At 46.7% G+C, this 141687-nt stretch overlaps 4 protein-coding genes and 3 long non-coding RNA genes across 31 annotated transcripts in view; 3 read left to right on the top strand and 4 right to left on the bottom strand.

Annotated features, from left to right (window-relative positions):
• Positions 1-1816: 1816 nt before the first annotated feature.
• On the bottom strand, positions 1817-9260 carry LOC110598220 (uncharacterized). The gene is made up of 3 exons (XR_002484062.3): positions 8873-9260; positions 7556-7807; positions 1817-6537 (listed from the first exon to the last, which is right to left on the bottom strand). It is a non-coding gene; the product is annotated as an uncharacterized LOC110598220 (long non-coding RNA).
• A 14978-nt stretch (positions 9261-24238) lies between these two features.
• Positions 24239-103831, top strand: Lrp8 (LDL receptor related protein 8). 21 transcript variants are annotated; one of them, XM_078026283.1, is made up of 21 exons: positions 24239-24501; positions 25201-25320; positions 59588-59710; positions 67612-67740; positions 71198-71581; positions 72473-72598; positions 73382-73504; positions 75501-75539; positions 76737-76856; positions 76930-77055; positions 79942-80116; positions 81533-81760; positions 83267-83385; positions 83579-83718; positions 85144-85285; positions 86173-86325; positions 87446-87670; positions 89697-89765; positions 95982-96154; positions 97133-97309; positions 99612-103831. In XM_078026283.1, the coding sequence occupies exons 1-21, from the start codon at positions 24393-24395 to the stop codon at positions 99648-99650; spliced, it is 3039 nt and encodes a 1012-aa protein (XP_077882409.1). In that variant the 5' UTR covers positions 24239-24392; the 3' UTR covers positions 99651-103831. The 21 variants fall into 21 exon arrangements, with proteins under 21 accessions (XP_077882409.1, XP_077882396.1, XP_077882406.1 ...); XM_078026270.1 differs by having other exon boundaries at positions 24309-24501; positions 72476-72598; XM_078026272.1 differs by lacking the exon at positions 75501-75539 and having other exon boundaries at positions 24310-24501; positions 72476-72598.
• Positions 64353-99467, bottom strand: LOC120890767 (uncharacterized). Of its 2 annotated transcripts, none has more exons than XR_005735183.2 (2): positions 99379-99467; positions 64353-72650 (listed from the first exon to the last, which is right to left on the bottom strand). It is a non-coding gene; the product is annotated as an uncharacterized LOC120890767 (long non-coding RNA). The 2 variants fall into 2 exon arrangements; XR_005735184.2 differs by having other exon boundaries at positions 99385-99467.
• A 3161-nt stretch (positions 103832-106992) lies between the features above and the next one.
• Magoh (mago homolog, exon junction complex subunit) lies at positions 106993-124853 on the top strand. Of its 3 annotated transcripts, none has more exons than XM_040288693.2 (5): positions 106993-107180; positions 109405-109463; positions 111271-111381; positions 113136-113218; positions 124252-124521. In XM_040288693.2, the coding sequence occupies exons 1-5, from the start codon at positions 107093-107095 to the stop codon at positions 124406-124408; spliced, it is 498 nt and encodes a 165-aa protein (XP_040144627.1). In that variant the 5' UTR covers positions 106993-107092; the 3' UTR covers positions 124409-124521. The 3 variants fall into 3 exon arrangements, with proteins under 3 accessions (XP_040144627.1, XP_040144628.1, XP_005326105.1); XM_040288694.2 differs by lacking the exon at positions 124252-124521 and adding an exon at positions 124668-124853 and having other exon boundaries at positions 106995-107180; XM_005326048.4 differs by lacking the exon at positions 124252-124521 and adding an exon at positions 115194-115435 and having other exon boundaries at positions 106996-107180.
• Positions 124854-127526: 2673 nt separating this feature from the next.
• On the top strand, positions 127527-134448 carry Czib (CXXC motif containing zinc binding protein). 2 transcript variants are annotated; one of them, XM_078026293.1, is made up of 8 exons: positions 127527-127643; positions 127861-127944; positions 129236-129292; positions 129734-129815; positions 130008-130039; positions 131568-131645; positions 132477-132542; positions 134187-134448. In XM_078026293.1, the coding sequence occupies exons 1-8, from the start codon at positions 127638-127640 to the stop codon at positions 134262-134264; spliced, it is 483 nt and encodes a 160-aa protein (XP_077882419.1). In that variant the 5' UTR covers positions 127527-127637; the 3' UTR covers positions 134265-134448. The 2 variants fall into 2 exon arrangements, with proteins under 2 accessions (XP_077882419.1, XP_077882420.1); XM_078026294.1 differs by lacking the exons at positions 127527-127643; positions 127861-127944 and adding an exon at positions 127993-129136.
• Positions 132192-138126, bottom strand: LOC144368059 (uncharacterized). Its single transcript, XR_013427790.1, has 2 exons — positions 137355-138126; positions 132192-135849 (listed from the first exon to the last, which is right to left on the bottom strand). It is a non-coding gene; the product is annotated as an uncharacterized LOC144368059 (long non-coding RNA).
• Positions 138127-141654: 3528 nt separating this feature from the next.
• The window catches only part of Cpt2 (carnitine palmitoyltransferase 2), a 17764-nt gene continuing 17731 nt past the window's right edge, over positions 141655-141687 (bottom strand). The window contains exon 5 of the mRNA XM_013358943.3: positions 141655-141687. This exon is cut by the window's right edge and continues 605 nt beyond it. The gene's annotated coding sequence lies outside the window, so the exon portion shown is untranslated.

Raw genomic sequence — 141687 nt, 5'->3', positions numbered from 1 at the left:
GTGGACACCTGCACTTCCAGGCTCCTCCCACAAATATGCTGAGCTTCTGCAGAGAACCACCCGCAGAAGTTGCTGTTGCCTCTGCAACACCCTGTCCTTCTCTGTGCTCCAGGGACTGCATCACATGAGCTCCTTGGCTGCTGGCTTCTGGATGGTGCTGCAGTTGGGGCAGCAGCAGGACTCAGAGGGAGGGGAGGCTGGGGGTTTGTCCCTGGCTCCAGCCTGGCTGCCTAGGGTCCAGCACCCCCCGCCTGCAGGTGAAGCTTCCGCTTGCTGCTAGTCTGGCAGTTTGTTCCACTATTCCTCTGCCTGTCATTGAACCCCACAAGGCTGTTCCCACCCTCAAAGGGGTAAGTCTCCGGACACAGTGGTGCACACCTGTAATCCCAGTGGCTGGGGAGGCTGAGACAGGAGGATTACAAGTTCAAAGCCAGCCTCAGCAAAAAGCAAGGCGCTAAGCGACTCAGTGAAATCCTGCCTCTAATAAAATACAAAAAAATAGGACTGGGGATGTGGCTCAGAAGTCAAGTGCCCGAGTTCAACCCCTGGTACCCGCCATAAAAGGAGGGATATGTCACCTCTAATTCCTCCTGCTCCTTTCCTGCCTCCCAAGGTATCCTGTGAACACGCTCCACCACAGTCCCCGAAAAGCAGTTTTCCCCCATTCATGCCTGCCACTGAGCACAGTCAGTATATATTTGATACTTGCCCCTCAATCAACTTGCTTTTTTTTTCCTTCTCTTTTTCTATTCACACTTTTAAAAAAAATGAGCCTAGGTTTCTTTTTTTTTTAAATAAACTTTCTGTCTTAGAATAGTTTTAGATTTACAGAAACATGGCAAAGATATTTCAGAGATCCGCTTGCTTCTTAGACCTTGTTTTTTAAAGAAAGTGTTTTGTTATTTCTGCAAATGGAAAATCAGCATGACTTACCTCAAATGGACTTTAATCTTAAAAATGAACAGTGAAAACAAAACGATGTTATTAAATTTTAAAAATTGAAATAAAAAATGAACAGCTCAATACAGGTAGTAATAAATCTGATTGATTAACTAAAATGCAGTCTTTGTAGAGTTGCCTGGTGTGTGTGTGTATGTGTGTGTGTGTGTGTGTGTGTGTGTAGGTAAAGAGGCAGGAGGCAAGCCCCTTCACAGTGCAAAGCCTTCCGTGGCTGCCATGTGGTTTTCTGCCATGGCCCAAATCCATGACCCTGCTGCCAGTTCTCCAAGGATGGGCCAATCACAGCACAGTCTGAATTGTGGAGCACCTGCCTTGTATGGGCACCATTCTGATGACTTCCCCGTGTCTCCCCACAACCTGCCAGTGTAGTGGGTACTGTCATCATCTCCAGGTTTTAGATGAAGAAATTGAAACAGGTTAGGGACGTGGTTCAAGGCTCAGCCAGGAGCCATACATGATTATCAGGCTCCAAAGGGTGCACCTTTAACCACTGTGCTCTACTACCAAGAGCAGAAAAAAGAAGGAACCATTTTTAATTTTCTTAAAAAAGAAAAGACAGTCAAGGGGGAAAATCAATTGATTCAAGGGGGCATCTCCTCAATTTTTATTTTCCCCAACCAACTTCATACCCTGAAATGTCTTAATTATGTAGAAAAATTGAAAGCATATAAAAATGAAGCTACCCTACAGATAGCCTCCTCCAAGGTTCAACAATGGCCGACCTTCTGTATGTGTGTATATTCTATTTGAATCGAAATAAACAAAGCCTTTTCCCCACGTGTCCTTGACAATAATACCAGGTTTGGTGTGCATGTTATTTTTTATTTTTTTTGCAATAAATTCATTTAAAAATGAATGCATTACTGTGAAAATAAGGAGATGTTTATCTGCAACCCTCATCAAACCTCCCTGTTCACCCCTGGTGGCGTGAGTGACACACACTAGGAAAATCAAGCCTCGAAGCAGAAGGGGGCTCCGTGGAGAGCTGTAGATCTTTTCAACAGGCTTCAAGCTGCCCACGCTCTGTTCCCTCTGGTGATAGGGGTCAAGGTGGGGAGAGCAGGGGTTCCTCATCCCAGGTGGAGGTGACCAATGTACTGACGTGGGGCTTTGCACTGGCTGCTTCCTGTGTCTGGAAACTCTTCCTGCATATTCTTGGGCTCCCTCCCTCCACTTGGGCCTCTGCTCACAGATCCCCTCTCAGAAAGTCTTTGCTGACCATCTAGCCTCAGTAACCCCACTCTACTTCATTTTTCTTCAAAGTACTTCAATCCACAACGCTGTGTCTACACTGGTCCAGAACCTCCACGATGACAGGGACACTCTCTTTACTCAGCACTACACCCCTGCCTGGCCCAGAGCCCAACACTAGCATGAGCTAAATGGGTGATTGTGGAACAAGCAGATGAATGAATGAATCAGTGGCCTAGTCGGATTCAGACCCTATACGTGGTGCTGTCACCTGGGCTGTTGTAGCCTCTGATGGCCTGCCCACTACAATGAAGAACTCAGTCTTTGCTCCGGAGAGGTGGCTGCATTTGGTTGTATTTCCCAAGAATTTTTCCACAGATGTGATTTCTTTTGTGTGTCCCTCTGAAACTAGATTCATGTTTATTTCACACAGTAATGTGACTCCCTGAGGAACTGTTGTTGGATATGGAATGCCCCACAAAGGCTCATGTGACGAAGGCTTGGTTCTCGGTGCAGCAGTGTTTAGATGTGGGACTTCTGGGAGTGATTGGATCATGAGGGCTCTGACCTCATTAGTGGATTCCATGGGTAGCTGAGTGGACTACTGGGAGGTGGAAACTGTAGGCAGATGGGGCATGGGTAGAGGTGTGCCCTGGGGAACTTTATCTTTCTCTCTGTGTCTGTCTCTCTGTCTGTCTGTCTCTCTCCCCTTCCCTGCTGCCAGGAGCTGAGAGCTTTCTCCCAAAGCACCTTTCCACCATGATGTTCTGCCTCATGTCGGACCCACAGCAATGGAACCAGAGACCTTGAAGCTTTGAAAACTTGAAACCATGAGCCAAAATAAATCTTTCCTCCTTTAAGTTGTTATTGTCAGGAGTTTTGGTCACAGGAACGAGAATCTGACAATCACAGGAACTGAGAGGGAGTTTGTGCCCATCATGGAGTGCCTGCCAGGGACTCAATGAGGACAAGGACAACCACTCTCCCCCAGCCCCCAATATGCATATCTCTAAGTGAAAATCTACTTTCACATCAGGCTTTAGGACCTAAGGGGACCACATTCCTGACGCTTTTCACACTGCTGGGGAGTACGGAACATCTTCTCTTGGTTAAGAGGCTGTGGACAAAATCCAGAGCTGGGTAAAATGTGGGAAAGGGCCCCAGCTGAGACCCAGTAGTTCTGGGTTTTCCACAGACTCAACCTTGGACCTCTCCTTCCATATCTGGAAAATGGGAACTGTGCACTTGCTCTGAACCCAGGGACAAGGAACTACTCTAGGTCAAATTCCCAAGCTCCAGTGACCTCCTGCAAATAGCAGCTGAACCACCTTGTCCCCAGAAGCTGCAAGCACAAATCGGCAGCTGAGACGCACCTCAGGGCCCAGTTCACCTAAGCACAGGCAGTGTACTATTATGGTGGAGCCAGGCAAGGGGCCCTGGGGCAGAATTCTGAGTTGTCAGTATGACGCATGGGATAAATTAAGTTCAGAAATAAAGTCAGAGTGGGCTGTGACAAGTTGGCCACAAACCACATTCCCTGGCCAGAGCTGACAGGGGAGCACCAGGGAAAGCCTAGGCCAGCATCCTCCAAGTCCTCCCACCTCCTCATAGGTCCGGCCCCCAGGCCTTTGCTTGGCCATACTCCTGCCTGGTGTGTTCTCTCTGAATGGCTCCAGACACAGTGACCCGCCACCTGCCTCACCCAGCAGGGCCTGATTCAAGTGAAGGGGGCCTTGTTGGAGGCAAGGGGTTCCTGGTGGTGAGGTGCTTGGGCCAGCAGTCTGTGTTCAAGGCTCAGTCTTAGGGTGAGGCTGTTTCCTGCAAAACCCCAGCTAGTGTCCAATGGGTCAGGACTGGATGACCTTCCAGCCTCCATGAGGAATCTGTTACTGAGACACTTACTTACACCCTGTGTAGTAACTACCCTCTACCCGTCCTTCACGGAGATAATAGACACCTCCTTCAGGAAGTCCAGATAGAGTGTCCCAGATTCAGCCCCTTGACACCCAGGTGCACCCAGCTGCCCTGCTTAGAATTCCAGCCTCCTCCTTGATTTGTTTTGAGCATGTCCTCAACACTATCGGACATACTTTAATTTACTGATTAGTTGATTTTATGTCTCCCCCACTGAAATGCAAGCCCTAAGGTGGAAGGTCTTTGTCATCTTGTTTACTTTTGTGTCTCTGCATGTGGAGCAGGGCCTGGTACTCCGGGCCTTAAATGTTAAACAGGGGATGAACAGAAGGAAGGATACACAGCATGTGCAAAGACTCAGGGGTGGAAGGTTGTGATAGCAAGGAAGAGTGCAGAAAGTTGGAGTCACAGTGTGAGGTCCTCAGGAGGTGGGTCAAGGGAGGATAGCAAGGCACAAACTAAGGGTTCAGGAATGCCAGACCAAAGCTTAGAGGATGACAGGTGGCCACTGCAGGGTGTTAAACTGGAAGCGACAAGCTCATATATGAGTTTAGGACAATCCAGCTGGCTGAGTAGAGGAAGACTACAGGGACAGAGAAACTAGCAAGGCAGCTGTGCAATGAGTCAGGTAAGGAAGAGTGGGCACCTGAGCAATGCAGGGAAAGGGGTGTCCATGGTAAAATCAGGAGAGTAAGCAGGAGGCTGGTGGGCAGTGAGTGGCCTTAGGAGTGGGGCAGGGCTGAGCAGCCTCTCAGATGGGGTTCTTCCTGACCAGCCCCTAGGCCAGCCATTTGCATGGGAAGCTTCATCCCAAATGGCCACCCCAGGGGTTGGGGAGCAGGGGACCCAGCCCAGCTCTGCCTGTCAGGACTCCGTCAACACTTGCTATTAATGGCAGGAGCCAGCATTTGCCATTCAGCACTGATCATGCAAGTGTGGAAGAGGCAAGTGAACCCTGCGGGGAAGTTCATCTAAGGCCAGGGCTGGGCTTGGGGTGTTCAGTCCCCCAGGAGAAGGCGACTGGCACTGGTCGACTCCTATGGGCCAGGTGTGCAACGGATGTTTATATGTATTCAGTCCTCACAGTGAGGTGGGCATTTTTACTCCCACGGTGCTGCCTTCCATAAGGAGGCCAAGCCGAAGACATGTGCAGGCTCTGCCAGGCATCAGCCATCAGGAATCATGTTTCTGCCCAACACAGAAGTTTGTGATCATCACAGCAGCTCAGCAAAGGAACGGACTGGCCAAGGGGCATTCAAGTGGCCTCCCAGGACAGGCATTAGAGGCAACTGAATGTTTGTTGGCACCCGTGGAGGGAAGCAGTTGGGCAAGTTGTCTTCTAGAATTCTTCCCAGCTGGAGGATGGACTCAGCCCTTGTCCCAGGCCACCAAAGACCCCCTTCCCAGGAGTAGAGTCTACTGTGTCAGTCTGGGCAGAGACATGGGCTGCCATTTCCCTCTCTATTGCTGGGACATCAACCTTACCACATGATGGGAAAGCTGAGGCCCAGAGACCAAATGCAACTGGCCCCAGTCTTATTCATACCACTGGAGGATTGAACCAGGTTGTTGTCCCACGGTGTCTATAGGCTCTGATCCAACCCTGCCCTGGTCATGGAGATCACCTGACTCCTAGACACACACACATGGTGGTCAGAGATTCCCAGGGGAAAGGAAGGAGGAATTCCTGTAATTCCCTGTGGTGGTCCCCAGCCTGCTCCTGGGAACTCTGCAAACACCAGCACAGGTGTGCAGACAAGAAGCATAGGTGGCATTGGCATCTCATTTCTCAGCATGGCTTCAGCAGGCAGAGAATGGGGCTGCCTGTCCTAAATTCCATCCTCCTCTTTCCTTGGGCTTCCACCAATAAAGCAGTGTCCCTGGGGGTCTCCATGTGGCTTCTCAGGAGGTCGACCTTACTGTATAATTAATGACCTACATCTATCAATTCTGCATGTTCCAGACCTGGTGAGGGGGCACTGACTCAGGACTCCCAGCTCTGAATCCCAGCTCTGCCCCTGACCTTGAGCCTCATTCCCAGAGGGTTCAAACATTCCATGGGCAGGATGCAGCCAGCACAGGAGTTTGTTTGTTTTAGTCAAGTTGGTTGCAAACATCTAAGAGATAAAAGATCAGGACATTTTAAAAAAAAATCTACATTTCCAGCTTTTCTCAAAAAATCAGAAGATCCGGTCTCACTGGGCTTCCAGTCCTGTCAGGCAACAATCCTCTGGCATGAGATACATTCTCCAGTCCCTCCAGGCCAGAAAACTTCTGGAGGCCAGTAAGTTTCCTACCTCACTCCAGCTCGGGGCCCCGTCTTCTTGTCTCAGGGTCGCTGGTCATTGGATGGGTGCTATGTTGATGGTTGGAGGGACAGGTGCACAAAATGATAACAATAATGCTTGCTCTCTGCCCCCAACTTTCCCAGAGGAGCATGAGGGGTCCTGGTGTTTTGTAAACTTTGAAGTGCTAGGAAATAATAATAGCAATGAACACTTACATAGTACTTACCATCTTACCATTAAGATGCCTGACCCTGTTCAAAACAATTGCTTCCTTTACCTCATTCATCCTCACCATCTAAAGTGTCTAGAAAAGAGCCCAGCACACAGCAGGCACTCAATAAATGCTAGCCATCCACACACTTGCCAAGCACTCTCACCAGCAATTAGCTCACGTGGGGATAGATGAGGCCACTGGGGTTGGAAGACCTTGAGAGAAGCACCACCCAAGGTCACAGGAGATCAGCAGGGAAGACCCCAGGGAGCAGTTCTGAAGAGGGATTCCTGAGAGAGCCTCTGGGAGAGCAGAGAGTGGGGCCATGGGAATGAGAAACTTGTTATGGTTTGGATGTCAGGCAGCCTCCTAAAGCTCACGTGTGAGACAGGGCAAGAAGGCTCAGAGGTGAAATGACTGGGTGGTGAGAGCCTTCACCCAATCAGTGAACTAATCCCCTGATGGGATTAACTGGGTGGTAACAGAAGTCAGGTAGGGTTCGACTGGGGAGGTGGGTCATTGGGCCTGTGCCTTTCTGATCACATCCTGAGCCACTTCCCTCCACTGAGCACTTCCGCCATGATGTTCTGCCCCACCTCAGGCCTCGAGAAATGGAGCTGGCCATCTATGAACTGAGACCTCTGAAACTGTGAGCCCCCATATAAATTTTCGCTCCTTAAAATTGTTATTGTCAAGTTCTTTGGTCACAGCAGGGAACAAGCTGAACTAATTCTGGTTCTAGCCGGGGCATGTCACTTCCCCCACCCTTCCAGCCCTGCAACCTGACCCAGCCGCCTGAACCCAGCAGGCCCTCTCCATTTAGCTCCTCTACTCACAGGTGCAGAAACCAGGGCTCAAGAAAGGAGGCATCTGCATCTTTGGCAGGGGGAGGTGCCTGGGCAGACCCAGCACATTCTGGTGTCAGCACTGCCCCTTCCCAGCTCTGAGACCCTGGCCACTCCTCTTAACCACCAATCCTCCACTTCCTTACCTTGGTGGCTCAGCAGTAGTGTTTCCCCAGTCTCAGGCCCGGAATGCTGGGGTGTTGCCTGGATTGTCCCATTTACTCTTCCCAAAAACCCCATTTCATGGATGAGGAGATGGGAGCTCAAGGAATTCAGCAAGCAATTTTCCTGAGGTCACATGGCTGTGGGCCAATAGAGTCAGGCTTCAGACCCAGCTCTGCGAGAGTCCAAAGCTTGTGTTCTTGAAATGAAGAAAACAATGTGGACTTCATACAATCCTTGTGCAAATAAAATGAGATAATAAGTCGCCAAATAGTAGCAAATGCTTCTGAGGAGTCTCTCACTACTGTGCCAGGTGCAGCTGGAAGCATTTTAAAGGTATCAGCTCACCTAATCCACATGTCACTATTGACAGACACTGATGCTGTTATAATCCCCTATTATTGATCAGGAAACTGAGGCACAGAGAGGTTAGGTGACTTGCCTGAGGTCACAAACTAGTGCATAGTACAGGCAGACTGCTACAGCTTCCTTGCTTAGGAACACAGAGCCCCTGAACTCCCACAGCTTTCCTCACATCTCTAGCACTGTGTTGCCAACAGAGTCCCCACTGAGGTCACAGGGCACAGGGATTCCTGTTCCAGCCAGCTCCCTGCCCCATCCCTCCAGCTCCACCCCAGAATCTTGCTGGATCTGGTGGATGTTAAAGAGAGTTAGAGCCTCTCTGCTCCGTCACTTCCCAAAGCCTAGGTCTGGGACCCCCAGCAGGTCCCATGGGAGACACAACACTTCTCCAGTCCTTTGTCCCACCCCTCCAGGCCCTAGTAAGCAAGAAGACATCTACGACAGTCTTCAATGTGCCTTTTCCAACCTCTGGGCCTTTTCTCCAGCTGTTCCCTCTGCCGGAAGGCTCTTCCTTCTTCAGAAAGATCTCCAGCTCTCTGTAGGTGGAGTTTGTCTGCCTATCTCAGTCCCCACAACCCCTGAGGCCTTTGTCATTATGATTGTATGTGTCTGTCTCAATCCCTGAGCTGTACGATGAACAATATTATACAAACACGCGATCCCCTCCAAAGACACAGCAACACACTCAGGAACATACAACCACACAGAAATATGCCACAACTCTTTGCTCATAGGCTATGCCCAGACTCCCAGAGGCCCAGTACACAAAAGCACAGGCATGCACAGGTGACCTCCTGACCAGGACACCCATGTACGTGTTTCCATTGAAACACACAACGGGATAAGATCTGTGAGCCTCCCACCCCACAGCATACTTCCAAGCGCTCACAGACATAGCTACCAACACAAGTCACGTGCAGAAATTGCCCTTTACACACCTGATATACACAGGAGTATGCAATCATGCACAGGCAGGCAACACCACCCCTCAGCGGGATCACTCGCAGAGGCACCATCCCAGGCCTGTGTTGGAGTCGGTCCCCAGGCAGGCTGGGCAGGCTCTGGCCTGCGGCTGAGAAGGGCATCTCCTGGGAGACAGGCTGGGAGGCCCTGGGAGCAGGGCCTGGGAAACCAGGCCACCACCTCCTGCCAGAGCTCACGCTGGGAGGGGAAGATAAATGATGCGTCTTAGTAGAGGAGGGTGGTCCTCAAAAAGGAGGAGGGCTCCCGGGCTGATTCCCGGTTCCCTTTCTTGCTTGCCACTTACGCTTTCAGACTACCTCCACCCCCAGCAAGCCCCTACCCACCAGGCCACTGCTCCAGCCACCCTCGTCAATCTTGCCCCTTATATAATGACCAGATTTTGCCAACATTTGCAGAGCACAGGGCCAGACCCAGGGAGATTTTGGCCCCAGGAGCCCCACAGATCTCATGCTAGCTGGCTCTGACGATCTGCTTCACCATTTCATGGGATCTTCTTGGTGCCTCTGACAGGAAGCAGTCTGCCCATTTTAAAGATGTGAAGAAAGAGGTTTGGTAGGTGAAGGAAATTGCCTGAAGTCATCTGGCCTCCCAAGATGGCAGCTGACCTTGAGCCACCCCCCACCCCAGGCTGGTGCAGATTTCCCCTCAGTCCTATCTACCACCTGGGGAAGCAAAAGGAGTGATCAGACCCCAGGTGGGTGGGGTCTTTCTTTGGGGCCTATGGAGGTAGCAGGATAGCTGGTGCTGGGGACAGCTGGCCTTCCTAGCTCTGGGAAACCATCTCTCTACATGTCAGGAGAGGGCTTCCAGGTCTGAAAGCCATAGACACCCGTGGGACACAGTGTCTGCTTTTACTGGTAGCCCCAGTTCCACATCTGGGTGCTAACAGGCTGTGGTTGGGTTACCAGGTAGAGGCAGCACCCATGACAAGTTCCTGTGAGACCCCCAAGTTCCACAATCCCTCGCACGAAGGAACTGGGAATTTTGGACTATCCTGGGCCCTGCAAGAGAACACACTGGTGCTGGGATCAGCACCGAGGGCTTATGAGATTACAACAGGAAACTTCCAGGCCCGCCCCACTACCTTTAAGAACTAGGCAAGACAGCTTCAGAGGCCAGGGGCAGGTTTAGGGAAGCATGAAACTACTCCTGGCCTGCTCCCTGCAGGCCTGCTGCCCTTGGACCCTGAGAAACTCTTCTGAGACTCTGGATGCAGTGACCATCTCTGGCCTCTGCCTCCCCAGCTCTCAAACCATGGTCCCCATGTTGGAAGGGGGCTTGGTGATCTTCAACCAGCTGTGGGGTGCTAGGAGTCCCCTCTAGCCTGCACTGGGTTCACTTGTGTGACATGGGCTCACCAGTCTGATTTCTTCTTTCCCATCCCATAGGAAGACAGCATTTCCCAGCCTAACTTGCCAAGGTGACAAAGGTCATATGCTATGATTTGGATGTGGTTTGTTCTCACCAAGCTCAGATTGAACCTTGGCTGCTAATTAGCAGTGTTGGGAGATGGATGTATAAGAAGGATTAATGTTTTTCTTGCAAGACTGGATTAGTTCTTACAGGAATGGATTACCTCTCACAAGAGCTGGCTGTTCTAAACTGGGTCAGTGTTTTTGTCCCCTCCTTCTCTTCCACGTTGCCCTCTGGCTAGTCTGGCATGTGTCCCACGATGGGATACTATCTACCATATTATTACACACTGCAGCAGATTCAGCCACTGGATCTTGAACTTCCCAACCTCCATAACTGTGAGCTAAATAAACCTCTTTTCTGTCTACATTACCCAGTCTCAAGTATTCTGTTAGAGTAACAGAAAATGAATCAACATACAATGTAACTGAGTTCTTAGAGAAGGTGTATGGGAAGAAGTGATGTTTACTATTCTCAGGCCCAGTCTTACAACCAATAGAGTGACAATCCTTGCTCTTTTCTTTGCCTCTCACAATGATAATGTGTTGAGATAGTGGTACTGTGAGATTGAAGGAACTTGGATTCCTGAGTAGATATATGGAGGACACATATTCAGGAGATCCACTGACCCACACTGTACTGTGTGTAACAAGAAATAAACATTACCTATAACCCTATTGAGATTTCAAGGTTGATTTTTTTGTTTCAGCATAACTTAGCCTGACTAATAAACTCCTCTTTAAATTTTATATTTGTAGATTTCACCTGAGATTTTTAGCTCTGTGACTAAAATCCCCTACCCAAGATGTCTTCTCTCAGGGTCTCACAGCTCCCATGTCCTTGAGGATTATATTTTCAGGCAGTTTTGGGCAGTGGAAGAAAGGAGCTTTAGCCGGTCATGTATCATGGCTTGACTGCAGGCGAGCTTCACATTTTCCTTCCTTCCTCCTTCCCTCCCTCCCTCCCTCCTTCGCTCCCTCTCTTCCTTCCTCCTTCCCTCCCTCGTTTCTTTCCTTCTCTCTCTCTCTCTCTCTCTCTCTCTCTCTCTCCATACTGGGGATTTAACCCAGGGCCACTTTACCACTGAGACACATCCCCAGCCCTTTCTATTTGGAGACAAGATCTTCTCACTAAGTTGCTTAGAGCTTTGCTAAGTTGCTGAGGCTGGCTTTCAACTTGTGGTACTTCTGCCTCAGTCTCCCAAGCTGCTGGGATTACAGGGGAGCACACTTTTCTGAGTCTCTGTCTCACGCATAGAATACCTGATGCTTCATCTGCAGGGAACCTGGCGTACAGGTGAGGTCCTGTAAACTGTGAAGGTGAGGATGGTGCACTGACCTTCTGTCATTATGTGGACACCCTCTGCCTCAGACAAGGGCAGGGAGAGACTTTAAAGCTTTTTTTTCTACGTGAAGTTTCTGGAAGTCATCTGGAATCTTGAAGTTTCATTCATTGCTTCATCAGACAAATATTTATAGAGTCAGTACTCTTTGCTGTGAGGCCACGAGGCTAGGTTCTGACATCAAACCCTCCTGTCTTTTCTCTTCTTCCTGCTCTCTCAGGAATAGTCTCCTTTGTTTTGGAGAAGAGAGGGTGGTGTCAATCCGCACAGCCACCATGGCTCACTTTGTTGAGAGTATACTATGTGCCTGGCCCTTTGTGGTTTGGTAAAGCCTCATTATCCTCAGTAGGATCAGAGAGTTTTGAGCTGCCTGCCCAGTGACACAGTAGGACTCATGGCAAAGCTGGAATCTGGGACTGATAAAATCCTGCCCCAGCACCTGCTCACAGGACTGCAGAGCCACCCTGCCATGCCCATTTGTGCAAGGTGTGTGCGTGGAGGTGTTCAGGGGCAGGCCAACGAGAGGGGGCCATTGGGAGAGGGTTTCCAGGACAAAGCAAAATAGTAAAATTGCTCCGTTATTTTGTCTCTTCTGTTGCTATGTCTCAATTTCCCTCTTAGTTCATTTGATGTGACTGACACACAGTTTTTGCTTTGCTTTTAATTCGTCTAGTAGCTTCTTACAGTCCTCAGGATTCTGCCTAAGATCCGAGGCTTGGCATTCAAGGCCCCCAGGATGGTCTTCCAGCCCACTTCTGCCCCATGTCCTGGGCCCTGTGCTGCTTAGTGTGAACCATGGGTGAACAGTGACCCCCCAGTCCAGTCTGCTCTCTCACCCCGAGGCACCCTAGTCTTGTCCTCTCTTCTTGGTGTGCTCTTCCCACTCTCCCATCCAGTTCATTCCTGTCTGACTTTCAAAACTCAGCTATGGAAGCCTGTCCTGGACTCCCGGATTGGGCTAGATTCTCTCCTCTGCATTGTCACAGCCCTGATCCACTGGGATGTCACAGTTCCATATCTTCCTAACACTTGATGGCTCCTGAAGGGCAGGACCTGGGCTGAGTCCCCAATATAATCCAGTGCAGGGCCAGCCACTGAGGGACATCAGTGACCCTGGGTGGACCTGGATCATGAGTGAGGTTTCATGGACTCTTGGGAGATGAACCCACATCAAGTGGCAGGTTGAAGAGAGGATGGGATGGGACCAAGGGTGGAGAAAGGTGTGAAGACCAGGGCACAGGGAGGTCAGAGTAGCCAGAGGGGTCTAGGGACTGGACTCCTCAGGGCTTGGTTCATCTGAGGCCTCAAGGAGAATTACCTACACTGGTTCTGAAGGTTGCTAGAACTGGACCACAAATATCCCATGAGACCATGGCTGGGTTGTGGCCCCAGTATTAAAAATTTTTATAAGTAATATATATGTATATGTACACACACACACACACACAATAGATACATACAAAAGAGATGATGTATGTAGCATTTTGTAAGGAAAGAGTAGACCAGTCACACTCTTTATTATCCACTTCAGGACCTTTCTCAGAAAGAAAAGAGTTGTGATAGATAATTACGTTAAGACGACATATATAACGAATATTGTCCTGGGAACACCAGCTGTATGGCCACCTTGGATAAAAAGCATAGATAATGAGTGTCTTTGAAGCCAAGTTAAACTTGAGAGCACGGCTGATAATGTGGGCTTCCTGCCTGTCCCGCCCAGCCTTCCCTACAGAAGTAACCACTTGAATTTCCTCTTCTAAAGCCAATTCCTATACAACCTAGGGAAATCTAAACAGCCTAGTTTGTTTGCTTGTTGTCAAGGCTTGTAAATGTTGGACTATGCTGTGTCTCTTGCAGCAAGCTTTTCTCACCCAGTGTTGTGTTTCTAGATTCTTCCACATAGTTGGCTGTGGCTCTGTTGGATTCATTTCCACTGCTGTAAAGGATTTCATTATATGGAGATGCCACAAGTCACCCATTTTCCTGTTTAAGGCCCTAAGGGAATTTCCAGGTTTTTGCCATCACGAATAGCGCCAACAAGACCCTCCATGTTCCTGTCTCCCAGGGCTTGTGCATGAGAGTTTTTTTAAACAGTTTACACTAAGTAATGAAATTACTAAATATTCCCCTTTGAGAAGCCCAAAGCTGGTGCAACAGCCCACACTGCATCAGGAGCAGGTCAACTCACACCTTACCAAATAATTGTCACCATCAGATTCTTTGTCTGTGGAAGATCTGTGTACTTAATTTGCATTTTCCTGATTTCTTTTTCTTTTTTCTTTCTTTCTTTTTTCTTTCTGTTTTGGTACCAGGGATTGAACTGAGGGGCACTCAATCACTGAGCCACATCCCCAGTCCTTTTTTGTATTTTTTTTTTAATTTAGAGACAGGGTCTCACTGAATTGCTTAGCGCCTGGCTGTTGCTGAGGCTGGCTTTGAACTCATGGTCCTTCTGCCTCAGCCTCCCCAGCTGCTGGCATTATAGGCACTTGCCACCGTGTCTGGCTTATTTTCCTACTGATTTCTATAATGTTGAGCTTCTTTTTTTTCAAGTTTATTTCCCATTCCTATTTTCTCAGCTGTGAAATGCTCGTTCATGTCTTTTGCTCTTTTTTAATTGAGTTGTTTGTCTTCTTAATGATTTGTAAGAGTTATTTATATATTCGGGGTAGTCATGCTTTGTTCATTATTTACGCTGTAATGTATTCTCCCAGTTTGTAGCCAATGTTTTCAATAATCACCCAAAATTAACTTAGAGTCTGGTGCAGTGGCACATGCCTGTAATCCCAGAGACTCCGGAGGCTCATGAGTTCAAAGCCAGCCTCAGCAATTTAGTGAGCCCCTGAGCAACAAAGTGAGACCCTGTCTCCAAATAAAATACAGAAAGGGCTGGGGATGGGGCTCAGTGGTTAAGCACCCCGGGTTCAATCCTTGGTATAAAAAAAAAATTAACTTGGAGGAAGCAGAGACTACACAGGGCAACAAACGCTCCAGCAGAAACCCCACCAATGAAACACTACCCTCTAAGAAATAAGAGGAAATATTATATCCACGAGAAAATAACAAGATAACACAATAAAGGAAGTCAGAGAACAAAGAGCGCCTGGAAATATGAACGAAAAATTTTAAAACACTGTGGAGAATTAAAGACATTTTCTAGAATGGAGGGCAAAAAGGGACGAAAAGTAGGTTAAAAAAAAAATAGGAAATGCAGAGGACCAGTGAGGAGGCCAAAATGTGAATAATTAAAAAGTCCTAAAAGAAAAAATAAAATAAAAGTCATTATAGAGGTAGGTTTGGAAATTTTTCTCCAAACTGAATATGATGAGCTCTAGAATGAGAAGACCCATGATGCGTCTAGCAGAGTGACCAGAGACAGCCTCACTTCAAGACCCACAAAGTCACAGAAACTTAAAAGCCTCCAGAGAAAGAAAAAAATTCCTTTAAAAAAATGAGAAAACAACTGAGCGTGGTGGCACATGCCTGTTAATCCCAACAATTTAGGAGGCTGAGGCAAGAAGACTTCAAATTTGAGGACAGACTCGGCAACTTAATGAGGCCCTGAGCAACTCAGCAAGTTGAGACTTTGTCTCAAAACAAACCAACAAACAAAAGAGGATTGAGGGTATGACTCAGTGGGTAAATGCCCCTGGGTTCAATCCTCAGCACAAAAATAAATAAATAATCATAATAAATTTTTTTTTTAAAAAAGATTAGGAAACAGAATGCCATTGGACTTTTCAGTAGGAACTAGAAGACAATGGAGCAAGCCTTCAAAATCCAGAAATAAAATTATTTCCAACTTAGAATTCTACAGCTAATCAAACCATCAATTTTTAAAAGCGAGGCACTTTTAGATATGCACGTTGTTAAAAATGTACCTCAAATACTTCCTGTATTACTCCACTTTCTGATGCTAATAACACAATATTACAGATTGGATGAATTTTAATGAAAAGAGGTTTATTTTGGCTCACAGTTCTGGTCCAAGGTGGTGAGGGTAGGCACATCTGGTGATGGCCTTTCTTGCTGACCAAGTCCCAAGGCAGTGCAGGGCATCACAAGGATAGGGAAGAGATAGGGAGTGGCACGTGTCTGTGTGTATGTGGACGTGTATATATATATATAGGTCTGTGGACATGTGTTGGTGTGTGTGTGTATGTGACTAGTAGCTCTTATAAAGCCCCTAGGATTTAATCATGGGGACTTTACCCTGATAACTTTATCTAATCCTAATCACTTCCCAAAGACCCTGCCTCTAAATACCATAGTCTGATTAAGTTTCTCCCCTCTTAATATCTTACAACAGGGATTAAACTCCAACATGAGTTTTGAAGGGAACAAACCATAGCATCTCCTTTTAGAAAGTTGTGGCTAGGCAAGCAGCTGGGTGCCTTGGCACACGCCTGCAATCCCAGCGATTTGGGAGGGTGATGCAAGAGGATCACAAGTCTGAGGTCAGCCTCATTAACTTAGCGAGGCCCTAAACAACTTGGCAAGACCCTGTCTCAAAATGAAAAATAAAAAGGGTTGGGGATGTGGCTCAGTGATTAAGTGCCCCTGGGTTCAATCCTCTGTACAAAAACAAAACAAAACAAAATGGTGGCTAGGTGTTCCCCCAAACAAGGTGGAATTTGGAAAGAAGAGGACATGGAAACTGGGAAGTAATGGATCCAGCACAGCAGAAAACTGCAGAGCAGATTCCACATGCTGGTGAAGGGAGATCCCACAAGGAGAACTGAGCAGCTGGCCTTGCCACCTGCCAGCCCAGGATGGCCAGTCCGAACTCCAAGGGGACTTCTTAGACAAGGGTGAGTTGATAGAATACTTAATGTGGATGATTGTACTAAGAGGAGATTTACATTAACAAGGGAAAGTTTGGGAAGGAATAAGGGACGGATATGTAGAAAAGCAAGGAATAAAACAAAAATGATCAATTATTAATTCCAGAGAAAGCACAAAATTATGTAGGACAAATATTAATCATGGCATACTGTGAAGAGCAGTTATTTTGTTATGATCACATAAAAATCTTTGCAGGATATGACAGAAAATGTACAGGCAACAAAAGAAAAAAATAGACATGTTAAAAATTTAAAAAAAAATTAAAAATCTGTATTATTGAAGGACATGATCAGCAAATGGAAAAAATCTACCCACAGAATGGGAAAAATGTCTGCAAACACATATCTAATAAGAGGTTAATGTCCAGAAATATAAGAATTTCTACAACTCAACAACAAAAAACTAAATGTGATTTAAAAAAATGGGCACAGGACTTTAATAGACATTTCTCCAAAAAAGATAAATAAATGTCTGATAAGCACATGAGAAGATGTTCACCATCACTAATCATTTAATAAATGCAAATTAAAATCACAATAAAAAATACTTAAAAAAGGGAAAAAAACCTACAACAGCCTCATACACATTAGAATAGCTATTACTAAAAACAAACAAAACCCAGAAAACAATAAGTGTTGGCCAGGATGTGGAGAAACTGTGCCCCGTTGGTGGGAATATCCAATGGTACAGCTGCTATGGAGAAAATTTAAAGTAGAATTGTGACATGATTCAGCAATTCCACTTCTCAATATACTCAAAAAAATTGAAAGTAGGGACTTGAAGAGATATTGGTTCACTCATGGTCATAGCGGCTTTATTCACAACAGATAAAATGTGGAACCAACCCAGATGTTTATTGATGGATGGATGAATGGAGAGATGAAATGTGAAATATACATACATATAATGAATATTATTTATTCTTAAAAAGGAAGGAAATTCTAACACATACTACAACATGGATGAACCTTGACATCATTATGTTAAGTGAAATAACCAGACCTGAAAGGACAAATACTGTACAATCCTCCTTCCTTGAGGTCCCTAGAGTAGGTGAATTCATAAAGACAAAAAGTAGAATGGTGGTTTCCTGGGGCTGGGGGTAGGGCATGGGGAGCTACTGTTGGATGGACCTGGAGTTTCAATGTGGGGCTGGTTGTACAACAATGCAGATGAACTTAATGCCACAGGAATTGTAAAACTGATTAAGATGATACATTTTGTCATTTGTATATTATTACAAAAATAATTTAAAATTAAAAAAATATTTTCAAAGGAAAAAAAACTTTTCAGATCACATAATCATCTTACTAGGAGGATGGGCAGGAGTTGACTCTGTATGTGATTGTGCATGGGTTGGGGACCACTGGGGTGTGTGTGAGGGAGCTAAGCTCTCATTTGTATGATGGGAAATCAAAAGATAGTCCCTAGCCAGGAGTGGTGGCACATGCCTGTAATCCCAGTGGCTCAGGAGGCTGAGACAGGAAGATCACCAGTTCAAAGTCAGCCTCAGCAAGTTAATGAGGCTCCAAGCAATTTAGTGAGACCGTGTCTCAAAATAAAACATAAAAAGAGCAGAAGATGTGGTTCAGTGGTTAAACACCCCTGGGTTCAATCCCCAGTACACACACACACACACACACACACACAAAGTCCTAAAACTGAAGATCAAAAAACAGAAAGAAGTGTGTTATTTAACGATATGGAGGTATGTACCAAAAGATTCAGCTAAAAGGACAGCAGTTGCCTCTGGGGAGAGTGGAGGTGGCACACAAATAACTTAAGATTTTCATAACAAGCCTTCCGGAACAACATGATTCTCTAAACTATGAGCAAGTAAAACTTTTTAGGGGAAAAAAAAACAACTAAGTCAAACCAAAAGTAAACAGAAAATTGCTGATCCTCCCCTGGAAGGCCTTGGGCTTTAGGCCAAATTACCAATGACCTTGAGGAATACCTGCTATTGTGGGCAGAGAGGTCAAGGCCCCTATGTTCCATCCTTTTCTCCAGAACAAATGGTGGCCTTAGAGAAGGGAGACACATCTGCACAGGCAGAGGCCCATTGTTGACTGGTGTAGCTGCACATTCATTTTAATGTTTTAGAAATGCAATTACTATATCGAACCGGTGATTTCATGGGGATTATTGATTACAAGGAAGCCAAGTTTATTAGTGAAAGGATTTAAGGAAAACATAATCACCCTTAGATATTCATGGGTTCCACATTGTCAGATTCAACACACAAATGGATAGAAAAATATTAGAAAAAAATATGTCTGTACTGAACATGTACAAACTATTTCCTTTTCATTATTCCCTAAACAATACAGTCTAACAGCTATTTATATAGTATTACTATATTAGGTATTCTAAGCAACCTGGAGATGATTGAAAGCATTTAGGAAGATGTGTGTACATTATAAGCAAACATTATGTCATTTTATATAAGGGACTTGAGCATCCACAGATTTTGGTTTCTCTGGGCATAGAGTCCTGGGACCAATCCCTGACAGATGCTGAGGGACAACAGTACTAGGAGATGGTAAAGGAGATTAGTGGAAACTGAGAGCGTCGTTCAAGTGGGATGGAAATGACTAAAGACACGAGAAATACTGGCCTAGTACAATCCCTCAGATCAGGGATGAAAATCTCATGCCTGGGGAGGAAGAGGGACCCACTTTGTGTCCTACAGTAAGAACATAGAGGAGGCAAGAAATGGAAGCTGGGTTTGTTCTGCTCTTCTAGGAAGCTCTGAGATACCATCATCCTCTGCACAATGAAGGGTTCGGCAGCTAATAGCAATCTTGTGGCTGATGGATTGTAGAAGTCCTTCTGGAGAGCATGTTGACTATGTCACAGAAACAACAGCCCTGCAATTACAGGAGCAAATGCTTACAGTCTGTGCTATGTCCTGAAACTCTTCTAAGAACTTAACACACTTTAGCCTTTTCATCCTTACACATCCTTACAGCCAGCCTGCAAGACAGTTCTCAAAAAAGTTTTGCTTCCTGGGACTCACAAGCCTGTGGCCCATTCCCACTCAGACAGGGCTGACCTGTGTGCCCAAGAGGTTATTATAGAAATGATGGAGTGTGACTTCTTCCTTTCTCTGGATCAATTGCCCTGAGGGAGCCAGCTGCCATATCCCGAGGACACTAAAGCAGAGTGAGCCTTATGGTAAAAAACTGAGTCCTCCTGCCAACAGCCAGCAGCCTGGCCAACATCTTGACTGCAGTCTCACGAGGAACAGAGTGAGGACCACCCATCTAAGCTGCTCCCAAATTATGACCCCCCAATACTGTGAGAGAGGATGTGTTTATTATGGTTTTAAGTCGTTATGTTTCAGGGTCATTTGTTATGCAGCAATAGGTAAACTATACAATTAGGTAATATTCCCATTCCCATTTTATTGATGAGGAAATTAAGGCACAGAGGGTCATAAGGTAGCAAGTGATTTAAACTGCAGTGGTTTATATGTATACAAAGTTCATGTCCTGAATTAGAATCTCCCATTTATAGGAGATAAATGCTTTCTCCTCTGTCTTTGCCTACTTACAGAGGAGACAGCAGAGACAATGACACAAATGCAGAGAGATTGTGACAAGGAGAAATGGGCAACTGGCTCACAGCAGAGTGTGAAGGACTGGAGCCACACATCTGTAAAGTGAAGAAAGGGGACAGCGGGAGCTCCATGCCCTTGCAGTTTAGCTGTGGTTGGCTTCCCGTCTCTGGTCTCCAATCCTAGCTGAGGTACCCCCAGCCTTGGGAGTCTGGGAGTATCTGGTGGTAGGAGTCTGATGCCCCTGAACAGCTCGCACCCTGAGGCTTTTGTCTCCCTCTGCAGTCAGTAATTGTCCCAGTCTATGTCTGCCCCACACCAGAATCCTCAGTGGCAGGGATGGAGTTTTGTCCTCCATATCCCTCCCCTGGCTCAGTGCCAGCCAAAGTAAGCCAGGCAGGGTGCAAGCAGAAAGCCCTTTGGCCCTGACCCAGAGAGATTTCATCTGGTCACACCTTCCTTTAACAAGTCATCAGCAGTGACACACCAAGGACCAGGACAACCCGGTTTCTGACTTGGGACACTCTTCATTGAGTGGATCGATCCAACAATGTAGCCCAGACAGATTGGGACACACTGTGCTTGGGAGCCCAGGGGAGCAGGGCAGATCTTTGTGGAGAGGCTAGAAGGCTTCCCACAGGAGGAGGAGGCATGTGAGCAGAGGCCAGAAGATGAACAGAGATCACCTGTTCCTCAGTGCTAGTTCTAGGCAGAGGGTCCACCCTGGGAAGGGTCTGAGAGGGAAGAGTAAGTTCTTAGAGGGAAGAGTGAAGAATAAGGGTGCAGAGTGGGCTTCAGGGCCTCTAGTGGCCCTGGAGACCAGACATGGAGGCAGCAGGGGACAGGGTGTCATGCTGACAGCAGGTAGAAGGTCACTATGTGTCTATGGGAAACACACTGCATTGGGGATTGGATTTAGGAGTTTTCTTTGGAAATACAGGGGTAGGCACGTCCCATATGCTTGAGTCATCCCATGACTCAAGAGAGAGGACAGATGAAGACAAGAATTCACCTGGGTAGCAGAAACTACACCCAACTCTCAGTGTTCATTTGGCGTCTTATGCATTCAAAGGGCTGGGTTTTCTCTTTTTGCCCCTCAAAGGAATTAACAAACTCTGGTGCCTGAAAAATTCCCAGTTCCACCATCTGAGTTTGAATACTGACCGTGCCATTTATTGGCTGTGTGACCTCTCCATTTAGTTTACCCATTTGTGAAATGGAGATGCCGTAGAAATTAAAGGAGTAAAAGATGAAACAGTTAGAATGGTGTCTGACCCCCAGAAGTATACAATAAACATTAGCACTTATTACTGTTTGGTGTGGTCTTCTTTTAACATTTTCAGATATTTAAACATAATTTATCATGTGCTTTTCTTGTACCAGGTCTTGTGTTTATTCTCTGAAAACACTGTCATCCAAGGGGACAGAAACCCTCGCCAGGGACCCAGAGATGCAGAAGAGCTAGCTGGTCCCCATCCTCAGGCTGATAAGGTGACAAGTGCATAAACAGATGGTGGCAGTATAGGGTGATCCAGGCTTTGACAAACAGACAGTCCAGGGGTTGTATGAACTCAGGAAAGTGGACCAAACTGAATAGGGGTCCTAGAGAAGCTGAGAGAACTTCTGTTGAGGCGGAAGTGGAGAGACAAAGAGTAGCCCATTCTGGCAACTTGACATATGGGTAAGGTAGACAGTATTAGCAAAGATCCCCTTGGGGAGGTGGGGCAATGCCTGGGCTTAATTTGCATTCTTTATATGTTGGGAAGCCATCAAAGGTTTCTGAACAGGGAATTATGTTTGAATAATAGTAATATAACTAACATTTATTATGTACCTCCTGTATCCTGTATGTTGTGCACACACAATCTCATCTAATATAACCCTCATGGCAGCCCTAAGTGGTTAAGTACTGTCACTGCTCCCATTTTTCAGATGCAGAAAATTAGCTACAGAGGTTGAATTGCCCAAGTTCACTAGATAAGGAGGGATCCAGCCACAGTTTGACCCAATACACCCAATAGCTGTGCTTTTTTCTTTATTTTTTCCCCTTCCTTACCCGCCATCCTCTTTTTTTTTTTCCTCTCTCTCTCTGGTGCTGGAATTAATCTCAGGATCTTGTACATACTAGGCAAATGCTCTAACACTAAGCCACACTCCCAGACAATGGCTAATGTTCTTAATCTTTCTACCTACTGCCTCTGAACTTCACCCCATACAAAAATCTTAAAGCTGGAATGAATCTCAGAGACTCCCCATCTCACCGACGAGAAACTGATGGGAATGACTTTTCCAAGAACACAGAGTAGAGGAGGAGAGGCAGAGCTAGATAGATTAGTCTAGGTAGCAGAGGGGCTTCTGTCCTGGGCTTCACAACCTAGGCATTTTTGCTTAGCACAAAATCCAAACTCCTTGTTCTGGCCTGCAAAGCCCTCCTGCCATAAGGGCTTTGTGGACTCCCTGAAGCTTCTCTGATGCACACACACACACCCTTTCATCAGGCCCCAGCCCATCTAGAGGCTTCTACATTGCTATTCCTTCTGCCAGGACTACCTTTCTCTCTGATCTTCATGTCGTCAGTTTCTTTACCATTCGTTGAAATGTCACCTCCTCTAAAAGTTACCCTCTATCTTATATCACACTGGCTTTTTTTCCCCATAGCAATTAGAGTAATCTAAAATAATCTTTTTTTTGCTTCCTTGCTTTTGTGTTTTTCTCACCCTAGAGAAAAATTGAGAGGGGCCTTATATATTTTTACACTGCATCTTTGAGCCTTGAACAGAATCTGATACCTAGTAGGTGTTCTACAAGTTTTTGTTGGGAGTGCTTAAGTTCACATTTCATTATCTGTTCATGGTCTGCTCCCCATCAGCCAGGGACTTCCCTGGGGCTGGCACCATTTCAGATTCATCTTGGCAGAAGCAAGGCCTAGCACATGGCCAGAATATGCTTAAATGATCGAGGGATAGAAGGGACAATGGTAGGAGCACCCTCAGTTCTCCTAAGGCCTAAGACCTTTCCTAGTGGGGTGGCCACAGCCATTGCCACTGGGCAACCCTTTGGGCTCAGGAAGCTGCTAAGATAGGGTGATTTCAGGTCTATGGCTTATAGCCACCATGCTTCTGCTGGGAAAGAAGAAGGGCAAGAAGGAAGAGGGAGTGGACCTTACACTGGGCCTTGGCACCTGCAAGCTGATCCCATTTAGCCGTCAATGCCCTCAAATATTATTTTTTAAAGAAGGTTGTGTGGTTGGGACTGGCTTATCAGCAGGCCGCTGAAACCTAGTCCGGGTTCTGTTCTCCAATCCCATACCCTGGAGTCACTGAGGTGGAGTTACGATGCCTCAAGAGAAGGCATCCTCTACTTTGCTACAGAGGCCAGTGAGGTGGACAGAGGTCCTGTATGTGCGGCCCCTAGCGGCAGAGATGACGGTGTCCTGTCTTCTTTCTTTATCAAACCAAGATTACCTGAGGGCCCCCCAATTGTCTGCCTCTTTGCTTGGGCGGGTGAAGAATACTGAATGTGGATGAATGAACAGTCGGTGAGCCAGGCCCAAGCCGCCTGCCTCACATCCCTGCCTGTGATCGCATAAGCATGAAACAAACGCAGACGGACATAGACACATGAAACAGCTATGCATCTGGAGCTGATGACAGGTGTAGAGGTCATGGCTCATAATCCGAGCTTCTCCCTCATCGGCAATACCTTGATGCCCCAGCTCCTAGTCCCCCAATCCCACCCCCCCCACACACACACTGCACAGGCTTGTGCGCTCTGGAACATCATTTTCTCTCCCACCCTGGCTCTGCTGGGCATCCTTCTGCCTCAGATCCACCACCTCCTCTTGGAAGTCTATGTTGCTTCCCTGGGACCTGCTACTTTCAGCAGCAGGGGCCTCGCCTGGCTCATCCCTGCGTCTGCAGACCCCAGCACTCGGATGGGCCCACAGCGAGGTCGTGGGGAGTCTGTTAAGGCAGGAGTGGACCAAGGACAAGGAGGGAGAAGAGAGAGGAGGAGGCGGCGGGAGGAGCGTGGGGCGGAGGCGGCAGCGGGAGGGAGCGCGCGCGCCGGCAGCGGCCGCCCAGGGCCGGGGCCGCGCGCCCAGCCTGAGCCCGCCCCGCTGCCGAGCGTCACCGAACCTGCTTGAAATGCAGCCGAGGAGCCGGGGCGGGCGGCAGCGGCGGCGGCGGCGGCGGCGGGGGCAGCGGCAGCCCCGGCGCCGCGGCAAGGACTCGGCGGTCTGAAGCGCGGCGGCGGCAGCGGCGGCGGCAGCGGCGTGGGGGGCGCGGGGCGCAGCGGCCGGAGCCCCGGGCCCACCATGAACCGCTTGGAGCGGGCCGCGCTCCGGCCGCTGGCGCTGCTGCTGCTGCTGCTGCTGCAGCTTCAGCACCTCGCGGCCGCGGCGGATCAGCTGCGCGGCGGCCAAGGTGCGTGCGACCGGTCCCAGTCGGTGCTCTGCGCCGCCCCAGCAGCCAACAAAGCGCGGCCCTACGGCCTGAGGGGACCCAGTTATCCCTGAATTTGCACTCGAACCCGCTTGCTTTCTGGGCACCGGCTCTGGGTTGAAAGCTCTGCTTTCCGGGCACCGGCTCTTAGGGGATGGGCGCAGCGGGGCCCTGACCGACCATGAACTTTACTGGGGCTGGTCATTCATGGTTTCGGGTGAGCTGTGCCATTCTCGCGCTTGGGGTTTATTTAACATGCGCGCTCAACCGCGGCGGTGAGCGGAACCGAGCTGCTTCCCCGCCTGACAATGCTTTACCGAGACCCCCGCGCGCGTTAGAGTGTTTGCAAGGGGAATGAGCCGATTAGCCCAGTGCATGTGTCGAGCGTGAGCTGTCTCCTTGTGGGCTGTGTCTGCCTGAATCTCGACTATGGGCCATGTGTGCGGCTGAATGTGTCTGAATGGAGGGTGTACCCCAGTCGTGTGACGCCGACTGTTAAGTATGTGCCTGGTCTCACCGTACCACCAAGCGGCCCGCCATCCGGGGAGGTCACAGCACCCAGCCCTCCATCTGGATCCAGGGTGCCCTAAGCCTCCGGGGTCTCCAGCATCACCCCCTTTCCTTCTCCCCTTTCCTTGGCTCAAGTCGCTAACCCAAGTCTCGGTTCCTCCTACCCCCTAGGACCGATTAAGGAGTGCCAAGAGGACCAGTTCCGGTGTCGGAACGAGCGCTGCATCCCCTCGGTATGGAGATGCGACGAGGACGACGACTGCTCGGACAACAGCGACGAAGATGACTGCCGTGAGTGACCAGCCGGGGCGCTCAGACCCAGACAGGGAGGAAGCGGTGGGGGGCGCCATGCTCAGCCACGCAGCCTCCCTCCGGGAGGGAAGCGGTGGGGGGCCACCTGCTTCAGCCACGCAGCCTCCCTCCGGGCGGGGTGGCACTAAGCGACCCGGCGGGAGCTGGACGGTTGGCGTGTCTTGGCCCGGCCTGGGGCGGAGCCCTAGTCGGTTTGCCCCAAGCCCGCCACGCCTGGGCCGGAACTGTGGGCGGGGACGCGGCAGTCCCTGCGTGCTTCTACGTTCCAGCGATCGCGCCTTCTGGGTCTCCCACCTGAGCTCCACCCTACACACGAGTGTTTCAGAGTTATAAGTGGCCCTGGCCGCACTGCTTTCCTTTTCATGCTCATTTTTTTGTGAATGAATGGGCTCCCCGGGGCCCCTGATTGGTTGGGCAAGGACCACCCCATAGGCCTCCGTGGCCGGAGTCACCAATCCTGGAGCCGGCGGGTGTGTAATATTCCTGTGCCCTGGGCTCAGGAACCCTGCCCTGGCCCCGCCCCGGCCGCACACTCGGGCGCATCCTCTGGGTAGTGGTGCCGGCTGGAAGTCAGCGCCCGCTGCTTTTCTGTCGAGTCACGGTGAAGACCTTTGAGAGCCACCCTTACTTAGTATCCGACCGGGCTCTCCTGCCACCGGGCTCTCCTGCCAGACCGCGCTCTCCTGCCAGCCGGGTCTGGGTGTGAGTCATGGGCACCAGGAAGTAGGCTACTAGAAGAAAGGGTTTGTTTCCTGGAAGGGCCCGAGGCCCCGACTGTCTTTACTGAGCGTGGTGTTAGCACACTCTGTGTGCGACTGATTTTGAAGTTCCTTGTCTGGGGGCGCAGGGTTTCGGTTATCAGTGGGACCGGAAGCCAGTTAGCAGGCAGTTGCCTTGGTAGAAGGAATATAGTTCCAGGAACAGAAAAACCGGACTTTTCTAGATAGACCCAGGCAGTCATTCATTTATCATTACTGAGGCCTCTGTGAGCCAGGCGTTGGGTACTCTGGAGAACATGCCAACTCGGGAACACAGGGTCTGAGGGAAGAGGCAGCAGGTGGGCAGACCCTCAGCTCTGCACAGTGCTCGGGAAAGAGAGGGGGACACTTGGACAGGTAACTATCTGTTGGGTCTTTGAGATTTTTGACTGTTGGCTTGTCAACCTTGATGTTCACTCTCAGACCTAACCCAGAGTGGGCTTTGTGACTTGTGCACATCATTTCTGTTTGCCTCAGTTTCCCCACCTGACCACTTGGGCTAATAATTCCTGCCCTGGCAACCTCATGGGACTGTTTTGAGAACTAATTCCAGAAATGTCATTGGAAATAACAAGACTCACACGTGCTGGTCTCTGTTGGTCTCTATGCTGAGCATGGAGGTTAAGTGCTTATAGGGGTTAAGTTACTTGTTCCACAGCTACTGAATTGCTAAGTAGGATCCTGCATTGAAACATCTGCCTCTAAACTACTTAGCCTAATGGTGACTTGACAGTCCCTGCTGCTATTGAAGTTGTGAAAATGGCCCTGGACAGGTAAAATATTAGAGTGAATTTCTTGCCTGGAGTTGTTCTTCAGGTGCCCCTAGAGGGGGAGTGCTGTGGAGAGTCAGGGAAATAGAAACTGCACTTCTGCACTGGTTTTACTGCACCTTCTTGGCTCCTTAGAATGACAGTCTTGTGAAGATGGGTGTGAAGAGCAGAAGTTTCTCTTGTTTTGCTTCATAGATAAGAATACTGACTCAGAGAGGTTGAATGGTTTGCCCAAGGCCACACAGTTCAGAATGACAGAACTTGATCAGAGTCTCTGTCAACTTCCTAGCTCAGGGGATCTGTCTGCTGCAGAGGGAAGTGTGGTATGGAAGAATTTAGGAGCTAGAAAGCTGTACTTTAAATGTTGGGCCTGTCTCTTTTCAGCTCTGTGTGAGGCTTTGGGAAAGATGGAAAGGAGAAGTAGATTATGGCTGGGTGACCCCAGGTGGGACCAGGAGTGCTCTGGTGACCAGTCTGGGCTCCTCCTTTGGTTCTGAGATGGTTGGGGTAGAGTCACAGTCAGGGGTAGAGGGAGTGGTTCATAGCACTAAGGATCAGTTTCACACTGCTTGACTTTCCTGAGTTTGTTTCCTCATCTGTAGCTGTTCCTCCATGCTGAGGTTTATACAAGGAAGTCTTCTCACAGGGCTGGCAAGAGAAGGAAATGGAAAAGTGTTCCTACCTCTGAGATCTTTAGAAACCCTTTCTGCCCCATCTGAGGCACCTGCCCAGGCTGAATCAAACTGTTCTCCCTGTTGGCGCCTCCTGAAGCAGCTCCTCCTTACACCTGGCCACCTCCCTTGGCACTGACCTGTAGGGGGGCCCCAGCCGCCCTGCCTCTATGCCTCTCTGGGCTGCAAAATGGGGGTTAGAATTTGTAAATAATGTTCAAGTGAGGCAAAATGACCTCAAGCTCCCAAAGGAGCCAAAGTGCATCCCCTGAATTCCTAGCAGCTGATGGAGGCTGGCGGGAGGGAAGTTTTGTATTAAGGAGGCCAAGAAAGGCTTCTTGGAGGAGATAGCTTGAAAGATGGTGGCTAATACCTTCTCTCAGGGCTTACATGTTTTAAAATAGGTGGCACAGAGCCCATATTAGAGAGGACACTGAAGTGCAGAGAGGTGATATGATCCCCCGACATCCCCCAGTCATCCAGCTCCTCAGGGTTGGAGCTTGAACTCACACTGAGGCCTTCCAAGTCTGATCCTGATCCACAGGGAGTGGGCTTGGCCCTTTGGAGACAGATAGAGCTGGTGGGATGGGGAAGGGAAGAGCTCATGGGGATTTAGTTTCCAACTCAGAGAACCTTCAAAGTGAAGAAAGAGGCCGGAAACTGCAGGGCCAGGCCCAAGGAAACCCAGGGGAAGTTAGATGGGATTCCTGGCTGTGGGTGTGGGTCACGTAGGCCAACTGACCCCTCGGTCTCAGCATCCTGTTGCTCCTGGTATCTGGGGGTAGAAGTGGGGATTCTGGTCCCTAGCCAGGCCTTTACTCCACAACAAGTCTGGAAGAGTCTCCAGGGCCACTCAACCCATTCACACTTATCAAGCTCTTGCTGTGGGCTAGGCATGGTCAGGCATCTCACCCATATCCCTTTGAGCTCCTCTGTTCTGTGAAAGGGGCAGCCTTACAAAGTACCTGAATTATTCAGTTTATAAAGGCACAAAAGGGGTTAAATGACTGGTCCAATGGATATAATTTTTAAGTGAAATTTCTGAGATGTGAACACAGCACGTAACTATGGAACCTGTGCTTCCATGAGTCCTAGCTGGTGACCTCTGGTGACCTAGCTTCGGTTTCTAATCTCGGGATGACAGCTTAAGACTCCTTCCCTTCAATCCTCAGCTCTGGGAAGAATCAGTGCTTCTTTGTGGTTAGACTGGTGGACAGGTAGATCGATTTCATGCTCATATACTTCTACCTTGTTCAGGTGTCTTTCAGCTCTCTTGCTCCCCCAACTCTTGCTACCCATCCCATGTTTAATACAGAGTGGCTGCAGCCAGGTCTCCCATAGTGGAGGGCCCATTAGGTGGGCAGACCAGGCTGCAGGAGTCCCATGGCCTGCTGGGCAGCAGCCATGTGAGTAGGTATAGCCCAGCCACAGCTCCTGGCTGGTGCTGGAGCCCAGCTCTGGCCTTCAGGGTACAACCTAGACACCAGGCCCAACTTCATCTCCTTTTTAGGATGCTGCTGCTTTTTTCTGAACCTCATCTGACTAGGTAACTCTATCATTCAGAGTCCTCCTGGAGCTCCCAAGTACCCCAAGAATGAAGTCGGTTTGGGTGCCTCAGTATTTTGCCCCCTGCCCAGCCCTGTGCCCACTCACCTTTCTGCCTCTTCCTATAGCCTGGCCACCAGACTGTAGCTCTGTCGCTCTCGTCTTCCTTCGGCTTCTCACCTCTAGGATTTTGCATGTGCTGTGGTAGGTTTTTGTTCTTGTCTGTTTCTTTAATAGGGGATTGAACCCAGTGGTGCTTTACCAGTGAGCCAAATTCCCAGCCCCCCCCACTTTTTTAATTTATTTTTTTATTTTAAGATAGGGTGTCATTAAGTTACTTAGGGCCTCACTGAATTGCTGCTGAGCCACTGCCTCTATTTTATTTATTTTGAGACAGGGTCTTACTAAGTTGCTGAGGATGGCCTCAAACTTATGATCCTCCTGCCTCTGCTTTGCCAGATTTTTCTGAAGGCTCCTGCAGTGGGTTGCCTACCCAGTCTGGAAGAGTCTCCAGGGCCACTCAACCTCAAGATGACCTGGAGATGACAGAAAGCAGCCTGGCAGGGACTGGGAAAGAAATGAGTCCAACAGGCCTGGTTAGTCTCAGTGAATGAGTAGCCTCAGGCTCTGGGGAAGGCAGGTCCTATTTGGCCTCCAGCACCTTTCCTCCTGGCTGTGCCTGCCACCCCTGTGGCTCTGCCAGCAGGCCACAGGCTTCCCTAGCTTCTAGGCCTAGGCCTGCACCCCTGGGGCTGTTTGCCGAAGGCTCTCCCTGGGCCTTCCCAGGAGCCCTCTCAGGCCAGAGTCACCTCAGTGAGCTTCTCACTTTCTTAGGCCTGCTGGGACTCGTGGTTGCACTTGACCCAGGGCTGACTGGCTTCTCCCCTAGTTGTCCACAGGCAGTTGACTTGACAGATTTCTCTCCTTGGGGAAATGCTGGTAGCAGGTGAAACCAGAGAAGGACCCCCGGGGAGAGAAGTGTGAGCGTGCAGAGGACTGAGAGAGCACATGCCCCCTTGAGGGATATAACAGGTGGATGTTCTCCTGGCACCAGGGTGTGCATTTGTACCCCCCAGGCCCATGCTGTTCCCGGAAGGCAGTTTGGGACCTGGGGAAGGGTGCCCAATTGTGTCCTGGGGGCTCTAGAGCCAGGCCCCGGGGAGTCTTAGCTCTAAACAGCCCTGGTAAAACCTGCCCTAAAAACACCCGCATGTCCAGGCCACCCAGTCTCTGAAGTCATGGCCCAGGTACTACCTCTCCCAGGATACCTTTCCAGCTCCTGATCTCCTGTAGCATGTCCTTGTTCTCCTCTTGGGCTCAGATCCTTCTTCACTCTGCCAGCCTTATGTCGAACAATAGAGACTCCAGAAAAAGCATTCCCATGAGGGGATTCCTAGTGACAGATACACTGTCTGCTTGCTCTGCCTGGGACCATGCTGGGCAGTTTGCTTCCTTTAACTGTGGTACTCACAACCACGCAAGGGACATTTTCTTATTATTTCCACTTTAAATACGAAGAGTGAAGGCTCAGAGAGAAGGGACTTGGCCGTTGGTGATGGATTTGACTTGTCTGTCTGGGCTGGAGCCTGGACCCTTCCTCAAACTTTCCTCTCTAAACTCTGTCCACCTGGGAGGGGTCAGGTGGCCTGGTTCTTGGAGGGCATGGAAGAAGCAGGGGAGTAGCCTTGGTACCCAGCAGCACCTCCCTGGACTCCTGGTTTCTGGCCTGGGGAGTGGCACTTAGGAGGGACCCTCTTCTCTAGAGATCTCTGCAGAACCCCAACATAAGGCCCCCATTTCCCAGCCTCTCCACAATTTCCAAAGACTTCTGTTAGCCATTCTACATTCAGAAAGGGAAACTGAGGACCTGGTGATGTGTTGCTGATGAGGGTGGCCCCTAGGAGCCTCAGCCCACCATCAGTGGTCCCATGTTCCACCTGCATCCAAGCTTCTCAGGGCTTACCCTGCAGACTGTCCAGTCCCAGGCAGCAGAAGGTGAAACTGAGACCCCCGTGGCCAGAATTCAGTTCCAGGTGTCAACAGGGACCCGTTCTCAGAATTAGAGTACCTTCACTTCCTGAGTGGGAGTGGAAGCAGAACAGCTTGTGCTCCTGCCTCTTGCTGCCGCAGCACCCACCTGCCACTCTCACCCTCTCTGTTCCCTGCAGGGAACAAGGTGTTCTCAGACTAAGAGGCTGACACAGGCCTCTTCAGGCTCCAAGACTGAAAACCTCAGGCGCACTGCTGCCCCTGACTGGACCCTAGGGCCTGCCCACTCCCAGATGGCTGGGAAGTCATGTAAAATAATTGTCTTCATAAGAGTTCATGAGTGTGCTGGCTGCTGGGGGCTTTCTCATTCAAGATCTACAGCCAGGCCTTGAGGTGACATGACTGAACTTCAGAAAGGAAAGAGCTGAGAACTAAAATCACTTGCTCCAGGTGGCCTGACTGGTCAGGGGCAGGACTAGGCCACGCCTGTCTTGACTGCAGAGTCTGACACAAGTGAGAGGAAGAGACGTGTATACACAGATCCCAGTCACCGCAGCAGCCGTGTGGCTCCTTCCCAGGCTCAGCAGGAGATCCTCTTGCCAGCCCTCCAGTGGGTGTTCGACTTCTTCCCGACTGGCCCAGCCCCTACAGTGCCCTTGAGCATCAGCTGGGCCCTGGTGGTGGCTATTTTAATGACCAGTCCTGCGACCCTGGCTCTGGGTCACATGCTGCCATGTGTTAGTGACCCTGAGCTGGAGTGGCTCGAGGTCCTACAGGCCTTTGGGGAAGCCTGCTCAGTCCTGACCGTGAGCTTCTCACCCACTGTGCCTGGTCGGACCCCGTGTCTCTGTTGGGACCCAGCCTAGGTGCTCACAAGCTGGGAGATCTAGGCTAGGCCACCTTTGGGGTACTGTCAAGCCTCTTGAATGTCCTCTGATGACTGGGAATTTTCCAGTAAGTTCCGGGCCTGTGGGGTGCCCACATGAAGATCAAGGCCTCCCCAGGGGACTTCCAGTCTGGGAGACATGGGAGTGGTCATGTGGCCACTGTTCTGCCCTGGTCACTGGCCTTGAGGTACCACAGAGACCTCACTCTCACCACTCCGGAGACTTTCAGTTTCCAGCCCTTGATCTTTCCTGATGCAGTGTGGCCTTTTCCCGTTGTGCCTCAGTGGGATGTGCTTGGGAGGTGGGTGGTGCTGGGGTCAATTATTACCCCCATTTTCTTGATGAGGAAGTAGAGGCTCGGGGAGATCATAAGACTTGCCTAGTTATTGATAATGCTGAGGCTGAAACTCAATTGATTCTGTTTATTTTTTTTCCCATGGAAGTAATTTTTTATGATTATAAGAAAATGATTTCGCACTTGTAACAAAAAGCAGATATTAAGGAAAATCAAAAAAGAGGAAGGTGGCAGCAGTCACCCTTGGTACTACCACCATGGGAGCACTGTGTCTTTCCAGACACTGCTATCTTGTGTGTGAGCTAGCTGGTGTATGTAAACCTATTTTTTTTTTTCTAACAGAAATAAGGTCGTGTTATACCAGTTGATGTCTCATGTCATGCATGGCTTTCCATGTCAATAATAGTGGATCCGTGCCATTGTTTTAGATTATTTTCCACTGTGTGAGTTGCCCCTCATTTGATGACATGTTCTCCTGTTGATAGACGTGTTAGTTGTTTCCATAACCGCCTGCCCCCCATTCTACACAGTGCAGGGTGAACATCCTTGTGCTACATCTTTGTGCATTTGTCTGATTCTTCCTTAAGATAAATTCTTAGGGAAGGAACTGCTGAGTGTGTGCATTTTTATCATTTCCACCATGTTCTCTAGAGAGATATCCCCTTCATGCCCCCATGGTCCTCCCTTCCAGTGGAGCAGCCAGCATGAAGGACTTTCCCTTTCCCTGAGCACAGGGCCACGTTGTCCCAGCCCCAGGGGACAGACAAAGTAGCCATATCTAGGACACCCAAAGCAAAGCCAGGAGAAAGGGAACTATGTTCAGGCTCCAAGGACTTGTCACCCCATTGAACAAAACAGAAGAGAACAAAACTGTACCATCGTTCTTTGTCCACATATTGGTGGACTCCATCTCCTCCACAGCATTGCAGTGGTTCTTCTGTTTCTGCCCTGACTTGCTGTGTGACCCTGGATGAGTGGCTTCCCTGCCTGAATTTAATTTCCTCTTCACTCATTGGTCCTGGCTCCACTGAACTACCTCCTGCACTGGAGCTGGCTAGTCCTTCCTAGGTCAGGGGAGATTGTGCCTCAGTGTCCCTTATTGCTTGGGGAGGGCTGGGAGGAGGGTAGCTGGCATGGTGGGTAGACAGGGCAGCTGGGCTTTTTAGGATCCACTTCTAGAACTCAACTCCGAGGCCCAGGTTCCTTGCACCACTTTCCCTTCTCATGCTCATGATGGGTTAGATGAAGGAGAAAAGCAGAGGAAGGTCCGGCAGCCCCAAGGGCCATTCTGAAACAAGGATAATGAGCTCACATGGTGGAGGTGCAGACGGAGGGGGCCCAGAGCCCAGCCCTGGAAATGAGCATCCCCATTCCGTTTCCTGAGCCTGTGATTCCTGCACAGGGAGCAGCTGAGCAGAAGGACCATCAGCAGCTTTCCTCCACCTCCTCCAAGGACACAATAACAGGGCAGCTGCTGAAATAGCAGCAGGAGAGATGTAGGTCAGCTGGCCAGTGGGGAGGGCTTGGCTGCCTAGAGAGCAGCAGCGATTCTGGTAGGGAGGGGCTCCAGGAATCATCCCACTCCTGCCTGCGGTGGGGCCCCAGGAGTTGTTAGCCCGAGGGCCTGGCATGGTTAGTTCTCCAGCAGGGGCCTCAGTTCCCCAGTGGGCCCAGGATGACATCAGAGGAGTGGCAGCTGATGAGAGGCAGGGAGGCCCCATCAGGCCCAGGTTAAGCTGCCTGACTGAATAACTGGAGGCAAGGGTGGGCTTTCCTGATGGCCTCAGTCCAGGGACATTCAAGCCAGCACTCCTCCCCTGCCTCCTCCCCCGCTTCCTGGACCCCGAGCTGCCATCTGCTGCCCCTGCACCCTCAGAGCCCCTTCCTCGCCACGGGCATTGGCACAGGTTTGTGTGCTTGGGTGTGTGCTTGAGGGAAGGGGGTGTGCAGGAGGGAAGTGACCATTCTGGACACACGAGGCCATGGGGTTGGGTGACGCTCTTCCTCCCACACCCACCAAGGTGGCTCAAACCAAGCCAAAGCCCCCCACCAGGCTGTTGTGCAGGGAATTATTTGTATCTGGAGAGTCGCCAGCAATCTCTGTTCCCAGCCTGCCCCCCTGCCACGGCCGCCTCTCTTCCTCAGGCCACAGCCTGCAGCATGCTGTCTGGCCCCCACTCCGAGGACTGAGATCCTTACAAACAGCTATACCGTGGGCTGCAGGCCCACCTCTCCCTCACCTTGCCAGGTGGCCATTTGACAGGTGCTAGTCGCTCTAGGAGTCTCTACTCATTGGGAGTGGGGCATCTCCACGCCCCCCTCGGCCCTAATTCTCAGAGTCTTTTGTTTTCCCGAGTATCAGGGCATTTGTTCACGGTAGCTGGAGTCTGCCATGACCAGGCCTCAGGTATGGGGGCTCCAAGGAGCTGCCCCTGTTCCCTGAGGCCCAGGGATAGAAATAGGGGCAGAGGCTGTGAAACACAACCCTGCCTAGGGGACATGGCTTCAACTACATACACAGAACCAACTGTTTATTAGCAAGCCTACATCTATTTTTCTTTTTTCTTTCTTTCTTTCTTTTTCCCCCCCCTGGCTTATTGATTTTTGCTGAACTCAGAATGGTCCAATTTTTTAGTACCTGTGATCCAGCCAAGGCAGACTATATTGGTTGCCTATGTGACAGTTTTTTGTCTCCTTCCCTTTCCCCCTTCCCCTGCCTGTCACTACTGCCTGCTTCTCCAGGGTAGGTGCCAAGAGATGCAGGGGCCAGTGTGACCTCCCCAGGGTCACCCAGACTGGGTTCCAGCTGTAGCCCATCTGCTTCCTGAATAGGAGGTCTAGGGCAAGTCCCTTGAGCCGGAGCCCCAGACTCCTGCTCTGTTCAAGGTGGGGAATAAGTAATTCCTGGCCTGTAGTAAGTACCAGAAACCTCATTAGCCCATAGTGTGTGTGTCCACCCAGTTAGCCCTTGTCTTTTGGTCAATCCTATGTCATGAATTGAACCAAACCAGGGTAGTTTGGTCCTCCAGCCTGTGTGGTTGGAGCCCCTTGTTCTCTTTGCTAGCCCTCTCTGTTGTGTTCTTCTCAGGCTTTTGGCTAATCGCACCCCCCCACTGCTGATTTTGTGCTGAGGTTCCCCCTTCCAGAAACAGGCCCAAGCCCTTATTGCTGCTAATGTACTGAGCCACATTGCAATTGCCCCCCAGTTCTCAACCCCATCCCTAGGAACTGGGATTTTTCACCTAGGTCCTGACTTGCTGTGTGACCTGGATAAGACCCTTCCCTTCTCTGGGGCTCAGTGTCCCAATCTGTACTGGGAGAGAGGATTATATCAGTAGTTTGAGCCACTTTGGGCAGCATTAGAAATTCAGTCTCAGCTCCTTTGAGACCTGACTCCAAACTTCTGCTTGGTGTGTGGCCAGTTGGGAGATGTAGATGTGAAAACCCCCAAGGGTCCCCACTTCCTCTGTGAGAGGTCAAGCCCATACCTCACCACTTCCTAGCTGTGAGACTCTGGACAAATTACTTTCCCTCTCTGAGCACCTGCCTCATCTGTAAAAGGAGCAATCACCTCGAGGTGATTGTAGGATTGATAGCAGAAGTTCTAAGAATAGTGCTGGATGCCAGTGCTTGACTCGTGACCTGCTAGCCTTCTGTTGACCTCCTCTAAACCTACATCTGTCCTTCAGGGGCTCTATTCTATGCCTGGCTGCTGCACTACTGGGGGTGGGGGTGGAAGGAGGCTGGGAGCCCCCAGAAAGTTTCCTTCATCCCCCGCTTCTCTCCTGTGGCCCCAGACAAGAACTTACTGGCCCAGTTTAATTAGGGAGAGTCCTTCCAGGGACCTCATTAGGAAATGAGCCCAGAGCCTTGGGGACCTCTGGGAGGGGTGGGGTACATTGTGTCTGGCCCTGCTTGCCAGATATGCCCAGGAAGGTAAGGGCCTTCAGCCCCTTGAGGATAGGACACAGACCTGTGACACGGAGCTGGGGGTGTGACTCAGTGACAGAATACCTGCTTAGTATGTGTAAGGCCTTGAGTTCAGTTCCCAGCATAGCCTCCACTCCCCACCCCCAGCATAAGATGAAAAGTAAAAGAAAACTAACAGACCTGTGACGTGGAGCACGGGCAGCCAGGCTGAAGGGACTGATTTGCCTCCATCCTCTGTCCCCGGCTCCACTCCAGCCTCACCCCTCGGTGGGTGGGGAAGACAGAGAGGAAGCTTCTAGTTCTGGTCCACCTGCCTCTGGTGCCCCTGTCCTTGGCCTGGCACAAAGCAGGCTGCAGGAGACATGTGCTCAGTGAACAAGTGAGTGAACCCTGGCTCGTGGGCTGGTGCAGCATCCTGCTTGGCAAAAGCATCCTCTGGGCCCCTCTGTAGTCCCAGCGCAATGCATGGAGCATCTGCCAGCAGGAGCTCACGGTGATTCTGCCCCCTCTGTGCCCGGACAGCTCTTCCTGTTAGGGATCAGTTCTGTCAATCCTGACCCACCTCCAAAAGTTCTCTTGTTTTCTTGCACCCCGGGTCTATTGCTAGGGACTCTGCTTACAGGGACCGCCCCCCAGTTTCATCCCAAGCCTGCCCAGGATCACTCCCCTTCTGTTTTCCTGCCACAGCCTGTGGGAGCTAAGGTGTGCTGTGGACTTTGGTATGGCCTATTCTTATTGGGGCCACTGCTTCTCTTTGCACCCCCAACCCGTGTGGAGCTCCGGAGGTGCACAGTCTCAAGTACCATGCATGTTGGCTGCCTTCTGTAAGCAGGGCTGGGCCCCAGGACTTTGAGAAGTAGAGAGTAAGGGCAGATGTGCTGTGCCTGGAGGTAAGGTGACATCCTTAGAAATAGCTTGGCCTCCTGGGTGCAGGACAACAGTGCTCAGATCTTCAGTGACCTGTGGCACAGCACACAGGCAGCGGGAAGCTATGACTGGCAGTTTCAGCCACCTTAGACCTGTCTGAGCACAGTCATTGCCTGGTTTGGGTCAAGAACCTGGGAGTTGCCACAACCCTCTCTTCTCTTTCCCTCATCTGCCACGGTCCTTAGGTTCTCTTCCCTGCCTATCTGCCCTTCCAGGCCCCTTCCTCATACCCACTGCCTCTTGCTTCCTGGGCCCTGCTGCAGTGCCTCCCTGACCCCTGTCTCCTGCCTCTAGTCCATCCACTCTGCAGCAAGTGCTCCTGGACAGGCAGAGTTGTCTTCCTGTAGCTCAGCATTGTGCAGGGTCGAGGCTTCTCCATCACCACATTCAGAGCCCTTCATGGCCTAACATACACCTGTCACCTTTGCAGCCCCAGGTCTCACCACCTAATGCCCCCCACCCCATCCCCAGGACCCTGCTCCTGTGTGAGAGTCTTGCGCTCTCCCCTGTGTGGTCCCTTGGCCTGGAAGGCCCCACCCTGCTTGTCTGACCCCAGTTTACCTCTAGAGCCACCATTTCTAGGAGCCTTCCTTTCCCTCCGCACTGCATGTCAGTCTCCTCTGGATTCCTCCATCCCGTTTCCCTTCATCTCTGTCCCTGTCACTCTACACTGTGATGGCCTGATTAAAAGGCTGTGGTTCAGGATGCAGACCACAAGCCTCAGGGTCTCAGGGGCAGGGGGATGGCTGTGGAGGAGAGTAGAGGGTGGGAGGAGTGGAGGGTGTCCATGGGCTTCGTGCTCGGCATCCCTTTCAGCTCCCTGGTGGCCTGTGCCTGGCGCTGTGCTTTTTTGAGTCCCCAGGAAGCACCATACACAGACTGGAGCCTTAGAGTTCTCGCTCCAGCACTACCATAGTGCTGGTTCTGGGCCTTGTGTCCTGTCAGCAGCTAGCAGAAGCTACGGATGGAATAGCAGCAGGCTCTGTCCTGGGAGCACTGACCCCTAACTCAATTGTGACCTCTGAGCCTCTGCTTCTTCCACTGTGAAGGAGACAGAGGACCCAAGACCCTTCCCTGTTTCCTTGGGCATATCTACGCTATGGGGTGGGGTCACACTTGGCCCTGCAGGGCCCCAGGACTATTGCTGGAGCTGAACCTCCTATCCGCTAGGCCTCTGGAACCCTGGGCCATGCTTCACAGGGTAGACAGGTGAGCAGGGATTTTCTCTGTTTCCATGAAAATGCCCATCCCTGTGTTTGTTCTGGTTGGTATTGCCATCTCATCCTGGAGCTGCCCTGGTTTTAGAACTATTTAAACTCCCATATCTCAGGAAGCCCTAGGACACTGGGCCAGTGCCCCTGTGCCCCGAGCTCTGGCCACTGCTCCTCCCTGATCTGTAGCAGGGCTTCCCCATTACATGTGGATTCCTTCACCAGCAGCCAGGTCAGGTTTCTTTCCTACATTTTGGAAGAATTCTAGAGAGAACTAGAACATCTTGGGTGGATGTGGAGGGCAGGAGGCCCGGCCATGGTTACAGAGTCTACCTCTAACACAGCCATGGGACTGCCCCCTCGGAGCCTTGGTTTCCTCATCTGCCTGCTCACCTCCTGGAAATATGGAGAGAGTCATAATCCTGACAGGCCTCCTGCATTCCTGCTGCCACCAAAGCTCTGCAGGGCACTTTCCTGTCTGCCTTGGTCCCATTCTCACCTCACTACTCACAAGAGGAGGGCAGCACTGAGATCCTCATTCCCTCGTGAAATGGGAAAAAGCTAGAGACACTGGACATTTGCCTTTCATGTGTGGTAGTGCTTGGGAGGTGATCCCAACAGGAATTACTGCACCCATTGTACAGATGGGGACACTGAGCCCTCTGTCACTCTGGCTCGGACTCCTTGATGGCAAGGGAGAAGGGAAGATAATGGGTGGACCTGCTGCGGTCATGGTAGTTGTACGTGGGGGTCACTGGTCCTCTTCCCCTCTGCCTGGCCACTCTAGATGTCTTCATCAGTAGGAAACATGGAGACAGATGGATGCAGAGGGAGAGACACAGGAGCGGGAGGAGAGAGACTGGGGTGGGGTTGGGGTGGGGGTGGGGTGGAATACTGAGGAGGAGGGGCTGGGGAAGGGGAGGGAGGGTCCTAGCAGCGTCGCTACTTCCTCTTGTGGTTCTCACAGTCTGTCTACACCAATTCCTGACAGATGGAGGGAAAGGGAGAGCTGGTGCCAAGAGGCTGTCACCGCAGGCGGGCAGAGCTGGGGGAGGGTGCTTTGTGGCCAGGGTTTGCATGGGGAGGGGGAAGCAGCTGGTGGTCTGGCTGCTGGGCCTCCTTGGAGTCTGCTCCCCGGGAACTGCTGAGAGTGTGTGCATGTAGATGTTGTGGGGCAGGAAAATGGGCAAGGGGTGAGCCTGCCACCTGCCTGGGACTGGCTGTCCTTGCCCTGTCAGGCAGAGAAGCCACCCTTTCTTCTGACCTTCACACCCTGCTGCCCAGAGTGCCTTCCCACCATGGACACCACTTGCCCACCCTTCACTGGGTGTCGGCAGGGAGTTTGGGGCTGATGCCGAGATGTGGTCAAGGTGGACCAGAGTAGGGAGAGTATGGGGACAGGGAGTCCCCCTGGGATCACAGAGGACATCAGGGGCTCAGAGCAGGATCAGTTCAGCTTCTTGCTGAGCTGGCTGGGTATTGCCCATGCCCCCTTTCGTGGCAAAGGGCCCCTTTCGTTTCCCCTGGACTCACACATTTGCCTGGTATAGGTGGGGCAGGCCTGACTTGGGGTTGATTGGCATCTTTAGCATCTTTCGTCCCTTTAGAGTCTGGGTTTCTCTCTCTCTCTCCTCTCTCTCTCTGTCAGGGCCCAGCCCAGAGAAGGGGCCCAGTGGATGCATGTTGAATGAATGGATGGATATTTTCATACCTCCTGAGATAGACCTCACTCCTTTATGAGGCAGTGCTAAGATTTCTGGAAAGTTCTTTCTGTTTGTCCTCAGAGTCCTTGTTTGTCCCAGACCTACCACAGGTTTCATTGACTTGTCCCGTTGCCTCAGAGCAGCCCTGTGGCTCCAGACACTCCTGGGCCCGCCCAGCTCCTCATGGCCCCTGCAGGGCTGGGTCTCCACCGTGCTAATCTCTGGGTGTCAGTAATCATGGCTGTGCTGTACTGAGCCCTCCCTCTCCCAGGCAGGGTCCCGCTGGTCCTCACATCAGTCCCTTTCAGGTAGGTGCTATACTTTTCCTCCACTTGTTAGAAAAGTGAGGTAGAAGGTAACAAGCGACTTCTCCCTGGGGTCACATGACTGATTAATGTCTGAGTCAGGAGGGTGGGGGTGGGGTGGGCCCCGAAGGCCCCTTGGATCAGGGATTGTGGCAGGCATTTGGGGGGACTTGGGGCTTATTAGGATTCACTGGCTTAATAAGGCGCCCCCCCTCCCCAAGGGCTTCTCTGGAGGTGGACTCATCTGCTGCCTGTCTCCTCCCTCCCCAGCTGTTGCCAGGCAAGGCCTTGACACCGAGCCTCCAGCTGGGCAGTCCCTCAGTGAGATAGCCCAGGGTCTCTGCTATCCCTGGAGGCCATGGTGTAGGTATGCTCTAGGGTGGAGCCCAAGCCTCTTAAACTAACAGGACAGGTCACTGGCCTGTACAGTGACCTGAGAATGTTCAGGATGATGGCTAAGAGTCTGACTGGGATAGGTTGGTGGTGGTTGCTGAAGTTGGTTCTGGTCAGAGACGCGCTCCCATTAATATTAATGGCGATCATTAATGATAAACTGCTGCATGGCTGCTCGTGGTATCAAGCCTGAGAGGGGGGGTGCGCTTCCCACTGCATTTTTATCTTCTCCAGAGCCTGACCGAGGCTGGGCACTCGGGAAGCAGCTCTCATCCCCTGGGCCTCTCACATGGGATGGCTGCTCCCTGCCCAAGGGCACACTTCTCCCCTTCCTTTGTCATCCACAGGTTCTTTCCACAAACATTGATGCTACCCCAGGGTGGCCCCACAGCCTGACTTTTCCCCTCACTTTGGCTTTTTGGATCTTTCTGGGAGCTCTAGCCCAGGAGTTTAGCGGGTGGCTATAGTCCCTTTACCCCTGCCCACAGTGTATTGAGGCCACCCAAAGTGTGACCTACCCATTCAAGGCCGAACAGCAGGTGAGTTGAGCAAGTCACTTCCCCTCTTGATACCTTGGTTTCCTCAGCTGCACAGCAGCCGCCCCCTCCTTCAGAGCATGTGGCTGGGGGTGGCACTGACTGAAGTGATGAGCACAGCAAACTCAACGTCACTCACTCTGGAGCCTTCTGGGGTTTGGAATGAAGATCTCTGAGAGCCTTTCCATGTGTGACCTCATGATCTTTCAACATCTTATGAGGGGGTTTTCTCCTGTCTCTTTGCTGATGGGGGTGATGAGGCACAGAGAAGTGTGGGGACTCACCAAGGGTCATTTGGCACGTAGGAGGTGGCAACAGGATTCAGACTGTGGTCTCTTGCTGTCTGGAGCCCATGTGTCAGCCACTGCACTGGGCAAGAGACAAAGGACTTGGTGTGACAGCCCCATTGGAACTGGTATGCAGGGGCACCTGGCTTCCTGGACTGATCTCCTGAGTGCCTCCAGATCCCAAATTCCCCCTAATCCTGGGAAAGACACAGCTCCCCAGTGTCTCAGGTGGCCTTCCCTGGGCCTCTCACCTCCCATGTGAACAGGGAAACACAGGCCTGGGCCTGGGCGCGAGGACGGGGGGGATTTTCTGACTCCAGTTGAGATCTGTCACAACATTAATGTTAATTAAGCCTTGTTAATTCAGCTCTCTGCTAATGCAGAGCCCCTGACAGCAAATTACTCATAAGTGAGGCGGTAAATTTATTGCTGTATTTTCCCAAATAGCAGCAATAACCATGCTGGGTAAGGCAGGGGAAAGGCCTGGAGGGCAGGACCTGGGCAAGGAGGAACACCGGGCCTTGGGGAGCTGGCAGCCTTGCTGGGGGCGAGTAGGCAGGGAGGCGGAGGGAAGGAGCCAGGTGGGCCCTGCACTCTGCACCGCCCTCAGCTCTATGCCTCATCCCCATCTCACAGCAGCCTGCTGGCTCTGTGCCTTCTGCACCCACCATCCCCTTCAGTTTCCTCCTACGGCTTGGGAATCTCACTCTGCACGCAGTAGGGCTCAGTGAAGGAGAGTGGGCTTGATCATGCAACCCTGAGCCCACTTCAGTGTCTGCAAACACCTCCACCTGGCATCTCTTCCCCTCCTGGGTCATGGGACACCCTTGGAATCAGGGTCATTCCCACATTGTTGGTGGGTGGCTCTTGCCCTTCCACTTGCTAGCTAGGTATCCACCCACCAAGAGGGAGGTGGGGCCTCTTTTGTGCACATCCTGACTCCCTTTCCCTAGTTCCTGCTGCCCTCCTTGGCTTCAGACTGGCCAGGCGTGGGACATTTGGAATAAACCCAGATTTGGTGTATCTAGAATTTTTTTTTTAATTAATTAGAGCATTAAATGGTAGCCCTGTGGGAGAATCCCACCATCTGGCTGTCACAGGAGAGGCAGGAAAAAAAAAATCTATGCATATTTGTCTGCAGTATGTGAGCATCGTACGAAGCCACCTGTGCATGTGTGGGTATGTGGCTTATGTGCTTCTCATGTGCACAACGTGATATGTGTGTCTGAACATGTTCATCTGAGTGTGCAACTAGGTGTTGTGTGCCACTGTGCACATGTGCCCATCTGTATGTGTGTGCCTGAGGGTTTGCACGACTGTCTGAGCACACTTCTGTGTGTGACCTATGCCCAGTCCTGGCTTTTGGGTGCTGTGAATCTGATTGGTTTGGGTGCAAATAGGGCCTCTTGTGCTGGGTGCACATGTATATTTCCAGCATCTTGAGCGGCTGAGGCAGGAGGATCACAAATTCAAAGCCAGCCTCAGCAACTTATAGAAGAACCTAAGCAACTTAGTGAGACCCTTTCTCAAAATTTTAAAAATAAAATTTCCATCCCTGGTACCAAAAAAAAAAAAAAAAAAAAGTGGACCGAGGACCTCTTGAGCCTTCACGTCTGAGATAGTGGTCGCAGATGGGCTGGGTAACAGGTGGGACAGGGGTGGGTTTGGCAAGTGTACAGCTGGCCTCTTGGGGTGAGTGCAGGGCATGAATCTTTGTCCCTTGTTTGACAGATGGGGAAACCCAGGCCTGTTCAAGCGCAGAGCCAGAGTGTGGAGGGCCAGGACTGAAGCCCAGTGTGGTGCCCTGGCCAGCACTTTGTGCCTTTGGCAGCTTTTGTGCTATTAGATTTTCATGGAGGCTCAGAGAGACTCCTGAAAGGATACCACTCCTATTTCTCAGGCTGTCCTGGGGCAAGTTCAGAATCCCCATTGCAGATCCTGTGTTCTTACCATTTCTTGGAGGAAGCCGCTGGGCTGCTAGGGAATACTGGACATGATGGTCTTCTTTCTTTGTGACTGGGCCCATCCTGTCCTTCTCTGAACATCACAGGGGGTTGTAAGGACTAAATGAGGAGGCATATGCAAAGGGCTTTGTAAACCTTGGGGTGAGATGAGGGCAAGGGCCAGAGGCAGCCATTATATTATGATTGGGGCCAGGAACAAGGCCTAAGTCCACGTGTCCCCAAGGTCTCCTGAGGAGCAGGCCAGGATGTGAGGCCTAGGACAGAGGCTGGTGCCTCCTGCAGCCTTGCAGACTAGAACTATTCCACTCCCCGGAACAATCTGCCTGGTTGCTAGCACTGTCCTCCAGCTTCAGCTCCCTACATGTGGCTCATGGTGATAAAGTAGAGCAGGCACAGGCTCTCTATAGGTAATGACACTGAGTCCCAGGGAGCATGAGATGGCAAGCAGCTCATGGGTAGAACTGGGGCCAGAACCGAGGACCCTGCTCTCCTTGGTACCATACCCCTGTCTTTGAAGAGGGAGAAAGGGGATACTAAAGGTGGCTTGTCCATTTGCAGGGAAAGACACATGGTGCCATCCAATTGGAGAGACCTTAAAGTTTCAGGTCATGAATGAAGGATTTTAAAGCAATGGTTTAATGGCTATTGTTTTTACCAAGTACACAGAATACTGAGTGTTAAGTCTGGTTTGTATCTTTGGTTGTAAATCCCTGTATAGATTGAAAAGACCCAGTCCTCATTCATTCATTCATCGTTCATTCATCTATCTCATACTCTGAAGTATTCCCCGGTGCCTGCCTGTGCAGATCTTGTCCTGCTTCCCATGAGCTGCTGGTTTGATAGGGAAAGATAGATGAGTCTGTGGGCTAGAAGAGGTCTTCTTGGGTTCCCAATAGATTATAAGAAGGGGTCCTTCACTTCTACTCCCAGAGAATGAGGAAGGTGTGTTCGTTGAATACCTGGCCTTCCAGCAAACCAGGCCTCACATGGGCTCAGCACAGGCAGACTTGAACTTCACCCAGAAACAGGTGGCTGGGCACCTTTCTGCTCCCCTCCCTTCCCCACATCACTCTCCCTAGGTTTGGTCCCTACACATGGGTTGGGGAGAGGCCTCCTAGAGGACCTGTTCTCACTAGTGTGGGACAGGAGTAGAGGCAGCAGGAAAAGTAGGTGGCTGGACTTCCATTGCTGCCTGTGTATCCAGGCAGGCCAGTGGCACCATGCCCTGCTTGGGGTTATGATCATTGGGTGATTAGCTGGGGAACTGCTCCTGAAACCAATTGCCCTGGGAGCCTGGCTGGCTGCCTGGTGATAATTCAACTCACCTCAGCCTCCTCTCCCTTCTAGTTTTTACACAGAGAAAATAAATCACCGAAGAGCCAGGTGGTGCAGGACAGCAGTGACTAGGCCCCCTTTGAAAACTAGCAAAGACTGCTTAAGGGTCCACTGTACACATAGCCTGGGGTGGGGGTGCTACCACAGCAGCTGAGGGACACGGGGGCACCTTTCATCATGAAAGTTGTGTGAGTACTGATATCACAACCAACTACCCATCAGAGTTTTGGATGAGGAGAGAGAACACAGGCTTAGAGAAGCTGAGTAACCTGCCTGAGGTCACACAGCTAGTAAGGGACAATACCAAGATTTGGGCTCTGAGTGCCTTAACCTACTGCTGACAGGAGGAAGGTCACAGCAAGCAGCAGACTAGAATCTCCCAGATCTCCAAAGGAAATGTTCACTAGAAGATGAGACTCAGAGCCGGGTCCGGTAGTGCACTCCTGTAATCCCAATGGCTCCAGAGGAGGAGGCAGGAAGATTATGAGTTCAAAGCCAGCCTCAGCAAAAGCAAGGCACTAAGCAATTCAGTGAGACCCTGTCTCTAAATCAAATACAAAATAGAGCTGGGGATGTGGCTCAGTGGTTGAGTGCCCTGAGTTTAATCCTCAGTACCCCCACCCCCCACAAAAAAAGAAGACAAGAGCCAGGTGAGTGGTGACATCCTGGGGTGGTGGGCAGTGTTCATACGGCAGGCTGTTTCAGAACTGGCTTCCTCACCATCCAAGCTATAGTGGGACTTATCCTACTCTGGGAGCCAAGCTGACTGGGGATCCCAAGCTACTGGGCACCCTGTATCAGGGGCTCTGAGAAATGGTAGGAGTGGCTGAGGTGTGGGCCAGGATACTTGTGGGGGTGAGTTTGCCTGGCATCTGGCCCCACTCCTCACCTCTGCTCACCTCCCACACCATGTCTGCCTCCTCTTGCCCAGCTCTGGTTGGAGGCACTGTGCTGTGGCCCATGGCCATTAACTGCCCATGCTCCTTCTTTCTCCGGGCTGGCCTCAGATGGGTGGTGGTCTCAACCAGAGCCCTGAGCCTACCCTCCCAGAACCAATACCCCGAGGCAGGGCATGCCCTCAAGGTCTTTTCTAACTGCAGGACTCACCAGCATCTAGCAGGAGGCTCACCAGCATTCAGGAGGCTCCTGCTTGATTCTTTGTCTTCCAGACCTGAGACTTTCTAGCTAGGACAGGAGCTGGCAGAAGCTTAGCCCTCCCAGGTCCCCTCCCAAAACATGGGACTAAAGGTGAACCCTAGAGAAAGCTGAGCAAGAGGAGGCTTGCAGCCTCTGCCCCGAGCTCTCCCTGCAGCGGCCTGGGACCCTTCACCTTGAGCTCTTGCCAAGTGGACAAGCGGCTGCGCGTGGGCCTGCCTCTCCTCCCACTCTGCACGGCTGTCTCCCAGGAAACCGGGAATTTCCCTCATTCCCATCATTAGGGTGCCAGGGCAAACAAACAGCCTAATCCAGATGAGCCTTGGGCCACAGCCGTTCTCTTTTGGGGTTTTCTCTTTATTTCTAGCAATTTTGAGAAGCCCGAAGTAATTGGTATTCCGCGCAGGTTAATGGAACTGCTGCCTCCTCCGTATTATGCCTTAATTTTCTTTATCGCATCGCAAGTTGGAATTAATCGCCCCTCTCCTTCCTTTTTCCCACCGAAACCTATTACCAGCCTGTCTGCTGGTTAAAGTCATTTCGTGGCAGCTCTTGGCTTCTTTCCACTTCCCTGGGAATCTTTCTGACCAGAGCCAAAGAACAAGGAGGGGTGAAAAATCCATTTGTACAAAGTGGGGATCTCCTGTTGAGAACTTATTTCCCTCCCTGTTCAGGAGGAGGGAACGTGTCCAGCCTCCAGCCGGCACAGCTGAGTGAGGCCCCTGTTGCTGAGAGTATTCAAGAGGGCCGAATGGCCATATGTCAGCGGTGGGAACAGGATTCCTGCACCGGTGGGTGGGGGAGGGGCAGGCCATCACTGTTTCTGGCACCTGGATTAGATCTTGTGATTTCCAGCTTCTAGGATTCTGTTCTATTGTGAGTCTGAGATTCTCTGACATATCAAAATTGGACAGATTCTGTTAACTCTCTGGGCCTAAACCTTTGGCTGAATAGGTCTGATGACTTTGGGATTGTGTTTTAAAGATTCTAACATCCTCCCCGAGACGGAGATTCTATTATGTGGTTCTAGGGTTATTTTGTGATTCTATGAGTCTCTTAGGCTGAAGTTCTGTTCCATGACTGGGTTTTGGGAAGGAGTGTAGTTGCTTTGCTGAGGTGGCCTTGGGAGTGTGGCCTCAGACTGCATTTTCCTCATAAATGAAATCTGAGGGTTGGATCAGGTGGCCTCCAACACCTGAGTTCCAGGTGTGTTCTGCCTCCAGTCCCCTCTGACTCCTCCTGAGCCTCCCTATAGTGTCCCATGTGGACCAGCCCCTCCTAGCACTGTTCAGGAGGAGGGAACCAGGGACCTGAGCCAAGCTCCTTGCTCATCTGCCATCAGCTGTCTCCAGGAGTCCCAGTGGGAGAGCCTCCAGAAGAGTTGGTGATAGGAAACCAACAATAAACAGCATCACCCTCCAGGACCCCCCCTGCCTCTGTGGGGCCATAGGATTCTCCAGATGATTTTGCCATCTACTATCTCCTTCACATCTCACCACCCAAGATGGCTAGTCCTGTTTCATTAGTGAGGAAAATGAGGCTCCGATAGGTTAACTCACCTATGATAAAGATTGCTCCCAGGACCTCAGCCCTGAGTCCTTTGCTTTTAACATGGCTATAGGCTGCTCTCAGGCTGGACATAGTGGTGCAGGGGCCTCAGTGGGAGCTTCTGCTTGGGGACAGTATTGTGGAGGAATCTGCTGCTGGGTGGAGGTTGAGACCACACGCTCTCACTGGAACCAATAGTGGGGGAGGTTAAAGGGCTTTGGAGAATGGACCCCATTTCCTTCCAAATGCACTAAGAAGCCAGAAACAGCCAACTCCATCTGCTTTAAGAATCTACCTTTTCCTTCTGGATCAAACACGCTTTCTCAGAATGGGCTTCCCACCCCCATTGATGCCAGCCAAAATCACTGCTTCCTTTGGGGGTCTACCTAAGGCTCTTCTGGGCAGTGACCCCCCACCTTGGCCCTCGCTTGGCAGAGTGAAGGTTTGGAGATTACATCCTCCTCTTACAGCTGAGCACTGAGAGACAGAGGAGAAGTGAGTGTGCTTGGCCACACAGTGACTTCACCATCTTCTGTGCTCATCAGGACCATCTTATCTTGCTCTGGGTTGTGGCTTTTATATCAGGTCCTTGTTTCCTCAGCTTTCTATTAACCCTATGAAGGAAGATTCACCTCTCATTTTTTTCTTTAAGCTCAGCTGTATCCCAGTATCACGGTCTCCTTGGCTCCTAAACTCCCCCACGGTCCCCACTGCTGAGCTGATGTGCCTCTTGTGTCCTTGCCTTCACTCTCTCCATTAGGCACCTACCCTGAGCCCCATTCTCTGCTGCCCTCCTCTTCCAGCCACATGCCTGCCTCCCCTCTGGGGCAGGCTAACCACGATGACCCTCTCTCTCTGCCTCACACCTGGAGTGCCCCCTGTTGGTCCCTTTCTGCTCTCACCTGTGAGGCAGGCCTTCAAATGGTGCATGTGGAAAACCTGCCTCTTTCCTCCGCTTTAGAGGAGGAGATTGAGGCACAGGAGATTAGGGGCTTGTCCAGGGTCATCCCAGAAGTCAAGAACAGCCTGGTGTGGTGCCCAAGATTTCCCCAACCCTGGCCTGGCTTTGTGGAAATCCCCAAAGAAGCCCCCCAAAGGGCTTTCTCACAGCCAAGGGTCCGACTAGATATTTTCTGACTGGCCAGGGTCTGCCTATATCTGAACCCAGCTCCAGCCATGTCACTGGCTTGCTGAGCTACTGGGATGACTTGTGGAGCCTGCTCTGGGCTGGTGGAGGGCTCCGGGGTCTCTGAACCATCCGCAGGGAGAGGAGAGCTGTCCAGCAAGCCTGCAGATCTTCACCCCAGCACTGACAGCCAGGGTGGCGCAGCCGACAGGGCTTCCCAAAGGCACTACCTGGGGCTGGACTGCCAAAAATATGGTGGTAAAACAAGCACCGTGTGGGAGAGTCCAGCTTGCTTAATGTTCCACCCCTGGTGCTCTGTGCCCCCAAAGGCCACAGTGGGGTCCACTCATTTTTGCTTTGCTGGGGGTGGGGGGAATTGATATCATCAAGCTGATGCTTGAGCTGGCCTTGAGGGTTATGGAGAGAGAAGGCCCCTCTGCCTGGTGGAGCTGCATGAGTCAAGGTGCCAGTGGGAAGGCCTATGGCTCTCCGTCATCCTTGAGTGGTTATGAGAGGCAGGTGGCCAGGGATCAGGCAGTTGAAGAGATCCTGTGTCCCCTGCAAAGGCTCTTGAACATATTATAGGGGATATAGGGAGGCAGCAGGACAAGAAAAAATGGTTCTCTGATTATGGATATGCCTTTGGGAGGACAGTAGCTGCTGACCATGGATTTATAACCCCTCACTTGGAGCCACAGGATTGGATAGTGAGGGTCTGGGGACCAGCTCCTGTTGTCTACCATAGTTTGCCTTGTCCTGGGCCTGGGGGAACTTGGAGCTGAACTTGTCCAATCTATCTTGCCATGGAGGAAGAGAGCAAGGCACAGAGAAGGCAGGGGACTTAGACAAAGGCCACAGAGCACAGCTAGAACCTGCCTCCCACCCCCAACCCATCTGTGTCATGAGATCGCAGATCCAGAATGCCCCACGCTAACCCCATTCTGTTGAATATCTTTATTTTTTTGGCAGGTAGAGGTATTGGGGATTGAACTCAGGGGCACTCAACCACTGAACCACATCCCCAGCCCTATTTTGTATTGTATTTAGAGACAGGGTCTCACTGAGTTGCTAAGTGCCTTGCTAAATTGCTGATGCTGGCTTTGAACTGAAGATCCTCCTGCCTCCTCCTCCTGAGCCATTGGGATTACAGGTGTGCACTACCGTGCCCAGCCTCAATTGAATATTCTTACACTGTGTCCCAATTAACCAGCAGTCTCCCTGGCATAGGCCTTGATAATATCATAGCCACCTCTAAGTTGCAGGCCTCCTACTGGGCGCACAGGTGAGCAGAGGCTCCCTGGATGGCTGCTGTGGAACTGGGGGTGGCTGAGAGCTCCCACCAGTCTCCTAGGCACGACTTGCCCCACAGTTACTGGCAAGAAGCCCAGGCCCAGCACGGAGGGGCGCCGTGGAGAGGCGCAGGCCCGGCACCAGGAGATGGATTTCCCAATAACAGGGTGTCGCTGCCCATTTGTCATCAAGATGGGCCGGTAGGGCTCCTCTCCTCTCTGAAACACTTCTCCTAGCAGCCTAATTGCTGAAAGCATTTGCATTTTCCTTGCAGCCTCTCAGCGTGAGCAGCTGCTGCCTAATGCGTGGAGAGGGTGCTGCACTGACAATACTGATCACAGCAGGGGCCTGAGTGCCCTGACCTCTGGGTGGGGAGGAGGGACCAACTGCTCTTCCCCAGATAGGTGGGGTCATTACTCTGTCATTCCCTCCATTGGAGGCAATGTCTGCACCCTGTAAGGTCTGGGGTTCTCAGGGCCCTTTAGCCTGGCTTCCTTGTCGCTGGCCGCAGTTAGTGGGGACTGAAAGGCCTGCCTAGTGTCATGCAGCATATTGGGGCTGGAATGAGATCTGGAGCCTTTGCAGCCACGTTAGAGAAGAGCGCCTCCTTCCACTGGGGGGGCTGGTGGCAAGAACACAGCCCTGAGTGTGAGGAGACCGCCTGAGCCCTGAGGCCTGCCCAAGGGAGGCAGACCATGGACCTGTCAGCTCCAGTGGCCTGACTGGAGTGGAGCGGGAAGGTCTTCTGGTCAGAGGAGGCTGAGTTCCCTCTGTGGAGGGGAACGCAGACCCGGAGCCAGGCAGGATCCTGGGTTGGAGGCCCCAAAAGGCTTCCCAGCCTTGCCTCCTGCCCTCTGGAGGCTTCTGCTTACAGGATACCATGAATTTTCTTCTGGCTGTTTCCCTGGGACCTATAGTCTAGTCCTAGGGATTTCAAAATCACTAACCAAAATCCAGAGTGGGACTGGCCCAAGCCCAGGAGATGGGCCTGAGTGGGGCCATTTTTCCCGGTGTGTCGCCTGCTCCAAACAGCAACTTGCATCATGTTTGGTTCCTTGGCAGGCGCCAGCCAGAGACTCCTGCTGGTCCCATCCTGCCCTCGCCTCCCTCTGGCCCCCTCCTGTCATTGGTTCAATACCTCCTGCCTGTATCCACAAATCACTGGGACAGGAAGACCCCTTTGTCGTCGGTCTCTCAGAGGCGCTCATCTTCCCTCTGGCGACAGGGAGTCCCACATGCCCAAGCTAGGGCTTGGGCCTCCCTTGGTGACAGCCGGGTGGGGGTCAGGCAGTGTCCAGGAGCAGCTCGGATGTGCTGGGGTCTGAAGGAGGTATTGGCTGGGAAAGCTCCAGGTGACCTTTTTGGAGGGACCATCTGTGTCATGAGGTCACAGATCCAGAATGCCAGCTGGAGGGGGCCTCGTCTCACTGTGAGGCCCTGAGTGGGAAGAGGCCATGGGTATTCGTGGAGAGCCCACTTGCCATAAGACCCAGTGAAGGGTCTGGCTATGAAGTCTTATTCTATTCAAGTTTCTCCCCCTTTCTGGGCCTCCCTCCTTAGAGGGGAAGAGAGCATCCCCTCTAAGAGCCCCCGTTGAGGTGGTAGGGAAATCCCATTTTTTGGATGGGATGTGGTGATTCAACCAGATCACAGGGTGACACCTGTGTCCTCTGCCACAACCACAGGACACTGAAAGGCCCTGACACTCCCTAGTTATCCCTCAGCCCAGCCCAAATCTTGCTCCCTCAGAGCATGTCTGAGGGACAGACGACAAAGGGCACTTCCTGCCCCAAAGTATCAAAATGAAGAGTCCATGTGACCCTCAGCCTGCTCAAACTCAGCACCTCATTTTGGATGGTTTTGTCTGTCTGATGATGTGGCATGGCTAGAGTACCTAACTTCTTAGTGCAATGGGGTCTGGACATTTTTTTTTTTAATTTATATTTTTTAGTTGTCAATGGACCTTTATTTTATTTATTTATATGGGGTGCCAAGAATCGAACCCAGTGCCTTACTCATGCCAGGTAAGCACTCTAACACTGAGCCACAGCCCCAGCTTCGGGTCTGGACATTTTGAGGGAAACTTTTTCCAATTTAATGGCAAAGATGCCTTCACCCAGAAGTGATCTTTCCTGTGTCACCCCTTTCACCCTTTCAAGCTTTCTCCGAAACCCTCACTTGTCAAGCATCTCCTCTGCACCTGTCGCTTCCTCCTCATTCTCAGGTGGGATGGGAGGATGGCAGAGAAAGGGCACTCGCCTGAGCCAATACAGCAGAAGGATGAGCCCCCCCACCACACTCATGGGTGTCAGGACACTAGGAACAGTTGCCTCCCAGCACCGCCTAGAGCCCTGAGCCAGAGATTGACAGTGTGTGGAGCTTGAACTCAGAACAGTCCCTGACAGGGATAGAATCTCAGCCATCTATAGCCTATTGACATGTCTGACTCTGGGAGTGTTTGTCATGGAATCTTGTCACAGGAGCTTGGGATGTGCAAATTGTTGTGGTGATCTTAGAAATGTGGGCCCTTAGAAAATTAGAATCCAAAACCCATGAAAGCATCTTAAATGTTATAATAGACCCATGGGCTCTTTGGAGACATCACATGCCCGGGGAGGGGTTAGGATTTAAACCGCTGAATCCCAAAGCATGGGCTCTGAGCCCCAGGGCTTGACAGAGGCCCCAGCAGGGCATTGAGTTATGGGGCAACAGCTGATGAGGTCCCCTATCTCTGGCTCTGCTTCCAACAATGCAACTCTATTTTTATCTATTTTATACATTAGAATTTCACTTGGGAAAAGGGTTCCTCTGCTTAAAAATGAAACACAAAGTTTGCCAGGCCTTGCACTGTGCCCCAGCTCCGTGCCAAGACCTATCCTGGCCTAAGAGGGTGACTCTGGCAGTGGGTGGACACAGGCAGCTGAGGTCTCCTGGGAGGAGGTGCAGGTTGCTCAGGCCACAGTCTCCTCCCCGTCTCACTCCTGCTGTGTTGCTGCTGCAGCCAGAGAACACTCGGAGTCTGTCGTCCCGTTTGACTGTGGTGACAGTTTAATAGTAGCTTCCTGGGCTGTCATTTAAATCTGCCTGCCAGGTTAGTAGGCCAAGGGCGGACTGGCACGCCCCCTGCCCCCACCCCAGATCTCCCTTCTGCTGCAGTGGTCGTCTTGGCAACGCCAGGGCCTGGCGAGCTCTGCAGAAGGGTAGCTGTGAGGAGCAGCCCTTTCATCTCCCCGACCCCACCCAGTACAAGTGGCCCAGCTGCCTTAGGGCTGACTGTAGAGGGAGCCAAGCCACCTAGTGCTGGCCCTAGCCTGGGAGAGGAAATGGGAACAGCTGAGTCCCCTGTTTGTACCAGGGTCCAAGGTGGAGGCTTTAGGTCTCAGTCTCTCACCTGCCCCAGGAGAGGAAGAACCCCAGTCCATGCGGCTCAGCAACAGTGTTGCGCTGAAGCCCACCTTTTCTTATAGGTCTCTGCTCTGCCTCTTTCTGTAGCCCAGGAAACCAGAGAGCAGACTGCATCCCTGATCTCTCTCTCATCTCCCTGATCCAGGTGGCTTGGTCTCTATCCCCTCTCTCTGTCCTGATCCCTCCTCTCAAAAAGGCCCTGCTCAAAGGACTGGGTCTCCCCAGGGAGGTCCCCTCAGTTCCATTCTGGGCTGAGATGCTCTGTGAACAACTTCTGTTGTTCCTGGTCAGGTGCTGGCCCAGAGTCATGACAGCTGGGTGCCAGACTGCCGGGTGACTGTAGCCAGTCCTTCTAAGCCTGTCTTCTTATCTGTAGGATGAGGGGCTTGTACCACCCAGTGTTTTCCCAGGTATGGCTCATTGGGCCATCTGGCAGCTCAGCCTTGGGTTTCGCTGGCTGCTAAACTTGGGAAATAATAGGCATGGCCTCCAAAAAAGGAGTTTCTTAAACAAGTTTGGAAGAGCTGGGGCAAACAGTGAACCAGATGTCTGCTATGGGCCATCTCAGGGCCTTTGGTAAGCCGTGGGCATCGTGAATCTCCAAGGGGAAAAATGATGTCATTCAAAATGTCTGGGTGGATAGCTCCCTGGCCTGTCCCTGTCTTCTGTCCTTCCTCTCTAGGGGCCGAGTGTCCATGTTGCCATTCTCACTGAATTCCAAAGCAAGCTCTGGCAGCTCAGCCTTGGGTTTCGCTGGCTGCTAAACAGCAGCCATGGGCTTGCAAGAGGCTGGGGAGGTCCTGGGAGCTCAAGGAAAGCCAGGCCCTGTGCTGGGCCTCTGCCCCATGGGCCGAGTTGGCCCTGGCCTGGTGGAGCTCCCAGGCCCCTTGCCACTAGCCTCCCGCACAGGAGGGCTGGCTCCTGCACCTCCAGGCGCTGTTATCCCTCTTTCTGAAACACCCTTCATCCCTTGCCCCACTCCCACAGCTTAGCTGACTCTTCCTTGAATGCAGTGCCCTCCTCAGTTGGCCATTCCCCAGCTTCCTGGCCTACACAGCGGGATTGGAAGTTAATACCTGGGTTCAAGTGCACCCCCCTCAGGCATGAGCTGTGGCCTTGAGAAGGCACCTACCTCTCTTTGGGCTTTTAAAATGGAAGGGGCTCTGACATGTGGAAGGCAGGATTGCAGAGGGGAAAGAACATGGAGCAGCTCTGGGCAGCCCTGACGAGTCTTTGTTTTGAAGCCCTGTCTGTACTGGGCTGTGGGGAGTGAGGGTGGGAGCAGTGTGAGGGTGTATACTGTCTCAGGGAAGGAGGAAGCTTTGAGGTGCTGAGTGATCATAATAATTTCACAAGATCACAGCCCCTGGGTGCTGAGACAGGCTGAAGAATCAGCACCATGCCTCCATTTCCCGATGAGGAGGCAGGCCCAGACAGGCCAACTGATGGACCCCGCATTGCATGCAGCTGCTGGGGCCAGGGCGCTGACTTCACAATCCTCACTTCTTCTGCTTTTTAAAGCCCTAGTGCCATCCTTATCCCCAAACCCTCTGCATTTTGTAAAGCAAGGACAGTATCTCTGAATGCAGATGAAGCAAATGAGGCTCAGAGAAGTTGTATAACTTGAATAACATCACACCGCCCAGAAATGGCAAAGCAGAGTCCAATTGGCCCTGGACCATCTGATGCTTTCCTTGGCCTGTGTTCCTTATAAATTGCAGCTCCCAATTTCTTTTGTCCTGGATTTCCCACTCTGCTGTGCCCTGGGGTCAACCCCTCCTTACTGCCCTCTGGAATCTCAAGTCTTTTGTGGCAGCCCATCTGTTGCCATGGCACCAGATTATGATGTCGCAGACCCTGGATGACTATGTATCACTCCTGGGCTGTGGAGTATAGGGACTCACAGAGGTGGGCATTGTCCAAGGGGCAGACTGGCATAGAGGGACATAAATCCCTGGAAACAGAGCCACGGCCTCCAGCCCAGCTGGGGAATCGTCTTGGGAACCAGAGCCAAGGCCAGGAGAGTGGGGTCTGGCATGGCTTACTCTGACAGCCCCAGGACAATAGCTCAGCCCCTTCCCTTGATGAGGACTCTGGGACCTGTTACACTGAATGATCCAATGCTGGGATGTTTACTGAGATCCCCAAGAGAAAACTTTTGCCTTGTGGCAGTGCTGCATGGGAAGCCATTGTGCCACTGTTTCAGAGAGGGAAGGGACTTACTTGTCACCCAGTGTCACCCAGTGAGGCTGCAGCCATGCCAGGATTTAATCTTAGCTCTGATGCTAAGTCCCTCTGTGGTACACTTCCAGTGGGGACCTCCCAAGGTAGTTCAGTTGAGTCCCAAACCTGAAAGTGACCCTATTGCCTCAGTCTCCTCAGGGCAGTGCATTAACAGAGAACAGGTCATCAGAGGCTAGGTTAATTCTTCTGCACACTCCTGGCCACATTGCAAGCAACTGCTTCATGCAGATGCCTCTGTGCTAAGTGCCTGACCTGCCTCACTGCCTTGTCTGATGGTCCCTGGGATCTGAAAGGCCTTTCACTGTTTCCTCTCTGGGGTTCTCTTTCTTAGCTGGGGAACACTGGGATAGTGGAGGGCCTTAGAGGGAGGAGCTCAAGCTTTGGTAGCAGTCACACAGAACTGAAATTCCACTCTGCCAGCTGCCATCCTTACCTCCCTGAGCCTCAAGTGCCTCTTCTGTAAATGAGAGTAACAGGAGCTACCAGAGAGTCACTGGATTTTGGATGAAAGGAGCCAGGATGGAAAATGACCAAACTGGTCTGACAATGAACAGATAAATCCTGCAAAACACCACTATGGAACTTCGAGCCCTGCAGCCCTATTTCTGGGCCTGGATGACGTCCCAACTGCCCTCTGGACTGTGATGGTGTTTGGCTGCTCCGCTTCCTTGCACAGTGCCTGCTGGGTCTAGGACATGCAGGCAGGCCAAGCTCACCCCTCAGTTTCCAGAATGCCAGAAAAGCGCCCTAGAAGGGCATCCTGCACCAAGGGACATAGCCCTGACAACACAGTCTCCTGGGTGCTGCCTGGTCATCCATCCTTGCCAAACTTACCCTCTTGCTCTATGCTCCCAGCCACTAACTTGTTTCCTCTGTGTTCCCAGGGCAGAGGCTCAGTGACGCTGACTGAAGCCTCCATAGGGCCTCCCCATCTACCCTTGGGCTTTTCTTCCACCTCTACAGCCGAGTGTGTGTTTGGGGAACATGGTGGGAAAGTACAGACATATGACTGCAAATTCAAATTGTGGCCCTGCTCCCACTCAGATGTGACCTCGGTCATGTAACTTAACATCTCTGGGCCCAAATTTTTTCATATGTTGAGTGAGGACATAACGAGTCTTTATCCTTGGGCTTCATGAGCAAAACCCGTAGCATCAACACTGCCATCCAGGAAGCATCTGGGGAATGTTAAAAAAAGAAAAACTCAGAATATTTGCTTCTTTGTTTGGATGCTGAACTCCTATGGGGGAGAATTTCCCAGTGCCACAGCTTATACAGGTGTTCACTTTACAATGATTGCAGACTATGATTTATCAAGAAGTGGTATTGACAATGACCTCTTGTGCAGAGCTCAGAGAGGGCTGCTTGGGGGCCGAGGGCTGAGAGACAGGGGAGCTGGCTCTTGTCCCTGCCTTGCTGGGTTTTCCTGGGCCGGCTTCTTTCCTCTCTGCGACTTAGGTTCTTCCCCATCTGTAGGTGGACTCCGATTCCTTGGGTTTCTTCTAGCCTGCATGTAGAGGCATCTGGCTAAGGAAAGTGTGAAGAAAGCTCAGAATGCAGATGTACTGCAAGGATTTCATGAAAAAAAGAAATGGAGTGGATTCAAGCTACCCAGTCTCTCTCCCCAGATCCCTGCAGGGCAGCAAGCAGACCATGGAAGGAGTTCAATAAAGCTGGCCAATGGGAAGGAACTTCCTGGGGAGAAGTGGAGTCCTGGCCCTTGATATGTGGGAGCAGAAGCCAGACATTTAGTTCACTTTCCCCCTGAAATCTACTATGTTGGGTCCTGTGCGGAGCCTGACATCACCATGTTGGAGGACAGAGAGGACAGCTAATCATGAAGGGCTATGGAGTCACTGATGATCTAGAGCATAAGTCATTATTCCATAGGCCACAGCCTGCTGCCTTTTTTTATAAATAAATTTTTATTTACACACAGCTGTTCTCTTAACTATTGTCTATGGTGACTTCTGCCCCACAATGGCAGAATTTAGTGGTGTGACAGAGACCATGTGGCCCTTGCAGCTTAAAGATCTACTCTTTGGCCCTTTACAGAGAAAGTTTGCCAACTTGTACTCTAGAGACATTTAGAGGACTGTGGGAGCTCAGGGGAGGTCCTCAAAGATTAGAAGTGTTCAGGGATGTCTTTTTGGAGGAGGTGATATCTAAGTACAGAGTGGAAGAAAGCAGTTTGGAGAAACAGTTTTCAGACAAAGGACAACTTGAGCAAGGTGTGATGTTATAAATAGTATGGAGTATGCAGGAGCCCTCTAGAATCCAGGGGGGACTGGACTGGGAAGAATGGGGAGGGAAGGAGGACAGCAGGGGGTCAAGGGACCTCAGCCCCTGGGGAGGTGCATGATCCAGTTGGCCCCTGCATATCAGCCCCAAGGTCAGTCAAGGGAGGACTGGGCTCCCCAAGGCCTGAGATGAGCCCTGCTGTGCTGAGATATCCTCTTTGTGCTGAAAAGAGACCATCCCTGCCATTTCTGGGCCTCGTTATCTGGAACTACCTTCTCCACTGAAAGGTTATATCTCAACAAATCCCCTGCCCCTTTCCCAATGAAGAAACTGAGGGCCAGAAAGGGACAGAGATTTGCATGAGGGCACACAGCAGAACAGCATAGCAAAGACTGGAGTCCAGGCCTCCTCACTCCCTGTTCTGTGCTCCTTCTCTCCCACTTTGCTGCTCTGTAGCAAGTTCTGGACCCTCAGGCCAAGCTTGGGCAGGGTATAAATTGAATACACGTTTGATGCAGAGGAGCCCCAAGAATTGAGAGGTCCAGGCTGGGGTCCTCAAGGCCTTACCCCTGCACACCTGCTGGTTGTGGGGGATAGGCAGCCCCAGCTCACCCACAGGAGGCCTGAGGGGTCAATTGCCCTCAACCTGCCCTGGCCTGTCAGATACAGTCAGCATTCAGGAAGAAGCTGGGACCCCAGCTCAGCAATAATAATGAGGGTACCGTAGGACACAGCCCTCACTCTCATTTCCACTCCCTGATACCAAACTGTAGTGCCTCTCAGGACAGGGCACATAGGGCATCAGAGAGTCTTGTGCTGGGGTTGGTACCCACATTCTTGCCTCACCAGCTGTGAGAGCTGAGCTTGCTATATCCCCTGGGTGGACACGGAACACCCATTGCTTACACTTTTAATTAAGACTCCAACCATGAAAACAGCAGTGGCTGCTGCTCACGAGCATCTGCTGGGGGTGGGTTCTTTGCGCATGTTCCACTTGGGCTGTAACTTCTCACTGCTCACAGCCTTTGTTTCCGGCTCCCATTACATATATAAGAAGATTACATACAGGCTTAAAGCTAAGTAACTACCCCAAGGTCACGCACATGGAAGGAGGCCCAGCTGGGTTCCAAAACCCAGTGCAGGACAGAGGTCTCCTCTGTAGGACCTCTGCAAGGGCCTCGGGGATAGGGACTGATTTGAGTGTCTTGCCCCGTAGGTGCTTGGTCACCACTATGAGCACAAAATACCTCATTAATCTTGCCACAAAGGAAACGTCTACTTTTAGGATTCATGAGCTCCCTATTTGTGCTTGAAGGGGCCTTGACTTCCAGGCTGGTTGGGGTGGGGAGGCAGGTAAAGTGGCTGAGAACGGGCTAAAGGGGCAGCTGCAGGATGGGAATCAGAGAGGGCTCCTTGGAGTAGACTTTGAGGGAAGAGAGGGGTGTGGCAAGGATGTGATGGCCCCAGGCACCCTTGCTAGACTTGAGCTCCTGGACCTGTCTTCACATGACCCTCAGTAAATGGGTGCAGGGTGAGTCAGCCTTTCTCCCTCTTGTCTCCTCTTGAGTGAGTTGCTCCGTGGTCTGGTGGTACTGTGGGAGGTCACGTGGGCCAGCTTTTAGACAGAGTATATTGCTGTCTTAGAAAAGACCAGACTGTTCTAAGACCAGACCGTCGTAGAAAAGCCTTCTGTGCGCACCTGACCCTCATGCTCTTCTCCTTGCCCCACAGCTAAGAAGACCTGTGCAGACAGTGACTTCACCTGTGACAACGGCCACTGCATCCCTGAGCGGTGGAAGTGTGATGGAGAGGAGGAGTGTCCTGATGGCTCTGACGAGTCCGAGGCCACTTGCCGTGAGTCCTGTCCCTTGGACTGGTGGGGTGGGGGCTGCCCTGGAGCTGTTTCCTCATCAGCTCTTTTGTGGCGGCAGGTTGTGAGGCTCAACTGAGGTGAGCAGCTGAACACCGCCATACCCCGGGGTCGGGGGCCTAGCAGTCAAGCGTTTCTAGTTGCTAGTTACCTGTTTCTGGGCTTTCTTCATACCAGTTGCACATCAGACCCTGTTTCTATAGCACCAGGCACTGGAATCAGCCCATTGAGTCCTTTTGCCCAGAAGTAGCCATAGTACCTCCTGTAGGCCGCCCCTGTTGGTGTCCTTGAGGACCCAAATTGCAATTCCAGTAGTGCGAATGGCCGCTGGCACTTGTTAGGCATTTACAGTGTGCCAGACACTGTGCTAAACTCTTTGTGTGTGTTAACTCCTTTTATCCCCATAGCAGCCTCAGGAGGCAAGTGCTGTCACTTTCAGAATTTTGTAAAGGAGGACACTGAAGTTCAGAGAGGTTGAGTGACTTGCTTGTTGTTACCCAGCCAGGACTTTGAGGTCCTAGCCTTTTCCTCTGCCTTGGGTGGGCTGAGCCCTGGAGCCCAGTTGTCCCTAGCCAGCTGGCTGGTGACAGATGCAGCCAGGGGTGCTATGGAGGACCAAAGCCCTAGGCCCGCCTCCCACACTCAGGGCTTTGTCTTTCTGTGATTTCTTTTCCAGGCCCTAATCCTCTAAGCAAACTTACACCAGGCAGGTCATTCCGTGACATTTGTTAAATTAAAAAGGAGATGAGAAGGGGGTGGGGAAGGACCCAGTGGTCCAGAGGCAGAGTGTCAGCTGTGTAAGCCTGAGACAAAAGATTGGGACAGGGTGAGCACGTGGTGGAATGGTGGGGCTTTTGGGGACGGGGAACCCTTCTTCAGGGGTAATAGTTGCCCTAGAGGCAGAGGCAGGGACAATGGAGGCCACAGTCCCATCTAAGGCTGTGGCTGGAGATAACTGGGTTTCCTTGTCTCCTAGCAACAGAGCTACCAGTCTGTGAGAGAAAGAGAAAGGGAGAGAGAGGAGAGCAAGAGCGACCCCGCTGCAGACAAGGGGGTCATTTCCTTGTACAACTGCCCCTGCCCTCCTCAGTCATACCACAGGCCCTATCCTTTTGTTACCCCTCCAGATAGCCCCAATCAATGCTGTCCTGGGGCGCCAGGGCAGGAGGGAAGCCCAGTGCTTTGTCCTGAGCTTCAGAAGGAACAAAGCCAGCCACGCCCACTTGCTATTTGCATCTCTTAGAAACCTTGGGAGGGAGGTGGGGCCCACTTAGAAGGAAACTGAGGCTGTAATAGTTGATCCACTTGGTTGTGGCTGCCTGGCCTCCAAGGGCAGAGTCATGTGCACCTGGAGTGAATCTGGGAAGGAGGGCTGTGGCCACAGGGGGCCTTTCTAGTTAGCTAGCTCTGCCATCCGCCCACTTCAGCAGTTACCCTGGACACTGGGGGCAGAAAGGAGGGGAACAGGGGCCTCATTGTGGTTATTATTTGGGGGCTATCTTAATGCCCCAGGGCTGTGCCCCTCCTTCTCTCCACAACTCAATCTCTATTGCTATTCACCTTATTTCCTGGACCTCCTCGGGCCTTTTCACCTTGCTCTCTTGGGCTGCTCACCCCCTCCTCAGCCTCCTGCTTGTCCCTGCCTTGCCCCCTCCCACCCCTGCTTCCCATCCCAGTACTTGCTGCCTTCCCATCCATAGGCTGTGCCGGGCCCTCCTGCTCCATCCCTCTAGCCTCCCAGGTCCCCCTTTATTTGACAGTTGAGCAACTAGAGGCCCAGAGAAGTTGACTGACTTACCACAAAGATACACAGCTTATTCATGGCAGGTCCCCCTTCTGGGACGAAAGACAGGCTCTTCAAGCTCTCTGAGGTTGGACAGGACACCTGTGGGAGCAATAGAGAAGGCAGCATGCAGGAGCGGAGAGACCCAACTCTCCTTTGGAATATCCCAATAATTCCTTGTGAAGTTCTACCTATTTCTCATTCCTGTCTGGGCCCTGACCTCTAACATTCCAGAATTTCATGATATCAAGATTCCTGAACTCTTAGTATTTTGAGGCACAAGGACCAGGATCCCTGCTTCCCGTTAACATTGATCAGAGGCAGGCAAGGCCCATGGCTGGGGAGGGCTTCCTGGAAGAGGTCTGCCAGAGTGAGATCTCAAGGGTCAGGCAGAACTTGGGGCAGCAGGGCCTGATAGTAGTTTTGCTCACAGCTTCCCAGCTGAATGAGATCCCGGCAGCCAACCCGCTGTCCATTTAATTGTCGTTGCCATAGCAATCTCCATAGCTTACCAGGTTTCTGGGACTGTGCCAGCTCCCAGGATAGAGTCCCACTCCTCACCCCTAGCAGAAAAATTATAGACAATAAAGTATAGTGATTTGGTATCTGATATAGGTGGGTCTGGTCCATTAGCCTGTGAGACCTCATACCAATTGCCCAGTTTTCCAGAGCTTCAGTTTCTTTCATCTGTCAAATGGTACAATGATACCTGCCATATAGGGATTGTGAGGATCTCATGAAAAAGTGCAAGTGTCAGTACCAGAGTAAATGATGGTGTTATTTTTATTATTATGTTGGCTTCTAAGACCTCTGCCACAACACAACATTTTATAATAGTAAGATATTAGAATATTATAGTATTAGAACAGTATAAGTGAGGGGGGCTATGATGAGAGGAAAAGGGATGTGGCAGCAGCTCCCAGTTCTTACATTTCCCCCTACTATGTTGTTTGCCCCTGATTGGGCAAGATATCTCCCAGCTCCATTCTTTCTGGTTCTGAATTCTGTACTTAAAAAAATATAGCCAGGGTCATAACAGAAAAGCCCAGAACATTTGCCTAATGAAAGTAGCTTTTCAACTCTAATTATAGCTCACTTGATTGGGAACCACTCTGACCCACCTTCAGGCCTCTGTTGGGAAGGGGTATGGGCAGGGGGAAGAGAGGTTGATTCAAGAGGAATGAGTTACACTCTGGGTGCTCCTTACTGAATATGGAATATGGAACTTGGGAGGGGGATCTCGCTGATTAATCGAGCTCACCTTCTTATTATAGATCAGGAAATGGAGGCCCAGGGATTTCCTGACATCACCCAGCAAGTTAGGGACTGACCTAGGTAGAAGCATTTTGCCAGACCCCACGTGAAGGAGCCTGGTGTAACTCCCAGCTTGGGCACAAAGCAATGGTCTCATGCTGTGTTTCCTTGGGGAGAGCTAGTAGCTCCCATCACCTGAGTGTCCAGTCTCCTTGGAGCTGGTAGTCCCCATTTGGAGGTTGTCTGCTTCTAAAATTCAAGTGAGTTGATATGTAGACTTGCTTAATCAATGAGTAGCTACTAAGTACTTTCCTTTTTTTTATTCAACAGACATATCCTTTTTTGTTAATTTGTGAATTTATGTATTGGAGAAAGTACCCATGGATTTGGATTTCTGAGGCAAGATTCTCCAGAAATTAATAAATGCCTTCAGCCACTCCTGGGAGTAGTTTCAAGCCCCCTTGCCAACTTTGGAGGGTTCCTCTTGTCTGAGAGATGGGAGAGGTTTTAACTTCTGCATCTTATAACGTGGGGTACTTGGACAGCAGACCAAAGGTGTCCTTTGGGGGCATGCATGAAGGAGAGGCTACAGTTAGGTGGAGGCTGTACCATGGTGAACCATGTGGACCCATGTGCATGTCCCAGGGTAGAAGCAGGTGCCCTACCAGTCTTTTGCATGTACAGTTCATTTAAGGGAAACAGTTTCTACAGCTTTAGATTTGTTCCAGGATCTCAAATACAGTGATTTCCATGTTTCCTCATTTAAAACATCCACCAACCCCACCCCCCCGCCCCCCCCCCCCAAATGATTCAACCCCAGGATTCAGAGAAGTTAACTGACCTGCCCTAGGACCTTAGTAAATGAAACCTGGACCAAGTCTATCTGACTCAAACCCTGCTCTTTCTCTCTTATATCACACTGTCAGGGGGCCTTTGGGTTCAAGAATCCTAACAGTGGATATCTGATAGCCATCATGCACAACCTGCCTGAGCAAAGGCTCAGTGAGCCTCCTTCCTCCAGTGACTCCTCTCCAGCTCAGATGTGTGGAAGAGACCTGTGGGGCCTACTTTTTCCATGTGTAATAGTTAAATACAAAAATTACGCAGTGTATTTGGACCTGGTTTGGAAGTCAAGCTCTGCCCCTCACTATAAGACTCTGAGCAGACAACATACCCTCTCTGGGCTTTGCTCTCTTCAGCTGTAAAATGGAGGAAATAATAGGATCTTCCTCCAAAGGAGATCTGCATGTCACTCTACCAAGGGCTCTGCAGCAGAGAGGCCTGACCTGGGGCCTAGAGAGCCAGATCAAGTCCTAACTTTGGGAAGAACAATGTCACAAGAGAGATGATGGGATTCCAGGAGAGACGGGCATTTTGAATATCTGGAATCATTCCTTTCTCAAGACATTGGGACCAGGGGTGCTCATCAATGTGACCTCCAAGGCCCCTCTTGTCTGGCATTCCAAGAGTCTTGACTCTTCAGGGTGAGATGCTGCTATCAGGCACTGATGAATCCTTGAGAGCCTGTAATTAGAACTGTCTATTTAGGGACACAGCAAATGTCTTATTAATTATAAAGGAAGCAGACGGATTGTTTAATCATTGTCCTTGTTGAAAGGTTATGCTATTAACTGTATAAATATTCATTCAAAATTCAGTCGGCTGCCTGCTGCACTGGGGTCTAAAGAACCAGGCCTCTAGAGGTGGTGCATATGGTCAAGGGCCACTTTGAGTCACTTAGGCTTTGGGGAAGAGAGTTTGAGGCTGATTTTAGAGTGTCTAGGGTTTTCTGGAAAGGGCAGGGCTCTAGTCAGAGGAACCCAGACTGTCTCTCACCTGTTGTGCATCTTTGGGCCAGTTACTTTGTCTCCTTGAGCCTCAGTTTCCTCATCAGTACAATGGGGTGCTTATCTACTCCACTCTAGGAACACTGGTGACATGATGATCTCTGTACTCACAGCCTGCAGGGCTTGCTTACCTGTCAGGGAAGGGTGATGGTTCTGGCTGCTATAGCCCCAAATCCCTTAAACTGACTAATTTGCAACAGAAATCTATTGCTTTTAGTTCTGGAGACTGAGAGTCTAAGGATCAAGGCGTTGGCAAATTTAGTGTCTGGTGAGGGCCCATTCCTCATACATGGTACATGCTCACTGAGTCCTTATGGCAGAGTGGGCAAGGGAACTCCCTCAGGCCTCTTTCATAAGGCTACTAATCCCATTCATACCCTCATGGCTTAATCACCTCATGAAGGCTCCACTTCTTAACACTATCACGTTGGGGATTAAATTCCAATGTGAATTTGGGGTAGGGGGATGCTAAGCTTTCACACTGTGGTAAGATAAAATGGGAAAATACTTGGCACAAGCAGCCTGATACACCAAGGGTGCTTGGTAAATGTGGCCCTCCCAACCCCCTTTGAGGTTGTTTCCTGGATCTGGCTTGGGAACAAGTGGTGCCTTGCCCTCATCCCATTGCTCTTTCAGGGGCGCTTACAAGTGTCTGAAACACCTATTAACACCTTTTATGGTATCACTTGTATTTGAATGAGGTAAAATATCCTGTATCTTTTATAAATGCCCAATGTTAATTCAAGGGTTCTAATACAGAGGGGCCTGGAATCCTGAGCTCTTCCCTAGTCTAGATTCAGTCAGAACAAACTGGGTCCTGGGAACCTGCACTTCTAATAGCTCCCTCACTGCCTTCCCCTTGGTCAGAGGACTCTCCAGGAGACACTGGTATCAGCTCCTTCACGTCCTGGTGGAGCCCAGAAGTGCTTGCCTGAACACTCACAGTGTGTTAGTGGAAGAGGTGCCCTGGAAGGACCCCATCTCTAAAACTCCCAGTCCCCCTTTACTATCCGATATGACTGCCCCAAGGTGACATTTTAAAAGGTCATTGAGTGTCAGTGCTTTCCAGAGCTCTATCTGGCAGCTATAAAGGGAAATTTCTATCCAATGAATCCTGTATTCTCAATGGATTGCCTTATAATTCATAAAATATATTCCTAGGGATAACTTTGAAGTTCATACTGGAGGGGTCAAAACTACTCTTCTCCCATGGCATAATACTGTCGGTGGACCTTGACTCAGACACCTGCCCCACACCTGTCTCCCCAACTTTTCTGTGTCCTTTCTCCATTCCTTGTGGCTCCTCATCTCAGGTATAGAAGCAAGAGGAGAGGAAATTAGTCTGGGAGCAGAGATCAGCATGAGATCAGCCACTGCTTCTACGGGTACCACAGACTGTTCCCAATCTCAGACATAGCTGACTCATGCACTTTTTACCAGCAGCATGACTAGAACTCAGTGCAGACCACCTTGTCTGGTACCCAGCAATAATCAATAGATAAATGAATGAGACTCATGAGTACTCATCTCTTATCTATGGGTTGTAATAGTAGCACTAGGCTAAGTGTTCTTTGAAATACTTTACAGACATTAATTTGGTCATCATAACAATCTTTTTTAAAGATTTTTTTTAGTTGTAGATGGAAACAATATATTTATTTATTTGAGGATTGAACCCAGTGCCTCATGCATGCCAGGCAAGTGCTCTACCACTGAGTACAAATCCAGCCCCATCATGATAGGACACAGCAGTATCCCCACTTTATTGGCCCAGAGATAAGGATTTTTGCTCAAGTTCACATAGCCAGTGAATGTTTGATCTAGAATCTGAACCCAGGCTCCAGGGCTCATGTCCTCGGTCTCCATGTTGGAGGCTGGGACATAAATCTTCACCTTCCTTGGTTATTATTAAGATTAAATAGAGTCAGGTGTGGTGGTACACACCTGCAATCCCAGCGGCTTGGGAATCTGAGGCAGGAGGATCACAAGTTCAAGGCCAGCCTCAGCAAAAGCTAAATGCTAAGCAACTCAGTGAGACAGTGTTTCTAAATAAAGTACAAAATCAGGCTGGGGATGTGGCTCAGTGGCCGAGTGCCCCTAAGTTCAATCCCTGAAACCCCCCTAAAAAAAAGATTAAATAGAAGCCTCTAGCACTGTGCCTGGCACATCCTAGAGACCATTGAGATTGGGCCTCCTACACACCCTGGAAGGCAGTAGGGAGCCAACCATGGGAGTCTGAAATGGCATCTGCCTTGGCTGTCAAGTGCATCAGGAGAAGCTCAGGATAAGAGCTGCCCCCAGCCTTGAATAGGGTTCTCATTCTTTCTTCCAAATTGAGAATCAACCCTGGGGCTTCAGGCCCCTGATTGAGTCAGCCTCTGATTGCGGCTGCAGTAATTATAGCTGTGTAGTCCCGCTGGGCCCTGCCATGCGGTAGCTGCTCTCAGCGGTGGGCTTAGCACCATTACTAGAAGAGGGGGCTTAGAGAGGGGTGGGCTGGAGCTACAGGGGCTTTGGTGAACCCTCACATATACAGCTTCGGATTATGGCGTCACTGATCTGGAAGGCAAACCCTGCTCTAGTTGGGCCTAATCTCCCAAGGGCACCCAGCTGGGAAACGTCGGGGAGGAGTGCAGAGTAGAGGAGTGCAGAGGGAGGCTGCTGCATGTTGCTAGAGCTGGAAAGAAAGATCTAGAGGGAGTGAGAAGGGTAATCAGGCAAGACAGGCAGGAGTCACTGGATCAAGGAGGGACTTGAGTGTCAGGGACCAGGGACCATGAGAAGAGTGTCAGGCAGGGGAATGGTGGGGTCAGATTTGGATTTGGAAAGTCCTAAAGGCATACAGGGACTTCGGATGAAGAAACTTGAGATGTGGGACAGGAGGATCCTGAGGGACACCCACAGCCTTGTGCCAGGTGGCTGGAACTGGGTGGTAGGACTGGTTGGCACTATGCCCTGTGTCCCCCTTGGCTAAACCATGCATGGATATCTGTCTCCACAGCCAGGCAAGTGTGTCCTGCAGAGAAACTGAGCTGTGGACCTACCAGCCACAAGTGTGTGCCTGCCTCCTGGCGCTGTGACGGGGAGAAGGATTGCGAGGGTGGAGCAGATGAAGCTGGCTGTGCTACCTGTGAGTTTGGGATCAGAAACCCAGGGTCTACCAAGCATGGTCAGGCAGCCTTGGGGAGTAGTGGCTGCTTCTATTTTCCTGGGGCCTGGCAAGTGGAAAGGAAAGGATAATGATCAGGACACTAGTAACAGCTGGGCACTTAGGAGACATTTTCTTCTTTTCATCCTAACAACCACCTCATGAGTAGCCATTATCATCACCATTTTATGGGTGAGGAAACTGAGGCTCAGACAAGGAAGGAAAAGTGCCTAAGTCTGAGTGATAGAACTGAGATTGAAATTCAGGTCTGAACAGCAAAGCTTTTTACCACACCTGACATCTGCTCATCCATTCCACAAGTTTTCCAATTTCTAAGAAAAGGCAAAGGATCCAGGGAGTGGGCTGTATGGAGAAATGGTGGTGGCCTGAGCCAGGGCATGGGTATTGTCTGGGGGAGGAGGGCAGATTCCTGAGGTGTGAAGGACGACTGTTGCAGAAATCTCAGATTCGAGCACACATGTCACAGGGTAGGGAAGACAGTCCCAACAGCCTCAGCAGGGACAGATGGAAGTGGTCATTGGGACAATTCCACATCACTGAACTTCAAATACAGGATTATCTCCTTCCCAGGGAGCAGGCCAATAAGGCCTGGGCCAGGGGGAACTATGACTAGGCCTTACTTGTTTCAATTTGATGGGTACCTACTGTGTGCCAGGCCTGGAGCCAAACTCTGGAAGGGACATTGAGGTGAATCCTACATAGGGCTCCCTCTGGAAGCACAAGGTTATGGGGGCAGGGAGACTGACTACTAATCTGGGAGGCTAGGCAGAGACATGAGTGCTCACACAGAAGGTCCTAAGCCTGCCACTTGCCCACTGCTGCCTCTCACCCCTGTGCTCTCCAACAGCCTCTCTATGTGCACCCTGGCCTTTCCTCCGGCCCAGGGGAAAGCCATCTCCTCCAAGACTTCTGAGTCACAGATTCTAGGTCTGGGGCTTTGAGGGGTCTGAAGCAGAGAGCATCTGGATGTGGGGAGATCCTGTCTGGGACCAGCAGTTTCAATGCCCCAGTGATGGTACTGGCTCATTTCTTCAGCTATAATAATTTGTAAGGACTCACTGGTCCATGAGAATCCTCTTCTCTCCTTACCTCTCTTCCCTATAATCAGATGATTCCTCCAATATAAAGTCTACCACTATGGCAGAGGGTAGGAGTATCTAAGTAGGTATGTTGGGACAGAAATATTTCCCATTAATTATAAGAGCAAGCGTGTTAGGTCTTACTGGGCTTCTCTGCTATAGTTCACTACTGTCTGGGCAGAGGAAAAATGTGTCCTTCCTTCTCCCATCTCTCAGAGGCTATTCCATTTGCATGCTGGGAGTGAGTGTGGGTCTAGGTAGCATGGATTTTAAAGTTACTGTTAGCTTTAGAACCTTGGTGAGAACTCATTAGTAAGCACTCCCTGCTGGGCATGCTGGCACATACCTGTAATCCCAGTGATTCATGAGGCTAAGGAAAGAGGATCGCAAAGCCAACTTCAGCAACATAGTGAGGCCCTAAGCAACATACTGAGACACTATCTCAAAATAAAAATAATTAAAAGGGCTGGGGATGTGGCTCAGTGGCTAAGTGTCCCTGAGTTAGATCCCCAGTACCAACAACAACGTAATGGCTGGGGATGTAGCTTAGTGGTAGAGTTCAATCTCCAGTCCCCCATCACTACCACCACAAAAAAGAAGCACTTCCTATCAGGATTCTCAGAAGGCTATGAATCCTCTCTGGACATGTACAAACTGACTCTGGACAGGTAGGAGGGGAGCTAATCTAGGCATCAGCGTCCTCTTGAGAGCCTGTGGCATCCATACCATGTGCTTCCCATGGATGCCCCAACATCTCAAAAGCCAGAAGGAGAAAAAATGCAACTGTCAGAAACTTGGTAGAGCTGTCAGAAACACATGACATGAGCTGCCTACATTGTGAAACCAAAGACCTCACTTTACGCTCCATAACAATGAAAATTGACATTGTTCCACCAGAAAATATAAACAGGCTATGGGCGACCCCTCGTGGAGAGATCTGGTGCTGCAACTACCCTGTTACCTGTGATCACAGCCACTGCACCCATGACTCACCTGGGTCCCCAAGCTAGTTCTTTGCCAGTATCTGAAGACATGAAGGAAGGAAGGAGGCAAGGAAGTTGTGACCCTGAAAACAGCTTACACTCCAAGAGGAAAGAAGACAAGAAAAGCTAGAGAAGGAGTCAAAGAAGGAAGGAATGGGTGGTGCATGCCTGTAATCCCAGCAGCTCGGGAGGCTCAGACAGGAGGATCGCTAAGCTACTCAGAGAGACCCTGTCTCTAAATAAAATAGGGCTGGGTATGTGGCTCAGTGTTCAAGTGCCCCTGAGTTCAATCCCTGGTACCAAAAAAAGGAAGAAAATGCCCCAAACCTCAGTTCTGGTTCTCTTGTCACCATGGACTGTGTGACTCTGGGCAAGCTGTTCCCCTCTCTGAATCAGTTTTCCTATCTGTAAACTAGCGAGTGGCCTGACTGGTCTCTAAGGTCCTCCCTGCTTCTGAGCTCAGAGCAGCCCATCAGAGAGGGGAAGCCCAGAGGCCATGACCTATGCCCTCAATTACTCTTCACACCCAGGCCAGTCTCATAACCATCCACTCCACATCTACCTCCTGCTGGGAGCTCCATGCCAGACCCTCAGGACAAAATAGGGTCACCTTTAGGCTGTTTGTTTGTTGTCTTGGAGCAGATGGAGAAGGATGTGAAACCCAGGCATCTGGGCTGGCTGTGAAAGGCACACAGGGCAGAGGCAGTAGGAGATGTCCCAAGTAGAGAAACAAGAAATGTGTTATGGAGGAGGTGGAACTTGGGCTCTTGAAGGAAAAGAATTGATGACAGAAAAAGAGGCACTGGTGGGCAAGAGGTGGACTTCCAGCAGGTGGAACCACTTGAGCAAAGCCTGGAGGTTGGACCCTCCCTTGTGCGTGGCATCACCAAACCATTTAAGGTGTCTGGAGCTGGACACGTTCAGGAGTGAGGTGCTGGGATCAGAGTAGGGAATGCCAGGGCCGGGCCTGTGATGGAATGTGTAGGTTATGCTACCCACAGCTGTGAGATAGGGGACAACCTCACATCCTGTTGCAGTGTGACTGTATAGATCATTGCCTCTCTGTCCAGACAGGCAATGCTCTGCAGCTTAGAGCCTTCCTGCTCCACCATCCTGCTGGCAGCACGGCAGGAATCTTCACTCTCATTTATGCAGGGAAGCTCATAAGGCTCAGGAAGGGCAAGTGTGTTGCCCAGGGTCACCACTGGAAGCTCCACTTTGCTGTGCCTGGCTTCACGTCCCCCATTCAGGCCTTCAGCAGGACTCATTCCCTCCTGTAGGTGAAAGAGCCTCCGTAGCAGGGCCGGGTGGGCGGGGATGGGGGCCGGCGGCCGACCGCCTCTCTGTCCTGCGCAGTGTGCGCCCCACACGAGTTCCAGTGCAGCAACCGCTCATGCCTGGCCGCGGTGTTCGTGTGCGACGGCGATGACGACTGTGGTGATGGTAGCGATGAGCGCGGCTGCGCGGACCCTGCCTGTGGGCCCCGTGAGTTCCGTTGTGGCGGTGTTGGTGGCGCCTGCATCCCTGAGCGTTGGGTCTGCGACCGCCAGTTCGACTGTGAGGACCACTCAGATGAGGCAGCCGAGCTCTGTGGTCGAGCAGGCCTGGGGACCACGTCCGCGCCGGCAGCCTGCTCCCCCACCTCCCAGTTTGCCTGCCGCAGCGGCGAGTGCATACACCTGGGCTGGCGCTGTGACGGGGACCACGACTGCAAGGACAAGTCAGACGAGGCCGACTGCCGTAAGCCCCCTCCACATCATCCAGCCCTGCCGAGGGCCTGCAGATCCGGCTGCCAGTAGGCCAGATGCAGGCTTCCTTTCCTTGCTTTACCCTGAATACATTGCCTTGCTTTACTAGGGACTTAGGTTGGGAGAATAAAGTGACTTGCTTGAGGTCACATGGCTACTAAGCAGTGGGGCTCAGGTCTGACCCCAGAAGCCAAGCATCTTCAATGGTACCTGTATCTGCCCCAATCTCCCCTTCTCCTTCATTCTTCCCTCCCACTGCCCTGTCCCCATCCAGTCAGTCACATACTAGTGCCTCTAAACAGTGACCTTGTGCACTCAGGAACTCCTCACCAGCCTTTTCTACAATCTGACTATCCCAGCTGGGCTGGGTCCTTCCACTGGGCCACCCCAGGTCCCTACTGTCCTCATCTTACACTGTCATGCCCTCTTTCACGTACTCCTCAGCCCTTCTCTGCACCCTGAGTTCTTAGAGGATGGGGAGATTCTTTTGCAAGTCTATGGGGTCCCCATCCCCAGCACAGCACCTGGGTCAGGCAGGGCTTGCTAAATGGATAAAGTCATTAAGTCATGAGCACTAAGACTCAATGGAAGGCCAAATGTCTGTTCTGGAGGAGTGGCCCTAGGTGATCACTGACAGGAGACCTGAATTTTACTTGTGGTTCTGCCAGCCAGAGTGCTGTTACCCTGAGCAAAGCCTTCCCCCTCTCTGAGCTTCAGTCTCCCCATCTGTACACTGGAGATGCCTTGGCCAGGTGTCCTTTGAGGACTCCTAAGCTTAGCCACTGGTTTTGTTCTTGCCAGGGGTAGATATGGTGTGGGGTTTGGGGGGAGAGTTGACCTAGAACCACACTGACCCCGAACATCTCCTCTTGCCCTCTTCCAGCAGTGCTGGGGACCTGCCGTGGGGACGAGTTCCAGTGTGGGGATGGGACTTGTGTCCTTGCAATCAAACGCTGCAACCAGGAACAAGACTGTCCAGATGGGAGTGATGAAGCTGGCTGCTTACAGGGTGCGTTCACACAGGCAATGGGGCAGCATCCTCCCTGAGAAGAAGCCGTGATCTGGAAAAAGCAGAGTTGGAAAAGATCCCCCATTGGTCCCTGGCATGTATTTCTCCCCAGAGCATCACTGCCCCTAAATTATATGACTCTCCTCCTATGAAGTCCTAATGGCACCAGAACTGGATTTTTTTAAAAGAACTTTGCAAAAAGCAACCTAAGGAGAGATGAAAGGGCACTTAAGGAAGTCCCCCTGTCCCCCTGCAACTAAGCTTCCAAGTGACTTTCCTCACTAGTATATTGAACAGACACTGAATCCTGCTCCTCAGGGAGCTCCCTTGATTTTGAGAGGACTCTTCTGGTTGTCACCTGCCCCTCTAAGGAGCAGAGACCTTAACTCGTTAGTCATCCAGGGGAATGCATAACAGATTGGGCAGTTAAGTAGCCTTTCCTATTCAGAGTCCATGGAGCAAAGGTCCCCCCTCAGGAGATGGTCAGTCCAGCCTCTGATGTCTCTATAGAGCTGTTATGTATAGAGCTGCCAGATCAGACACAGACCCCCATGGCTCTCCCCAGCTAGTCAAAGCATGTATCTGTGATTGTTCCTGGGATCCTGTCTGTGAGCCGTGCTTCCCCAGCCCCGAATTTGGCTCTTTGTCCTGAGCTACCCTCTAGACTGGTGGGGGCCAGGGCTGGAACTCTGCTTATCTTTTGTGGTTCCTGGCCCAATCCAGCCCTGACCTACCTGCTCAAGGTCTCACAGACACTGTCCACTCTCTTGTCTGGCCCAACAGAGTCAACCTGTGAGGGTCCCTACAAATTTCAGTGTAAGAGTGGCGAGTGCGTGGACAGCGGGAAAGTGTGTGATGCTCAGAGGGACTGCCGGGACTGGTCGGATGAGCTTCTGAAAGAGTGTGGTATGGTACCTGTCTACATCCAACGGCTGGACTAACCCTCCTGCCATGCCCCATCCTGGTGTCCAACTTCAAGGCCCTCACATGCTCCTCTGCTCTGACCCTCTCTCTGGACATGTGTGCTGTCCTGTTGTCTTATATGAGGTTCTTTGCCCTTGGAGCCTCTTATTCTACATCTCTACAAAGTTCTAAAGGCCTTTCCTTTCCAGCCCAGATGCCCCAAAAGTATGTTGTTTCTCACAAACTTCACCTCTTCTCCTTATTCTTTTCGTGTTCAGACTCTTGAGTGTGTGCTCTACAACTTTCTTCCTCGGTGTTCCTGCCCTGCTGATCTAGCTAAAGCCCTGGCCTCAAGGCTTCTGGCCCCTGAAGGGGATTCTGTAGGGGAGACATGGAGAATAGCAGCCAGGCAGTCAATTGAGGCACATCCTAGGGCCACTGCTCAGGCCAGACCAGGCAGCAGAGACCAGATTTATGGGCTGGATTAGAGCTAGAACTGGAATGAGGTGGCTGTCCTGATGGCTGGAGCTACAGGATGGGAGCCACAGGATGGGTTCCAGTCTAGAGAGAACAGAAGCTCTGCATTGAAGGTGGGCTAGCATCCCAGAAGACATGCCAGGAAACCAGTGTGGTCCCAGAGAGGTGCAGGCATCATTTCTCTGCTGATCCCAGGTCAAGGCCCTAAGGAGACTTTGACAGAAAAGTCTCTGAGAGGACAGTCTAGGTCAGCCCCTCCCTGTCCTTCCTCCTGGCAGACTGTTTCCTGTACCTCCTCTCTTGGGTACTGAGAGGAACTTCATTCTCTGGAGCTCCCCAGGAACAGGGTCTTTACTCTCCTTTTGAGGATTAAAAAAAAAAAAAAAAACAAGACAATGTAAAACAAAAACAATGCGAAAGGAAGAGTAGCTGAGTGACTTCATCTGTGGGAGATATTATCACCCTCCCACCCACCGCCCACAGGCCTTGCCAAGAAAAGGCCCCAAAGAAGGAGCCTGTGGAAAGGGGAACAGGGAAGCAGGAGCAACTGAGCCTATCTCCCCCCCACACCCAGATCTTCAGTAGCCAGGGACTACTAACCTGCTAAATTCTTCTCATCTTTTGCATGGCACGCCAAAGAGAAGTATGTATGCATGTGTCTGTATCTGTGCGTGTTCTTCCTGTCTCTGTGCTGGCTGGTGAGAGGCCAGTGTCTGTATCCATATCTTATCTGAGTAAGGCAGGAAAATTACATTCACACATCTCTCTGTGTGTACTGATTTCTGTGTGAATGTGTTGATGGAGTCTGTGTGTCTGTGTGTGCCACTGTACATAAGCTGGTGTGTGTGTGCATGCAGGTGTGAGCATGCAGATGTGTGCATGCAAGTGTGTGCACGTGCTGGGGAAAGTGACATCACTGCTTCCTCCCATGGAAGTTTCAAATGCTATTCAGGCCTCTGGACCATTCTACCCCCTTCCTTCCTCTCCCACTCCCCAGTAGAATCACCTCCAGGCTAGCAGAATTAGGGAGGAACAGGCCTTCTAAGGAAGGGTTGACAGTGACACTTGGATCCAGACCTGCTATCCATTTTCTTCCCCCAACCCAGATCAGTCCTGGAGAACTCTGTTTCTTTCATTAGAAGCCAGAGTCACTGTGAGCTTTCCCCTTTCAGAGCCAGCCTACATGCCACTCCATCAAATGCTCAGTAAATAGAATCATAGAGATGCAGCTACCTGTGAAAGGAGAGGAAGGAAGCGAGTGGATGCATGAATGAGGTAGCAGGTGAATGAAAGAAATGAATGGATGGCGCTCAGGGAATAATATGGTACCAGAAAGGTCAGGAAAGATTTGGGGTGATAGAATGAGTCCTGAAGGTGACCCCACCCCGACCCCTGCCCCAACTACTCCAAAGCTACCATGGCTCAGTCCATCCTCAGGTGTCTGAGGTTTCCCAGGGCTGAACCTGGCTGAGCCACCCCTGGATCCATGAGTCATGGGGTTGCTATGGTCTTGTTCTTTCAGTTGCACCAACATTCCAGGGAAACAGGAGGAGGCCCAGGGGTAAAGGGGACATTCCTTAAGCATGGCTCAGGCTGGAGGTGGGGGACCCCACAGCTGTGCATGGCCTGGGGTGGGCAGCTCAGACCAGCTGTATGCATGGCCATGGCTGGCTCAGCTCAGCTCTGCTTGACTTGGCTGAAGTGGCAGTGCATGAGCCTGGTGGGCAAAGGGGGTGGTGTGGCACCTTTCCTTGGCTTATATAATTAACCTTCTGTGATTCTAAAGCTCAGAAGATGCTGTGAGAACTTGGTGAGCCTTGGTCCTGGACTCCCTGACCTCCCCTAGGACCTTCCAGAAGTTGGTGAGGGAGTGGAGGATGGGGAAAGCAGACCCAGATGACCTCCTGGCATCCCTTCATCCCTTGAAGCAGTTGGTAATATTGGGACCAGGCCTTTGACTAGGTGGAGGAACAGGGACAGGTGCTGAGAGTGGATGAGTTGGAAAAAAGTCCATTGTATTGGTTCATATAGGAGAGAACTGACTCAGCCACAGGTCTGTGTAGGAAAAGGCCTGACCTAGGAGTCTTAGGTAGCCTCAAGCCTGGTAAGGGGCAAGGATGTTGTTCAGACTCCTGATTCTGTCCCCTACCCAGAGAGGGGTGTGAACAGATGGAGTATGTCCAGAGAAAGGCAACTAAATGGCAGGGAGCCAGAAATAAGCACTTTAAGGAAGTTCTGAGGGAGCCCCTGCACCCTGGCCAAGCCCATATAGCAGAACTAGGAGTGGGGGCCAAGTTGGAGGAGGCCTATCCTATGAGGAAGAACTTCATAAGGAGCATTGCTATTCCCCGGGAGGGAAGTGGGCTCCCTAAGCTGGAGATGTGTGAGCGGGGGCATTTCAGAAGGCACTCTTGGGGTATCCCAAGGTTGGATGTTACACATGCAGGCCCCTTCATCTTAGAGGTGGTGAGGAAAGAGGGATCATAGGAAACATGATTGTGAAAGTAAAGACCTCAGACCACCAGAGAAAGCCTACTGCCTTCAGCCTGGAGGTGGACAGACCCCTGGCCTGGAAGGCCAAGGACCTGCCCTCTCTGAATCTGTTCTCTCTTGGTTAATGAGGGCTGAGGCTCAGCGAGGTCTCCAGCCGACTTGGCTCTGTGGGAGTTCTGCTGCACTGAGGCTCTGCCCCCCACCCCTGCCTTGCTCCCATCCCTTCTGGGCTCTTGGACTCTCAGGAGCCTGCATCCCTCCCTAGGGCTGAACGAGTGTCTGCAAAACAATGGAGGCTGTTCCCACATCTGCACTGACCTCAAGATTGGCTTTGAGTGTACCTGTCCAGCGGGCTTCCGGCTTCTGGACCAGAAGACCTGTGGCGGTGAGATCTCCTCCTATCTGCCCAAGGAGAGGCAGATCCTCCTACCAGTTCTGACCTCTGCTCCTCCCCACAGACATTGACGAGTGTGAGGACCCAGATGCCTGCAGCCAGATCTGTGTGAATTACAAGGGATACTTTAAGTGCGAGTGTCACCCTGGCTATGAGATGGACACATTGACCAAGAACTGCAAGGCTGTGGGTATGGACATCCCAAGGCTATCCACTGCTCTATGGGGCTACATGAAACAGCAAGCCTTCACATATGTGAGAGTGGTTTTAGTCACGTGCACCCACATATAGAAGGCAGGTTGCACATACTGTGCTCAAAGTGTAGAAATAGATCACATACACAGTATAATATACAGTAACCCATATGGACACTACAAATAGCTCCCAATATGGCCCCCAGAGACTATACTTGCACAACACAATATATAGACACCCTGGGACCACATGCAGAGCATGAGCAGCCCACACAAAAACCGTGACGTGTAGTCCTATACATTGATCATTTAGCCAACTGAATTAATTCACCTTATTCAATTCTTTATATTGAACTGGGGATTCAGCAGTACACAAATCCTCATCTTCCCATGTATACTTACATTCTAATGGGTAAGACAGACAAGAAATCAGGATAAAATATAGTCTAGCAGATGGTGATAGGGGCTAAAGAGAAGTATAAAGTAGGAAATGGGGATGGGGAAGTCTAGAGGGTAGTGGGTTTTAGTTTTAAATAGAATGATCAAGGGAGCCCTCATTAAGAAGGTGACATTTGAATAAAGACCTAAGGGAAGTGAAGGAGTGAGCTACCTCTTACCTGCAAAAATACATTTCAGGCTGAAGAAATTAAAAATGCAAAAGCCCTAAGGCAGGAACATGCCTGACATGTTGAAGGAAGAGTGAGGAAGGCGGGGTAGTTGAATGAGGAAACTAGAAAGAGATGAAGTTAGTGAGGTGACTCAGGACAGATCCCCAAAAGCCTTCTAGACTATTATTAGGGGCTGACTGCATTTCCTGACAGAAGGGTTTTGAGTAGAGGGAGAATGCAGTGTGCCATTCAGACTGTCTGGCTGCAGTGTGGAGAACAGACTGCAGAGGGCAAGCAAGGAAATGGAAACCACTGGAGAGGTTATCTCAGTAAAGAGAGAGGGGTGATGTGGCGTGGGACAGGGGGGTTGCAGGGGGATTATTGAGAAGTGAACAGACTGTGGTTATATTTTGAAGGCCAGCCAACAGGATTTGCTTATAAATTGAATGTGGGAAGTGAGAGAAAAAGGAGTGAAAGATGACTCCAAAGTTTTGGGCCAGGCAACTAAAAAAATAGAATCACTATTTTTGGACTTGGGAAAGATGGTGAGAGAATCAGTTTTGGAGGAATGTTAGCCTGTTTTGGACTTGATGAGTATAAGAAACTATTTAAATGTCCAAGTAGGGCTATGAGTAGACAGTTGGAAGCATTAGTCTGGAGTTCATATACTTAAATACATCATATAACATAGAGATTAAAACAACACAACAGCCATGATGCTTAATATGTAGCCCATAAATCCAAAAAATATACACCTACACTATACACTATGTAACACCCACATCATGTGTACCACATAGTCTGTTTTTAACCTCCACATAGGACATGTGACACATTATCTATAGTAGGGACAATAAACAACTATTCATGTATATATAAAATTCAATGTATATATGTAAGGATATCTAAAGTACATTTACATAGAAATGCAAGTCATAAACACACCATCTCTCTTACTGTCAAACAACTTGAGATGCCCTCTAACCCAGCTCCTAATTTCAGAGAGGTCAAGTTGGGGAGGAAAATCAGTTTGTCAGTGGCAGAGCTGGTCTTAGAGCCTAGCTTTCCTCCTTGGCCCTGCCTGCACTTAAAGCCCTATTTTATGGGCTCTTTATTTGTATCATAGCCTCCCTCTTTCCCTGACCCTCTTTGTAAAAGTCTTCATCACTATACACAGGTCATACACCCAGCCCTAGACCTTACATGCTTTGTGCTGGTCCCACCCTGCCCCCAGGGAACACATTAGCCTGGCTCAGATGCACAGTTTCAGTGACCAGGTGGCTGGCAAAAGTGTCAACTGGAAAATATGAGAAGGAGAAGACACAGGCAGCTCCAGGGACAGGTATTTCTTGGAGCTGCCGCTCAGACAGTGTTGGTGCTCAAGAGTAGCCGGGTACATATGAAAACTGCCTGGGAGAGTCTGTCCATTTGGAGTAGCCAGGAATGTCTAGTTCAGTGATGATCTTCCTAAAATCTAACCCTAACTCTAAAAATGGGTTTTGTGTATACATGGGCAGTTGTGTATTATGTCCGCTGCATGTATATAATGTGTGTTAGATATCACACATGTCCCACTCTGCCACTGATAAAGCAAACTTCACCCAGCTCACAGGAACCTTTGTCGTGTGGCTTGTCTGTCTCTGCAGCTTCATCTCTTGTCATGTTCCCAGACACACTCTGTATAAACTAAAGACTCACAACATGAAAAACTCACAGCAGCCTCCCCAAGGATCTGATTTCTGTCCTCCATTCTGCACCATACTTCTAAGGCACTTCCTTAATTAGATGGCCCCTTCTTGAACTATGGGGTCTCAGGCAAAGAAGGGTGAAAGTTGCTGGGAAGAAATGCATTTTAGGTGGAGAGGAGAATATGAGCACAGGTCCAAGGCAGCACAGGTCCAAGGCAGCACAGCCCTGCCCTGGCTAGGTTATGACAGTCAGCCTGTAGCTGGAATCAAGGAGTGTTGGGGGATGATTGATGAGTCTGGATACTTCAGAAGGCCTGGGTGCAGGCTGAAGGAGGAAATGGGGAGTTGTAAAAGATTTGGGGGGGTTATATTTAATGAAAAGAAAGAACTCCTTTCATATGTGATACTTTGCATCTTGTGCTTTTTATACTCACTTCATCTGCTCCTCTATACTTTTGGAGTAGGGATTATCACCCCTATTTTACAAGAAAATGAGCCATTACCCAGCAATCTAGTGACAGAGACTTATTCTCCAGACTCCCTTCCTGTCTCTTACATTGAGCCTCTCTCACTTCCTGCATGGCAGCTGGCAAGAGCCCGTCCCTAATCTTTACCAACCGGCATGAGGTGCGGAAGATAGACCTGGTGAAGCGGGACTACTCTCGACTCATCCCCATGCTCAAGAATGTTGTGGCACTAGATGTGGAAGTTGCAACCAATCGCATCTACTGGTGTGACCTCTCCTACCGCAAGATCTATAGGTGAGTGGCATGTCTCATGCACCCTCCAGGCTTGGAGGGAAAAGGGTAAAGAGCAGCTGACAGAGGAGAAGGGGAAGGGTAGCCTCTGCCTCTAGGGTTTCTAAGGAGAGTTGCATTTGGGAATAGAAAGAGGATCACAGTGACTGTGGCAGCACCAGAATTTCATTCACCCCCTGGGGCGCTTAGGTTGGGAGCACTGGTGGGAGAGCAGTCTTCAGCCCATGTGCCTGGGTTTTGTCTGACCTCTAGTGAGAAGTTCAAGGCAGGAGCTATTTAACTAGGGCAAAAAGAAATCCTTGGCTCTGTTGAAGACTTTCATAGCAGCTCACATACCTGTGTGTCGGACTCCAGAGACTCAAATATGACTCAGACCTGGTTCCTGCCTGGAGAATCCCATATACAGTGACATCCATTATGGCGATCAAGCAGGGAAAGTACAGAGGAAACCTCTACCCAATCTGGGAACTGAGAAATCTTCCTGGATGGCAGTACCCCCAGCACTCTGACTGTGACCACAGCAGTGGACAGCACTCAGGAGGCCCTTGCATACTCAAGGTGGTTTACTCTAGGTTTCAGATGCGCTAATTTGCTCCCTGTATGTCCAAGCCTCCTTAGGAAGTCATGTCTTTTTTGTTCTGAGATCCACTTGGCAAGACTGTTGATGACTAGATACTAGGTTGACCCTGAATCACTGTTGCAAGAATGATAGGATAGATGGGTAGATGGATGGGTGGAAGCAAGTATCCCAAGTGCTCTTCTCTGACTACTAGATTCCTACCTCCCCCCAGCACACAGACATGCTTGTGTTTACATCCATACATGTAGAAATAAAGCTATAGCAGGGCATGACCAACATTTGCGACTGGAAGAGGAGGATTTGATGAAGAGACTGGATGTGAGGCTAAAGGAGAAAGAGTCAAAATTAAATTGGGGAGTCTCAGGTGTCTGGCTTGGGGGTTTTGATGCTGCTCTTTAAGCTGAGAATAATTGGAGGAGGATCTGGGGTTGGGTTTAGACAGTCTGTGTGACTAAAGGATTGGAAATGAGGATGAACAGGTTTGGACATGTTGAATTCAGGGTGTCCATAGGACATCCAAGAACAGCCAGAATTGTTGGGGATTGGACAAGCAGGATTATGGATGGCAGTGGACACTGTGGAACCAGAGAGAGGGCATGGTCATTGTACCTAGCCACAAGCTTCAGTCCTCCACTAAATTGAGCTCACCAGACTAGAGACTGTGCTGATTCATGCCTTTATAACTATTCTGGTGGCTCAGGGAACATTTTGAATGTAAATTAGCCAAATTCTTCTAAAATCACTGTCATGATCCTAAGGGAAGAAAAAGGGTGCACAGGCAGCTCCAGATGGGCCCATAAGTGGAATATCTGCTCACACCAGCTCTGGTTTCTCCTAAGTGCCTACATGGACAAGGCCAGTGACCCAGCAGAGCAGGAGGTCCTCATTGATGAGCAGCTACACTCTCCAGAAGGCCTGGCAGTGGACTGGGTCCACAAACACATCTATTGGACAGACTCAGGCAATAAGACCATCTCAGTGGCCACAGTTGATGGTGGCCGCAGATGCACTCTCTTCAGCCGTGACCTCAGTGAACCCCGGGCCATTGCTGTCGACCCTTTGCGAGGGTGAGTGTCCCCACCTAAACGTCCCATTCCACAACTGTAGGTGCTCAGTCCTCACATGTCTGTCACAAGAGCTGCCTAGAAGATTCTGGGTGGCTCAGACACAGGTCATGGGGAAGAAAGTCCATGCATAGCCTTTATCCTATTAATCCCAGACCAGGGGTTCTTTGGACATTATTTGCCAGGGTTCTCCCCCAACTCCCCACTCCACTGCGTTATAGAATTAGCATGTCTTGGAGCACAGCAAGGTTCTGGAGATGGCCTGGTAGAAGCTCCTGGGCAGAGGCCTTTCCTCAGCCTGCTGCCGATGGACATCTGGCAGCTGCTCAAACACTTCTAGGGGCAGGAGATCATTACTTCCCATAGGACCTATTTTATTGTGGGTCAGCTCTGCCCACTGGAAAGTCAGTTTTTTCCCTCATAATCCCAAATCTGTCTCTGTATAACTTCCTCCATTGGCCTCAGTAGTTAAATGAAACATGTCTGCAGGACAGCTAGCAAGATTTGAGGACCAAGTCACTAGGTCTGCTCTGTTCTTGGCTACCCACCTCCATTCCCACCTCAGCTGCCCAGTCTCTGAACTCCTCATCAACTAGGCTGCCTTGCTCTGCCCGTATCTGTTTTACAAGTTAGGAACTGAACAGAATAGGACCTTTTAAATAGAAGTATCATGTGAAGCCTTGCTAGCGTCTTCCTCTGCTGTTTCTTTAGTTGTTAAAAAAATGAGAAAATACTCTTCTTCAAGTCAGGTCACATGAGCATGTTTGTGAGGCCTTGGGAAGTATTAGCTGCCATTTACTGAGCATGAGTCAGGTGCTCCCAGCACGGTACTCTAAGACACTCAGGGGTACTCTAAGACACTCAGTGGCCTCATTAACCCTCACCTCAGTCCTGTTCACTGCATGTTCTCATGCAGACCTGGTGCAGCACCTGCCACATCCTGTCCCCTAAACTTGCCCTATTCCATTATGGCTCTGTCAGGGTCCTAGCAGGAAATGCACTGCATACTCAAAGTAAGATATTGGAATAGGGTTTAATAAAGGAACTATTTACAAAGGAGTGAGGTCTAATGCACTATCTTGGAATAACAATGGTCAGCTGCTACCAATCCTAGTCTGCCTGAGGATTCAGGAGCAGGGAGGGCTACCCAATTGAGAAGGTCATCCACTTTCTCCTTTCTGAAACAAGAAAGAGAAAGTTTGCAGAACCCTTCCCACACTGACACGCTAAGGCTCTGATTAGAGTTTCGAGAAATGGGAAAGGTGGGCTCATAGACTATTCAGCTGAGACTGTGTAGAATCAGGGAGTCTAGGCTTCTCCAGGTTCTTAGATGAAGGCTAAAGTGTCCGCTAATTCTATGCTTTGATGATTCCAAAGGATTTCAGAGGTATTCCTAGTTCCTACAATGTATAATCCTTAATTAGTCCGTGGGTCATTGAGCCTTAATGAATCAGCCCACCCCAATCATATCCCTAACAAGAAGCCAAATTGAGTTCTTTTATATTTCAGGTTCATGTATTGGTCTGACTGGGGGTACCAGGCCAAGATTGAGAAGTCTGGGCTCAATGGTGTGGACCGGCAAACACTGGTATCAGACAATATTGAATGGCCCAACGGAATCACCCTAGGTAAGCCCTATTTTCCTGATGACTGTCTGGAACTCCATGGCTCTTGTTTCTAGGTCCTCCTCATGGTGCCAGTGGCTTCATTCCCTGATGGTTGTTGCCCTAGGCTGGGTGCAGTCTGAGGCCTGGGAATGTAGGCAGTAGGGAGGTACAAAGATCTTAACCCTGATCCCTCCTCCCCTTCTTCCTCCCCAAGATCTACTGAACCAGCGATTGTACTGGGTGGACTCCAAGCTGCACCAGCTATCCAGCATTGACTTCAGCGGAAGCAACAGAAAAATGCTGATTTTCTCTCCTGACTTCCTAAGCCACCCCTTTGGGATAGCTGTGTTTGAGGTGAGTCCTGTGAAGGGAGGCATGACCCTGCCAAGAAGCTGAAGCCTAGAGAAGGCTGTTCAAATAGGATGCCTCCCTGAGACTTGTCCAAATGGAAACAAAGGAACAGGGAAGCCAGCTGACATGTTTGTACACAAATTGAGAGCTGCCTGAATACAAGGGCCAGGTAGTCTTTCCTGTGCTCTCTTCCTAGAAGCCTCTCTCAGAGCACTTCTTATAGGTGACTGCTAGATATGGATGCTTCCAACCTCAGCATCCAGCACCCAAAAAAGGGAGGAAGGGAAGATGGAATGAATATATGTTTCCTTAGAGTCATTTTCTGTAGGAAATGGCCTGAGAGATGCCATGTAATTCAACATACTTCTATTGACCTTTACCAGAACTTGGGGTCATAGAAATAAATCAGACACTATCCCAGTCCTCAAGAAGCTCCCCAGAAGGTGAGGAGTCAGGGCCCTTCTCTGCCCTGATCCCAACAATCTTTCCTCCTGGGGAACAAGGAAGACAGAATCTACCAAGATCTTACACATCAGTCTCTTCCCTGAGACTAACTCTGCTAACAAAAAATGAGGAGACAGTAGTCTATGGTGGGCTTTGATAATATTTTCTTGGAGCAGCTTCACTCAGCATTGCTCTGGAATTGTGGGCAAAGCTCCATCTCTAAGTTCAGCCCTTGCTTCAAAAGGCAGATGTGTTTGGACACATATATGTGTGCTCGAGCATATTTGTGTTTTGTGTAAAGTATGTGTATGTGCATGTATATGTATAGTACATCAGAGTAAAAATATCCATTCCTGTATGCACTGGTGCTTGTATCATATTATTGATGTAAATATGTCCACCAGTATTTAGACAAGTTTATTTAGGTACAAGTATGCCTTTATGTGTATAGGGGAACATTTAGGTATGAGTCTGGATCTGTGGATAAGGATGCATGATTATACCACAGTAACTGTGGATTGCCTGCAGATGCACATGTAGGCTTGAATGAACTAACCACATGGACTTATGTGTATTAGATGTGTATCAGAGGCTGTAGGAAGCCCAGCAGCAGATAGTACTCAGTAGCTCATGTATCCTTTGCAGTCTTGGTCCCTGACTCCAGTGATAGTAATAACTATAGAGATCTAACCTTGGGTTTCTACTGGCCCAGGAATCAGGCCCAGCTTAGCATTAGTGAGTTAGTTTGTGGCCTTCAGGTCAAAGAACAGAATCACCAAGTAATCCTCAAAGAGAATAGGGAACCAGGAGTATTGACATCATAGATCATAGGCTAATTCTCAGTCCTCTGAGAATCTGTGGATAGGATAGCTCAGGGGAAATATCAGGGCAATTCTTATGACTATAATTTGGGTCCAAGCCCTCAGACTGAGTTCATGAGCTTAGACTCTAGGCCTCCTACCCTCCATATCTGTGCCTTTACAGGACAAGGTATTCTGGACAGACCTGGAGAACGAAGCCATTTTCAGTGCAAATCGGCTCAATGGCCTAGAAATCTCCATCCTGGCTGAGAACCTCAACAACCCACATGATATTGTCATCTTCCATGAACTGAAGCAGCCAAGAGGTGAGCCTTCCCTGGTCTCTGGTCCTTGGTCCCCTGGTCCTCTCCTGCCATGAAACAGACCATGTTCACATTTATATCACGGTTCAGCATAACAACTGTCTCTTGTTGATAGAGTGCTTTATCATCACATATTTTGTCTTATTTTGCCTCAAGCTTTTTACGAAATAAGGCTGGGTATAAATAAATATATAAATTTCTTATTTTTTCTGATCCTACAAAGGGTACATATTGTTCTTCTCCTTTAACAGCTGAGGAAACTGAGGTTTAGAGAGATAAATTAATGTTAGCATGTAGTAAAACTAAAATCTAAATTCAGATCTGATTCCAGAGTTTCTTCTGCTATGACACATTACTTCTTATTTGCTATTTGTACCCATTTTGCAGTAGTAAGTAAGTCAGCTGTTGGCTGGATATAGAATCCAGGATCATTCCTCTAGGTTGTCTTGTTCCCTATTACTAGGATGTACTAATTCTAACTGTAACTGAAGTGTTGGCTGCCGGGGGAAGCAAAGGAGGGTAAGGAGATAGGATTGGTGCCTGATTCTAGATCTAGAAATTTAAGAGATGTTATGTTATGGGGTATGGGGGTGGGGTCATGAGTTTTTGGAATCTAACATAACACCCATCTCTCAGAATTGTAAGAATCAAATGAGAATAGAAATAAAGCACGAGGTATAGTATTGGAAGGTGCTCAATATAATTGTAGGGGGTGCTAGGGATGTAGCTCAGTTGGTAGAGTGCTTACCTAGCATGTGCAAGACCTTGGATGGGGGCAAATAAGTAGGGAAAGCTTTTTGAGCAAGCCAAGTGGGAGGAGCCTCATCAATGGGAGGTGGGAAGATAGCATGTCCTATTTGTGCCCTAATTCTCTCTCTCTCTGCCATTAGCTGCAGATGCCTGTGAGCTGAGTGCCCAGCCTAATGGAGGTTGTGAGTACCTGTGCCTTCCTGCTCCTCAAATCTCCAGCCATTCTCCCAAGTACACATGTGCCTGTCCTGACACCATGTGGCTGGGCCCAGACATGAAGAGGTGTTATCGAGGTAAGCAGAGCTTCCAGGAGGGGTGGCCTTTGGCAGAAATCTCCCCCTTGACTTCTGGGACATAGTATGCTCCTAGTTTTCCTCCATCTTTTTTGGCTACTTGTTGCCTTTGCACACTCTTTTTTTCCACCTTCCTTGAATGTGCATGTCCCCAGAGGCCTGTCAAGGTTTTCTCTTCTCCCAAGAAAAAATGCACATATACATTAATAATAATAATAATAATAATAATAATGTAAAACTCAGTTGTTAGAGTATGTGTGTGTGTGTGTGTGTGTGTGTGTGGTGGTGGTGGTGGTGGTGGTATTGGTATTGAGCCCAAGGCCTCACACATGCTAGGCAAGAACTCTACCACTGAGCTACATTCTTAGACATTTTATTTTTATTTTGAGATAGGGTCTCAATAAGTTGATGAGACTGGCCTTGAACTTATGATCCTCCTGCCACAGCCTTCCAAGTAGTTGGAATTACATCATACCTGGCCACAAAATATTTTAAATTCAATTTGTAGGTGGTTTCTGGAACTCCCTGAAAACCTCAAGTTAAGAATCCTTTATCTCCATGGCTTTAGTTACTATTTATATACAGATGGTTATGTGTTTGCCTATTTCTTACCTAGAACTACATTAGAAGCCCTTTTGTGATGTGACTAGGACTAATCATCATATAATACTTGAATCACATAAATTATGTTTATTTCCCAATTTTGATGTAAAGCCAAGAGCTTTTATATGAGCACAGGTTTCCTATACCATATATGATTTCCAGGTTCCATTGTTCAAAGTGGAATAAGAATTTAAACCTAATGATATTATAATACCATAGTAAAATGCTTCTAGATTTATGATTTCCCTTCCCTCTAGTCTTTTACAGTGGTCTTTCCCACACTTAATTCTATAGTATGGTTTAATGACTCATCTTTTGAATCAAAGTAAAGTGCTTAGGACTTGGCTCAAGAGAAGATTGTGGCCTAGTCAGAGGGATGAGGCAGGGTCTCACCAGAGTGGCATTTGAACTAAGCCATGAGAATAAGTTTCTACGTGTAATTCATCAAGACAATAACCTAGGCACTAAAGCAACAAAATGCTCTGTCCAAGTGACTTCCATGGTCTTTTCCCTCCAGCACCTCAATCTACCTCAACTACGACGTTAGCCTCTACTACGACGAGAACAGTAGCTGCCATCACAAGAGCACCTGGGACCACCATCCACAGCCCCACTTACCAGAATCACAGCACAGACACACCAAGCCTGGCAGCTGCCGTCCCAAGCTCAGTTAGTGTTCCCAGGGCTCCCAGCATCAGCCCATCTACCCCAAGCCCTGCAACCAGCAACCACTCTCAGCATTGTAAGGAAATGAGCTCTGTATTCTTTCATGACATGGGAGGGTCCTGTGGAAGCAGGATGGGAATGTGTGGGAAGAGAGATTAGACCAGAGCTGAATGCTGCATACCTCTGAGGAAGAAGCAGAGGGAAAGAGAATGCCAACTGTGATTTAGGAGATGCCCCTAACTTATAGGGGATCTGTAGGGAAGCTATAGCCTATCTCTCAGCCTCATTTTCTTTCCCTACAAAGAGAAAATAATAACAACACACTCCCTGCCTGCTTCCCAAGTTTGCCAAAAGAGACAAAGGAGGCAGTATAAATGGAAGCACATAAATAGCCTCTGCTGCCTGGATGTACATTTGAGCTTTATGAGTTATTGACATGTGTAGGAAAGGTGTCCTTCAGGGTTGGAAAGCTCTGATCTCAGTTCCCAGCATCCTCATTGAGCTGCCCAAATGTTAACATCCTTAGCTATGGTCTACTCATTCCTGTTCCCATACTCTGGGCTGAAAATAATTAAGTTCACCACTTATTAAATCACTGGGAACAGTGTCACTGCTAGAACTATTTTATCTCATTAATGAGCAAATACCTTTTTAATTGAGTTACCTGCCAGGGGGAGTTCATATAAAAGGATAAACTATGTTTTAACATTTTTTTCTATTCATGGATGGCCCAGAAACCAAGCAGCCTGGTGACACCTTTCTGATTAGGCCCGTTTTGCCAGCAGAAGCTGAATTTTTAGAGTTGAGAACTCACCTGAAGTTTGGAGAGGCAAGTGGAACACATCAATTCCAGTTCCTCTCATCTGGGGTCAGAGCCTCTGACCTCCCCATGGGCGTTGTCAAGCAGTAGGTTTAATTTCACTCTCAGTGTTTGCTGTGGCCCCAGAGTGAGAGGATGGCAGCACTTCCACAGTTAGTTTTGTAAGCAATGCAAGCCCTCTTCTCCCTTCAATAGTTAGATTGACTTGAGGTGAATGAGAAAAACAGATACACTGAAAGGACAGGCCATTGCCAGGGAACAGTCATCTCCTCACTCGGAGCAAATGTGGATAACAGCTTCTCTTCATGCCTCATAAGGCTGTTAAGAGGATCCAAAGGAAAAACGCTTTTAAGCTACAAAGTACTGTAAATGTACTATAATGAAGATATTTGTGAGAGTGAGAAGGGATGACACAACATACTTTTTAGAAAATACAGGTCATTTTCCAAGTATTTTCCAGTTTAGAATGTGTTTTTGCCTATATTTTTAGATGTAGATCTCACAACAACCCATACCCCATGCATTGCCCTCTTTGAACCAGGCAAGGCTGTATCAGGCACTGTGCTAATATTTTATATGAATTATCTCATTTAATCCTTACATTTCCCTAAGAAGAAAATAATAATGTTATCTCCATTTTTAAAGATAAAGAAATATAACATGATAGTGTGTATTTTCATTTATATAGATAGATAGATACATATACATCTATATCTGTATTTATATAAACTTGCTCAAGGTCACACAAGTAATGAGTAGTAAAATAGGACATGAGCCCCAAATTCTGATGCAGGAGCCTGGGCTCTTGATTCCATTACATTATTATGCCCCATTAATTACTTAAGAAAAATAAACTATTAATACAGATGGACAGACAGACCATCAGTACCATAGACAATGCAATAAACAGTGGCTGAAAAATGCAACTGATCCAGTCATTCAGCAACATAAAAATCTAAGTGCTCACCCTGCCTTACATACTCCCCAGCCTGTGATGCTATCCGAAGGGTGTGGGGCTTGAGTCACCAGTTCTGAGTTCAAGTCCCAGCCACTTATCTGTTAAGATATAATTTCTCCCTCTGTGAAATGGAGATAACACCTTCTGTCCTGTTTGCCTCACAGGAGTTGGATAGCATTTAGGAATACTGTACTATTAAGCATTAGCCAATCATCATTTAAAGTGAGGATGAGAAGCGGTTGTGTAGTTCTTACTGCTTGAGGCCAGTAAAGGCTTGGACTCACTCTAATGGAGTATTATTCTGCCAATGTTTGTATTTTGCAGATGGGAATGAAGGCGGCAAGATGGGTTCAACAGTTACTGCTGCTGTCATTGGGATTATTGCGCCCATAGGTGAGTGTGGCCCCTTGTCACTGGAGAGAAAAGAGAGACCCTGCCCAGCTCTTGGGGAAAGGCATTAGAGGGAGGATAACATGTCACACTGACTTGCCTCGTTGTCTCATTCTGCCCCAGCAGACTTCCTGTCACCTCGTGGCACATAAGGCTCTTTAGGACCTGGCCCTAAGTGATGATCCAGTTTTGCATGTCCCACCCCCTCTCATTCATACTCTCCACTCCCACCACATGAAACCCAACTGAATGCTCCTTGAGGACAAGGCTGGTGTCTCTCTTGCTTACTACTCTCCCTAGCTCCTAGCAAAGTCTGGCACATGATAGAAAATTAAATTAAATATATGTTGAACAAATGAGTAGGGATATTTGCCATCTCTTGAATAGGTCATACTGTTTTGCTTTCTTTCTGGTTTTCAACAAACATTTATGAAGGAGCTACTATATGCCAAATTGTGATTAAGGGGAGGAAAGGTGACTAAAGATGAATAAGATTTGGTCCTTTCCTACACAAGTTAAGTCTTACTGAAAAGACACATAACACAGATAAGTTCATTATGACATGGTAAGTCCTAAGACTAAGCTATGCACTGAGTTTAGTGAAAGTGTTGAGGAAGTACTTAACTTAGCCTGGGAGAGAGAGGAAGAAAGAGGGCAGGGAAAGTTACCTAGTGAAATGATACATGATGATGGGGCTGGGATTGTGATTCAGTGGCAGAGCGCTTGCCTCACATGTGTGGGGCACTGGGTTCCATCCTCAGCATCATATACATGAGATACATTTATAGCTGAGTCAGACAAGTGAAGAAAAATCAAGAGCAATGAAAGCATGAAGACAGCATGAGCAAAGCCAGGAATGGAAAATGGTTTGGGATGGGAATGGAGAGGCTGAACTAGATGGAATTCAATACAGCCAGAGTATAATATTGGTTATGACACAGAACCATGGAGTTAAATCATTCCCCTACCCCGATGTTCATACAAGTGTCTCATGCCAGCTTCCTCTCTTCACAGTATCTTTGAACTGTGATTGTCCATTCATAGTTTTTTTCTCCTTTACATGCCCATGAATACCTCCAGGATAGGGACATTGTAGTGAGTTAATCAATGAATGTGTTAAAAAAACTTCTCCCCTTTGTGAATGCTATATCAAGAATGCAGAGAAGAAAAAGATAAAGACTAAGAACTTTCAGTCTTTAATCAGTTAACATAATCATATAAGGTAGATATTAATACATAACAGAGGCATGACAGATTAGATAGAGGCATGATATAATAATGACTTGATATAATAGCAGCATGATAATTCTGTGAAGGAACAGTGGAAGGAAAGATAATTCCAGAGAAGAGAGCATTTGAATTGACCTTGAAAGGGCTAACCAGTATAAGATGATGATAGAGACTATTATTCCAGCCTTATTTTGAGTGGAGTGAGTGAAAAACAAATCAACCCCATTCCTGTCAGCCTATGTTCTATAGAGAAAGACATGCGTGCTGTTTCATTGATATAACCCACCCTAATATAATCAATAAATTTTAAATTTCTGCTAATCCAAAAGGCGAAAGATAACTTATTTTCCTGAGAGAATATCTTTTCATAAGCTTATTGGCCATTATTTACATTTCATCCTTAAATTTCCTATTCACAGTCTTATTTTTCTATTCATTTTTTTATTTGTAGAAATATTTATACAGCTGGAATCCCAGCAGCTCCAGAGCTGAGGCAGGAGGATTGTGAGTTCAAAGCCAGCCTCAGCAAAAGCGAGGCACCAAGCAACTCAATGAGACCTTATCTCTAAATAAAATACAAAATAGGGCTGGGGGTGTGACTCAGTGGTTGAATGCCCCTGAGTTCAATCCTCAGTACAAAAAAGAGAAAGAAATATTTATACAGGACGAATATTAAAACCTTTTTAATTATGTGATGAATATTTTCTCCCAATCTGCTACTTGATTTTTATATATGTTTATGGTATTTTTTGCCATGCATAAATTAAAATTTATAAGTATCTGATCTGTTAATCTTTCATGATTTCTGAGCTTTGTGTCTTGCTTAGGAAGGCCTCCCTTACTCTGAATTTTATTAAAATATCTCCCAATATTTTCTTCTTATACTTTAAGCTGTTTTTAGTATTTAGATTTTCCATTTGGAATTTAGAGTATGTGGTATAAGGGAGAGATTTAACTTTTTTTTTTCCTACAAATCTATCTAGTTTCTCCAAAACCATTATTGGTCTATCCTTTCCTTTTGACTTGAATTGCCATCTTTCTCACATACCCATATTTTTGGGCTGTTTATTCTACTTTACAAATTGTATTTCTATTTCTATATACTCATAGCACTCTGTGATATGTTATGCTCACAGCATTTTCTTGGATATTTTTATTCAGTTTCTCTTCTAGATGAACTTTAATCATGTCGATTCTATAAAAATTATGATGGATTTTTATTGAAATCATTTTGGATATATAAATTTAAGTGGGAAGAATTTACATTTTACAATATTAAAGTTTCCTATCCAGGAATGTCACATCTTTATTTCAGTCTTTTTTTAATGCCCTTTAGAATAATTTTAAAAATCACATAAGACTTGCACATTTCATATTATGTTATTCCAGGATTTTATAGATTTTGTTGGGCTATTATGAATGTGTTCTTTTTTCATTACATTTTCTAATTGGTTATTGCTGACTAAAAAGGAAGCTATTGATTTTTTGTGTTGGTTCCTTTTTTTTCTTCTTCTTTTTTTGGTACCAGGGATTGAACCCAGCGTGCTTAACCACTGAGCAATATCCCTAGTGTTTTATTTTTATTTTGAGACAGGGTCTCCCTAAGTTGCTTAGGTTCTCGTTAAGTTGTTGAGGCTGACTTTGAACTTGTGATCCTCCTGCCTCAGTTTCCTAAAGTACTGGGATAATAGGCATGCGCTACCAGGCCTACCTTTATATTGATTCTTGACAAACTAAAATTATTTCTAATAGTTTTTCACTTGTCTCTCTAGGACTTTCTAAACATATAAATATTTGTTAATAACAGCAGTCTGGTTTCTTCCTTTCTCGTATTTATTCCCTTCAATTTTCCAATTTATTATCTGGTTTACTGCACAGCTAGATCTAAAGGACATTAAATAGTGGCAGTGATAATGACTATCCTTACTTTGTCCCTATTTTTAGTGGGTATCAATGATTATCATCTTATTTAAACAGAAACCCATCAATAACAGCAAGATATAAAAGCATCAGATATCCTAAATAATGATCATCCAGCCTCCACTAGAGTACTTGCAGAGATTACCTACTACCTTATGAAACTGCTTGCCATTTTTAACCAGCTCTGTTACAGAGTGCTGCCTTCTGTTGAGAGCCATAGCTGAAGGAGCCCCAGCAAACTTCCAGCTGCCAGCTGATGATTGGCTCACAGTTTAGAGCAGAAAAAGCCATCAGGGGAAAAGTTACAACAGGAGACTGCTACTAACACCTTTCTATCACCAGAGGGTGTAAGTGTCCAACCAACAGCGCCACCTCCATATGCTGGGAGGCTCCCAACCCCCCGTAGTTGATAGATGGGATCCTGATTCAGGACCTCAAATATTAACATGCCCTGTATTTGAGCAGGCATGAGGGCAGCGAATTCACCATGCTTTAGATTTCAAAACAGTGAAGCAGCTAAAAGAGGCTGTAACAACCTATGGTCCTCAAGCACCCTTCACTGTAAGCATGGTCGAATCCATTACCAACTTGAACATGACGCCAGCAGATTGGGCTAGTATGTGTAAAGCTGTGCTAAATGGAGGAAAATACCTGTTATGGAAGGTTGCCAATGAGGAATTTTGCAAGGAGACGGCTAGGTGAAATGCAGCAGCTGGTTATCCTCAGAGAAATTTAGATATGTTGTTAGGAAAGGGATCTTATGAGGATCAGCAGCAACAAATTGCATATAACCCTGTCATATACTCACAAATTGCTGCAGATGCCGTTAGGGCATGGAAGAATTTACAAGGACATGGAGGTTTACAAGGTCAATTATCTAAGGTAATACAAGGAGCTAATAAACCTTATGCTGAATTTGTAGATAGGCTTATTCAAACAGCTATCAGAGTTTTGGGGAATACAGAACAAGCAATGCCATTAATAAAACAACTGGCTTATGAGCAAGCAAATCATGATGCAGAGAAGTCATTAGACCATGGAAACATGAAGATTTAAACACATATATTAAGTTATGTAGAGACATTAATAAACAAGGGCAAGTCTTGGCAGCTGCAGTACAACAGGTTTTAGATGCCAGGCCAAAAACATGCTACAATTGTGAACAAACAGGACATTTTTAAAGGAATTGCCCCATAGGAGGAGGGTTTAATAAAACTAGGTATCCAAGGAGTAGAATACCAGGTATTTGCCCACGATGCCATAGAGGGAGACATTAGGCTAATGAATGCCATTCTCAAACCACCATAGAGGGTACTCCGTTATCAAAAAACGAACAAGGACCAGGTGTCTATCCACGATATCGTGGAGAAAGACATCAGGCTCCATTGCCAAAAAATGGACAGGGGGCCCAACGCTCTGGGGCTCAAGACCACAAATATACGGGGCACTGGAGGAACCCAGCAATCCCATCAGGGTAGTGCCCAGGACACGTTGTCCATTAGATCCCTCACTAGACAAACCAGAGGAAGCGCAGGATTGTACATCTGCTCCTCTGCCAGAACAGTTCTAACTCCAGAGATGGGAGTTCAAATCATTCCCACAGGGGTAAAAGGACCTCTTCCCAAAGGAATAGTAGGCTTATTATTGGGACGCAGTTCTTCTACTCTAAAAGGACTTATGATAAGTCCTGGGGTAATTGATCCCGATTATAAAGGTGAAATAAAAATTATAGCCAGTTCTCCAAAGGGCACATCGGTTATTTCACCAGGAGATAGAATAGCACAGTTACTAATAATACCCAGCCTACATGATAAATTTTCCAGTCGTACTGTAGAAAGAGGTTCCAGGGGATTAAGCTCCACAGGTGTAGATTGGGCTATGTTTTCTTTAAATTTAGATTCTCGCCCCATGCTAAAACTAAATATTCAAGGACATGAATTTAATGGGCTACTGGATACAGGTGCAGACCTTAGCATCATCTCTCATCAAGAATGGCCAAAACATTGGCCGCTAAAACAAGCCACTCAAACACTTCAAGGCCTAGGAGTGGCGACTAATCCCCTTACGGGCCACCAAATGCCGCAGTCTGGCTGGGCACAATTCACAAGCCACTTATCAAGCAGAAATGAACTTTATTTTTAGAACACACACGCCACACCACATGAGCTCTTCAGGAATTCCCTCAGAGCCCAACTGCCACCACCGGCTTCCCACAAGCCTCCCAACCCCCCCCTCCTCCTGCTCTTGAGGCTGATTGGCTGGGTCGCCTGGGCGGAGCCAAAAAAGTCCCCTAATGAGCAGCTCTGTGGTCTGAAAGGGCGGGGAAACAGCCCAATGAGCATCACCACAGAGGAGCCAATCAGCTGGCAGCTAGAAGTTTGCTGGGGCCGCTGTGAGCCAATATCAGCTGGCAGCTGGAAGTTTGCTGGGGCCACTGTGAGCCAATATCAGCTGGCAGCTGGAAGTTTGCTGAGGCCCCTTCGGCTGTGGCTCTCAACAGCCTTCTTTACTCATTAATAAATTCATTTATACTAACTGAAAAGCCTGTGTTGCCCTCTGTATCCCCTTCTAGTCTTGCCCCTCTTTGGTGGGGCCATAGCTTCATCCCACTCTCCACCCTCTAATTTGTAGAAAGAGTGGTTTTCTTAAGAGACTCCGGGAAGCAGCAGCAATAGGGCAAAGGGGGAAAAATTGTCTCCTTTGTTTAGCACATGTCACTGAGCACCTCTTCAGTGCTGGGCACTGCACATGGAGAGATAAGTAAGACAGTCTCTGCCCACCAAGGTTCAGTTGAGCTAGTAAAGTAAGATACTATGGTCTGGGAGCATACATGAAGGAATAATAGACTCTTGTCTACAGCAAATGGGAAAGATTTGTCATTTGAGATGGATTTTGAAGGATGAGTAGCTAATGGAGGAAAGAATTGATGAGAGAAGGGCTTCCAAACAGCAGAAACAGTGCCCAAAAGGCAAGGGGCAGTGTAGTTGAAGAGGTGGCAGGATCTGCACTGAGGTCTGGGCCATGAGCCGGAGCCTCCTGATGTCCAGTATAATGTGTCCCTTCCTCTAGCGGTAATAGCTCTGTTATGCATGAGTGGCTACCTGATCTGGAGAAACTGGAAGCGGAAGAACACCAAGAGCATGAATTTTGACAACCCAGTGTACAGGAAAACAACAGAAGAAGAAGATGAAGACGAGCTCCATATAGGGAGGACTGCTCAGATTGGCCATGTCTATCCTGCAGTAAGTATTCCTTGCTGGGCGAGTTTCTTCCTTCCATCCTCCCTTCCTTCCTTTTCCCCACATCTTCCTTCCTTTCTCCTTCCTTAACATTTATCAAGAACCCACCATGTACCAAGCACTGGGGAATACAGATATCCTGAGGTAGGTTGTTAGGGTAGCAGGGTAGCAGGACCACCTTGTACCTAGAGTCTCTTCCTGGCAGTAAAGAAGCCAGAGGTCTTTCTTTCTGCTGAGGAGTTTTCAGCATGTTTGGGATAGAAGGGCAACTGTGGCCATTTAATGTGAATGTATTCATTTCAACAACACTGTATGCCAGTTATATGCCAAGCACCACATTAGATATTGAGTGTTCAAAAGTAATTAAGAAATGCAGTTGCTCCTAAGGAGCTGCTGGGAGAGTTAGAGATGCTAATGTACATTCGTACAACTGTGTACTACATGCCATGGTGGAAGCTTAGGAGTTCTTTATTCTAGGAAGCTTTCCTTGGCTTGCTTTGTTCTCCCATGGTCACATGGGCCTCTCTCCATCCCAGCACCTGTCACACTACAGTCCATTTGTCTTTTAATTAGTGGTCCCCTCTAGAGTGTGAGATCCTTGAGGGCAGGATCTGACATGATTAATTTGTTTTCCTGGTGCCTAGCATAGCATAGCTGGCTTCCAATAAGTATTTATTGAACAAATGCTATGGAAACATCAATGAGGGAGCTATTTATTCTGTCTGGGGAATTGGGAAAGGAATGCCTCAGAGAAGGTAACAGATAAACTGTATCTTTGAAAGATGAATAGCAATTTTCCAGGTAGAGAAGGAGGGAAATGGCATTCTAGAGAGAGCATGTGCAAAGGCTTAAAGGCACAAGAGAGCATGACTTGTTGGGGAAGCAAAACCACAAAGTGGTTGGAGCAGGTATCATTGTTGTACAGCAGAGTCAGGGGGCTGAGTGTGACCTCAGAGGTCATCCAGTACATCCCCCTGTCAGGCAATCAGCAGCTTTGATCGCCCACTGTGGGCAGAGCCCTGTCTTGGGGAGACCAGAGAACTGGAAGACCCAGCCCCTGCCCTCAAGGAGCTTTTTGTCTTGCCGGGGGAACCAAGGTCACAGCTGCACCAACTCCCGAAGAACCCTCTTTCCGAGCTGCCTGTCGTCAAGTGCAAGGTAGGGCAGTGCCACTCTGAGCCTGAGGGACTGGTGAGTGAGGGCCTGAACCTAGGCAGGTACAGCCAATCTAGAAGGCTTTCTGGTCTGGAAGGCTGCAAACTGTAAGCTGGGTGGGGCAAAGAGGAAACCTGGGTTAGTGGCAGACCAAGGAAATGGCATGTGCAGAACATGACTGAGTACGGAGCAAACAGAACTTTTTCTGAAGCAAACTGTTCATAAAGGGGAGACATGAGAAAGGAAGTTGAATAAATGAGAAGGGTGAGCAGATGGCCTTGAGGATCCTTAACCTCGGCCAGTCTGAGTAAACAGTTGCTTAACAATTTTTAAAGATCAAAAGGAGCACAGTGCCAGAAGCATTGAGCTTTTGGTAAAAAGATGTCTCCCAGTTCCACCATTCTGTAGCCCAATGATCTTAGTCACTTCTCTCTACTTACTTTTATTTGTAAAACAAGAATAACCCTCCTGAACTTAGAAAGTTTAAACAAGATAGCACTTTGTAAATTACAAAGCACTCGCATGTGGCATTATTTCCAGAAAAGGAAATGACTTAGGGGGAGTTACTCCTGAGAAGTCTAATGCCCAAGTCTGCCAGTTACAGAGAAACAGAGTTAACAGAATGAGGAAATTGGATTTAGTGAGCACCTACTATGTGTCAGACACTGTTTTCAGTGTTTCACATACATTTTCTTTTATAATCTTTAAAATTATGTTATAGAGTTGATATTATTAGCCCCATTTTGCAGATGAGAAAACTGGAGACTCATAGAAATTGAATAAATTGTCTAAGATCAAAGCCAGGAAGTGGCAGAACCAGGATTCAAACTCCAGTCTTTATTTACATAAAGGCCCATGCTCTTTCAATTTTATCATGGGGTAAATAACTTTAAAGCTCTTACAATCAAAAAAGAAAAAAGCTCTGTAAATCAGTATTCTCAACCTGTCTTCTCCAATCCCTTTCTCAGGTAGTTCTGCCATCACTATGAGGACCTGTCTTGGCCTTAGAGATCTGTCTTGACTAGAGTGAGAGGGTGGCGGGACTAGAGTAAGATGGTCTCAAAGGTCTGTTAGTGGAGCATGGCATTCACAGAAAACCACAAATAAGCCAAAGATGACTTGAAAGGCAGTGGAATTGCTTTTTATCACATGTAGAATGTTCAGAGATGGAAGATACTTACACTGGTTAGGCTGATCTAGAATTCTCCAGATCCCATGTGTATGAAGTCCTATATTAAACACTAGGCATGAATTATTTCATTTGGTTCCACATCAGCCCTATAAGGTAGGTCCTTTTATTTCCATTTGACAGATAAAGTCCCAGAAAAGTTAAGTGGCCAGCTTAAACTCACATAGCTATGAGAAAATGAAACTAGGGTCTGTCCAAAGGAGGAAATGGAAGAATAACAAACATGATTATATCAGGACCAGTTGTGGAAAGCTAGATGTGTATCCTAGAGACAAAAAAAACAGAATAAAGGGAAGGAATTCACACATTATCTATAAATTTCAAAGAAAAAACTGGAGACTCATAGAAAGTGAATAACTTGTCCAAGATCATAGCCAGGAAGTGGCAGAACCAGAATTCTACCAGGATTGTCCTGTGTAGAACTCAGTTTTTGAGTCTAAGGCATAGAATCAGGGAATCACATACGATATAAAGACACAACTTTCACATCAGTATAGGAAAGAATTTAAATCCACTGTCCACAAGGGGTTACTGGCTGAAGGGTTAGTGGGCTCACCATCTAGTGGTTAGCATTTGTGGCAGAGGGGAGTCTATATCCTGTGACTGGAAAGCAGGGATAAGGAAGACAGGGACTGAATTTAATGACTTGCACTTCCTTCCAATTCTGTTTAGTTAGTTGGGAGGGTGCAGCATGTTACAAACTAATTGTGATTAGCATTCTGGAGACAAGTCACTAAAAGTCTAGGATTTAATGTTTTACAGATCTAATCCACTTAAGTTGACCCAACCTTGAATCATGGAAGGGAAGAAAGTTTAGATCTCTGCCACCCTGCTTTACAGAGACAGAATAGAATGATGAAAATAGTGACAGCTCTGGACTTACTCAGACCTGGTATCAAACTTAGTTCAGCCACTTGCTCCGTGATCCAGATCAAACAGTACATAAGCTCATGGAGTCTGTTTTCTCAACTGCAAAATATGATAAATCTTGTCTCAGCATAGTTTAAAGATTATGTGAGCTAATACCCATAAAGTAATAATATGACTGGTACTTTGTAGATAATAAATAGTAGCTCTTATGGATCTAATGATGATTTCTTTGGTCTATCTCCCCAGCGAGTGGCATTAAGCCTTGAAGATGATGGACTGCCCTGAGGATGGGACCACCCCTTCGTGCCTCATGGAGCTCGGTCCCATGCACTACTCTCTCTGGATGGTGTATGATTGGATGAATGGATTTCTACATATGGTCTGTGTGAGTGAGTGTGTGGATGTGTAACTTTTTTTAATTTATGTTGCAGAAAGGTAACCACAAAGTTATGATGAACTGCAAACATCCAAAGGATGTGAGAGTTTTTATATGTATAATGTTTTATACACTTTTTAACTCGTTGCACTACCCATGAGGAATTCATGGAATGGCTACTGCTGAGTGACTAACCTGCTGTACATAACCAAACAGGGGCCGATGGTACAGTACCTTACTCATCATTTAAATACTATATTTACAGAGGATGTTTGATTTGGGGGGATTTTTGGGGTTTGGGGGTTTTGTTTTTTTGTAAATACAATAATGCTTTGTGGCTATCCATCAACATAAGTAAAAAAGACCAAACACTTCAACTCCCTCCCCCATTTAGATTATTTATTAACATATTTCAAAAATGACATTAGTTCCATAAAACATTTAGAGAAGTGAAAGTATTTATTTTTGGTATGACTGGCCCACCACACAGACTCTGTGTATGTGTTTATGTATGTGTGAGAAAGAAATCTGCAGAGAAGAGACACACCTCTAGTTATTGTTCAAATACATAAAAATAGATTTATTTTAAAATAGTCCACAAGAGGGGTATCTGTAGTTTTCAGAGAAACCTTTGGAAATTTGGCTCAGAAAACAGATACCAAGTTTTGTACAAATATGTGGTGTGAAGAGACAGATCTTTTTACCTCTGGCTATTCCTGAGACCCTAACAAACCAGGAAAAGCCTTTCAGCTCATCTGGGGCTTCTTGTCTGTGGCTAAGGTCAGTGTACAGATATTATACATAGTGCCAGAAGTGTTCATGAGTTCAAGAAAGAACATGCCTAAACCTCAGCAAGTCCTTGTTAAGTTCAGCTCTTTGAGTAATGTCTTCAGTTTCCTTCAGGACACTGGGGTTGAATTCAGTAAGCTTCCTCTGAAGCACCCTGAAGGCTGCCATCCTAACTTATTTAGTTAAGTGGAGACATTTTCAGAACAGCCCATGTTTACTATAGAGACTCACTCAGGCACTGAACTCTGAGACATGCTGTGGGTGAGGATAACGGTGGTGGAATAAGTTTTATTACATCTCTGTTTGTTCTTTCCCTTCACTTTCTACTATTTTCTTTAGGTGGGAAAACAGTTTAAAGAAATTAGTAGGTTTCTTACCATCATTTGGGCATAGAGATGAAACTAAATTTTGGCTTAAATCAGAAAAACTTGAAGTGGTTAAACCTGAAGTCATATTTGAGGGGAAGTGGCATATAAAAAAGTACAACATATTGGCTATGTATGTTCACACAGGGATTTGGTTTACTGGTTTGTAAATAAAAGGAAATACTCTGGTTATATGTATAGATCTTTTTTTCATTATGGACACCTCCTTCCTGCTTGCTTTTCCTGGGCCTTGGGGCAGGTGGAGAGAAGTACTGTTTTTTATCTGTGGGATCTACCATCAGAAACAATCCTACAGTCACAGAAGGAATTCAGTCACCACTGGCTTTCTCATCCAAAGTATGGTCTTTCCTTCACTCTGCTGTTCCGCCACTTCACTCCCTCTCCACAACCAGGGACACATACAACATGGAAGTGTTTGGCTTATGTGGGAGCAGAGGACATGTATCTAACCTTAACATACCTGGAACCTGACACTCTGAAGCAAATGTCTCCCCACTCCCACTCTCCAGATGCCCCCAACTCAGAGAAGCTTAGATGTCTCATGAACTTGATGCCCTTTAAAATCTCCAGGCAGACAATCTACAGTTCTGTGATCCTGATCCTAGGACTTTGCTCTACTAATGGTCTCCTAATCTTGTTTTCTTAAACAACTGTTCCAGAGCTTGGACATTGTTTTACAACTTCCTCATGATGTACTTGTGTTGATGGTCCTGAGAAATTCAGCTATGAGAATAACCTACAAGAAACAAATGGAGAGTCCTGTGTTGGATCATGAAATCTGAGGAGTCAAATCCACTTTCCTCCTATTTTTGGAGGCTTTTGGGCCTTATTTTGAGGTGCAGTTACAATTCTGCTGCCTTTTGTTCCTGTGTATATTTATCAACAGCCAATAACAGATCAGAGACTCGTTGGATGATAGAGCTGAAGAAAGCTTATAGGTAATGCCAAAAGGGCAAAAATTTCATCAAGACAATATTTCCTTTATTTAAAGAAGCCAGTCCAGTCCTTTTCCTCCCTTTCCTTCTCCAGGAGACATCTTGAAGCTATTTAAACACCGTATCAAACGTGCTTTCTATCTGTAGCTATCTTTCTAGTGGATTTACCAAGACACTGGCAGAAATGGCCTTCTAGAAACAGGGAAAACAAAAACTTTATTTAATATTTATTCTTGATAGCATGATTATATATAAAACAGACTAAAATAACCTCAACTGGCAAAAAGAGAATAAGATGGGATTTAAATATATGGCAATAAATACTACTGATCCCTTCAGTTATCTCTATGTGACTGCAGCATATTCATCCCCTAAAATCATTCACTAGTTGCCAACTGTATGCCAGGTACTGCAGATGTAAAGGTCAATCAAATATTTTCTGTCTTTGTGAAGCTCAGCAGCAGCAGAGGGAGACATGTAGAAACAAAAAGGGAAGAGATTTCAATTTAGAGTACCATTAGGGACAAGGAGAGAGGGGTCATTCTACCTGAGGAGATGAAGAATGATGCATTCATAGGAGAAGTGACCTTAAGCTAAGTCTCAAAATTAAGAAGGAGCATCCAGACTGCTTCTGGCAGAGGAAACTGCAGAGACACAGAGGCATGAATCAGCATGGAGACTTTAAGGAACTGCACGTAGTTCATTGTAACTGGAATAAAAGACTCACCACGACTTAGCAAGAAATGAGGCTGGATGGAGTCAGGTTCAACATAAGCACTTTATAAAATACTTATATTTAATTTCTGATTTAATTAAACATTTCTTGGTCATTATTGTGAACAAGGCACTAAGTACACCATGGAAAATATAAGATGCATTGCCAGCACTTTGCAGACATGACATTATTCAGCCTCAAGTTTCCAGTGGCCAAAGGGAAATGTTGACTGCATTTCATAGACTTGAATTAGAGGTTTCTTAATATGGTTGATGAAAACTAATATAAAGGCAGTGTGATATTCATGGAAGCATGCCATGTTGTCAAGAGCCTCTTAGATTTTTCTCAACTGTGAGAAAACTAGAAGTTTTAAAGATGTGGAGTCTGGAGAGGAGATCCTAGTCACTGTATAGTCAGGCACTAGCGGGAATGGGGAGGGCCATTTGCATCCCACAGAAATAAAATCCACACCAAAACTGGCCATGCACTCGTCACAGAATATAAATGAGTTAGTAGTTAAAACATTTCAAGAAAATTTCCTTTCCCATAAATGCATGAAGATAATATCAGAGTTTTCTCACACTATATTTTTAGGATATTGGGAAATTACAGGATATGAAGAATTTAGAAGGTGGAGGAATTATAGCTTCAAAATTTTCAGTTAATATAAAAAAAAATCAGGAAGCTCTTCATTCAGGCTATGCACCATGTGCACAGTCAAGAATCGGCAGAAACCCTCTGCATTTGCAAACACTTTGTGCTATAAAAATAATTTTAAAAAAGCCACCTGTATAAATATATATATATATTTAAAGACACAGTTTTGATACTTTTTTACAAAAATTACAAAAAAATACCTGTACAAACCATGTGCTTTTAAAATAGCATTTTGTTCTATACTAATTGTCAATTTGAGGGTAAAGTACTGGTTTGCAAACTCCATCATCTTGTATCCAAGTGGATTTTCCTTGTTTGTCTCCTTCCAATCCCCAAATTACTGTATTTGATGTAACAGTCGGGCATGTTAGAATGTTTGGTCACACCAACTGTTTCTGCTCTTTTTGTCTTACCATTTCGAGTTTTGTTAGCTTCTGTACTCCATGCCCTCTACAATCTGGTTTCTCTTCCAGAGACAGAGGGAGTGAAGGTGTGTGCTGCATCTCCCTAGCTGTACTGACATCATCTTGGTGAACTGAAAACCAAATGTAGACATTTGTAAAATCAATACAATGTTTCTAGAGAGATTAAATTCATTTTTAAAAATCTTTTGAAGTATTGTCCATTGTGATGCTTTAATTGGTGGGGGGAATGAATTATCAGTAATTGAGTCCCTAATATGTCTCAGGTATTCTATATAAATCATCTCAATCTTGGCAACAACCCTATAAGATAAATACTATCAGGACTACCCATCCCTATTTTATAAATGAGGAAATGAGTGAAGTAATTGCCCAAAGTAACACAGTTATTTTTCACAGACCCAAAGAGCACGCCCACATGATTCTCTGCCTGGGTTTTATTTTTCTGACTATTTATCCCTGAGTACTCCACTTAGGTAATGCCTCCTCCAGGAAGCTTCTCTGTTTTCTCATTCTGTAACTCAACTCTGTGCTTCTATAATAATTTTTGCCTATTTGCATCCCAGTACTTCTATCCTGACACTTAACTCCTATGTCATTGAGATTATTTTCACCAAGTTGATCCAGGATCTCCTTCACTATAAATGTTGTAAATGCTTTCAGTTCTTAACTTCCTGGACCTGGAAGCCATATTTAACACAGTTGACCACTCCTTATTGGCAAACTCTTAAACACCATACTCATGGTTTTTCCCCAACCTCTCTGGCCATATCTTAGTCTTCTTTACTTACCTCTTAAATTAAACCCACCCATTTTTCTATTTTTGTCACTACCTGACTATGGGTCACCATTATCTTGTATTACCACCCTCATGGAATACTTTAACGACTATCCAAATTTCAACTTTAAGTTTTTCATTTTCCAATCTAACCTACAACATGGCAGCCAAAGTGATCTCTCTAAAAATACAATAGGTCATGTCACCACCATTATTTTCTACTTTCTTGATTAAAGCCCTTCAACTTCTTCCTTGGCATTAAAACCCAATATTCTTGGGTTAACCCAAACCCTTTAATAAGAGTAAGGGTCTTACTGGGTGCAGTGGTACATGCCTGTAATCCTAGTGGCTCAGGAGGCTGAGACAGGAGGAACATGAGTTCAAAGCTAGCCTCAGCAAAGACAAGGTGCTAAGCAATTCAGTGAATAAATACAAAAATGGACTTGGGATGTGACTCAGTGGTCAAGCGCCTCTGTATTTCCAGAGTATTCAATGCTTCCTCTATTGATTACCCTTATTCCTACCTTATGCCTTCTTATGTGCTCAACTGCATTCTCTGCAAGCTCTATAAAGATCTGTTCTTTCACATCATGTCCTCAGCACATGACACAGAGTAGACAAATAAATTATGCTGAATTCAGGCACTGCAGACATGCATGTCATGCTCTTTCAGCTATTCAATGTTATCTCATGTCCAAACACCTGGATTACTTTACAGGCTAACTGGGTCAAGTGTCCTTTAAATTTTTTAGTACTTTTGTTATTTGCCATGTCGATAGATGCCTAGATTTGCCCATTAAGAGTTTTTATAATTTCATTGTAGGAAAATAACCATATGACAACTGGCCTAATTCCAACTATCACCTCAAGACTATTACAATGGGGTTGTGGCTCAGTGGCTGAGCACTTGCCTGGCATGTGTGAGGCACTGAGTTCGATCCTCAGCACCACATATAAATAAATTAAAAATAAAGGTATATCAACAATTTAAAATATTTTTAAAAAAGACTGATGATTCAAAGAACAAGCACATGTAAATGGGCTCAGCCTAGGAGCTGACATGTATTCAGTGCCAAATAACTAGTGGTTCCCCTCTCTTTTCATAAAATTCCCTTGTTACCACTCCTGTCCAGTGCTTTGTAATAAAAAATGCCTCATGATGGGCTGGGGATATAGCTCAGTTAGCAGAGTTCTTGTCTTGCATGCACAAGGCCCAGGGTTCAATCCCCAGCACCACAAACACAAAAAGCCTCATGACTATAGCAATTTACCGTTGGCAAAATATTTTCTAAAACATTCTTTCTTATCCTTATAATAGTGCTTCCAGGTACACAGTATTATTAGGTTCTTATTTTTTATACATTTATCATTTTGCTGTACTAAGGATCAAACCCAGAGCCTCCCACATGCTAGACCAAGCACTCTACCACTGAGCTACATTTCCAGTCCTATTATGCTCATTTTAAAGATAATGCAACTGAGTTTCAGAAAGTTGAACCTGTTCACCTATGGTTACAGTGACTCACTGTTAAGGAATTATTTTAACCTCAGTCTCCAGTGATTCCCTCAGCCTCTAAACCCACTCTACACTCTGCTACCAATGCTTCTTCAGGGAGAAAAGTGTAGTCTGGGAATAAGAATTTATTATGAATTTACAGGATTTACAGAATACTATACAATTAGAGTCTCCAGGTCCAAATAACGATGTCATCTTAGCACCATCTCTAGAACCATTCTCTCTATAGCTGGAACTTGGATGGCTAAAGCATGCTTCTGTAATTAGGATTTTCATGGCCCTTGAGCTACACAAACCTTAGCTGAGCCAGAAAATTTTCAGATGTCAACACCTCTCACCAGAAAAGATAGCCTGGACGCTGGTCACCTACCTTGACCTATCTAGGGAGCTCTACAAAAAAACAACTTCCAGATCCTCATTGGAGATATGAGTTTGGGATGGGTCCAGGAGTTTATCTTTTTTAAAGGCGTCAATGGAACATGATTCCAACATGCAGCCTGGGCTGAGAATCCCTGAGAAATCAGGTATACCGTTTAACTTCCCCTTAAGGTACCTATTCTAGAGACCAGTGAAGCAGGGAGAGAGAGAAAAATAAAAGGGGGAAGAACAGGAATTAGTCTAGGCGAGTTAGTTCCAGGTAATCTGCACTGTGGATTCGGGGAAGGCGTCACTGAGAACGTTTTCTTAACAGAAGTTTGAAGACAATTTATACACACATCATCGTGAACGGCTTTCTCCTGGGAAGTCGGTCATTTTGCTCATTTTACTGTTGAGATAACCTAGATCCAGAGACAGTAAGGAATCTTCTCCGACTGATGAGTCTGTTTCCTTTAAAATGGCGGGTCCCAGGATCGAAGTCCCGGGCTCCCAGTCTTTAAATGAGGTCGCCAGTCCCTGAAGAAGAAGCACGACGACCGCCGGCAACTTCCACCTCATTCCCAAAACACACAGAGAAATGCCTCCACTTTATCGCCCCGGGGAGGAAAAGAGGGACAGGCTTTTCCCCACCTCCGGGGAGGAGGGACTCAGACATCGCGAGCGCGCCCTTTCCTTGACGTCACTTCCGCGCGCCACCGGAAACGTCATTATCGGCCGCCGACCGCGGCATTGTTCTTTACTTCTGAAGTTCGGTCTTAGTTCCATTTTGCTAGACATGGAGAGTGACTTTTATCTACGTTACTACGTGGGTCACAAAGGCAAGTTCGGCCACGAGTTCTTGGAGTTTGAATTCCGACCCGACGGTAAGAGCGGCTTCTCGCGCGCCCGGAGTGCAAGGCCGGGGGGCATCCCTGGGGTCCAGAATGGGCAGGGAACTAGAGGAAGGGACTGAGACCCGTGCAGACCGGGTCTGAAGGAACCCTCTTTCTCCGCTCTTAGGTTCTTTCTACCCATGTGCAGCGGCTTCTGTTTAGTGCTAGTTGTGACCGGTTTGCTTACATTTGCTGTGTTCCAATCTAGGAATACAGTACAGCAACGAGGATAGACAAACTAATCCTCTCGCGGAACTTCTGTTTCAACGCTGGGAGAGGGATCACAAAATGATCCTAGACAGTGACGATTGATCCTGAAAAGGCAAAATGTTGAAATAATTTCTGGTTGAGCTGCTTTAAGATAGGGTAGCCTTTAGAGCGCTCTCTGAAGAGTGGATATTGGAACTGAGCCCTGGGTGTCAAGAAGGAGCCAGCCTCGTGAAGCTCAGGAGGAAGAGCATTTTACAGAGGGAGTAGCAAATGTCAAGGGCAAGAACAAGCCAGGCATGTTTCAGATAGCCAGTGTGATGGTTGAGCAATAGTTGAGCTCTGAGGACAATAGTAGGAGATTATGTCGGATAGGTTGGGGTCACACCATGTGTTTATAGACCATGGTAAAGAGTTTAGATTTCTGGCTGGGGATGTGGCTCAAGCGGTAGCAAGCTCACCTGGCATGCGTGCGGCCCAGGTTCGATCCTCAGCACCACATGCAGAGATGTTGTGTCCGCTGAAAACTAAAAAATAAATATTAAAAATTCTCTCTCTCTGTCTCTCACTCTTTAATAAAAAAGAGTTTAGATTTCTAAGTACAGCAGGACACAGTCGGAAATTTTGAAGCAAAGGAAAAATGTTATCTATTCCTGAAAAAGTATTCTAGCTATTGGGTGCAGAATGGGCAAGAGTGGAAATGGTCACTAATGAGGAAGTGTTGGTTGGGACTAGGGTACCAATTAATAGAAATGGAGAAGATTTGGGATAGTGTTGGGTACAGAACCAATTAGGCTTGACTGATAATATTTGGAAGGCACACTGGTGGAGGAAAGAGGAGTCAAAGATGATAGAAAATTTGAACTAAATGAGGGTACAAAGATGAATCTGACAAGCTTCAACTGTGAGGGAGATAGATTTGTAAACAAACAGTGACAGAATGGTGTATTAGGTGTTGTGGCATAAAGAAGCAAAGGAAACTTTGGAAGCAAAGAGGAGGCACCTAATCTAACTTAGGGTCAGAGAAAACTTCCTGCATACTATGACTTGAGTTGGAAGGATGTGCAGAATTGTGTAGTAGTTGTGTTTTGGATGATTCACAGCAAAGAGGCTGAAAGCAAAAAAGTGCTTGAGATGTTTCAGGCAGAAACAACGTGTTTGACACCAGCTATGATTAAAGATTATGTAGGAGAGAGGTTACAAAGAAAGGCAGGGGTTCAGTTTAGTTGCTATAATGAGTTTGGTTTTGTCAGGAAGGCAGAAGGAAACCATTGATGGTATCAAAGTATTAGGTTAACCTAGCCATGTAGTTCTGTTCCTGCATCACATTGTCCATTGTAAGTAACATGAAATGAAACTTGAAGTAGAGAAAAAGTGAAAAGGCTTTTTATTTGGCTCTTCTTACCTGTGTCTTCCATAGTGGGGAAAATCATGTTTTCTGGTTTTTTTTCTATCTTCTCCTTCATCCCTGCCGTATCCCCCAAACTAGCCTGTTCACTCTTCATATGCACAGAGGGCCTTGTGTACCAAATGTGTTCAATGATAAAAGCACATTCTTTTCATCACAGAAATATCAGATTGTCACATGGTTGTATGATAATACATATAAACAGCATCCTACAGTTTTCAATGTGCCTTCACATATCCTCTGGCAGGTAAGTTATCAACTACAATCCTTATTTTCATCTGAGAATATTAATCTGCAGAACTGTGGTTTGTCTGAGTCACAAAACAGTCTGCTTTTGTTCTTTTACATAGGTAGTTGCCTTTTGCTTGAACCTGTAGTTCAGTGTTACCTGAATTTTTGGCTGGGAGGCTAGTAACCTGAAGTGACAAACTGAAAAGGCTAGTAGTGTTGAAACTCCAAGGTGTACATAGTAAATCTGACAGCCCCTTTGAAAAACAGTTAGGATACATTTTAGGCAACAGGTAATAGTCTCAGTAGACTAATAATGCTTTATTCATATGTTTTTACTGTTATATTGCATTTATTTTCTGCCTTTTACAGGTAAATTGAGGTATGCCAACAACAGTAATTACAAAAATGATGTCATGATCAGAAAAGAGGTATGAGCCTTTCATTTTCATTTCAGTCTGTCTTTCTGCCTTATATTGGTTTTGCTCTTTCTAGAAATAGTATTTAAAGTTAAGGACTAGGGAAGTAGATCTGTATCTGTAAACAGCTTCTAGATTATGTCTTTTTATTTTATTTATGTATTTCAGGGTTTTTTTTAATAATTATGAATCAATTACTGATAGCTACTTGAAGCCTGGTATGCCTTGGTTGGATCCCTCAATCTGCTGCTTACTAACCTGTGTGACCTTGGATAAGTTTCCTGGCTGAACTTGATAAGTCTCTGTTTCTTCATATGCAGAAACAGGGATAATAAAATCATTGTCCCTTTCCAAGTACTGTCATAGAATTAAATATGTTATTCTTAAAGCAGTTGGTATATTCCTCGGCACATAGCACTCAATGAAGAGATCTTTAATTTAATTTGCATCTGAAAGTGAAAAGGGAGTATGGAAAGCAATTAGCATCATTGAATATATGATAGATGCCATGCATGGCACCAGATGTAAAGATCATACATATGATCTTATTAACCCTGATTATAAGCCCATGTGATGGGAGGTATTATATCCTCTTTATAACAAAATGAAGGCCCAGATGGGGCCTGTTCACAGTCATCCTTGCTAGTAAGAGGTTAACAACTGGAATTCAGATCTGTGTATATATTATGCTTTGGATATGAGATGCTTGTCATACTCCCCTGACCCCAAAGAAATATCACGTAGTAATGCAGGAATGTTTAGAGGTGAAATGGTTTGATTTTGAGAGCTATAACCACATTGGTATAGATTAATCCATTTGATGGACTTATAATTTGAATTACTAAGCAGTAATTATAGGCAGGTGTGTTGTGACTGGAGGAGGTAAGTCACTGAGGGCATGCCCTGTAAGGGTTTATCTTCTCTGTGGGCTCTTCCCTGCTGCCCTTCCCTCTGCTTCCCTCCTTCCTGGCGGGCATTTTTCCTCTGCCAAGCCCCTCCCTCATGAAGTTTTGCCTCAACTAGGGCCCAGAGCAATGGAATTAGCTGACCACGTACTGAACCTCTGAAACCATGAGCCCAGATTAAACTTTTTCTCCCCTAACTAGTTCTTATCATGTATTTTGGTAACGGTGATGAAAAACTGACTACACAGCATGCCTTAGTACAGTTCCATGGACTCTCATTCTGTTGTGATTTGTCACATTGTTTTTTATACCAAAAAATTAAAACTAGTGAATAAGATCTATGTTAACTCAACATGGAAAGACTTTGTCAAAGCTACTTTTTCCTTTTACCACTTTGTTACATTTGAAAATATCTTAACAGTCAATGTATTTTTTTAAAATTTTTTTTTAGTTGTATATGGACTCAGTGCCTTTATTTGTTTTTATGTAGTGCTAGGATTGAACTCAGTGCCTCACACTCGCGAGGCAAGTGCTCAGCCACTGAGCTACAACTCAAGCCCACAGTCAATATATTTTAATAACTATTTAACAAGCAATTGATTTTACACTTTTCCATACTTGTCAGCATCCTTACATTTTTTTTTCAACATGGGCTAGCGTACAAAGTGTTTTTAGTTTGTTTTTTTTGGGGGGGGGTACTGAGGATTGAACCCAGGGTACCTTACCACTGAGCTATATTCCCAACCTTTTTACTTTTTATTTTGAGACAGGATCTCACTCAGTTTTCCAGGCTAATACACTACCATGCCCAACTGCATAGAAATAGGTCTTCAGGAGCTGTTGTTTTTATCTTCTCTGAGTCAGAGTACTCCATAAAAATACAACCTAAGTTCTTTTTTTTAACCTGCTTTCAGGCCTATGTACATAAAAGTGTGATGGAGGAATTGAAGAGAATAATTGATGACAGTGAAATTACCAAAGAGGATGATGCTTTGTGGCCTCCTCCTGATCGAGTAGGCCGGCAGGTGTGTATTTTATTGACTGTCCTTGTAATACAGAATTCTTACAAAAAAGATGACATTTACTGCACTGCTTAATGTGTGCATGCATATGTGCATGTTACTGAGCCTTGCATGAAACAGATAACTAGCATTTTGTCTAAGAAAACATTAATTCCAGAGAGAGGACCAGAGACAGCAAGTGGTGTTGCAGGCTACCCAGAGCCCAGCCCTGAATTGCTTCTTGTGATCTCCCCTCTTAGCCCTTTTGCTCTCTATCTCACATATTGAGTAACTTCTCTGAACGAAGCATGTGGGGATATAGAGATAAATAAAAATAGTTATTTCACAACCTAATGGAAGGAAATCATGCAAGTGACTATATGTATTTAAATTCATGACACGTGTGTGTATGTGTGTGTGTGTGTGTGTATAAAATTCTTAAGATTGTTTTGGGAATTAAAAAAATAAGAGCCATTGTCTTATTTAACTGAATTAACCAAAAATATATTTTTACCTTGACTGCAGCCATCATAGTCCAGATTTCTAATTGATTTCCTCATCTTGTACAGCCCACATTTCCATCCTAAAATCTTGTGATCTTTAAAAATGTAAATTTGTTTGTGTATTCCACTGATTTTTATGATGCTCTACAAATGAATTATTATCCCTAGCCCCTGAGAATACTGTTAGCCTACTTTTAGGAATTTTCCTAGGGAAATTTTCACAAACCTGCAAGGAAATACATAGAAGAATTTTGTCACATTGTTTTTTATACCAAAAAAAAATTTAAAACTAGTGAATAAGATCTATTCTAACTCAACATGGAAAAATCTAAAAAGCAATATTGAATGGAAAAAGTAAAAAGATACATATGTAGTATGACCACATAAAATAAATTTAAAACATACTACCAAATCTAAAATCACAAATAGAAAGAATACACTACAGCTTTAGGGGACAGAGGAAGGAGAAAGAATGGGAGATGGCACCAGATATGGTGGTACATGCCTGTAATCCCAGCACCTGGTGGAGGCTGAGGCAGGAACAGCATAAGCTCAAGGCCAGCCTCCACAACTTAGTGAGACCTAAAATAAATAATTTTTTTTTTTTTCAAAAAATAAAAAGGACTAGGATGTAACTCAGTGTCAAGGCACCCTTGGATTCAATCCCTAGTACCAAAAGAAGAAAAAGCATGGAAGATAGATTTTTTTAATACTTATTTTTTTAAAAAGAAGGTGGGAAAAAAAGGTCTCACTGGAAGAATATAAGTTCTTCAAAGACAGAGTTATGTGTTTAGTTTGGTTTTATTAATCTGTCCTAAGCATGAAGAACAATAACGTGGCAAAGAGGAGGCAATCATATAGATAGTTTGAAGGTTTATGGTATTTGTGTCACTGTTTACAAATTGAAACCCAAGGTCATACAGCTAGTAAGTAGCAAAGCTGAGGTCAAACCCAAGATCTAGGATAATTTTCCTTGTTCCATGTTGCCCAGAAAGGTTGGATACCAGATCTATCCACGTCACTTCACAAAGTGGTATGTAAATTTAAATCTCACATGATTGTCCTTGAAGACACTACTCTCTCTAGGCAGATGAGTTTCTCAAGAGCTTATCTAGTATCATCTCTATTTCCATCACAGTTTAATGCTTAAAATAAGGTACTTTTTCTATGTGGGCATCTATAGTAGAGTTGAGTGATTTGGAAGTAGTGAGCCCCTTCCTTGTACTTGATGAACATTTCAGCTCTGCCCAACTTAGATTTTTTAAATGTTTCTAGGAGCTTGAAATCGTCATTGGAGATGAACACATTTCTTTCACAACATCAAAAATTGGTTCCCTTATTGATGTTAATCAATCTAAGTAAGTATGTATGATCCTTTTATCCATTATGTCTATCTTAGAGTAGATTAATAAGAAACTTGAACCAAATTGGGACCATTATGGGAAGATCTGGTGCAATTGCAAGACAGAACCAGGCAACTTTGTCCCCTTCATTAGAAAAGGACTCCACATTATAGTCATTTCACAGTATCCACAGGGGATTGGTGCCAGGACCACTATAGACACCAAAACTGTGGTTGATTAAGTCTCATATAAAATGGTTTAACACATTCATATAGCTTATGTACATCTTCATGTATACTTTAAATCATCTCTAGGTTACTTATAATACCTAATACAGGGTTGGGGTTATGGCTCAGTGGTAGAGCGCTTGTCTAGCATATGTGAGGCACTAGGTTCAAGCCTCAGCACCACATAAAAATAAATGAATAAAGGTCTATCAACAACTAAAAAATATATATTAAAAAAATACCTAATACAGGATAAATGCTATGTAAATAGTTGTTATACTGTATTGTTTAAGGAATAATGAGAAAAAAAATCTGCTATTATAGGCCTAAATACATTTTGATCCATGTGTGGTTTGGACCCATGAATGATAAAGATCCTCTGTAGATTTGGGCCAACTGTATTTTTAAAGGCTAGTTCTGTTACTTTTTGTGTATCAGTCATTGATACTAAAACTTTCTCAGTCTCTCTCTCTCTCTCTCTCTCTCTCTCTCTCTCTCTCTGTCACACACACACACACACACACAAAGTAATGCATCAAAGCAGCCAGAATAGAAAATTAAGTACGCATGAAGAAGTTCTTGAAATAAACTGTACCATATCCGAGTCTGAGAAGCTTTCTCAGTCACTGTTGACCATTCACCCCAGCACCTCTTTAAGTGTTGATTAAATTTGAAATCTCTTAATATCTAAATTTAAAAATTTATATTGTCATTGGGGCAAATTACAATGTTGCAATGCATATCTATATGCTTTAAAGGGTCTAGAATCCAACAACCTGTTTGACTCCTGTGTTTTAAGGATTTGGAATTAGCTATGGATCACTGTTAGTAAATGTTGGGTTTAATTGTCTTCCTTCAGTATTTTTGTTCTTAAATATTGATGCCTAGTAATATTCAGCCTCTTGGTCCTGCTTAGTACCACTTTAAAAAAAGGGAAGGAGGTTGTTTCTAATTCTGAAAGCAATACATGTTCATTGTAGAAAGCACAGGAAATATATAAAAAATAGAAAAGAAGGAAAAAAATTTCCCGTAATCTTAGATAACCATTGTTAATATCTTGAAATGTATCTTTTTAGTCTTTTGCTGTGTGTGTACATTAAAAAATACAGTTTTTGAAAAGCATAAAAAATATTGAAATGTTATATTAATCATGATTTGGGGGTGGGAGGGGTACTGGGGATTGAACTCAGGGGTACTCGACCACTGAGCCACATCCCCAGCCCTATTTTGTATTTTATTTAGAGACAGGGTCTCACTGAGTTGCTTAGTGCCTCGCTTTTGCTGAGACTGGCTTTGAACTCACAATCCTTCTTCCTCAGCCTTCTGAGCCACTGAAGGAAGGAAATATCAAGCCGGGTGTGATGACACATGCCTATACTCCTAGCAGCTCAGGAGAGTGAGGCAGGAGGATCATAAGTTCAAAGCCAGCCTCAGCAAAATCGAGTCACTAAGCAACTCAGTGAGACCCTGTCTCTAAATAAAATACAAAATAGGGCTGGGGGTGTGCCTTAGTGGTTGAGTGCCCCTGGGTTCAATCCCTGGTACCCCCCTCCCCCAAAAAACAACATATTTAAATGCCCTCATAATATTTCATTTTAATATTTGTAATATTTTTTTGGGTTTTAGGCTGTTCAAAGGTTTAATGCTTCATAAGAAGCATTTTGGTAGATAAGTAATCAGGTTATTAATTGGGTTATGTTTTGGAGGGATTTTTTTGCCAGTTTTTCTCAGCATTTTAATTTTTTTCCCCTCTTACATTTTAGGGATCCAGAAGGCTTACGAGTATTTTATTATCTTGTCCAGGACCTGAAGTGCTTGGTCTTCAGTCTTATTGGATTACACTTCAAAATTAAACCAATTTAAATGAAATATTAGTATGGACCTGAGGGGGGTGGAAGTAGTTGTTTTTAATTACCACTATCAGGAGATTTTTGTGTATATCAAGGCAGTATTTTTTTTATAAACTGTAAATGATTGTCTTTAATAAATATGTGATAAAATCCAATTTTTTATTTTATAAAAACCTGAACATATGAGTATTCCTCGGTTACTTTGTAAAACACCAACATTACCAAAATATCTAACAATTCTCTGGAAACTACCATTTACAGGAAACAAGTAAATGGAGAAAAAAAGTTTAAAACTGTAAGAATCCAGTTAATAATATTCAGAGGAAAAGGAATTCTTGAACAAATGATCTAGCTTCTTAAATAAGTTGCAAGAGCTGGGCACTGTGGCGCACGATTATAATCCCAGCGATTTGAGAGGCTGAGGCAGGAGGATTGTGAGTTCAAAGCCAGCCTAAGCAATGGCAAGGTGCTAAGCAACTCAGTGAGACCCTGTTCAAAGATTTTAGGGATCCAGAAGGCTTATGATAAAATAATACAATAAGGTATTTAAATAAAATACAAAAAGGTCTGGGAATATGGCTCAGTGGTCGAGTGCCCCTGAGTTCAATTCCTGGTACCAAGAAAAATAATAAATTGCAAGAAAAACAAGACATGGAACAAAAATGCATAAAGGAGATTTTAAAAGACACATTAATTGCTGGGTGTAGTTTAGTGGTAGAGTGCTTGCCTAATATCCATAAGGACCTGGATTCATTACCTAGCACTACCAAAACAAAAAACCCCACAGTCCATGCAATGTATGGATTATTTGGATCATGACCCAAATTGACATTAATGAGGAAATTTGAACATTGGTATTTGAAGACAATAATGAAGTAGTGTTAATTTTTTAGGTATGAAATTGTGGTTGGGGCTGGGTTCAGTGGCACACACCTGAAATCCCAGCAGCTTGGGAGACTGAAGCAGGAGAATCGTGGGTTCAAAGCCAGCCTCAGCAAAAGCAAGGCACTAAGCAACTCTGAGACCTAGTCTCAAAATACAAAATAGGGCTGCAGATGTGGCTCAGGGGTTGAGGGCCTGAGTTCAGTCCTTGGTACCAAAATAAAAAATTGTGGTTAGGGGCTGGGGATGTGGCTCAAGCGGTAGCGCGCTCGCCTGACATGCGTGCGGCCCGGGTTCGATCCTCAGCACCACATACCAACAAAGATGTTGTGTCTGCCGAGAACTAAACAATAAAACATTAAAAATTCTCTCTCTCTCCTCTCTCACTCTCTCTTTAAAAAAAAAAAAAAAAAAATTGTGGTTAGAGTTTTTTTAAAACATCTTTTATAGACACATCTATATTTCAATGTAGGGGTAAATACTTTGTTTTAACACATTTTTTAAAAATTTTTTATTCTAATTTGTTATATATGACAGCAGAATGCATTATAATTCATATTACACATATAGAACACAATTTTTCATATCTCTGGTTGTATACAAAGTATATTCACACCATTCGTGTCTTCATACATGTATTTAAGGTAATCATATCCATCTCATTCCACCATCTTTTTCTACCCCCATTCGCCCTCCCTTCCCCTCACCCCTTTCCCCTATCTAGAGTTTGTCTAATCCTCCCATCCTCCCCCTCCAAACCCCACTATGAATCAGCCTCCTTATATCAGAGAAAACATTCGGGATTTGTTTTTTGGGGATTGGCTTACTTCAATTTAGCATTATATTCCCCAACTCCATTTACCTGCAAATGCCATGATTTTATTCTCTTTTATTATTGAGTAATATTCCATTGTGAATATATACCACATTTTCTTTATTCATTCATCTACTGAAGGGCATCTAAGTTGGTTCCACAGTTTAGCTATTGTGAATTGTGCTGCAATAAACATTGATGTGGCTTTGTCCCTGTTTTTAAGTCCTTTGGGTGTAGACCAAGGAGTGGGATAGCTAGGTCAAAAGGTGGTTTTATTCCCAGTTTTCCAAGGAATCTCCATACTGTTTTCCATATTGGCTGCACCATTTTACAGTCCCACGAGTATGTATGTATGTATGAGTGTGCCTCTTTCCCCTCATCCTCACCAACACTTAGTGTTGTTTGTATTCTTAATAGCTGCCATTCTGACTGGAGTGAGATGAAATCTTAGAGTTAGTTTTGATTTGCATTTCTCTAATTGTTAGAGATGTTGAACATTTTTTCATATATTTGTTGATTGATTGTATATCACCTTCTGACAAATGTCTATTCACTTCCTTGGCCCATTCATTGATTGGGTTATTTATGGTTTTTTGTTTTTTGTTTTTTTGGTGTTTAGCTTTTTGAGTTATTTATATACCCTAGAGATTAGTGCTCTATCTGATGTGCAAGTGGTAAAGATTTGCACCTAACTGTAGGCCCTCTATTCACTTTACTGATTGTTTCTTTTGCTGAGAAGAAGCTTTTTAGTTTGAATCCATCCATTTATTCTTTATTTTAATTCTTGCGCTATAGGAGTCGTATTAAGGAAATAGGGGCCTAATCCGATATAATGGAGATTTGGACCTAACTTTTCTTCTATTAGATGCAGACAGGGGGGCTGGGAATGTGGCTCAGGCGGTAGCGCGCTCGCCTGGCATGCGTGCGGCCTGGGTTCGATCCTCAGCACCACATACCAACAAAGATGTTGTGTCCGCGGAGAACTAAAAAATAAATAATTTTTAAAAAGGGGGGGCAAATTCCCTTATTAAAAAAAAAAAGATGCAGACAGGGTCTCTGGTTTAATTCCTAGATCCTTAATCACTTTGAGTTGAGTTTTACGCATGGTGAGGATAGGGGTTTAATTTCATTTTGTTATATATGGATTTCCAGTTTTCCCAGCACCATTTGTTAAAGAGGCTATCTTTTCTCCAATGTACATTTTTGACGCCTTTGCCTAATATAAGATAATGGTAATTATTTGGTTAGTCTCTGTGTCCTCTATTCTTTTAATTTTTTTTAATTGTAGATGAACACAATATATTTTATTTATTTTTATGTGGTGCTGAGGATAGAACTCAGTGCCTCACATGTGTAGACAAGTGCTCTACCAGTGAGCCACAGCCCCAGCTCCTCTGTGTCCTCCATTCTGTATCATTGGCTGACCAGTCTATTTTGGTGCCAATACCATGCTGTTTTGTTACTATTGCTCTGTAGTATATAGTTTAAGTTCTGGTATGGTGATGCCACCTGCTTCACTCTATTTGCTAAGTCTTGTCTTAGCTACTCTGGGTCACTTATTTTTCCAGATTAATTTCAAGACTGCTTTTTCTATTTCTATGAGGAATGTCATTGGGATTTTGATTGGAATCACATTAAATGTGTATAGTGCTTTTGGTAGTATGGTCATTTTGACAATATTAATTCTGCCTATCCAAGAACAAGGGAGATATCTCCATCTTCTAAGGTCTTCTTTAATTTCTTTCTTTATTGTTTCGTAGTTTTTGTGGTAGAGATCTTCCACCTTTGTCATTAGGTTTATTCCCAAGAACTTTATTTTTAAAGGCTATTGTAAATGGATTAGTTTTCCTAGTTTCCCTTTCAGAGGGTGATTTATGGGTGTTGATTTTGCATCCTGCTACTTTGCTGAATTCGTTTACTAGTTCTAGAAGTTTTCTGGTGGAATTTTTGGACCTTTTGGTATAGAAACATATTGTCGGCAAATAATGTTAATTTGAGTTCTTCTTTTCCTATCTGTATCCCTTTAATTTCTTTCATCTGTCTAATTGCTCTGGACAGTGTTTCAAGAACTATGTTAAATAGAAGTGGTGAAAGAGGGCATCCCTGCTTGTTGCAGTTTTTAGAGGGAATGCTATCAATTTTTCTCCATTTAGAATGATGTTGGCCTGGGGCTTAGTATAGATAGCCTTTATGATGTTGAAATATGTTCTTGTTATCCCAATATCTCTATGTTCATTAGATATTGGTCTGAAGTTTTTTTTCTTTGATATGTCTTTGCCTGGTTTTGGAATCAGGGTGATATTGGCCTTATAGAATGATTTTGGAAGTGCTCCCTCTTTTTCTATTTCCTGAAATAAATTGAAGAGTTTTGGTATTAGTTCCTCTTTAAAGGTCTTGTAGTAGAACTCAGCTGTGTATCCATCCAGTCCTGGGCTTTTCTTGGTTGGTAGGCTTCTGATGGTGTCTTCTATTTCATCACTTGAAATTAATCTGTTTAAATTATGTATATCATCCTGATTCAATTTTGGCAAACCATATGACTAGAAATTTGAGGATGCCTTTGATACTCTATTTTATTGGAGTACAAGTTTACAAAATAACTTCTAATTATCTTCTGTATTTCTGTAGTGTCTTGTGGTATTTCCTTTTTCACCACATATGTTAGTAAAATTTTGAGTTTTCTCTCTCTTCATTAGCATGGCTAAGTGTTTGTCAATTTTATTTATTTTTTCAAAGAACCAACTTTTTGTTTTGTCAATTTTTCAGAGTTTCTTTTGTTTCAATTGCACTGATTTCAGCTCTGATTTTAATTATTTCCTGTCTTCTACTGCTTTTGGTGTTGATTTGTTCTTCTTTTTCTAGGGCTTTGAGATGTAATGTTAAGTCATTTATTTGTTGACATTTTCTTCTTTTAAGGAATGAACTCCATGCAATGTACTTTCCTCTTAGAACTGCCTTCACAGTGTTCCACAGATTTCAATTTTTTAATCTCCTCCTTGATGTCCTCTGCAACCCATTGTTCATTTAGTAACATATTATTTAGTCTCCAGGTGTTAGAGTAGCTTTTATTTTTTATTTTATCATTGATTTCTAATTTTATTCCATTATGATCTGATGGAATGTAGGGTAGTATCTCTACTTTTGCTAAGAGTTGCTTTGTGGCATAATATATGGTCTATTTTAGAGAAGGATCCATGTGCTGCTGAGAAAAAAATGTATTTGTTCATTGAAGGACGAAATATTCTCTATATATTAAGTCTAAGTTATTGATTGTATCATTGAGTTCTATAATTTCTTTTAGTTCAGCTTTTTTTGGAAGATCTATCCAGTGGTGAAAGAGGTGTGTTAAAGTCACCCAGAATTGTTATGTTGTGATCTATTGACTCTTGAACTTCAGAAGAGTTTGTTTGATGAACATAGATGCTCCATGTTTGGGGCATATAAATTCATTATTGTTATATCTTGTTGATGAATGTTTCCCTTAAGCAGTAAGAAATAGCCTTTATTATCCCTTTTTGATTAACTTTGGCTTAAAGTCTACTTTATTTGATATGAGGATGAAAACTCCTGCTTGCTTCTGCAGTCTATGTGAGTGGTATGATTTTTCCCAGTCTTTCACCTTCAGTCTGTGGATGTCTTTTCCTATGAGTCTCTTGAAGGCAGCATATTGTGGGGTCTTTTTTTTAAAATCCAATCTGCCAGTCTATGTCTTTTGATTGGTGAGTTTAGGCCATTAACATTCAAGGTTATTATTGAGACATGATTTGTATTCCCAGCCATTTTTGTTTATTTTTGGCATTGACTTGGTTTCTCCTTTGATTAGTTTTTCCTTTAGTGTAGTTTCTCCATTTGCTGATTTTCATTGTTGTTTTTCAATTCCTCTTCATGGAATATTTTGCCGAAGAAGTTTTATAGTGCAGGCTTTCGAGTTGTAAATTCTTTTAACTTTTGTTTAACATGAAGATTTTTATTTCATCATCAAATATAAAGCTTAATTTTGCTTGATATAAGGTTCTTGGTTGGCATCCATTTTCTTTCAGAACTTGATATATGTTGTTCCAGGATCTTCTAGCTTTCAGGATCTGGGTTGAAAAATCTGCACATAATCTAATTGGTTCCCCCATATGTAATCTGATTCCTTTCTCTCATGGTGTTTAATATTCTCTCCTTATTCTGTATGTTTTGGCATTTTCATTATATATTCCTTGGTGTGGATCTGTTGTGATTTTATACATTTGGCATCCTGTAAGCCTCTTGAATTTGGTTTTCCAATTCATTCTTCAAGTTTGGAAAATTTTCTGATATTATTTCATTGAATGGATTGCTCATTCCTTTGGTTTGGAACTCTATGCCTTCCTCTATCCCAATATCTCTTTAATTTGGTCTTTTCATGCTATCCAATATTTCTTGAATGTTCTGCTCATGGTTTCTTACCATTTTCTCTGTGTGGTCTACTTCTTTTCAAGATTATTTTTTGTCTTCATTGTCTTCATTCATCTGTCATTCAGGTCTTGTCTTCCAAGTGCTCTCTTCTGTTGGTAACGCTTCCAATTGAACTTTTAATTTGGTTTATTGTTTCTTTCAGGGATTTCTGTTTGTTTGTTTGTTAGAACTTCTATCTCCCTATTGAAGTTATCTTTTGCTTCCTGTATATGTTTATGTAGCTCTTTGTCAAAATGATCTTTTGCTGCCTGTATTTGGTCTCTTATATCATCCTTTAATTCACAGAACATTTTAATTATGTACACCCTGAGCTCCTTCTCTGTCATTTCTTCTGCTGTGCTTGCCATGGATTCTAATAATGTGGTATCTTGATTTGTTTGGGGTACTTTCTTCCATTGTCTTTTCATATTGCTTGTGTGTCTTCCCTTCTAGCACTGTGGATCTGAGGAGTTACCATTTTTACTCTATAGGCTTATAGTGCCCCTATAGGGTTCCAATACCTCTCCTTTGAGGTGTAGGACAATGTTAACAGATCCCAGTATAAACAATATATACACCCTACAAACAAATATTTGCTATTAAGACATTTACAGTTTGGTCACAATATTCAGAAATGGTGCATTCAATTATTATCTACAGTATACTCAGTAGGTTTGTGTAAGAGTTTATAGTTTCTAATGGTGGACAAAAAGCAGGGGTGAGGAGTAGGAAGATATGCTGAGGAGGTAGGAGGTGAGGATACAGAGTTGTTATATCTTAGGAAGTGTGAAAGAGAAATCTAAAGAGGAAGATTAGTAGCAGGAGAAGTGAGAGGAAGTAATTTGGGGTAGACAAGTAAGTGGGAAGACAGTAGAGTACATAAAACAATCAGATGTATTAAGAAAAATAAAAATACTATTTTAACAAGTAAATATTTGTGGAAAAAGAAAAATATATATATACAACACAACTATAATATAGTATTCAGATGTGCCAGTCCTCAAAATACTGTACTTGGTTTCACATATGTTGGGGATGTGAGGGTGGGAGAATAGAGAGGGAGAAGGAAAAAAAAAATCTTGAAGGAAGAAATAGGGATTGTTTTGGTTTGGAGATCAGTATCTTTCCTGCTTCCCTTCTCATTTGGGGTCATTTGTTGTTAGCTTGTATCTAGGCCCTCAGGATGGTGAAGGTAATCAGGGTAGGAGGGTTGGTACTGGTTGGAGTGCACCTGGAAGTAGGGTATGGGACCTGCCAATCCCCGAAGGGAAACAACACCATGATCTTATTTTTTTATCTTGCCCGAAGACCTCCCAGTTCCTGGTATCTGTGTTAGTCTCTAAACTATCACACTCACCCTCTCCCTTACTACTTCCTAAATGAGGGACATTTCTCTCTTCTCTCCGGGGCTCTCAAGTGTGGTTCTTTGGGTGCACTGTGCACCTGCCCCACTGAGAGCTGTTTTGTGTTGGTCACTCACTGTGCCAGGTTAGCAGCTACTGGGGAGGGGGGGGTGGAGTTAGAAACTGGACACCTGGCCAGCAGGAGTTCCAAACTGGGAGTTGCTCCACTAAAGATGGTGATGAAGGTGACCCAAGATGGAGGCACCTGCTTTCAGCGATGGGCTTTCGGGTCTGGTGGGGGAACTGGGTGATGGCATTGGATGATGAGTTCAGAGACGAGCTCTGTGGCGTGCAGTGTGTGGCTGTCAACTGACTTCAGAGCCTGTGTGAAGTTCTTGGGTACAAACAGGCTACTGCATGTAGGGGACTATCTGCTGCTGCAGAGTCCCAAGATGGAGGCGACCTGAGGAGCCCCACTTGGTAGATGGGGGTCCACACAGGAGTGGCGGCCAGAGTTCCTATGTGTAGGAAGCTGCTGGATGTCCTGCGTGGGAGCTGCGTCTGGGATTTCTGCTCAGGTGGGTGGCCAAAAGTTCTGCACGGGTGCTATTGCCAGTGGTCCTACTCATGAACCCGGTAGTCCTGCGTGGGCCAGTAGTTGGGAGACCTGCTCTGACACTGAGGCCTGGAGCCCTGGACAGGCACAGTGACCATGATTCCTGCTCGGGAGCAGGCATATGGCTCGTAGAGAAGCAGTATTCTCATTTTGAGTCCCAGGTCACGGAGTGACACAGAATGCTGTCTCCCTCTGCCTGCCATCTTGGATCCCCATGTTTAACACATTTTAAGGGATAAAATACCTGGCCTCAGAAAAATTTTCCAATTTAAAATCTATCGTAAAATTAAAAACCAGCAGCCATTAAGAACTGAGACCAGGTGGTACAGATAGTGTGGGAATTTTTGTTCAGGTAGGTAAATGTGCTAAGAACTTTTTTCTCCCCTGCTAAACTGCATGGCTTCTTTAGGTAAAACTGCTGGCAGGAAGTAGGCCTTGATAAGCCTCATCTGACTCATGGGAAGTGATTATCCTAACAAAATTCATACCCCTGAAATGTCTAGATTGGGAGAGGGGCCTATTACAGAGCTGGGGTCTTCTAGGAAACTGAGGCAGCACAAATACCCCCTTTTCAAGCCTTTTGCTGATCAAGTCAGAAAGATTTCAGACATGTCCCTCAGAATAACAAGGATGAATTTATTGAAGGGAAAGGAGACACTCAAAGGAGAGAGTTGGTCCTCTCAGAAAGGAGGGAGACAATATGCCTCCTTTGCATTCCAGTTTTATTTAGGGTCTCAGGGAATTTTCCAGAGAGCTCCACCCAGGTTTACCTCTTGACCTTTGAATTGACAGCAGGGTGACATCAGAATTTCAAGTACCTAGTGCCATGACAATGCTGGATTCCCTTGGCCCATGCTGAGCAATTGTTAACCAGATTCTTAATCATTTTTACAGGTTTTGTGGTTTGGAGGAATTATCCTTATCTTCCAGAATCTGGTCTGTGAAAAGGGTCACAAATGTCTCTCCCTTCAAAGTAACTTTGGTTCCTCTTAAGGAATGCAACACATCCTGTCCTCTTAGGCCAGGCAGGGCTGCAGGTAAATTGCTTTGAGGCAAAGAAAGCATGTGGGGGAGTCAGCACAGTGGGCCCATTTTATAGAATTATTCTTGTATTCTCATTTTCCCACTATAGGTAAGAGTGACAAGGGTCTGGTATTGAGAAAATTAGCTAATAACTGACATGAAGTCAAGCAGTCAATATGGGTAAAAATAATGAGGGTGGAGGGGTGATGAATGTTTTTCAAGGAAAGAACAAAGAGTTGCTTAAGTTATTAAAAAACAACAACAACAACTTGTGTTCTTGCTTTTAGGTGTGTATATACAGAAAAGAGGAAATACAATGAATAATGAAAGAAGTGCTTGCTATATAAAAAAGGCAAGTCACCTCCCCAACCCCCCATGGGCATTTCAGCTGGAAGGAACCCTCCTCTTGGGAGAAGTCTGTCCTCTATCACTTTCTTAAATAAATAAATCTTTCTATGCTTCTTTGCCTCGTCTATTCGTCTACTCATGGTGTTCATTCTTCAATTCCGTGGAACATGAACTTGGTCCTGATCACCAATAAAACCAATTTCATTACCATACTCATCTCTCTGCCCCTAACAGTCCCAAGGAATCTAATTCAGGACAGTGCTTTTTTTTTTTTTTTTTTTTTTTTTTTTTTAAACTAGGTGGCATCATCCATCCTGGGATGAAGAGGCTAGGTTACAACACATGCAATTCTAATGTTAGGAGTCAAATTGGTAGGAAAATAGGGTTTATTCCAAAACAGCTTTGAAAGATAGAAGAAACGTTGTTTCAAAAGTTACTGGCAAAGGACAGATAGTATAGATAATGAATGATCAGAACATGGGGGCTAATTCAAAGAAAAAGAAATGAAACATTAACACCTCCAGAGCACCCCCTGTCCCAAGGTTATCAACAGCTCTGGGGAATCACTCTTTCCAACACAGGGAGTTGCTAAGCAGTACCTCTGGGCAGCTCTTTTCCTGCCTTTTGGTCCTATAGTCAAGATAGGTAGGCAAGGAGGGTGAGAGGAAAAGAAACCTGAGATCTCTAAAGAGGCAAGACATGCCCCTTCCCACAGGCACCAGCTCTGAGTCCTTGATTCCTCTCCAGAGGAGCCTACCAACTGTCTCTGGCTGCTCTCAAATAAAATTTGCTTTGAATGCTTGCTTCGGTGTTTCTCTAGTGTTTAAATCTTCAACAATGGGGAATGAGGACCCAATCCTGATATTCAAGACCAGTATCACTTCCACCTTCAAAGTCTCCAAGCTGAGCAAAAGCTTTATTTATTTTCCACCAAGCAACATACACATCCCCACCCCAGACTGAGTCTTGCTAAATTGCTGAGGCTGCCCCTGAACTTGGGTCTTTTTGTCTCAGCCTCCTTAGTCGCTGGAATTACAGGTGTGCACCACCATGCTTGGCTTATTTATTTTTATTTATTTTTGAGGTACTGGGGATCAAACCCAGGCCTTGCACATGCTAGGCAAGCATACCACTGAGTCACATCTCCAGCTTTTTTTTTTTTTTTAAGCAGAGCCTTTCAAGGAAGATGAGCTAAGTGAAGCAGGAAATGCAGCTAAGTGAGACAAAAGGCAGGCCTGAGGAGGGAGGTAGTCTCTACTCAGCTTTCTTGGCCCCTGTCAGGATGGGGGGCCAGTCTCGGCATGTGGTGATGGTTCTTAATGGGGTGGGAAGGAAGCAAATTCACTGTTTCATTTCCACCACACTTTGCCTCCTTTAAAGACTATAGAACAAGTTAACTGCATCCCTGGGATCCACCAAATGAAGGTTCCTTACTCCAAAATACCTCCTTCTGTAAAGGGAACTTGGGGGCTATAAGGTAATCTGGTGGTATAGTAGGCATCTGGAAAAGTCACTCCAATTTTTAAATGACACTGAGGACCTCCAAAGTTAGAAAAGTTTCAAATGGGCTGAATCTTCTGATAGACGCCCACAGCTCCCGTATGGTACCAACCAGTGAGGATACCATAGGATATGACAAGTGGGAGCCCAGAGAAATGCCAGCAGAAAGTGGGCATCCAGTCTTAGGGATCACAGAGAGAAAGAAGGGGCATGAACACAAGAAAACCCAGAGAGGAGCCTATAGACCAAGTCTCATGGACAAATAAAGGAGCAGTTTGGAGAAGGCATAATTTCCAAATCTGTGAGGATGCCCCTGATGCCAGCGAATGGGAACTTTTGACTCAATTTCATTAGAAGAAATCAAGTCAGAAGAGCATGAATTTACAAGCAAGGCTTTTAATTGGGAATTCTAAGAAGGGAGACAAAACCAGGAGAGTGTGGGCCTGGCTCCCAGACACACCAGAGGGCTAGTTTGTGTGTGTGTGTGTGTGTGTGTGTGAAAGGACTACTTGCAAGTGTGGACAAGTTTAGGAATGTTAAACGGCTTTAGGTGCATTTCGAAGTTATTTTTCTTTTCCTGTGAGGGCACTTTAAGGGAGGTGAGTGTTAACATTACATTTGTCCTATCATGCTACATCCTGTGTAAACATCTTTACCCTGTGATGAGTTATTATACTTGTTAAAAGAACACATAGATGGGAAATGTAAAAACACAAATCATGCAAACAAGTTAAAGACCTTGGGACTTTGCCATTTTGAAGTCTCAATAGTTTTTATCCTTTAGGCTGTTTATAATTGGAGACTTACAGCGAGGGCATCCTGGCTTTAATAATGCACCTACACTTTGAAAACCAAAAAATTGAGAGTAAGGCACATATCAAGCTTTTAGTATATGGCAAACTTTGAATTGAGGTGGAAAAGTAGAAAAAGCACATATCATCTTTTAAATGACTGTTAGGTTATGAGTTAAGACCCCAGTTAAGACCTGCTCTTTGTCCCCAAGATGGTCCGGACCTTCTCACCCCCGAGCAGGAGGAGCCAAAGTGATCTGAGAAGCCCAGAGAAGAGAAAATAATGAAGAGGCAGGAGAGAACTGAGGGGCGGTAACTGTCCACTTATGCTGGTACAAAATTGGGTACCTGCGGCATGACCGATTCCTGGAGGCACCTTTCAGTGCGTCTGAGCACCAGATAATGTCACACTCAAAAACCTCCACCGTTTCCAATTCCCCTAACAGGAAAAGCCCCGAGGGGCAGATAAGGTGACAGAAGAATTAGTGCATCGCCTGCCCTGCTGCCCACCACGCGCCACCAAACTGCCCGCACTGAGAGTGCGCAAGTGCCGCCTCCTCTTTTACGACCTGCCAGAAAGTAGCCGTCGCAGACGGCGCCGCGCTGAGCTGGGCCACCATGGGGGTGAGGGGGAGGCGACTCGCCGCTGGGGCCGGGGTACCGGGGCGGGAGTGGTGGCGGGGCGGTGGCGAGGCCCTGGAAAGCAATATCTCGCGCCAGATGGGAATGGAAGGAATGGGCTCGCGCTAAGGGTACAGGAGGTAATGCGCGAGCCGGGAGGGCCAACGTGGATGTGCGCAAGCGCGGCCGACACTGTCGGTCTGGTCCTCCCTCCCCTCAGAAAATCGCGCTGCAGCTCAAAGCGACGCTGGAGAACGTCACGAACCTCCGTCCTGTGGGCGAGGACTTCCGGTGGTACCTGAAGGTGCGCGGAGGGCGGGCCCTGAGACGTGAGAAGGGAGGAGCTTCGGAAGGCGGTGGGCTTTAGGGGGGTACCCGAGGGCCGCGAGCCGGACCTCCCCAGGAGGCGTCCCGGTCTGATCTTGATTTGGAACTGGAGCGTTCTCTCCGGTAGCATGAGAAACATTTAACCAGACATAGTAAATGTTCGCGTTTTTCAGGCCAGAATTTTTGGTTTGTTTTTTAAGTTTATTGGTCATTTTTCGACGGTTTTACAACTCTTTTTTATAATTTTTTTTTGGGGGGGGAGACAGGGATTAAACTCAGGGGCACTCACCACTGAACCACATCCCCAGCCCAATTTTGTATTTTATTAAAGACAGGGTTTCACTGAGTTGGTAGCGAGCGCCTCACTGTAGCTGAGGCTGGCTTTGAACTCACGATCTCTTGTCTCCACCTCCCAAGCTGCTGGGATTACAGGCCTGCGCCATTGCACCCGGCTATAAATTTTTCCTTTGTTAAGTATGTTGTAGTCTATAAACTGACACTAAAGGAAATGCTGGTGAATGAATCTGTTGATTATTTATTAAGATGATAATTTTGTCTTATGTTTTATTTGTTGATCTGACCTTATTTATTGTGAATTAGTTAAAATTTGTGCATGAACCCACCCTTACTGGTAATCCTGGTCCCCTCAGTGGCATGGGACGCAGAGGTCCTCTTATCTGAAGAGTTTGAGGCCCTTCCATGTGGCAGACTTCAGAACCCCTGCCCTGTTCTCTTGATCGGAATCCTGGCATCCTTCCGAAACTGCCTAAAGCCCTGTCCTTCGGGAAACACCACCTTTGACCACTTTTATTTCCAAATATTTTGAAGCCTGAGTTCTAGGCTTTTACTTGGAGAATTAGTATTCTTTGGCTTCAAGAAGCACAGAGGGAGACATAAAGAGTAACAGAACAATAATGAATAAATACTGAAACCAGGCACTGACAGGGCTTGTGGGAACACAAGGGAACACCTAATCACAGAGTTGCTGGGGTCTGTTAAGGCCATTTCTGTACTGAAAGGAGCCTTGAATCCCCAGCCATCCTGGGCACTTCCTAGGTGAGAGTGGGTACACCAATATGAGAAACAACTTGTTCTTTGCCTAGAGATAAGTCTGGTTTTGTCCTTGATTGGGCTGGTTTTAAGGACTGAAGTGAGAGTTCCAACAGAAAGTAAGTTTTGAGCCTGCCTACTCACACTGTCCTTACCATTCCCTCAGTGTCTACCCGACTTAGCCAATTACTTTACTAATATGCTTTTCTTTTTCCAAGATGAAATGTGGCAACTGTGGTGAGATTTCAGAGAAATGGCAGTACCTCCGGCTTATGGTAATGTTCCCCACCACTACCCACCTCCCCCGACATACACTACACATACATCTGAGCAGGGATTCAGAGAAACTGGCCCTCCTTTCTCCAATCCTTTGGACACTGCTGTTTGTGGTTTGGAGGGTAGGTCTCAGTGTAATCAGTACTGGAAACCATAATCAAAATCAAGGGGGAACCCTTTCCTCAGTGTCAAGCCTTCCCAAGATTCTTTCTTTTTTTTTTTTTTAAATTGGTGCTGAGGCCTGAAACCCAAGATTTGCACATATTAAACATAAGCTTTACCACTGAGATCTATACTCCCCAGTCCTCAGGATTGTCCTAGCAAGTCATTTGCCTCTCTTGGTCTTGTTCTGTTCAACTGGATAATAAGTGGTGGGACAGGATATCCCTAGGATCCTTGCATTTAATTGATATGTGACTAGAGATTCTGTTTCTCCCCAGGATAGTGTGGAACTGAAGGGAGGCCGTCACAGTGTCTCCATGGTCCAGAAGTGCAAGCTATGTGCACGGGAAAACTCAATAGGTAGGTCAGATTGGCCCACAGCTTCCTGATAGCAGACTGAAAGCAGGCTCAAGTAACTGTGGACAACTCAGTCCTCAGATGCTAAAGCCTCTGCATCTGTCTCTTTCTCAGGGCCATATTTGGGCACCTAGAGGGGTCCACAGTATGGATTCAAGTCAACTTTGACTTTTTTTTTTTTTTTTTATGTTTCAGATATTTTGAGAAGCACCATCCAATCTTACAATGTAAGTTTGCTGCTATAGTGGGAGATGTGGTGGGTTTAAATCTAAACTGGGAGCTAGGAGGCCTGGGTTGTAGAGTTATTGCTATAGCAAAACAACATTCTGTAGGGGTTTTACTCATGTACTTTTTTCTTTCTGTAATTTCACTCACTCAGGTGCTCATTCACTCAGTCCCTCATTCATTCACCATATACTGAGTGTTTTCTAGGGGAAAGAGTCAAAACAGGCCATTGCAGTACCTTTGTAAAAGTGCTGTGCTGTTGGAGCTCCAGGGACTTCTAACCCAAGCTAGCTGCTCAGTTTCCATGGCTGAGAGTATATGCCTTATCTGCATCTTAGAGGACTAGCAAGACTTCTCTGAAACTATGAGTGGGGCAGTCCTTTGGTGCAACCCATGCTGGAGAGTGCCAATATTATTACCAGATGGTTATACCTTATTACATAACAAGTTAGCCCAAAAGTGAGGGGGTTGGGGTATGCCTTGGGTCTGTTTTTTAAAAGATAGTTATTTGTATTCATCCTTTTCTTATTTGGTATTTATAAAATATTTGAATTATGGCCAATTTTCACATTGTCCCAAACATAAAGAGAGCAATTAAATGAGGACTTACTCCCAAGTAAATCATAATGTAGCAGAAGATACAGACCAGCAAACAACAAAACAAAGCTCAATGAAGAATTGCCTCACCAGTGCTACACATATGGTTGGAGTGCAGGAAATGGTTTTACAGTAAATGACAGGATGAGAGTGAATATATGGCATGGCACTTAGCTGTGAGCCCTCTGGGTCAGATAGGCATGAATTTCCTGGCTGCCTATCCTTAAACAGGTATGCCCTTTACACACACACATCCCATTTCAAAGACTTTAAGGCAGACATCTGCCCTTGCAGTGTTATGGATGGTTAGCGAAAGGTTATGGCTAAGAGTACTGGGACCATTTGCATGATCTGGAGACTTGGTAGCTTAATGTTCTTGTTCATATTTGTAGTATTGATAATTTTACCTACCACTTTTAAAAAAATACTTGTTTTTAATTGTCAACAGGCCTCTATTTTATTTATTTATATGCAGTGCTGAGAATTGAACTCAGTGCCTCACACCATACCAGGCAGGCACTCTGCCACTGAGCCACAACCCCAGCCTATATCTACCACTTTTTGAGCATAGTGTTAGGTCTTATGGTAGGTGCTTTATACAAATTTAAAATTCTCATTATCAACCTGTAAAGGTTTCCTCAGCTCCGTTTGATAGTTTATGAATATTATGCCCAGAGGGGAAGAGATGCAGAGCTCAGCCTCACATCCAGACAGGCTAACCACAGACTCCATATTCTTTGGTGCCTCCTTGTCCACAGAAGTTTCCATGGGGAGCATTGCTCAAGGCAGGGTTCTTTAAGAAGGAAATGAGTTGTTCCAGGGTCCCACTCTAGGCTCATAGGGCAGTAAGGGCCCACATGGCAGGAAGGGCGGGGGCCATGGAATCATCTTTAGGGCCAAGATGAGCTACCTCCTCAACACACTTCTTTTTAGGCTGAAGACAATGAGAAGTTCAAGACGATAGTAGAGTTTGAGTGCCGGGGCCTTGAACCAGTTGATTTCCAGCCCCAGGTATGTGTGTATCTTTGGGAAGGGGTTGTAAGAAGTGACAGCAGAACTTAGCTTCCTACAGAGGCTATGGACTAGGAAGTCAAGACTCTAATTGTCACTTATTAAGTGCCTTCTATATGCTGGGCACCAGGCCCATCACTTTTACATGTTACTTAATATAGTCATCACAGTAACCCTATGAAATTATTTATCCTATTTTTCAGAGGAGGGAAGATTCTAAGAGATTTCGCAGCTTGTCCAGGGTCACACAGTTAATAAGCACTGGAGCTGTTATTTGAACCCCGGTCCATCTGACTCCAGAGCCAGTGTTGATCACTATTTATTTATATAGCATTTTCACCTCACAACAAATCTATGACATAAGGCAGAAGAGATAATATTGTCATTCCCATTCATAAATAAGAAAACTAAACTTCCAGAAAGAGGGGTGACATGCCCTGGGCTGCTCAGCAAATCAGGGTAGTAGAAGTGTTTCACCCCACTTCTCTTGCCTTCTGGTCCAGGCTGTAATTTGGCTTTTTTTTTTTTTTTTTTTGTGTGTGTGTGTGTGGTGCTGGAGATTGAACCGGACCCTTATGCATGCAAAGCAAACACTCTACCAACTGAGCTATGTCCCCCAGCCCAGGGCTGTAATTTGGAAAAAAACAGACTTAATCCTGAGGCAACTACCAGGTCTTAGAAACAGCAGCTATTCGAGAATAATTCTATCTCTGTCCTCCATCCCAAAATCTTTGCTGGAAAAGCCAGCTCCCTGGCCAGTCTTCACAGGCTTGCTCAGTGCCTTTTTTTCTTCCAGAATAATATTCACTGTTGCTTTCCTGTCCCCTGCAGGATGGGTTTGCTGCTGAGGGTGTGGAGTCCGGGACAATCTTCAATGACATTAATCTGCAAGAGAAGGTATGTGGCCTTGAGATCTAGCAAGGTGCTTGCTATATGGCACCTGATGAGAATTTTCCTTTTTGTGAACAAGGCTTATCAGTGGAAAGTTGGTTCTGCATTTTGTGCTTTTTGTTGGTTGTAGGAGACCAACCTTGCACGTGACTGAGTCACTCCCCGGCTGTGATTGAGGCATCTGGCCGCAGCCATGCCAGACTGCCCAGCTCTTCTTGGATTCAAGGGACAGTGTCTTTGTGCATGGGCATATGCCTTCCTACAGCCCCATGGGTGGAGCTATGCTCACCTGTTCTTTTGTAATATCACCCCTTGCCCTGTTTGGGATAGAATGTTCCATGGAAACGCCCCTTTGTGTGACCCCCTTCTCCTACTCTGCCCTTGGGTGTGACCTACCTAGATGTTATTCAACCTACTGACAAGCAGACATTATGAAGCTAGACTCAGCCCCCTGAATCCTGACCCCTTGCCTCATTTGATTAGCTTCTCCTTGATAAAAGGTGTCAGCACGTGTGGGCACACGCGGGTGCTTGCATTTCTCTCTCTCTCTCTCTCTCTCTCTCTCTCTCTCTCTCTCTCTCTCTGAACCCTTAAGGTCAGAGGAGCCATCACAGCAACCCAAAGAAAAATGTATTTCTGTCTCTTGTGTGGTTATTTTGCACAGCCCAGTTAGCCCAGTTCCCCCAGAATAACCCCTGAATGTTTTAGTCGAGTGCAACCTGGCAGTTGTTTATTTTGCCATTTAAATAGTCCCAAGTGTACTGCTGTCATGCTGTCTAGTTTCTACATGCAAGAAAGCTGAGATGTGCCTTGTGGAGAAATTGGATCAAGTTTGTCAAGGCATGGGTTACAATGTTGTTGGCTCTGAACTTCATGTTAATGAATCAATAATAAATATTTAAAAACATGTCTTTAAATAGAAATAAACACAGGTAAAACAAAGTTATTGATCAGTTGATAAAAATGTGACTAGATGTTCACAGGACCTTAACCCTGTATTTCCACTGGAAACAGTAGTTCGGTATTCATTAATTTTGTTTGTAGTGACTTTATAGAGCTTAACCAGTAATCATCTGCGTTGCTGGACATAGTATGCTGCAGATAAAATTGTGCTCAGGCCTTAAAGGAAGGAAGGACAAGAACTTCATTCACACTGGATATGGTGGCATGTATTTGTAGTCTTGACCCTCCACAGAGGCTGAAGCAGGAGGCTCACATGAACCCAGGAGTTTCAAGGCCAGCATGGGCAACTTAGTGAGACCCTGACCCAAATCAAGAGAAACAACAACAACAACAAAAACTACTTCATTCCATCTGCATAGCACCTTTAACAACAATAGCTGGCATTTACCGAGCTCCTCTTTGTGCCAGCCATTGTGCTTTAACTTGTATTTCCTGATAAGATTCTTTGAAAATTCAATCTGAAGTCTATTGGCATCTCTCTCTCTCTCCGTAAGAGAAGAGGACTGAGGTGCAGAGAAGTTAAGTGACTTACCCATAATCACAAAGCTGGAGGAACTAAAGTTTAGTCCTGAGCTGTCTATCTCTGTTCAGGGTCATACATGTTCATGAGTCTGAGCCTGAGTGGGTCCTCATAAGTCCCCGTTCTCCACTCTCCACACTGACTAACTCTGTTCTCTTATTTTATAGGATTGGACTGATTATGATGAGAAGGCTCAAGAGTCTGTGGGAATCTACGAGGTCACTCACCAGTTTGTGAAGTGCTGAACTCTCTTCCTACACACTTGGTCTTAAGAATAAGAGGAAACAAAGTGCCCCAAGCAGCAGCACTCATAGAGACTGACTCCTTCATCCTTCATCTCCTAGTTGCTGTAGAGAGCCCTCATAACCTGCATGCTGGGGTTTATCATGGTTCCCAAGTCGCATCAATAAAACCCCTGTTTGTATCACATCAGTGTGTGAGGATAGAGTCAGGAAGCACTATTCCCTCCACAAAGAAGAATTCACACTGAAGGTCTCTGACTGCTTTCTGGCAACTTTCTACAGTTTAAATCCCTGCACTTCCTCCAAATTGCCAAATATGCAGGAATACATAGTTTCCAGGGACTCTCCAGCTCTTAGAAAGTGGGCAGATTAATCCAGAGGATCAAAGGTCTCAAGGCGAGTGGCACAGAGGGCAGGGAAACCTATGGAATGGTGCCACAGGCTTAGCAGTCCTGTGCCAAAGCCCTGCATTGACCAGCTTGGCTCTCGGGTAAACCCGGGCATCTCTGTTAGCTGGAGTCACTTGGCATTCCAGCCCAGCCCACTTCTGGCAAAAGAATTCCTGACTGATGGTCATCAGGTCCCAGCTCACTTGCTGTGATGGGGCACTCCCAGCCCATCAGAAGAGGTGTGAAAGTTCTTCCTTGTTCTAAGTCAGCCTCTGATCCCTGAAACAATTCCTGCTGGTCTCTGTTTGTACTCTTGCACCATACTTATGTGTCTGCCCCCAGGAAATCCTTTGGAATTGTAAAGACAGGAGTCAGAACCTGCTGTGCCTCTTGGGCCTGGTTCCTGGGCCAAATGTCCACACAGCTGACAGGGTTGTTAAGTGCACTGCTAGGCCATGCTGATGCTTATTCTTCCCCTCCAAACCCACCTTTGGGAATACCTGTTGCTGGAGACCTATTTTTTTAGTGTTCTTCTGGAGCCTAGAATTCTTTGGATAAACAAATTAGTGTCTCTTTCTCACTTCCTGAGAGTAGGAAAGGGTCTACTAACACTCAGGCTGGTTGTAAGGCTCTAGAAAGAGGATTCTCTGTTTTCAGGGAAAGTTAGCCATGTCTAGCGGTAATAAGGAGGGGCCTAGCTTGTTACTTTTCAACATTGGTTCCCTATGTTCCCTGTTCCCTGGGCTCTTCTGTACCTGACAGCAAGACTTCAGGCCTCCCTCTGCCAGCCCCCTCCCACTGGGTCCAGTCTACTGTCTCATCTGGAAGCAAGGACACATTGGGCTGGGGATCCAACCTTTCTTGTTTTTAGTCTCTTTTAGTCTCTTACATATCTTTCAGTATGTAAGTTCAAAAGCCAAACACTATAAGAACCTCAAGGTTTTATTTATATTTTAAATTACTTGACCATCTTTCAGGAGGTAGGGAGACCCAAATACTCTTAACAGATTAAAGGAAAGATGAAATAGATTGTCAATAGGTGCAAAAAAGATGTTTAATACTCATTTAACAACAAACAAAAAAGCTCTTCCGCTGGGACTGTAGCTTAGTGTCAGAGTACTTTCCTGGCATGCATGAGGCACTGGTTTCAATCCTCAGAACCACATAAAAATAAACAAAAGCACTCCATCCATCTACAACTACAAAAAAATTTAAAAAAAAAAAAGCTCTTAGCAAACTAGGAATAAAAGACAGCTACTATCACCTCACAAAGGGTATTAACAAAACCTAGAGCAAGTGCCATGTTTTATAAAAGATGAAATGTTTGAAGTATTATACTTCGTCAGGGTGAGATGAGGATGCCCTCAATCACTACATCTGTTTATTGTGCTGGAAATCCCACCACTATAAGACAATTTGAAAAGTAAAGACTGAGCACAGTGGCACACACTTGTAATCCCAGCAACCTGGGAGGCTCAAGCAGGAAGATCATAAGTTCCAGCCATCCTTGGCAATTTAGTGAGGCTCTAAGCAACTATCAAGACCCTGTCTCAAAAAACAAACAACAACAACAAAAAAACAGGCTGAGGATATGGCTTAATGATTAGTACCCCTGGGTTCAATTCCCAGTACTAAAAAAAAGTAAAGTGAAAGGATAGAAAGGAAAGAGCCAACTCAGTATTTCATTGCTTATGATTTTCCACTTAGTAACTCCAAAAAAAAAAAAAAAATTACCATGTTGGATTTAAGGTCAAGGTGAGAAATCTTATTTCAATATGCTACTAACAAGCAAGATATAGTTCAAGAAAAGATACTTCCCCCAGGGCCCAGGTTGTGGCTCAGTGGTAGAGCACTTGCCTAGCATTCATGAGGCACTGGGTTCTATCCCTGGCACCACATACAAAAAATAAATAAATAAAGGCATTGTGTCCATGTACAACTCAAAAAATTTGAAAAAAAAAAAAAAAGATACTCTCCCCAAAGTAACAGGAGTTAATCTGTCAAGAGATTCATGACCTTAATGGACAGCTTTACTGAAGGGTATTAAGGCCCAAGTAAATGAAGACCTATATTACTATTAATGGATAGGAAGACTTTAAAGTACAGAGGACTGGAGTTCTGGCTCACTGGTAGAACACTTGCCTGGCATGTGTGAGGCCCTGGGTTTAATCCTCAGTACTACATATAAAATAATATAAATAAAAGCTATATTGACAACGAAAAAAATAGTTTTTAAAAGTACATGATAAAGATGCTCATTTTCAAATAATGTTTATAAATTCTAATTGAAATCTCAAATTTTGGGCTGGGGTTGAATGTAGCTCAGTGGTACAGGGCTTGCCTCGCATATGTGAGGCACTGGGTTCGATCCTCAGTACCACATTAAAAAACGAATAAAAGTTTAAAAAGAAAATCTCAAATTTTTACTAGAACTTAAATTGATTTGAAAACTGTATGACAGAAGCAGAAGACCTCCCCTACCAAGTATCACAATATATTTATAAAGAAATGGCAATTTAAGCCATTTATGGTATTGACACTGATACACAAACAGACCAGTGGAACAGCAGGTTAACAGACCTACTGACATATGAAGATTAAGGAATACTGTTGCAGTTCATGAGGTTAATTATTAACTCATCAATAAATGGTACTGAGGCAGCTGTAAGAGATTCTGTACAATAAAATAAGGTTGAAACCCTACCTCAATCTGTATTCAAAGAGGTATTCCAAGGCTTAATGATCTTGAGTGCTTTGGTACTGCAATATGTAGGAGTAGAATCTCCAAAGGTTCAGCATCTGGCTCCTTGTAAACCCTGGGCAAATGCCTCCTGTCTCAGGACCTCATTTTCTCCATCTGAAAAATTAGGGTATTCAGCTGTGACAGTGTTACTTGATGAGATTTGTCCAATTGGTGGTGGTTTGTCTGTATCCTGTCCCTTATAACTAGGCTTAGACATATATATTAAGTGATAAATAAAAGGTAGTTTTGTAACTGAGTATGGTGGCACATGCCTGTAATCCCAGCAGCTAGGGAGGTTGAGGTAGTAAGATCACAGCTTTGAGGCCAGCCTAGGCAACTTAGCAAGACTCTGTCTCAAAAAGGACCAGGTATGTAGCTCACTGGTAAAGCACCCCTGGGTTCAATTCCCAGAACCACAAAAAAAAAAAAAAATCCTCTGCCCAACACTCCAGAACAGCAGTGTCATATCCAGGTTAAAGCTACTGGAAGTGGGGACAGTGAAAGATGAGATGATTGCATGAGTCATAAATCCACTACTGGCTCTTGTTTGGACATTCTGTGAAGGTCCTCAACATGCAATTCTTACATTATCCTTGAGCAGTTTTTTTAAAAGTATCATCTTAGGATGGGCACAGGCCCTAAGCAACTTGGTGAGAACCTGTTCCAAAATAAAACATGAAAAGAGCTAGAGATGGAGCTCAGTAGTAAAGTACCCCTGGGTGCAATCTTTAGTACCGCCCCCCCCCCCGCAAAAAAAAAAAAAAAGAAAGAAAAAGTATTATCTTTGAACAATAACATTTTTCTCAAACCGGTGCCACCACCATCCCAGGCCTCTCCTGGCAGCAGCTCTCCAGCTCTAGCCTCATGGCTGCCAAGAAACTGGTAGTCATTTTGGAGCCACAGGGAAAGCTGCTGGCTGATCTGGCCAAGAGCCGGGGCCACCACTACATAGTCTGCAGTGGCCTGGAGAACATCAGGAAGCTAATGGCTGGGAGGCTGGCAGCAGGCCATTTAGCAAAGGGGAGATGGAAGAATATTTTCAAGACATGAGGTTCCTATGACCAGTGTGCAGCTCCCCTGCTGTTTTAAGAATTTTCTCTCCTACTTTCTGCCCCAGAAAGCCCAGATGGATAGAGGTATCTGCTAAGTGAGTGCCCTTCCCCAAGCACAGTGAGGCCAAGTTCTGACTGTGTGAAGCTGCAGATGTAATGGAAAGCAGGCTTGTTGTTGGATTGTTCTGTGTCCAAGTCCTGGCTCTCTCACATTGAGCCTGAGACTGGGCAAGTCCTACAACCTCTCAGGACCTTGGCTTCCCATTCTGTGAAATGGCATAACATTGATGTCCACAGGGACAGTGAGAAAATCAACCAGGCAGTTCTGATTTCTCCATTGGACAACTGTGTGAGAAAGCAGCACTGTAATTGTTACTTCAAACATAGGAAGTGGGGCTGGGAGGATGGCTCAGTGGTAGAGCCAGGCAAGGCCCTGGTCCTAATCTCCAGCATTCCAAAAAAAAATTTTTTTAAAGGAATATTTGGATGATAGGGTTCTGTGGGAGACCAACCTCACACGTGACTGAGTCACTCCCCAGCTGGGTGATTGAGGCGTAGGGTAGCAGAAATGCCACTAGTCTGCCCTGCCCTTCTTGGGTTTGAGGATGGTGTCTTCATGTAGCGGCATGTCTCTCCTCAACCCTAGGGACCCAATCACTTCACCTGACCTTGCAACACTGCCTCCCTTGACCTTCATTGGACAGGATTTTCCCCAGAATTCAGAGTTCTCCAATAAAAGCCCACTCCAAAGCGTGCTCACTGTATCTCACTAGCCTCTTGTGTAGATCCTCGCTCCCCCGCTGACAGCTTGAGGCAGAGAGAAAAAGGAGCCATCCCAGAGCTTGGTTAAAGGTAAATTGTATGTTTATGTTTTATTTCTAACTCCCTGAGAATTCCCCTGAGTGACCAAACAGTTAATCGACTGTGCTGGCCGCGGCTGATAGGGTTCAGTTATAGATTTCAGTGGGAACACTTGCTCTTTTCTATGCCTACCAGCCAGTTTGTAAATAAGGGCCCTGGTGATGAAATAGAAGATGCCATTAGAAGCCTACCAACAAAGAAAAGCCCAGGACCAGATGGATACACAGCCGAGTTCTACAAGATCTTTAAAGAAGTACTAATATCAATACTCTTCAATTTATTTCAGGAAATAGAGGGAGCACTTTCAAACTCATTCTATGAGACCAATATCACCCTGATTCCAAAGCCAGGCAAAGACACATCAAAGAAAGAAAACTTCAGAACAATATCTCTAATGAACATAGATGTAAGAATTCTCAAGAAAATTCTGGCAAATCAAATACATATCAAAAAGATAGTGTACCACAACTGAGTGGGGTTCATCCCAGGGATGCAAGGTTGGTTCAACATATGGAAATCAATAAATGTAATTCATCACATCAATATAGTTAAAGATAAGAATCATATGATCATCTCAATAGATGCAGAAAAGTATTCAATAAAATACAGCACCCCTTTATGTTCAAAACACTAGAAAAACTAGGGATAATAGGAACATATCTCAACATTGGAAAAAATCTCAGGCAACCTATGTTCTGCCAGTTGGTTGGTGGATTAGAGCAGGATGCACTGGAGGCCAGAGTGGGAGGGGCCTCTTCACCCTAAGTGTGAATGCCACTTCCCTCATGGGAGGGCACAGGCACTGCCAGGGAGCCCAGTCCATCTGGCATGAAGAGTCTGCCCATAGTGGCCTGCTGTACCATCCTTTATAGAGTTTGCAGAACTATCATGAGAAGGTCACCCTAGCTGGGATTCTGAGTTGGGCTCCATCCCCTCAGGCCCCTGGGTGATCTGAAAAGGCATCCCTTTTTGTGGGTGAGGAAGGACCCAAGGGCTCCTGGCGCCACACCTGGACACTGTCCAATGCTGATTTGGGCAGGTGTCCAGTGGACTAACTCTGGGAAATCCAATCTAGCTTCCCAGAGAGGGCCTCTGACCATGCCAGCATGTCTCTTTACCCACCCCAGGCTTGCCCATGGGTGACAGCCCCATGGACAGTATGCCTATGAATAACCTGAGTCCTGTGGTGCTCAGCCTGCTGAAGATGCCAGAAGCATATATTGGGCAGAACATCTGACTCAGCACCTGTAGTCATACCGCAGAGGAGTATGCCTTCCTGCTCACCAAGCACACAGTCAAGACTGCGCGCCATGCCAAGGTAGGCTCCTCCCTTCTGGAGTGGGTGAGGTCCCAGCTCCTGCCAGGCAATTCCACAGCCTAGGCAGGCTCCTTTTGACTCCCAAAGGGCCTTTTGGTGTCTAGGAAGTAGTAGGTAGGGCTCCTTGCCCTCTGAGTGATGCAAATTTAAATTCATTGTTGTGGTTAACGTATATTGTGGTGTTCCTGGGAGCTAAGTGTGTCCAGAATGAAATTTCTACCTTATGTGTTTTGACCAAGGATAGAAGTTTTCATAAAGAAGGGACAGTAAAAACCTAGGCAAGGCAGGCTGAAGACATGGGACCCACTGGGCTTCTCTGTAGGACATGTGTTAAAGGGAAGCAAATGAGGAGGATAGAAAGGCTGTATCTGTAACTCACTGAGAAGCCATTAGGAATGCAGTAAGATTAACACAAATTACTTCCTTTTCAAAAAATTTGATAAAAATGCCTTCTGTTCAAGTTCCAGTAGCATTCTAACAAGTAATGGGAGAGGAAAAAAATCTATACTCATTTCACTTAAAGGAAATGTTCTCTACTGTAAAATGCAGACTTATGTTTGCTACCTGAGGACACAATTCTCACTCACACTTCAACTGATTAAAATAAACACATGCCCATTATAAATCCTCATTTGGTTCCCCAAAATAGTCAAATAGCAGTCCTTAAATCCGTGGTTAGATCCTTTATTGAAGCAGGCCTGCCAGAATCAAGCAGAGCAGTTCACTCCTTAGAAAAATAGAGTACTTTTGCCCAAGAGAAAGGGACAAGTTTATAGAGGATGAAACAGTGTTTCCCATAGCACCTGAGGAGCCAGGAATCAATGGGAACTTACTGCTTCCTGAACTTACTATTGGGAAGTTCTTTGTGGGAAGTAGGGATTAAAAAAAAAGAAGCTGGGGATATAGCTCAATTGGTAGAGTGCTTGCCTTGCATGCACAAGTCCCTGAATTCAATTCCCAGCATCGCAAAACAAAACCAAAAAAAAAAAAAAAACCCCAAAAAACACTACTAATAATAAGAGGAAGCATCTTTAAGCAACAATTACACAATTACATTTTATTT

Source organism: Ictidomys tridecemlineatus, chromosome 11, assembly GCF_052094955.1.
Source record: "Ictidomys tridecemlineatus isolate mIctTri1 chromosome 11, mIctTri1.hap1, whole genome shotgun sequence".
NCBI classification, from domain to species: Eukaryota; Metazoa; Chordata; class Mammalia; order Rodentia; family Sciuridae; genus Ictidomys; species Ictidomys tridecemlineatus.
Note: the sequence above shows the minus strand (reverse complement) of the source record. Positions and strands in the feature narration are given on the sequence as shown.

Bases quoted from the DNA above. Each gene is read 5' to 3' on its own strand.
- Czib (XM_078026293.1), top strand. The intron at 130,040-131,567 runs GTAAGTTTGCTG...ACTTCTTTTTAG, and splicing joins GCACCATCCAATCTTACAAT to GCTGAAGACAATGAGAAGTT. The intron at 132,543-134,186 runs GTATGTGGCCTT...CTTATTTTATAG, and splicing joins ACATTAATCTGCAAGAGAAG to GATTGGACTGATTATGATGA.
- Magoh (XM_040288693.2), top strand. From the start codon at position 107,093: ATGGAGAGTGACTTTTATCTACGTTACTACGTGGGTCACAAAGGCAAG. The intron at 107,181-109,404 runs GTAAGAGCGGCT...TGCCTTTTACAG, and splicing joins GTTTGAATTCCGACCCGACG to GTAAATTGAGGTATGCCAAC. The intron at 111,382-113,135 runs GTGTGTATTTTA...AAATGTTTCTAG, and splicing joins CTGATCGAGTAGGCCGGCAG to GAGCTTGAAATCGTCATTGG.
- Lrp8 (XM_078026283.1), top strand. From the start codon at position 24,393: ATGAACCGCTTGGAGCGGGCCGCGCTCCGGCCGCTGGCGCTGCTGCTG. The intron at 77,056-79,941 runs GTATGGACATCC...CCTGCATGGCAG, and splicing joins CAAGAACTGCAAGGCTGTGG to CTGGCAAGAGCCCGTCCCTA. The intron at 96,155-97,132 runs GTAAGTATTCCT...TCCCCCTGTCAG, and splicing joins TTGGCCATGTCTATCCTGCA to GCAATCAGCAGCTTTGATCG.